This window comes from Nuphar pumila, chromosome 6, assembly GCF_984573655.1.
Source record: "Nuphar pumila chromosome 6, dmNupPumi1.hap1.1, whole genome shotgun sequence".
In the NCBI taxonomy this organism is placed as follows: Eukaryota; Viridiplantae; Streptophyta; class Magnoliopsida; order Nymphaeales; family Nymphaeaceae; genus Nuphar; species Nuphar pumila.
In genome coordinates, this window is record NC_143254.1 from 122,869 (window position 1) to 267,047 (window position 144,179).

At 37.0% G+C, this 144,179-nt stretch overlaps 2 protein-coding genes across 3 annotated transcripts; one reads left to right on the forward strand and one right to left on the reverse strand.

The window, feature by feature from the left end:
* The first annotated feature begins 2,985 nt into the window (after positions 1-2,985).
* LOC149833576 (O-glucosyltransferase rumi-like protein (DUF821)) lies at positions 2,986-113,735 on the forward strand. 2 transcript variants are annotated; one of them, XM_090010874.1, is made up of 6 exons: positions 2,986-3,375; positions 3,562-4,148; positions 16,493-16,682; positions 16,797-16,861; positions 59,428-59,638; positions 113,145-113,735. In XM_090010874.1, exons 1-6 carry the CDS (start codon positions 3,187-3,189, stop codon positions 113,496-113,498), a joined length of 1,596 nt encoding a protein of 531 aa, XP_089867000.1. In that variant the 5' UTR covers positions 2,986-3,186; the 3' UTR covers positions 113,499-113,735. The 2 variants fall into 2 exon arrangements, with proteins under 2 accessions (XP_089867000.1, XP_089867001.1); XM_090010875.1 differs by lacking the exon at positions 113,145-113,735 and adding an exon at positions 112,374-112,568.
* A 7,485-nt stretch (positions 113,736-121,220) lies between these two features.
* On the reverse strand, positions 121,221-122,884 carry LOC149833577 (pyridoxal 5'-phosphate synthase subunit PDX1.3-like). Its single transcript, XM_090009760.1, has 2 exons — positions 122,679-122,884; positions 121,221-122,549 (listed from the first exon to the last, which is right to left on the reverse strand). Exons 1-2 carry the CDS (start codon positions 122,838-122,840, stop codon positions 121,575-121,577), a joined length of 1,137 nt encoding a protein of 378 aa, XP_089865886.1. The 5' UTR covers positions 122,841-122,884; the 3' UTR covers positions 121,221-121,574.
* Positions 122,885-144,179: the final 21,295 nt, after the last annotated feature.

Here is a 144,179-nt window from a genome sequence, read left to right on the forward strand (position 1 = left end):
GATTTTCTTGGTCCGGTCATAAAAAAAAACACCGCCTAATATGCAACTCCGTGAGTGATGGTTCACTCCGACAAACTGCGCAAATGGCCACTGTTCCGTATTAATCTTCACTGTCGTATAAAAAACAAACACATCATTAAAGTATTCATAATCTACTATTGGCTTTGAATCTGCCCAAAACATGTTCACAACATAACCATCTTCATCCAGTTGCATTGCACTAAAGAAATCAGGGTCATTGCTTGAATGCTTCTATAGGTAATCAACCAAATAACATATTTCTCCATTTTTCATGTTGTCTGACATCTTCTTTCTCAAGTAGTTTCTTAGATCCATAGGTGTGATGATACATTCTCGCGACCACCATCTATGTGCGCACACAAATTGTATGTCTTCCTTGGTGCAATGCTGACACTATCAACTATTTCAGCAATTGCAACATGCACTTTAGTTATTTTACGATGTGACCTTAACATAGGAGTTATAAATGAAGCACCTAATTCATGGTTATGATAATTGATTAAAGTACAAACTACATATTTCCCATCCGAAAGTCTTCTTAGCACCATTCTCGCTGGACAACCACATCTTGAATCTGGCTTAGTCCTTGTTGGATTTCCACTCGACTTCTTTCAACCTTGCTTAAAACAAACATATGCCTTTCTCACCACGACACTCTGTGCATTTTTTGCCCAATAATACCTTCTAACACCGAAGCCAAGTTTTAAGGCATAATCATTATAAAATTTGTATACAACTTTCTTATTATTAAACTGCATTTCCTCTACGAGAACAGTCAAGTGTACTATCATGTAGACTTGAGGTGCCTGCACCTTTGTCAAGTGCACTGTCATGATCGTCTACCTCATTATCGAATTGCATTCCGTCTGCTGGAATATTCAAGTCAAGAGTGAATCTAATGCTTGCATCCTTCTTATCATGTGCATCATTAGTGCACATATTCACTTCTTTAGGTGCATTGATAGTACGGATGTCCGTTGCTCCATGACTTTCCAGTGATTGAGATACATCATCTTCATTGCAACTAGTTGATATGCTCAACACTGTCATGAGCAAAATATCAATTTGCGTTAGCCAGCGCATACATTTACTATGATTTATTCAAGATGCATATAACGACTACCGATTAGTTAAGCAAGTTAAAGAAACGATTGAATGAATCACAATATCAAAGCAATAACATAATAGCTTATAAATTGATAATAACAAACAAAATCATATATCACAAATCGACAGTAGAAAATACATAATATCTTACAAATCGATATACTACAACTCAGCATAATATATTACAATTCGGTATACGACAATTCAGCATAATATCTTACAAATCGATGTACGGCAATTCAGCATAATATATTACAAATCAATATTAACAAACAAAACAATATCTCACAAATCGACACTATAAAATACATAATATCTTACAAATGGATATACGACAATTCAACATAATATATTATAAATCGATATGGCAATTCAACATAATATCTTACAAATCGATAATAACAAACAAAACCATATCTCACAAATCGATACTAGAAAATACATAATATCTTACAAATCGATATACGATAATTCAACATAATATATTACAAATCGTTATACGGTAATTCAACATAATATCTTATAAATCGATATATGATAATTCAACATAATATATTATAAATCAATATTAACAAACAAAACAATATCTCACAAATTGACACTAGAAAATACATAATATCTTATAAATCGATATGCGATAAATCATCATAATATATTACAAATCGATATTAACAAACAAAATAATATCTCACAAAGTGACACTAGAAAACACATAATATATTACAAATCGATATACGACAATTCAAGATAATATATTACAAATCGATATTAACAAATAAAATAATATCTCACAAATCAATATTAGAAAATACATAATATCTTACAAATCGATATACAATAAATCAACATAATATATTACAAATCGATATTAACAAACAAAACAATATATCACAGATCGATATACATGTTACTATAACCGTGATTTATGTTACATTGCATATACTGAGTGAATGAGCGATACCGGATGTGGTAGGTTCCCTTGCTCGCATCTGTAACCAAGCATTCTTGTCAACAGATCCTACCGCCTTACAAATATCTTCAAGTTTCCAATCGTCGAAATGATAAAATCTACCTGCAATAATAAAATAATGCCTTAATAACACTCACGACGATATACGTTCTTCAACAATAGCATGATGACATGAAAATGTACTCACCATACTTTAATGACACTTGTTGGAATGCTTGTGCGTAAAAAAATGAAGAAGAAAGAGAAGAAAGAGAAGACTGTAAAAAAAGATGGCCAATAAATTTTTCTCTGACGCCCACCAATGATCGAACCAATCGTTCGCTTTATAGTTATCTCTACTAGGTAAGAACGAACCCGAAAAAGTTTTTTTATCTAACACAAGGTTGGAACGAGAAGGCAACCATGGGTTGTAACACAAACTAAAAAGAAAGGCGAAACGTGCAAATCTATTTAAGGAAAGCCGAAGGACATTTTTGTTTAACTCGTAACTCATATCTATCTTAGGTGAGGACATTTCAATCAAAAGCTTATTTACTTTTTTTTATATGTTATTTTATTATAAAATCAATATTGGCATATGAATTATTGCGGGTCTCAAGATATTCCTCTGTGCACAGAGGTAACATGCAAATTTATGTTGGCGGACGAACACATAACACCCTTTCCCTGCTTAGCGTATTATTAGCGCAGCGTAAGTGACGCATTCAGCGTAAGTGACGCATTCAGTTGATCACATAGGAACAGCTGGCGGTGCATGGTGTGTGTATGTGTGTGGGTGGGGGGGGGGGGGGGGGGTGAGGTGGCTGAACCCTGAATCTGGTGACTGGTGGGGAATACTTTATTTTACCCTTCTCGCCGTAGCCCGTACTCAAAACAAAGAACAGAACAGCCTGTGTAGACTAACGATACAATGACAAAGAGAACACACGGATTTCGGGTTGTCGCCGCAGAAACGGATAGCTAAAGCGAACATGATTCAGGGGGCTGCGGAAGGGCCAGAGGAAGGAAATCCTCCATCAAGGGATGCATACATGGGCAACGTGTAGAGAGGGAGGGACGCAGTGAATCGAAAGAGGAGGGTGAAAGAAATGGCGAGAGGTACGAGGAGTGTTGGGGGCATGTTCAGAATGAAGTCGTCGTCGTTGTCGCCATCAACTAGATGCTGTAGCATTAGCAGCAGCAGCTGTAGAAGGTGTACCATCGTCCCGAACAACGCTCTCCTTGCCTTGTTCTTCATTTTTCCAGCCACCGCTCTACTCTTCTTGTTCGATTACAAGGCAAGCACGGCACTACCAAAAGCATCATACTCTGACTTCGTCAAGAATTCTGTTCCTTCTATTGGAATAACCTTTTTGTTTTGTTTATTTGTTTCTCTCGAAGAAAAAAAAAGAGAAACGAAATCCGACCTTCTTCGATGGATTTATAGATTACTAACCATGGTTGGTTGAAGTGGGCGTGGACAGGTGGATTCGTTTTCTCGGATGACAACCGTTGCAGGGCATAACTTGGATCCGACGCCGTGGCATCCTTTCTCCCCGAAAATTTATTCCGGCAACAAATATTCGCTGGCTTCCACAATCCTCAAATGTTCCTATCTCACCTCATGTCCTCCTGATCCTCCCTCTGTTTCAACTCGCGCCACCAACGGCAACTGGTCTTCTTCTTCTTCTTCTTGCCCTTCCTTCTTTCAGTGGATTCACGAGGATCTGGCTCCATGGAGGCGTTCACGAATAAGCCCCTCGACGCTGTTGGAAGCCCAAAGTCAGGCGGCCTTCCGCATCGTCATAGTGGGTGGTCGACTGTACGCTGATTTCTACTATGCATGTGTGCAAAGCAGGGCCATGTTCACCGTGTGGAGCTTTCTGCAGCTGATCAAGAGGCACCCTGGAATGGTCCCTGACGTGGATCTCATGTTCGATTGCATGGATAGGCCCACCGTCAAGAGGTCTGAGTACAAGTCCCCACGCTGGCCTCCCCCTCCTCTCTTTCGATACTGTAGCACCAAGGATCATTTTGATATCCCTTTCCCAGACTGGTCTTTCTGGGGATGGTACGTTACCTAATTCCTTCTAACGATTTTATTTATTTACTCTTAAAGGTCATAATATGATGCCTTGTTTCTAAGTTGTGTCTGCAACTCATGCGGCTTTACTCTTTGGTTCTAATATGCTATGTTTATGTTTATTATTATCACTGTATCATCTTTTGCACATATGGGCCCAAGATTCTCTCAACTAGATTGCTTGAACGAGTTTGTTTCTTCATGTCCTCTGAAATCCTTTGCTCCCTTACTGTTGATAAATGCTAACGTCCTTGCCATACATGTTTTGGTCATAGAGATTTTCCATGGATCCAACTGATCACTCTTTTTCCTTTGGAACATAGTATGCTCCCAAATCCTGTGAGACCACAAACAAGCATATAAATTAAGTTGCACAGCTGGATACAGTTATGTAATTGCATTCCCTTCATGGTTCACACCTCTTTAACATTCAAGACCTTTTGTGTGCTATATTTTGAAGAAATGTTGAAACTTGTTTACCTTCCTGCAGAACAACCTAACCTATCCTTCAATTGATATCATACATAGCAAACTTTAAACATATTTAGGAAGATGAGTTCAGATTTCAGATATGGAAATTATAAAATCCCTCGCGCTAGACTCAGAAGGCAACCTTTGGAATTTCTTACATGTATGATTATATAATTCAAGTTTGGACTTGCCTTGCAGTTTTTCAAGTTATCTATATTTGGTTGATGGTAACGGATATGCAGGTCAGACTATTTACTTTTACGTTTAAATGTGTGTGATATCCTAATCCTTCATTCCATTCCACAAGAGCTTGCTCCCTTCATTAAATAAGTCCAAATTCTGATACATTAGTTTTAACCTGCTTCTTCAATAGTTTGTTGTTTCACATGTTTTGTTATAGCTAACATTTTGGAGGAAGAAAGGATCATTGTAGAAAACAAAACCTTCAGAGCCTGTTTTGGTGATACCAGAAACTGTGCCATAAACAAGGCTTTTATGACCAGCTGCTTTCTGTTTTAATGAGTCTAAACCAGGTTCGTGCATCCATTTGGATGACACTGAAACCCAGATTTGGCAAACCTTTTTTTTTGTTAACCTAATAATCCAATATAAATGAAAAGCTTGAGAACTTGTCTGCCCCTGTTTTCATGGCAGAACTTGGTTTAAAAGGCTCAACCTCCTCTCAACAGCCCAACCTCCCTTTCAACCTGGATACCCATCCTCCCCTCTCACCGCTAATGCTACCCCATCCTTCCTTCTCATCACTGCGTGTAGCAATGCATTCCCACCTACTGGCAACATCATCTCTCTCTCTCTCTCTCTCCAAAAGGAGCAATGATAAACCTCATTTCAGGCCAGTGACTTTGCAAGGGGGATCCAATCATGGTGTAATGACATGAATAGAAGAGAGTTTCAATCATTCAAAGAAAGGAGTAGAGTGACACAAAGCCCCTTCCTCAACCCTCCTTGAAGATGATTGATTGGCCCTTATTAGGAAATCATGATAAAAACGATAACAAAACACAACAATAAAAAGGATAGCAATAAAAGAACAACACATGATATACGTGATTCGGTTTATGACCTACGTCTACGGTCAAAGGGAAACAAAGTTTCACTATGAACAAAATAGGAGATACACCCAAACCTTCAATGCCAAAGACCCCCAATGAATCTCTCCCCAAAAGCTACTACGCATCCCACCTAAATCACCCCTTTTATAGCCCACACACATGAGGCTGTCCTACTTTAATTATGTCTCTCTCACCCCATACGTATTACACTCACATAAGGGAAGACTCCAAAGAAGACCAAAGAAGACCAAAGAGGACTTTTACAAGGACACAACTTCCCATGGTTTGAAAAGTCAAAGTAGTCTTGTTAGATTAGGTCTTCACATGAGATTAAAAAACTGAGCTGCCGTGGGTTTCCTATCTCTATTGAAATGAGTCATGAAGCGAAGTGAGTCCAAACTTTAAAGCACACATAACAAATCTCCACCTTGGCTTGAATTCATTCAAAGCCTCACAAATAGCAGACTTTCTCCACCTTCTCCACAAATGCCCGGCATGGCTCAACTCAAAACAATCAACCAATACCAATTGAGTTTAAGGAATGCTTGAACTTAGCAACTAAAACTGGCTTGGTTAATGCATCAACTGGATTATCTATAGTGCCAATCTATTTTACAAGAATGTCTCCCTGAGCAATAATATCACAAATAAAGTGTTACCTAACATCACTATGTTTTGTTCTCTCATGAAATATGTGGTCTTTGATCAAGTGAAAAGCACTCTGACTGTCACAATAGATTGTAGTCTTCTCTTGGCCCAAGCTGAACTCACCTAATAGACCTCTCAACTAGATAGCTTCTTTCACTACCTCAGTTACTGCCATATACTCAACCTGTGTAGTAGATAATGCAGCTGGACATTGTAAAGTAACTTTTCCAACTTATAGTACAACCTCCTAGAGAGAATGCATAACCTGTAAGTGACCTATCAATGTCACCTGCATAATCTGGAATCAACATATCCAACTAAACTGTCATTGCTCCTCCCAAACTCTAAACAAGCATTAAAAGTACCCTTCAAATACTTTAGAATCCACTGCCTACCAATGAATTTTACCAGGACATGATATGTATCTACTCACAACACTAACAAATTTGAAATGTCTAGACATGTGCATACCGTTGCATATATAATGATGCCAACAACACTAGAGTAGGGTACACGTGACATATATTCGGCTTCCTCATTTGTCTGAAGAGATAAAAGAGCAAAGAGTTTAAAATGTGCAGCAATATGGGTACCTATGGGTTTGTCATCTGCCATCCCAAAACGTTTAAGAACCTTCTTAACATATTTCTTTTCACTCAAATACACCTTGCTGGCCTTTCGGTCTCGCTAAATTTCCATGCCAAGAATCTTCTTAGCTGGACCCAAATATTTCATTTCAAGCTCATTAGCCAACTGTGTCTTCAACTTCTTGATTTTAGATATATCCTTTATTGCAATCAACATGTTATCAACACAAAGCAACAAGTAGATAAAGGAGCTATCAGGAAGCCTTTTGTAATAGACACAACTATCATACATACTTCTGCAATAGCCAAAACTCAAGATAGAAGAATAAAACCTTCTATACCATTGCCTAGGCGACTCCTTTAAGCCATACAAAGATTTCAACAAGCAAACATGGTCTTCTTTACCTTCAGTCACAAAACCGTGATTTATATCTGACATGTTCAAAATCTAAGGCAACTTCCTTCTTGAAGACCCATTTGCAACCAACAATCTTCTTGCTTGTAGGTGGTTTCAGAAGGTTCCAAGATTGGTTTCTATTAAGGAATTCAATTTCTTCATGTATAGCCACCAACCACTTAGCAGAATCAATTAAAGTAATAGCTTGAGAATATGATAAGGGCTCACCACAATCAATTGACTCTGCATTTGGCGAGGCATAAACAACTATTTCAGTGTACCCATATTTTTGTAGTGGTCGGATATCTCTCCTCTGTTTGTCCTTGGCTGTGCTGTATTTCTCCACCTTTTCAGCTTGCTGAGGCAATACAACTTCTATATGACTAGGATGCTGAATTGGAGATGTCTAAAAATAAAGTCTGACTAGGAATAGAGCCTTCAACTTCTAACTCTACCCTTTCTGCTGAACTTGGCTCATTTTGAATCTTTTCTATGTCAGAGGAAGATGAAGATTCCTTTCTTGGATGCAACATAGACAACTCATCAAAGGTCACATCTCTATTGATTATAAACTTAGGAGATTTATGCACCATATTCTATGCCCTATCACTCCAAATGCATAACCAAAGAAAATACACTTTTTAGCTCTTGGCTCAAGTTTACCATCATTAACATGAGCATATATAAGACAACCAAATATTCTCAAATCAGAGTAATCAGGAGTACCAGACCATACCTCTCCAGGAGTCTTGCACTGAATAGACAAAGATAGAGATCGATTTATCAAGTGACAAGCCATATAGGCTGCCTCTGCCTAGTCCTGCACTAGAGAGCATGCAACAAACCCTCTCAAATATCGTGTTCATGTGTTCTGCCACTCCATTTTGTTGTGGTATCACCACAACAGTGCGATGCCTAATGATGCCCTAATCCTTGCAAAATTCAATGAACTCATTATTGCAAAATTCAAGACCATTATTAAAGTCTTCCACCTCTTGAAAGTAACAAATACCTCGCTTTTATGTTTCAAGAAGTAAACCTCAACCTTTATAGAGAAGTTGCCAATAAAAGTAAGCATATATCGTGCACCATCTTTCGAAACGACCTGAGCAGGCCGCCATAGATATGAGTGAATATAATCTAAAGTGCTCTTAGTTGTGTGCACTCTATTAGAATGTGGAATATGGATTGGATATGGATCCGATAAAGGATCCATATCCATTCACGAGTTTTGCTTTAGTTGTATTAGAATGTAACATGTGTTACTAACAAGGGGCACTTTTGTCCTTGTAAAAAGATCATTGTAACCCTATTAAGACTAATGAAACACTAGTGTAGCAATAAGATAGATTGCCTGCCGATTTCTGAAACCTCTTCTCTTCCCTTCCTTTTCTCACACTTTCTGCAGATCATGTCAGTTTATTAGCAGATTTATCATGGTATCAAAGCAGGGTTAATCCTGTGGGTGATGAATACATAAAGCTCGTGCCTGGTGATGAATACATAAAGCTCGTGCCTGGTCAGCGTGAAAAAGTTGGCAGTTCGCAGATCTGAAAGCAGGCAGATCACGTGCCTGGTCAGCGTGAACAACTCCCTGACAGATCTGAAAATCGCAGATATGAAACCTCCTCTCTTCTATTTCACAGAGCCCCTTTTCAACGTGAACAGTCTTCCAAATCACGTGCCTGCCTGGTCATTCCTTTTAGCGTGAAAGTTGAAAATATCCCTTTTAGCGTGAAAGTTGGTAGGTCACGCAACCTTTGTTTTTCCTCCTTTTCTCTCTGTTATTTATATTTCTTGAAATGTCAATCTGTTTCTTTTCTTCCATTGTCTTGCAAATCTGAAATCTGAAATACATTGTCTTGCAAATCTGTTATTTATAATCTTTGCTTGTCCTTTTCTCACTGTCGCAAATCTGAAAGTGGCGACAGATCTGTCATCAGTTCTTTCTCCCATTTCTAAAAATCATTGTCTGATTTAAACCTCTTCTATTCCTCGCAGATCTGAAATCCCTTCAGATCTGCTATTCTATCTTTGTCCTTCAGCACTTTCAGCCCCATAAAGTCAAGTTCAATACTGCTGCCATTCTCAAATCCATTTGCTTCGACCTATTTATTTTCATTTATCTTAATTCTTTGTTAGCCTTTTATTCTATCAATGGATTCTTCAGGGAATTCAGGTCTCTCTTCCAGTTTCTTAGGGCAGTTAGTGTCAGAAAAGTTAACTACCAACAACTATTTGACTTGGAAGAGACAGATTGTCCCTTTCATTCGGAGTCAAGATCTTTCAAGTCACTTGGATGGATCGACTCCAATGCTTCCAGAATTTATCACAATCGAAGCCAAAGAGGATGGAGGATTGCCAAATATTACTCGCAACCCTGCTTTTGTTGCTTGGATGAAGCGTGATCAGACACTCGTCGCATACATCACCTCCACATTGTCACAAAAAGTCTTGATTTCCATTCCTGATGATTGCACCTCTAAGGTTTTGTGAGATGCTTTAGCTCAGACCTACTCTCAGATATCAGAGGCTAAAGTGTTGTTTCTTAAACATGAATTTCAAATGTTAAAAAGGGGTGCAATGAGCATTATTGAATTCTTAAATCAAGTCAAAAGCATCACAAATCAATTAGCTATGGTTGGATATCCAGTCTCAGATAAAGAAAAGTTGCAACAAACACTGAATGCCCTGGGATCAGAATATCATGTTCTTGTTACATCCTTATTATGCTGGCCTACGTTGCTCTCCTTTGAGGAATTACGCGCCAAACTTTTTCAGTATGAGATGACATTGAAAAGCATGTCTGAAGCTTCAACAGGACAACCATCTACGCATGAGGTTCTTGCCACAGGGGTGATAGCTGATTGTGCACGAGGAGGACGTGGCAAAGGCAAGGGAAATCCAATCCTGGGTGGACGTGGGATTCTACCTACACCAAATTCTAATGTCAATTTTTCAAAGAATGTTCCCACATGCTTTCAGTGCAACAAGCGAGGTCATATCAAGGCCAACTGCTGGTTCAACCCACAAAATCGGAATAGAATGCAAAACGCCAGAAATGTTGGTATATCAGAAACTGCAGGTACATTTCGAGTCTGAAGATGCTAAGGATCTCCTTCTCTCTGCTATGGCCAATTTAAATCTGAAGCAAAATGATGATAGAATATGGTATGTTGACTCTGGGGCAGCAACCCATGTCACTGGTAATGCAGGTAAGTTCTCTACTCTGACTCCCTATTTTGGAAAATCTAATATTGTAACCGGAGATGGGACTCACCACCCTATTTCAAACATAGGCAATGTCGTCATTCCTTTGTCTAAGTCATCTATTCCTTTATCTGATGTTGTTCATGCACCAAATATAAAAAAAAATATTGTATATGTTTCCAAGCTTGTTGATTCTACCAATTCTTTTGTGGAATTTACTCCTACTTCTGTCTTTGTCAAGGATCTTCAAACGAAGGAGATGTTCGCTAAAGGAGAGCGACGTGGAGACATGTATGTCTTTAATGAAGATCCAGCCTCCAGTGTCCTGAAGCCCCAGTCTGATCTCGTCTCCAAAAGTGTCCTAAGTACATCCAAATGTAATAAGTCAGATCTCTGGCATTCTCGTCTTGGTCATTGTAGTCAAGTCTTTGTTGAAAAGTTAGTGTCCAATGGTCTTCTTTCGGAGTCTATTTCACCTTCATTGAGGAATAAAATATGTCCCAGTTGTCAGATCTGCAAAAGTTATGTACTTCCTTTTCATCAAATAAATAAAAGAGCTTCTATACCCTTTGAGATAATATGTTCAGATGTTTGGGGCCCAGCTCCTAATCCTTTCTCTTCTGGAAGTAAATATTATGTATCCTTTATTGACAGTTTCTCTCGTTTTACCTGGATATTCTTTATGAAACACAAATCAGAGGTCTTTTTCATTTTTCGTCACTTTCATGCCTATGTTAAAAATCAATTTTCTCAAAATATCCAAATTCTCCAATGTGATGGAGGTGGTGAGTATTCCTCCAAAGAATTTTTAGATTTTCTCCAAGATAATGGGATGCATCGTAGAGTTTCTTGCTCGTACACTCCATAACAAAATGGAATTGCTGAACGTAAACACAGACATATTGTGGAAAGTGCAATGAGTATGATGCATGAGAGTAACTTACCCATTAGTCTTTGGACTAAAGCTTTTCACACTGCCACTCATGTGATAAACCGTCTTCCTATGCCTATTCTTGAAAATCAATCTCCCTATTATGTTCTCTTTGGTGCACATCCCGATTATAATGAGTTACGAGTTTTTGGATGCACATGTTATGTTCATATTGACAAATCCATGAGGACTAAATTCCAGGACAAAGCCTCTATATGCCAATTTGTAGGTTATGCAGATGAACACAAGGGTTACAGATGCTATGATCCTGCCAGTAAGAAGATTAGAATTTTCAGAAATGTTGTTTTTGATGAAAATAATTTTCTGGGAAAAAAAGCGGAGGTCAATCGTGAACCTACTGGTGCAGTTGATAATTGGTATGATCCATGGCTTAGCGCTGAACTTATTTCACATGCTGCCGAGCATACTATTATGTCTCCTGAAAGCATACATGGTGAGATAGTTTCAGATGATACATCACAAGCAGAGTGTCTGAGATACAAAGGAAATGTGTATACCAGGAGATCTAGAGAGCAAACGAATGTACCTGCTGAAGAACACATTGCATTGTCTAATGACAGAGAAGCACCAAGAAGATCAGGCAGGATAAGGCATCCTATTGAAAAATGGGTTAGTTATGACAACTTTTCTATGGACTTTCAGATTTTTCTATCCCAGATTGAAAAACATGATGAACCACTTGGTTTTCATCAAGCTATCCAATCCAACAAATGGATTGAAGCGATGAATGAGGAGATCGAGGCACTTCATGAGTGTCGAACATGGGAGTTAGTTGGCCGTCCTCCAGATAAAAATGTTGTTTGTTCCAAATGGGTTTATAAAATTAAATATAAACCGGATGGTAGCATTGAACGGTACAAGGCGCGTCTTGTGGCCAAGGGTTTCACTCAAGAATATGGTCAGGATTATGATGAGACATTCAGCCCAGTGGTGAAAATGGGAACTATTCGCATTATACTTGGCCTGACAATTGAACATGGGTGGATCCTCAGTCTGCTTGATGTTAAGAATGCATTCCTTCATGAGGACTTAAAGGAAGAGGTCTATATGGAGCAACCTCAAGGTTATGCAGAGGGAAGCCCAAAAGAATATGTATGCAAGTTAACTAGAGCTTTGTATGGATTGAAGCAAGCTTCTAGGTCATGGTTTGCAAGCTTTTCCTTAGAAATCCATAAACATGGTTTCTTTCGTTCCCAACTTGACCATTCTTTGTTCATATATAGGAACGGTACCACTATGGTTTTCTTACTCATATATGTTGATGATATTGTTATCACTGGTAATGCTCCAGACCACATTCAGCAAATTAAAGTTTTATTGAGTATGCGGTTCAAAATGAAAGACCTTGGGGAGCTGAGATATTTTCTTCGAGTAGAGGTAGACAGACAAGGTGATAAAATGTCGTTAACTCAACATAAATACACTCTTGATCTTCTGGCTAAAGCAGGAATGACAGATTGTAAACCTCTACCCACACCCAGTGTTGTTAACCAAAGGCTCAGTATTTGTGATGGTGAGTTATATCCTGATGCAGTCAAGTATCGAAGTTTAGTAGGTATGCTACAATACCTTACCTTCACTAGACCAGACATTGTGTATTCTGTCAATCAAGTATCTCAATTCATGCATGAACCAAAGACTGGTCACATGGATGCTGTCAAACACATCCTTCGCTATCTAAAAGGAACGGTGGGTGATAGACTCACATATACTCAATGTTCATGGAAATCACCAAAACATGACATACTGGCCTATACAGATGCAGACTGGGCAGGGGATCCAGATGAGAGGAGGTCTGTTTCAGGATACTGTGTTTTCATTGAGAGAAATCTTGTCTCATAGAGTAGCAGAAAACAGAAGGTTGTGGCAAGATCTAGCACAGAGGCAGAGTATAGATCTATGGCAGCTACCACAGCAGAAGTGACCTGGATTAGGCATCTTCTTACAGAGATGGGAGAGGATATCTCAAATTCGACACTTATGTGTGATAATAGAAGTGCTATACAAATTGCATTCAATCCTGTTCATCACAGTCAGACTAAACATATTGAAATCGATCAACATTTCATCAGACAAAAGATAGCCGACAAAGAGATTGAACCAGTTTATGTGCCTTCAGAAGACCAAGTTGCCGATATGTTTACAAAAGGTCTTACAAGTCACCGCTTCTGGTATCTGAAGAACAAGTTGCACATGGTTCAACCCCATGCACAACTTAAGGGAGGGTATTAGAATGTGAAATATGGATTGGATATGGATCCGATAAAGGATCCATATCCATTCACGAGTTTTGCTTTAGTTGTATTATAATGTAACATGTGTTACTAACAAGGGGCACTTTTGTCCTTGTAAAAAGATCCTTGTAACCCTATTAAGACTAATGAAACACTAGTGCAGCAATAAGATAGATTGACTGCCGATTTTTGAAACCTCTTCTCTTCCCTTCCTTTTCTCACACTTTCTGCAGATCACGTCAGTTTATTAGCAGATTTATCACACTCCAATGCTAAAGTTGACTCTCTTTTGCCTCTTAAAAATGCACTGCTCACAAAAATCCATCCTTCCTGTCTATGACCACAAATGAGACATTTTTTGCTTAACATAGTCATACCTTTCACTCATATGACCAAGTCTCATATGCCATAACTTCGTAGTATCAAAAGAGGACGAAATCGTAACTGAGCCTATTACAATGGAGCCCTGTAACAAGTAGAGGCTCTCAATCTTTTTGACTTTCATCATAACTAGTGCACCTCTACCAACCTTCATAACTCCACCTTCAGCTAAATACCTGCATATGTTTTCATCAAGAATACCTAACGAGATGAGGTTCTTTTTCAAGTTTGGAACATGCCTAACATCTGCCAACATTTTGATCACACCATCATGCATCTTAATTCGAATTGTGCCCTTGCCAGTAAAGATGAATTAATAGTCCATCAATACAAAACCACCATCAATAACTTCATATGAAGAAAACCACTCTCGATTTAGAAACCTGTGGAAAGAACACCTCAAATAAAAAATCCACCATCACTTTCTTACTTATAGATTTCGACTTTTAGCTGTTTTTAGTTTTTACTACAGTTCACATCTCTATCCTTAGTGCGTCCTCTAACAACCAAACACATTGAACGATCACCACCTTCGCCAATGGTCAACTCTTTATCAATTTGTTCTCTACTCATAAGTTTGGTTTTGACCTCATCTATGATGAGAGATTCTTGACCATAAATCATGGTGTCCCTGAAGTTATTTTACAGGGACAATAAAAAGCATAATAGCAAGAGAGCTTGCTCTTCATCGTCAATCTTCATATCTATGTTTTTCAACTCCATAATAATAGACATAAATTCACTGATATGAGATTTGTAGTTGTACTTTCTGACATGTGAAAGGTGTACAAACGTTTTTTTAGGAGCAATCGATTTGTAAGAGACTTAGTCAAACATAACTCCGTTAACTTCTCCCACACTTGATCATCCATCTTCTTCATGAGGACTTCTTGAAGAACATTGGTCAGACAAAGTTGAATGGCATTCTGTGCTTTGTCGTCCAACTCGTTGCAATCATCATCAGTCATGGTGGGAGACTTTTTCGATTTCCCAAACATGGCCTTCTTCAATCTGTGTTGTGTCATTACAACAAACATCCTCACTTGCCATATAGGCTGAAGCTCATAATGCCATCAAATTTCTCAATATCAAACTTCAATATTGAAGTCGTCAACATTGTGAAAGGATCAAATGAAGCTGTGATACCAGTTTATTAGGAAATCACGAGCAAAATAATAAAAAAACACAAGAATAAAAATGATAGCAATCAAAGAACACATGATATACGTGGTTTGGTCTATGACCTACATCCACGGGCAAAGGGAGACAAAGTTTCACTATGAACATAAGAGGAGATACACCCAAACCTTCAATGGCAAAGACCCCCAATGAAGCTCTCTCAAAAAGCTACGACACATCCCCCCTAAAGCTCCCTTTTTATAGCCCACACACATGAGACTGTCCTACTTTAATTATGACATTCTCATCCCATACTTATTACCCTCTCACATTAGGAAGGACTCTAAAAAAGACAAGAAAGAGGACTTTTACAAGAACACAACTTCTCATGGTTTGAAAAGTCAAAGTAGTCTCCTTGCTAGTTTAGGTCTTCACATGAGATTAGGAAACTGGGCTGCCACGGGTTTCCTATCTCAATCAAAATGGGTCATGGATCGAAGAGGCACACATAACAACCCTAAACCCATCATCTCGATTGCTTACACCCAAGATTTTTGTGAGACATGGGATATTTTTGAGCTGTCTACAGCATGTACATTTGGAACCTAAGTAGTTGCTGAAATGAAAAATCCAATTAGCCACAAACATAAAAACATCACCAAGTACTTGAATAATATTTTGTCAAAGATATCAATGTCTTGCATGTAATGCTTGGGGATGTTATTTAGTTTCCAAAAAATACATTTTGCACCATTCCGATTGCTTATGTTAATCAGTCCCTTTTTATGAGGAATCCGTGTGAGTGCGTGTGGAGAGAGAGGGAGAGAGTCAAATTACATATGAAACTTTCTGTGATTACTAAAAAGTAATGTTTATATGTTATTTGAAAAAAAAGAAGAAAATACAAAGCCAGACTGAATGTTGTCCAAAAAGCAATAGTTATGAACCAAATTCACTGCTTGTTAACTACTTGTTCTCCATAAAATAAAACCTGTTTTTTTTTTTGCGGATTTAGAAACAGGATTTTGCTCTAGGATTCTGTTTGCCAGGTTTTGCAAATAACAAGTTTTTTCTCTGTCATCAAAAGTTCTCTTGAAAAGGAATTTCTTGGTTTGCCGTGCTTTATTTGGGAGGATATTTTGTTGCAATGAAAGCCCTTTTATGATCAAAACATTCACTTATTTGGTGTATTACATGTAATCTCATTCCAAATATTTAAATGGAATGTCAAAACAAAGTGGGATATGCATGCTCATGCAGGCCAGAAGTAAACTTAGGACCTTGGAACAAGGAATTCAGCAGTATCAAGAAAGGTTCCCTGGCTCTAAACTGGAAAAAGAAGCAAGCAAATGCATATTGGAAGGGAAATCCTGATGTTCAATCTCCTGTCCGTGCAGAATTACTGAAATGTAATGACTCCACAGTTTGGGGAGCACAAATTATGCGTCAAGTAAGTGCTATTCTAATATTCATATATTTTCTTGTCGTAATGCGTTAAGTGTTAAGCATTTATTCCATCCTGCATGGTGAGTTACAACAAAAATACTCCTTGTTTGTGTCTTAGAATTGGGAAGAAGAGGCAAGAGCTGGTTATGAGCAATCCAAACTAGCCAGTCAGTGCAATCACAGGTGAGTTGGTGCATTGTTTAGTGTTAAGTTGACACTTGAAAATGAAGAAGTCCACCTCTATATCTATCTATCTATCTAGAGATGTTTGTTTAGCCCATCATATTTAACAAAAGTCTGTCTTTTCCTTGTGATTGAACGTGTCATATATATATATCTATATCTATATATATATATATATATATATATATATAGAGAGAGAGAGAGAGAGAGAGAGAGAGTAACTCACAAAGGGTGTCTATTGGAGACACTAGAAACATAACCCATAAAAGGGTATAAATGAAAGAACATTCTAAAAATAATAATATTTTATTTCATATACAAAATGCTTAAGCATTGATACATTGTTCAAGGGGATCACCTCTATTTATACAAGATGGAAGACAGAAGGAGAGCTCATTTAGAGCTCTCCCTTAGAGTCGTTGGACCTAGTCCAATGGCTCTAATTATAGCCGTTGGACTAGGTCCAATAACTATAACCTAGTCAAGTCCTAGTTGGGACTTGACTAGTTTATTAAATCTAGTTCAAATTGAACTAAATAATTAAAAACATAAAATAAAGAAAAATAATATATATATATATATATTACACTTTACATTTTAACACTCCCCCTCAAACTTACGGTACAATGAGCGAAAGTTTGTTTAAGAGGAAGTGAAATCTGGGAACAGGGAGAGGTTTGGTGAAAAAGTCTCTAATTGATACTTTGATGTAACATATGGCAGATCAATGGTTCCATGTAGATATTTCTATCTGACATAGTGACAGTCCATCTCAATATGTTTGGTGCGTTCACGAAATGTTTGGTTGCTTGCAATGTAGATCGCACTCTTGTTGTCACAACACATACATGAAGCTTGTATTGCTTCAACTCCCATGTCGGCAAACAGACATCTGAGCCAAACTACTTTTATGGTCGTGGTTGCCATGACTCGGTATTCAGCTTCGGTGGATGAGAGAGAGAGACCTTCTACTGCTTTTTGTACCTCCACGAAATTAAGGATTCACCTAAGAAAACACAAAAACCAGTGGTTGAGTGTCTATTATTGGGACCATCTCTTTAGTCAGCATCAATATATGCAATTAGATCTAATGAAGAGATAGTAGACAATAAAAGTCCTTGTGAAAGAGAGGACTTAATGTATCTAATAATACGTAAAATTGCTTCCATGTGAACAGTGGTGGGAGTATGTTGAAACTGGCTAGTTGTGTGTTCAGTGTGTGCTATGTCTGGTCTGATAATAGAAAGATAAGAAAGTGCTTCTATAAGCTATCTGTAAGGAGTGAGATCATCAAGAGGTTTTCCATCATCAATTCTCATTTTAACGTTGACAACTTCTGGAGTGTTCACTTTCTTATCATCTATAATTTCAGACCTGAAAACAATATCAAAGGAAAATTTAGATTGAGACATCAAATACCCACGAATAGAATAAACAACTTCAATTCCTAAGAAATATCTTAATAAACCTAAATCAGTCATTTCAAAATGAGTTTTAAAAAGTTTTTTTGATGTTTTCAACTCCCTGTTCATTACAGCCGGTGATGATCATGTCATCTACATAGAGAAGAACTATAATCCCTGCATCAGAATTCTTAATAAACAAAGTAGTGTCAGTAAAAAAGGATTGAAAATCAATATCAAGCATAACATGATTAAACCTATTATACTAAGCTTTTGGTGCTTGTTTAAGACCACAAAGAACTTTTTCTAAACGAAGAGCTTTACCCTTGAGAATACTAATACCAGGTGGGGCTTCCATGTATACTTCTTCAACTAGATTTTCATTGAAAAATGCATTTTTGACATTAATCTGAAATATGAACAATTTTCTAACGGAAGCTAAGGCAATTAATGTTCTAGCAGTGGTCATACGAGCAACTGTGGCAATTTTTTTTCATAATCGATACCATACTCCTGGGCATACCCTTTGGCCACTAATCGAGCTTTATACATTTTAAGAGTTCTATCACTCTTGGTTTTAACTTTATAAACCCATCGACAACCTGTAGGTTTCTTACTAGAGGAATATCTTGAACAGTCCAAGTGAAAGCTTTTTCTAATGCATCCAACTCTGTCTTCATGGCTTCTACCCATTCTATATGATTTTTGGCTTGAGTGTAGGATGATGGTTCAACATATGAGTGTATTAATGCAATAATTGCCCTGTATGTGGGTGAAAAGGATTCGCATGACACAAATTTTCCTAGAGGCCTAGAAATTCGGATGACCTTCTGATTGATACTTCGGTTGGTAATTCAGAATATTTTTCTAATACACATGAAAGATTTGACTCTCTTCATCTGGAATATTGTAGACTAACGTCCCTATGGGTTTGCTCTTCATTATCATCATTGTGGTAAAGATCAATAGTACTTTGATCATTGCCAAAATCACATTCAAGATCACATTCATTAGATTTTGAAGTCAAATCTATTAAGAATGAATATTCAGTGACTTCCTTGGGTTTTTCAAATTCAAAGAAACTTTCTTTCTCTAGGAAAGATACATTTCTTGATACATATAATTTTTCATTTTGGAAATCAAAACACCTATAGCCTTTTTTATTATCGCCATATCCTAAATAGGTACACGAAATCACACGAGAAGAGAGTTTATCATTTTTTTTAGTGAAAACAAAACACTTGCATCAAAAAACTCTCAATCTAGAGTAATCAGGAGATAGGTTAACAAGTTTTTCAATTGAAGTTATATTTTTCAAAGAGGAAGATGACATTCGATTAATAAGATAGGTAGCAGTTAGGACAACTTCTGCCTAAAATTCTTTTGGAACTTGATTTGCTATTAATAAAGTCCTAGTTGTTTCTATGATGTGTCGATGTTTACGTTCGGACAGTCCATTTTGTTGTGGTGTGCATGGACAAAATCTTTGATGTGTAATGCCATGTAAGTTGAGATAGTCTTTGAATTCTTTGGACATAAATTTTCCTCTTGAATCAGTGCAAAAAATGAAAATATCATTTTGAAATTTATTTTTAACCATGTTTATGAAATGTTTGAAAGTGTGAAAAGCTTCAGATTTATGTTTAAGAAAGTAAATCTAAGTATGCCTAGAAAAATCATTAACAAAAATGACATAATATGCATATCCACCTTTTGAAATAATTGGTGTAGGACTCCAAACATCCGAATGTACTAATTCAAGTGGTATGGAAGAAACAAAGGTTTTATCATGAAATTGTAATCTTTTCATTTTGCCAAGAATACAATCTTTACAAGTAAAACTTTCGGAGTTACAAAATTTTCCTAAACTTGGAAAATGTTGGATTTTGGCCATATGAGGATGGCCAAGTCTTTTGTGCCACAAATCCAACTATATTTTCTGAATATTATAGCAGAAAGCATTCTTAGGTAATTCCAAAAAGTCCATGTAATAGAGTCTTCATTCTCTATGACCTTTCCCAATTAGCTTTCCTGACTGACGATCTTGTACCCAACAACTATAAGAAGAGAAAGAGATATTATATCCGTGATCAGATATTTGAGAAACCGATAAAAGATTTAAATTTTGTTTAGGAATATATTTAACTTCTGGAATAATATTTTTTTTTGTTTTATGAAATTTTTAAAATTTTCTATTCCTTCTATTTCAAGAGAGGTTTCATTAGCTGTGAAAACTTTTGACACACTTGACTTATTTTTAAAACATTCGGATAAGCTATTGACATTTGGGGTCATATGGAAAGAAGCACCAGAGTCAATAAGTCAAGAAAAGTTACCTGGATCGGAGAAGGATGAAACAACTGCTCTAGTTGAGGCTTCGGATGAGGAGAAAGCTTCTTTGAGAAGAGGTTAGAGAATCTTCATTAATTGAGCTATAGATACTGATGCATCTTGATCTTTTGATTCCGATCCAACAGATGTAATTTTTTTTTTCTCTTCTTCTTAGTTCTCTTAACTCTCTTAGCTTAGGACACTGAGGCCTATAGTGCCCTGGTTCAGGGCAATGGTGGCAAATAACTTTTCTTTTGTCAAAGTCACCATTTTGTCTATTGAAGTGAGGTGGCCTATAAGAGCATACATGGTTACCCGGTCTAGACACAGCTAGAATGAAATCATCTTCAGATTTCACAGTATTCTTTCTAAGTCTATTTTCTTCCATAGTCAATTCTTCTATAGTATCAATAATAGAAGAAACTTTTTCTTGATGAAGAAGAGCCGATTTGGTCGACTTAAATTCCGGTCTTAAACCGTTTATAAACTGATAAAAATGCTCCATATCGAGTTGCTTTTGGTAGAGCTTGATGTCTTCGAGACAGTGCCATTTTGGCTTTAAAAGAGCCAATTCTTCCCAAAGTTTGGACAACTCATTCTAATATTTTCTAATAGTTTTATTCTTTTGAGTCATTGTTCGAACCTTGTCTTGCAAATTGTTGAGATTAAGAGGTTTTAAGTTTAAGTTTTCCTAAACTAGAGGTTATTTGATATTTAATGTTTAATGAGGGACTTGTGTGTAATTTCTTTCTTTGGCCTCTCTCTATTTAACATAGAGATTAGCCCTAATCTAACTTAACGAGTTCTCTCATTCTTTACTGCCGTCTCTCTCTCTCTCTCAGCTTCTGTGTTAGTTTTCAGAACTTCTACATGGTATCATAGCGGTAGATCTCGGGAGCGTGATCGATCTACACCAACAAAAGGCGAAAAACAAAACAAAACAAAAAGGGTTGGAAACAGATGTGCTCATTTTTTTTTTTATAGATTTGATAACTGATCTGGTGTCTGACTAAGGTCACGACACATATCTGTCATCAGATCTAAAGGACACGATGATTGCGTGTCATCAAGATTGGGATATGACAATTTTTTAATGGTGCACAGAAGAAACAATTTTTTTTTTTGTTGTCGTGATTTATATGTCTGGGAGCAGCTGTCGTGGTTTTCTATTTTCTACGTGCTCATACTATCTTTGGTCGTGAATCTGGGTGCCGATTCCGACGTGGTACTGTTCTTCTCAGACCTTAGTTGGTTGTTCGATTTTAGAATATGAATATCAGCAGTCGTGATTCCCTGCTGTGTCGTGATTTTTTTTCCAGCCGTAACATGTGTGCTGTGAAAGCAACATGTTAATATCATTTTTTTTTGTCGTGGAAGCAGCAGACGTGATTCCTTGCTGTGTGGAAAAAGTATTTTTTGTGGGAAGTTTTTTTATCTACTGTCGTGGGATTTATGTGTTGAGTACAGCTGCTGGTCGTAGCATTGGCTGATGCGTGATTGTAAAACACGCTATTTTCTGTGTCACTTGTAGCCTGTCAAGATTTTATTTTTGGTGTGGCAAACTGTGTAGTCGTGGACTTGCTTGACGTGTGATTATAAAACACGCTGTTCAAGTGAGTGAATCTGATTTTTTTTTGGCAGCTGAAATAGAATTAAATATTCAGTATGGGTGAAACTTCGAAATGTGATTCCAAAATTGAACATATTGGAGAGTATAAGGCTTTTGCAAATCCCTTCTCGTATGGCTCTTCTGTAAGGTTGAATGAAACTAACTATGCAAGGTGGTCCAGAACTTTTATGATGTCGGTATCTGGACATCGTAGAAAACATATTTTGTTAGACGATGAACCCAATGAAAAGGTGGAAAAATACGTTACTTGGGACGAAGATAATATCATAGTTATGTCATGGATCATGAATAGTGTCGAACCCCATATTGTAGATGGTTTAATTTACTATAATACAACCAAACAGATGTGGGACAATCTTCGAGATACGTACTCACAAGAGACTAATGTGAGTCGTATCCTACAAGTCGAACAAGAGATATATAATTTGCAGCAGGGAGATCAGACCTTGGCCCAATACTATGCCTCTGTCAAAGCTGCGTTTGAAAGACTCAATGCTCACATGCCTCTTTGTTGTTCGAAGCAAAAGGATCATCAAGAACAGACTATGGTTGCTCGGTTTCTTACAAGTTTATCTTCAGAATTCTCTGTTGCAAAAGTCCAAATGTTGACTGGATCAGATGTACCTACTCTTGCTGATGCATACAATCGTCTGAGTAGACTTGCGATCTCTCTTCCACAATCTCAGCCTGTGACCCAGTCATCTGCTCTAGTTGTCTCATCTGGTTATGGGCGTGAAAATATTCAGAATATCAGAGGACGAGGTCCTGGGCGAGGTATGGGAGGCAAAGGAAAACTTCAATGTACATTCTGTGGAAAATCTGGACATTTAGAAGATCGTTGCTGGGATAAGCATGGTCGGCCAATCTCTTCTTCATCAAAGTCATATGCTCCAAAAGCAAATGTTACTACACTAGAGGCAACAAATGTACATGATAATATATCTGCTAGTGACAATATCACTCTCAGTCGAGCTGAATATGATGAGTTGATAGCTCATCGCCCTTTGAGTTCCACCCCTCTTGTAGCCGGTGTTGCCTACTCAACAGGGAATCATCTTCATCTGAATGATAGTAAGTGGATTATTGACTCTGGTGCATCCAGACACTTGTGTGGAAATTCGCTTGTCTTTTCAGATCTAAAGGATATTATTATTCATCGAGGAGTCTCATTAGTCGATGGGAGTTCCTCACCGGTTGTTGGTCAGGGAAATATTTCTATATCCTCCACCTTACAGTTGAAAAATGTTCTTCATGCTCCCAACTTTCCTCAAAGTTTACTCTCTGTTAGTTGCCTTACAAAAGAATTAAACTGTAGAGTAATATTTGATCCGATGGGTTGTCATTTTCAAGGTTTATTGACGGGGAAGAAGATTGGTGGAGGCTATGAAGAAAATGGGGTCTACTACCTACATCATCCAGTGGGTAATGTTTATGCTGCAGTAGAACACTCATCCAGTGGGTAATGTTTATGCTGCAGTAGAACACTCATCCAGTCTTGTTCAGTGGCATCGTCCTGTCTTTCCTCAAATTCCTTCTACTACATCATTTCAGTGTGAAGCATGTCAGTTGGACAAGCATCATCGAAGTTCGTTCCCTTCGAGTTAGAGTCAGTCTAGTAATAAAGTTTTTGAACTTCTTCATGCAGATGTATGGGGTCCTAGTAAGATTCCTACTAGGACTCAGTGTCGATATTATCTTGTTATTGTTGATGATTTCTCTAAGTTGTCATGGGTGTTTTTAATAAAAGAATGATCTGAAGTTCCAAGTATTATCAAATCCTTAATTCTTGAAATAAAAACTCAGTTTGAATCTGTTGTCAAGATTGTTCGCACTGATAATGCTCTTGAGTTTAAATCAAAAGTTTTGTTACAATTTTATCAAGATCATGGCATTCAACCCAAACTACCTGTGCCTATTCATTTCAACAAAATGGGGTGGCTGAGCGAAAACACCGGCACCTGCTTGATGTTGCCCGGACCCTTATGATTCAATTCAATGTTCCTGCGTTATATTGGGGTGATGAGATTACCATTGCTTGTTATCTGATCAACCGCATGCCTTCATCTTTTGTGGGTGATCAAATTCCATTACATATCCTAAAACCTAATGCCCCACTCTTCTCTTTCTCACAAAAAATATTTGGATGTGTTTGTTTTGTACACAAACTTGACCCTGACCGCGATAAATTAGCTGCTCAAGCTACAAAATGCATATTTATAGGTTATCCAAAAAAAATCAAAAGGGATATCGATGTTATGATCCTATTTCTCGTCGAGAGTATGTCAGTGCGGATGTATCTTTCTTGGAATCCACTCCATATTACTCTAGTACCGGTTCCTCACTGCAGGTTGATACAACTGAGTCTTTTCCATGACCTATACCTCCTTTTCCTTTGGAATCTGTGCCCTTATTACCGAACCAAACTTCATCCTCTTCACGATTTAATAATCCTCCATTGGTATATGTGCGTAGAGCTCCATCTCCGTAAGTGCCTTCATCCTCTTCTTCTCCTGAGGTAAGTCCTACGGACAATAGTGATCTTCATGATGATGATAACAGGCCTATAGCTCTACGCAAGGGGACACGACAATGTACCTTATATCCCATATCTCATTTTGTCTCCGATGTCAGAATTGGAAATCAGATGAAAACTTTTATTTCAGCCTTATCTGCTGAAACTATTCCTCTGAACTATCAACATGTAGAGCTAGATAACCGCTGGAAGCTGGCTATGCAAGAAGAAATGGATGCTTTAGTGTCTCAGCATACATGAGATCTAGTTGATCCCCAGTAGATGCTGACATTGTTGGATGCAAATGGGTATATACAATAAAGTACAAATCAGATGGTTCTATTGAAAGGTACAAGGCCAGATTAGTAGCAAAAGGGTATACTCAGACATATGGTATTGATTTTTTTGAAACCTTTTCTCCTGTTGCACGGATGGGCACCATTCGTCTTGTTCTCTCAGTAGCTGTTCATCATGGTTGGAGCTTGTGTCAATTAGATGTGAAAAATGCATTTCTATATGGGGATCTATCTGAGACCGTTTACATGCAACAACCTCCAGGATTCGAGGTTGAGGGGCAGTGCCAAAAGGTGTATAGATTGAGAAAGACGATTTATGGCTTGAAACAAAGTCCGCGTGCATGGTTTCAAAAGTTGTTTGAAGTGATGTCACGCTTTGGCTTTAATAGGTCAGCGGCTGATCATACACTATTTATCAAGAAAACTAACTCAGGCATAGTTGTTATGGTAGTATATGTGGATGACATCATTCTTACAGGAGACGATGTGAAAGATATTGAAGCCATAAAGGCTCATCTTCAAAAACACTTTGTTACAAAAGACCTTGGTTCACTTAGATATTTTCTGGGTATAGAAGTTGCCAGGAGCCGTGAAAGGATGGTTTTGTCTCAACGAAAGTATGTTCTTGACTTATTAAAGGAAACGAGAATGTCGGGAGCTAAACCAGCAAATATTCTCATGGACCATAAAGTTCAGTTGTTTGAAGAAGGGTCAAAACCGGTTGATAGTAAAAGCTATCGCTCACTAATAGGGAAGCTACTGTACGTAACTGTGACCAGGCCGGATATTGCTTTAGCAGTAAGCAAAGTTAGTCAGTTTATGGACAAACCAAGTGAGGTACACTAGAATGCAGCTATAATGATTCTCAGGTATTTAAAATCTTCTCCTGAAAAAGGATTATTGTTCAGGAAAGGTGGAACTCTGGAGATAGTGGCCTATTCTGATGCTGATTATGCAGGATCTGTAGTGGATAGAAAATCTACCATAGGATTCTGTGTGTTTCTGGGAGACAACTTGATTTCATGGAGAAGTAAGAAGCAAAATGTGGTTTTTAGGTCGAGTGCAGAATCAGAATATAGGGCTATGACCCAAACAACTGCTGAATTGACGTGGGTTCGTACTGTTCTTCATGATCTTCAGGTGAAGGTTTCCTCTCCTATGACCATGATGTGTGATAACAAGGTTGCCACATATATAGCGAACAATCCTGTCTTTGATGAGAGAACAAAGCACATTGAGGTTGATTGCCACTATGTAAGAGATATGGTTCAAGCTGGTCATATCACTACCAAATATCTAAAGTCGGAGGACCAAGTTGCAGATATGTTTACAAAGCCTCTTGCAATGTTGTGACAAGCTGAGCATGATTGATATCTATGCTCCAGCTTGAGGGGGAGTGTTGAGATTAAGAGGTTTTAAGTTTAAGTTTTCCTAAACTAGAGGTTATTTGATATTTAATGTTTAATGAGGGACTTGTGTGTAATTTCTTTCTTTGGCCTCTCTCTATTTAACATAGAGATTAGCCGTAATCTAACTTAACAAGTTCTCTCATTCTTTACTGCCGTCTTTCTCTCTCTCTCTGCCTCGGCTTCTGTGTTAGTTTTCAGAACTTCTACACAAATTGCACACATGTGCAATATCTTTAAGGGAATACATATTTTTAAGGTATTCCCAAGCTTTATTAGCATGCTCAAATTTAGCAAGGCTAGAACATTTCTTAATGTCAACGCTATTATGACATAATTTTGGCATGCCCTATCCTCCATTCTTTTCATTTTTTCTCATAAGTTGCCAAGGCCTTATTCTTTTCTCTTTCCGATAGAGTAACTTTTTTATCATTCTCAATTTTTGTGAGAACTAGTTTAGGTTTCTGTGATCATCGCAAAATTTTTCCTCTCATAATATTCTCTCTCTTCCTTCTCTTTTCCTTTCTAACCTCTTATTTTCCTCCTTTTTGAAGGGAGAAAGATAAAAGAAAGAAAGAGAGAAGAGAAAAGAAGAGAAAAGAAGGAGATGAACTCTTTTGCGGGTCTCACTTGACCTTAATTTAGAAAATTTTTGAAATAACTCGCTTCCGTTTTTGAAATATTTGCGGGAAAACTGGGAGACGGGATCCGCTCGTCGGTACGAGGTTCGACCGTTCCTGGCGCCTTTACCAGGGGTAATCGAACCAAGGGTCGAATTAATGCCTTTCGTTTTGCTAAGAAAATTATCTAAGTCTAGATGCACAAAGAATGATGCTTGTGCAAATGCAAAGATGTATGCTCTTTTTGAAAATGTTTTGAAGAATTTCCAAATGAATCTGATAAAGTGAAGAAATGATTTCTAACTTAGAATTTAAGATTGAAGTTCTAAGTTTTTAGAATAGTCAAGAGCTTGGGAAAATAAATCTGGAATTTGGAAATTGATTTTGAAGTTTTGAGATAAAAGAGAATGAAGGAAATTTTCAAAGTCATAAATGGGCTTTGAATTTAGAAGTTCAAACTTGGATAAATATTTGGAATGGCATTGCATTCCAGTTTTGAAGTTTTGAATTTAGAAGAAAATGTGGGAAATCTAAAGGTACTGGGAAATGGGATTTGCAAAAGTTGGAATTTCAAGGTGAAATCCGAATCCAAGTTCTGGATTCTGAATAGAGTTTCAAAGATGAATTTCGAATTTAGGATCTGAAATAGGAACTTGATTTGGATTTAGGAATGAAATGGAATTGGCTTATGGAATTGAAGTGGAATTTGGATTTGGAATTTTGGATGGAATTGGATTCAAGATTTGGAATCCATGAAGGTATTTTAGATCTAAAATCTGAGATCCAAGATAGAGTTGGATCTGAAGTCTGAGATCCAAAGTAGAGTTGGATTCTGGATCCCAACAGTTGGAGTTTGGATCTGAGATTCAAGGTGGAATTGGACTCTGGATCTAAGATCCAAAGTGAAATTGGAATCTGGATCCTAAAGAGAGATTGGATTTGAAGTCTAAGATCCAAAGTGAATTGGGTTTTGGATCCTAGAATGGATCTGGCTCTGAAGTCTGAGATCCAAAAGTAGAGTTGGATTCTGGATCCTAAGAATTGGAATTTGGATCTGAATCTGAGATCCAAAGGTAGAATGAGGATCTGGATCCTAAATGGATTTTAGATCTGTAATTGGAGATCTAAAATAGAATGAGGATCTGGATCCTAAATGGAATTTGGATCTGCGATTGGAGATCCGAAGTGGAATGAAATTTACACTTGGAAATCTAGATCCAAGTTGAGACTAGGATTTGGACTTTGGATTTGGGTTTTGAGAAGTCCAAATAGGACCTTTAAAGATGGATCTGGGTTTTAGAAACCCAAATTTTAAACTTGAGATTCAAATCTAAACCTTGATTGAAGATAAGGGGATGGACTTGATTTTGAAATCAAAAGATAACTTCAAAATTTGAACTTTGAATTTGGATTTTGATTTGAATTGGAAATTTGAAGTTTTGAATATAAAATGATTTTGGAATTTCAAAGTCAAATTGGACTTTAAAATTGAATTTTTGAATATTGAAATGAGATAGAATTGGATTTGGATAAGATTTGATTTCAGAAGAAGAATCACTTGGAATTTTGAAAAGGAAGTTTTGAAAATATGATGCAATTCTATCCTATATGATGAATGAATTTAAACCTTTGAAATTGGCTTTTGAAAAGCTATTTCATTCTTTAAATGAATTAGAAATGAGATTGAAGATATAATATATATCCCTGACTATGGTCATTGGATATATTATATAATAATCACATTTAAATTCAAGTGAAGAATAAAATACATTTTTTTGGTGCTTTTATAGAATTTAAAATGAAATTAACCCTCAATATACCCTGACTATGGCCATTGGTATATATTTTGAGTTAATCCTAAGTTAAATCCTGATAAAAGAAAGAAAAAAATATTTTGAGAAAATATGATGAATTTTGAAAGTGGATCCAGTGTGGATCCAGTGTTATTTTGTAAAAGATAAAAAATGCTAAGTTTTGTCCACACCCTGACTATGGCCATTGATATGGATCATCAACTTAGTATTTATTATTTTTTACGAAATGGTGCATATCCATTCGTGTTTCACCATAGTGGGAATTTGAGAAGTAAAGGCAAAAAGCATGAAAATAAACAATTTATAAGATTTACGATGCTCATTCATTCTATCTAAGACAGGAAATATAAATTTTCATTCAAGATCTAATTATTACAACAGGTAGAATCAAATTTACAACCCCAAACAATGATATCTTCCATATTTCTTGCAAAACAACCGGGTTAGTAATGAAAAGAAAAGGAAAATCATATATATATATATGGAAATCAAATAGTAAAAAGGGTCATATGTTAAGATATGTACGATATATATATATATAAAAAAAAGGATGAAAAATGGCATGTATACTTATATACATTCATGCCTATATATACACACGCATATATAAATATACACATATGTATATGTACATAAGTATATATATATATATATATTCATATGTATATATATATATATATATATATGTGTATCATATGTGATATACATCCAATGTAGATGGATAAGAATGCTGCGGTGTGTTAAGAAATGCGGCAGTGACATAGTGATGGAGCTGAACTATTGATGATGGAAACATGCAGGTAAGTAGAGGAGGAAGAACATAGGAAATGGGGTTCAGGGAATGAGGTAGTCATACAGCCAATTGATGCTGTGTAGGACAACTTGATGCTGCAACAAGTGCAGCTGGGGTTTATACAAGAAACAAAATGACATGGGGCATGGTTTATGCATAGGACAATGGTATGAACAGTATGTTTTGCAGAAGATCTGCATAAGATGAGATGTACATAAGAGGTGTAATGGCCACAGGTAGATCAAGGGTTTGTTGGGTGGTGGCAGGTGGTGTATTATAAACAGTGAAAAGTGGAGCAATGATGCAGGGATGATGTAAGAATGCTGGGGGGTTGTAGAAGCTAACTGGATGTGGCTACAGGAGTGACAGGTGGTGTGAGGGCTTTCAGTAGATTGAACATAATGATTGAACACAACGAAGGGTGTTTCAGAAATTCACAGCAGCAAATAGTAAAAAGATCTAACATCTATTTAACTTAATGCGAGAATACAATGAAACAGAAAGTGATTCAGTGGTCATAAAGGTATTGCCAAATATAACATGCTATTAACACCCTGCGAAAACTGATTCTTTTATCATCAACTTTACTCAAATCTTCTTATTCCCTTCCCATCATCTAAGCCATCCTAAACAAAAATTCCAAGTCTGACACGACCCCAAAAGAGAAAACAACCATAAAATTCAGCTTTAGTTGTGAATTTGAATTCAATTGAATAGCTCAAAGTCTTTACACAATGATCTCATTAGAGGAAAACGACAACAGAAAATGATCTTATGGGCTCTTGACAATAGAGGATGATCTTATGGGCTCTTGACATAATGAAGAGTATTGATTACTGAAGTCCCATGCTTTGTCAATCCAAGAAAGAGATTTGCATATATGGCACTTGTGGGAATTCATAAATCAATACGCTGTAAAACTTGGGGACAAACAATCTTAATGGGATGTACAAAAAAAAAAAAAAAAGGAAAACCAAAGACAGCAAGAATCCTACAAAATTTACACGAGGAAACCAACATATTCTTTCACCTAATTGTCTTTGGTCATCTCCTCACCATAGGCGGGCCTGATGAAAGATAGCCATGGAATTTCTTCAAGGGGTGAAACAAGATATATAAAAAAAAAAGTTGGGTCACCAGAAATCAGGCAGAAATCAGAATCCCAGACGCTTCAACGATAATGCCGAACGGAGCAAGCAACCTCCTGCGCCCATCCTTGTTGGGCCGATGTACCCTCTAAACTTATTTGCGTTTCAGGGTCATTAATTAACATGGTGCCAGAAGAAACATAGCAGAAAAAGCATGATTCTAATGTATCTACAGGTATATATACCTTAAAAGAGCATGCACATTACAACTAAATGCAATATATTCATAAAAAAAAGGAAAACAAGAGGTAAAGCATCGACCTGAGCGATTTGTCATACCTTTCCCAGACGCATTCAAGGTGATCTCAGCTAAGGTGCTTTGCCTTCCCACGTTTCAGGATTGCCCCTGTCGCATTATCTCCTTTCTTCTGGGAGGGAGGTCCCTCATCTGTGCTTCCAATGATTCTAATCATACAGTCTAGGCAACGATTCTGTCAGTAAAGTGATAAAGGGGAGGAGCTATCACTTATCCCTGTATCCCATTTACACTTCATTAGAACAAATACTGTATATCCGTAAGGCTTTGATATTCTAATCAGCCCAGAAACATGAGTGACAACCATAGCAGAGGCAATTATCTCACCTGAATTATAACTCCACGACAGGCCAATAGATGGTGACTTTAATGAAAGTAATACCTCTAAAGTCATAGCATGACACACGGCTGGGTACACTGATGTTTGAAATTTTGGCACAAATTGGGTTTCGGGAACTGGAGAATCTATCATTTTATAAAGTGATTAGAACCAACTGTAGGGTTTGTGCAAGAGTGCAAACAACTATGTGAATGTAGAAGACATATGAGGAGGAACACTCAACTATTCCAGATTTTTGGAATCATTACATTTACATCGAGTACTTGAAATGGAGGGACGCTGGATTTAATGAGGCTGGTGCCGGATGAAGAAGGGATCACTATAACCTAAAAAAAAAAGGATCCTAATATTATCATTCAGTGGATTTTGGGAAGAGAAGGGGATCTGACCCTGGTCACACAACGCAATGGACGACACAATGCAGGGGATCTAATATGAATAGAAGATAAAAATAATGTGAGGGATCGATAATGCAGATGAGAATTTACCCATACTGGATGATCGAACTGTAAACAAGCAATGCAGAAAGGAACAGAGGAAAACCAAAATAGATTATCAGAAATGGAAAAGATAAAAATAAATAAAAAAACCTGGAAATCACGTAAAAAATGAGTAAAATAGCAGAGAATGTTGGAGTGCTAAGGCTCCGTTGGTGTCGCACAGGGGTAGATCGACATCGCCACAGGCGATCCGACGCTACCTAATATGCTTCAATGGGGATAAATAAAAAAAAAACAGAAAGATTAGGAGAAGGGTACTTACTTGTAGTTGCAGGAGCTCTGGAGAAGGAGTTAATCTGATTCCTTCAAATGGAGCAGAAGAGATAATATGGCTTGCTTGGCTTGGCTGCGATGTTTTCTTCAGTCGATCAAAAAGTAACAAAAATAATAAGGAAAAACCGAGAGATGGAGAAGGGGAAGTGGGAAGGCAGAAGTTGTGTCGATTAGAGAAGTTAAAAGAAGGAAGGCCAAGGGTAGGGTGAAGGCGATTCAGAAGAGGAAATGCATATGAGAGGGTGAGAACGGATGAAGAAATTTTTGATCGAAGGTGGAGGGGTGAAACGCGGTCCAAGAGAGGGTCTCCTGCGAGTTCTTCTTAAAGAGAAGAAGAGGGTTCGGGAAGGGCCGAGCGGTTGTTAGAGATGGACGGAGGAGGATGATCGGGTGGATAATGGAGGGCGATTGAGGAAAATAGGTGGTTCTGCAAAAGGGGAGAGAGGTGAGAGTGAGAGGGGAAAGTGGCGAGAGTGAAAAAGAGGGGGGCGATTAGGGTTTGTTTTTGTGAAATTTTTTTGGTTTATTCCAAAAAGAGGCTCCCTAAAAGAAAATTTCATAAACATGGTTTAAAATTGATTTTTTTTAGCAAAATCGATTTTAAAAAGCTTAAACTTATTCATTTTTCTTGAAATTTTCCATTTTTTTGTATTTTTAAAAGAAATCCTAGAGTTTTACGAGAAACCAAAGGTCAAAACTAATTTTTGGTGTTTTTGCAAAAATATTTACAAAAGAGAATTTTTCTGAAAATTTTAAAGCCATTTTGAGAAAATTTCTTCAGAAATGGGTTTGGATCCGGTTTTTGAAGAAATATGGATTTAAAGTCCTAGATTCGGATCCAAAATTAATTTTGAATATACCAATGTGGAATTTAATTCAGAAAGACTGAAGAATGAGCTTTGAAACTGCTTTGATTTTCTCAGAAAATAGAGTCGGGGCAACAGGGTCATTTTTTTACAAAATTTTGAAAAATTTGGGGTGTTCACAGTTTCAAATCGGAACCATCCACTATACCCGACGACCTTTTTCCCCAAATGTGGTGCTTCATGATCGAAGCCTACATTACATAATTAGTGTCATTGAGTTTTATGGTCATGATGGTGATCTTATCATTGTCATCCATCTTTTACAAGGGTGCGAGAAAGAGAAATGATAGGTAGGAGAAGAAAAAGAAAGCAAAATATAGAAAGAGAATGAGTACAAACACAAATTTCGTAGCTAATCTTTCCACCAAGCGCTTTCCTTCTTCAAAGAGGATCACTTGAACCACGAACAAAAGAACGAATCACTCTTTGCAAGGAAGGCATGAAAAACAAGGTGAAAATTCTCCAAGATCTAAAATCTTCAAGGCTCTAATACCATGTAATGAAATGGTGATCTTTCACAAAAGCACAAAAACTCACAAAGGGTGTCTATTAGAGACATTGCAAACATAACCCATAAAAGAGTATAAATAAAAGAACACTCTAAAAATAATAATATTTTATTTCATACAGAAAATGCTCAAGAAGCATTGATACATTGTTAAAGAGGATCACCCCTATTTATACAAAATGGAAGAGAGAAGGAGAGCTCATTTAGAGCTCTCCCTTAGAGTCGTTAGACTTGGTCCAACGACTATAACCTAGTCAAGTCCTAGTTGGGACTTGACTAGTTTATTAAATCTAGTTCAAATTGAACTAGATAATAAAAAACAGAAAATAAAGAAAAAAATAAAAATATATATAATAATAATATAATATTATATATATATATATTACACTTTACATTTTAACAAAACCATCTTGAATGGCTCAAAGAGGCATATGATAGATTTATTTTTAATTTGAGCTTACAAACATTTTTTAATATAATCTAATTAGTAGAAACATGCTTTAAATGATGTACTCTTCATGTGTAGAAATAGTTCTAGGGTGATAAAAAATGAATGGCTCATATGGCACTAAAACTTGATGATTAGAAAATAGATTTTTTGGACAAATTGATTGGATCTAAAGCATGGTTTTTAGTAATAAACAATGATAAACACATATATCGTTTTAGATTAAGCAAAAAAAATACCTTTAACTGTTTTTCAAAGTGTTTAGGATGTTTAGGTGCTACTTGCTACTCTCTAATACACACATTCATCATTCATGTGTGCTGCCCTGCACATGTTAGGTCATTTGGGGGCTAGGAGATAGCTCTCCTCGTTCGCCTCTGTAATGAGGGAAAATTCCATCAAGGCACCAATCTTTTTCCCCTAAATCCAAAAATGGGCTTCAATTTTCTGAATTTCCTGATATGGGCCACAGGTTTCTTGAAAACTGCCAAGTAGGTACCTTAGGTTTCTTGGGTTTCTGAATTCCTGATATTGGTAATGGTAGGTCTCTGTTTGGCAATTTCCAGAAAACCTGAAACTCATCAAGAATTTCAGAAATGTGAGGCCTGTTTTTGGAAATAAGGGCAAAAGGTTGATCCCTAGATGAAAATTTTCCTATTATTTTCTTTGTCAGTCTTCATTCTCTCCATCTTATCCTTCTCTTTCCTTTATCTTCAAGTAACCCCTTTTCGTTCCCCCATTGATTTTCTTTTCTTTCCTCTTGTTTTCCATTCCTCTCATCATATATCTAGATATGAAATTGAAATTTCAAGTTTGAAATTGATATCAGGACCTTCATTGCTGATGCCAGCAACCATTGTGTTGATGTCAGATTTCTGATCTCTGTTCTATACTCAGCTAGTGTTCTATTTCTGCTACAACATCTGCTGTGATTTCTCTGCCAAAAGGAGTGATTCAGAAAGAAAGGAGAAAGAAGAAAAGTATTTGGGTTATCAATTGATGTTGTTGATGACCAGCAATGGAGAAACCGAATTCTTCATCTACATCAGCTCATGTGACTTCTCCAAACACTCCACATGCTGCTCATGTTCCTAATTCCACCCTTCTTCTTTCTCATATTGCTCATGTCCCTAATTTGAATCCTCTATTAAAATGTATTCTAAATATATATATATATATATATATATATATATAGATATATATATACATACACATATATATTATGTATATGGATCTATATATATATATATATTATATATATAATTTTTGTAATACCCTTTAAGGGTAAAACTGTCATTTCTATATTTTACGCATATTCTCCTTGGAATATGATTGTACTTTTTCTTTTTTTCTTTCTTTTTTATTTTCCTTTTCTTTTTTTCCTTTTTCTTTGCCTTGGGGGGCCCACATATAGACTTTGGGCCCCTCCAAGGTCTCCATTTGGGTATTATAAATAGGGGTCTTCCCCCTTTGTAACTTTTAAGCTTTTTAGCAAAAGCTCTCTCATTTCTTCAATAAAGATTGATATTTTTTATGCCTTTGTGCATTTGTGCTCTCTTGAATGTATTGTGCCTTTGTAAACATTTGTTCAAAGTGTTCTTATTGTGCCTTTGTGCATGTGTTTCTCATTAATAACTTTGTTCTTATGTATGTTGTCTCTTTGAATACATTTTCACATGGTATCACAGGTGGTCACCTCGAAAGTTGTGCCCACACTTCATTCTTGTGTTTTGGCGTGAAGAGCTTTTGCAATCCGCATCTAGTGAAGACATGCTACAACAAGCATAAAGAAAGACCCGTTGTGCTTTATTTATTAAAGGCTTCTCTTGTCTCTCATAAAAAGCTCCTCAAATGGCCGAAAAAGACTCAATTTTTCTCTTGGTTTCAAGATTAATGGGTCAAACTATCATGTTTGGGCCGGTAATATGGAAGCTTACATCAAGAGTAAGAGACTTTGGGGTTACATCTAAGGTACAATTTCAGAACCCGATCCAAAAATTACTATAGTTGAAAAAGGAGATATAAAGGTTCTTGATGGAGAAGAGAGAGCAAAAGCATTTGAAGAGTATAACAAAAAGCATGAAGAATGGGAGATGAAAAACTACAAGATTCTCTCATGATTTTTTTCTTCGGTTGAGACTAGAATTAATGCAAATATCTTGAAATTTAAGAAGACGTCTCAAGTATGAGAATATCTTGAGAGGATGTATACCTCAAGGGATTTGTCCCATAAATATTATCTTCAAAAAAGAGCTTTGACCCTTCAAGAAGGCGAATTGACTATTGGAGAGTATTTCGCGGAACTATCCTCTATTTGGGATGAACTTGCTATGCTTGAACCAAAATGGAGTGGAGAAGCTATTGAGTTTCGACACAAGCAATTGGAAGAAGATCGGTTTTAAAATTTTTTGAATGGGCTTAGACCCGAATTTGAACAAATAAGATCTTTCCTTCTATCTTGTTTCACTTCTCCACCACTTGAAGATGTTCTTACCAAGCTAAGTGGAGAAGAAACTCGTATAAGATTGAGCAAAATCAATCCAAGTGTTCTTGTGATGCCCTTAAACAAAGGAAAAAATGAAGGAATATATGTCGTTTCTAGGCTGGGGAATAACTTGAAAACATACAAACCCCCTCATTTTAAAAATCAAAATCAAGGAGCGAGAGAAAATAGTGGCCAAAATAGAAGAAAAGATTATAGCAAAACTATATATCATTTTTGCAAAGAACCGGGACACATTAAACCGGTGTGTCCAAAATGGAAGAAGATGGTGACTATGGCTACATTTCAACCACATATGGAAGAAGGTTCATTTGCTTCCACTAATGGAGCTCTATCTCTGAGTCAAATCGTGGAAGCGCTTCAACCTCTTCTCAAAGGAGCAATTTTCGGGGCCGCCATGTCAACCTTCTCTCCTCTCGATAAGACTTCTTGTCTTTTAGATTCGGGTGCTTTCTTTGATATGACTCCAAATATTTTCTCTCTTTCCGAATATTCAAAAAATGTATCTCCATCTTTTGTTTCAACCGCGGATGTCACTTCTCTTGAAGTCAAAGGAATTGAAAATTTTGAAAATCAAAGATTTTTTATTCCTAAAATTAGATTTATACCAAAACTTAATTTAAATTTGCTTTCAGTCTCAACTCTTGGACCATGGTTGTGATATAAAATTTTCATCTAACAAATGTTGGATACAGGATCGCCGGTCCGGGGAGTTGATTGGGGAAGACTCTAGGAAGGGAGATCTATACTACGTGAATTTTCTTCAAATACTAAAGAACTCTTTTTGTAATATTGCCCAACATAAAGATATAAATGTTTGACACAAAAGACTTGGGCATTCCAACGTCATCAAGCTTTCTTATTTACATTTTGTTAAAGATCTTTGTAAAAGTGATTTCACTTGAGATGATTGTATTCTTGGGAAAATGAGAAGCTTGCTTTTTAAATGAAGATCCATATTTACAACCAAACCATTTGAACTTTTTCATTCGGATGTATTGGGACCGACACCCCTTATATCAAAAAGAGGGTTTGCATATTATGTTATTTTTGTTGATGATTACTCTAGATATTGTTGGATATACTTTCTTAAACATAAACATGAGGTTTTTTCATCATTTAAAACATATCACATGATGATTAAGAACCAATTTAATGGAAACTTAAAGATTCTTAAAACAGACTTCGGAGGTGAGTACCTCTCAAATGAGTTAAAAAATTATCTTGAAAATTACATAATTGTTCATCAAAAGTTTTGTCCTAAAACACCTCAGCAAAATAATTTAGCCGAAAGAAAACATAGACATATTATTAAAACCAGTGTTGTGAGAGGCGTACGCCTCAGTACCTGAAGCGTACACCTCAGAGGCGAGGCGCAGGCTCAAGGTACTGAGGCGCATACTCAATACCTGAAGCATACTGAAATGTAAGGTTAGTTCAGACTTCAGAGTGGTGGCTTAATGAAGGTTTTTTTTGTAGTTGGGTCACGTGCGACATTGTGCAATCAAAGGCTTATTTGATCATTATGCCCCTGAGAATAGGAAAATGTCGTTGTCGTCCATACCTTGCTTGTGAGTACAGGTGAGAGGGTGGTGCAGTGTTAAAAAGGAGAGGTTTGTGGTTTGAGAACCTGTCGACCGTCCATCTTAGAGTTGGTAAGATGGACGGCTAGGGTGCACTCGCTCATGCATTGTGGGGGTGCTGGGGGTCGGCTATCCTAGAGCTTGGAGGGAGGTGGGTTCTTGGTGGGCTTTGATGGGTCGAGCCTAGTTTCTGCTCAGCTCAGCCTGTTTGCTTGTAAATTTAGCTTAACCTGTCGATTTTGACGTCACCTCCCTGTCCGGCCCCGATCAGTTAATGGCAGATGCAGAGATCAGTGATGAATCTGATGATGGCAAGATTCAATATGGACTCGAGTTCGGTCTTGATGCAAACAGATCCGGTTAGATAAACGGTTCAGCTTCATAAGCCCAAAATTTAAAACATTACTTTTATATTTAATATGATTTTAATGCCTTTTAATAGTGTTCCACTAAAAATGTAAGTTTATCTATCAAATATCAAAAATAAGTTTTATTAATTAAAAATGAAAAATCAGTGTCCTCTTACTGCTTATCTTGCCTTTCTTTAAACATCTTTATTTTATTTTCTTATGATTTTGTACTAAAATAACTAAAAGCAAATTAGTGGTTCTTATTTAAAATTTTTATTATTTTATTAATATTATATATTTTATTATTTTGATCATGAAGCTTACGCTTCAACGCCTCGAGGCTTACGCCTCGCTTCATAACATGCTCAACGCCTCGCTTCGCCTCATCACATTTAACAACCTTGATTAAAACCACTAGAACCTTATTTCTCAAAACATTCCAAAAAGATTTTGGGCCGAGGCAGCCCTTGCATCCGTTTATCTTATAAATCCTCTTCCATCCAAAAATTTAAATAAAATTTCACCTTTTGAAATATTATATAAAAAATAACCCGACTACAATAGATTGAGAATTTTTGGATGCAAATGTTTTGTTCTTATGGATAAAAATGACAAACTCTCACCAAAAGTCATTCCTTGTGCATTTCTTGGATATTTCGAAACTCAAAAAGGGTTTCGATGTTATGATATTAAGAATGACAAATTATATGTGTCTAAAAATGTAACCTTTTTGTAAAACATTAGTGGTTTTGAAAAATGTGAACCTCACGAAGAGAATGTCGACTATTCCTTCTTGTTTGAATTATTGTCTACAGATGATGATGTTTCTAGTAATGATGGATTCACATATAATGATCTTAGTGATAATAAAGTAGAAGAAAATAACAACTCTTCTCATCAATCTACCGATCATCATATTGAAGAAAGAACATCTAGTGATTCTATCACTTATACCCATAGAGATAAAAGCATTTTTAGAAGTGCAATTGAAAAATATAGTGAACCTAGTGAATCTACCTCTTCACATGAGATAAATCCTCGAAGAACCGAAAGGACTAGAAAAGTTCCTTCTAGGTTTATATCCTATGATTCATTTTCACCTAGATATAGAGCTTGTCTTATCGCCATTCACTCGTATGTGGAGCCTAAAAACTTTGAAGAAGCCAAGAAGAGTGTTGAATGGATAGAAGCTATGGATAGTGAACTTAGAGCTCTTAGGAAAGCTAAGACATAGGATTTCAAAATCTTTCTAGTGGTAAGAAAACTATAGGGTGTAGATGGGTTTTCAAAATCAAAACTAAGAGTGATGGATCTCTTGAAAGATATAAAGCACACTTAGTTGTCAAATGGTATAGTCAAGAATATGGAATAGACTATGTTGAGACATTTGCCCCCGTTGCGCGTATGGTTAAAGTTAAATGTTTTATTACTATTTTTCAATTAAAAAATGAAACATTTATCAAATAGATGTCAAAAATGCTTTTTTGAATGGTGATCTTAATGAAGAAGTGTATATGGATGCTCTTCTAGGTATGAAGATCCCTAAAGATAAAGTGCTTCGCCTACGAAAAACTCTTTATGGTTTAAAACAAGCTCCCGAGGCTTGATATGATCGATTTACCAGCATAATGGTAGAAAATGGTTTTGTCTCATGCTACACTGACATTGCTTTATTTGTCAAGAAATCTAAAACAGGTATTGTACTTTTGTTATTATAAGTTGATTACAGGTGATGATGCAGTAGGAATCAAGAGCATCAAGTCTACTCTAACGGAAAAATTTGAAATGTCAGACTTAGGTTTTCTAACATATTTTCTGGGCATTGAAGTTGACTATTCTCACATGGGTTATTTTTTGTCCCAAACTAAGCTTGCTTATGAGGTTATTGATAGGTCAGGTATTTTAGATGACAAAACTTGTGAAACTCTTGAAGTGGTAGGGACAAAGATGAAGATTGATAATGGGATTCTTTTAGAAAATCCTACTCCTTACAAACAACTAGTTGGTTCATTGATGGTATCTTAGCATCACCAGACTAGATATCTCTCATGCAGTGCATGTTGCAAGCCAATTTCAACATGTACCTACATCAGTTCATATGTGTTGTTCTTCAGATTATCGGATATGTGAAAGGGTCCATAAATAAGGGAGTATTTTTATCTTATCTTCTGAGTTAAATTTAATTGCCTATACTGATTCTGATTGGGGAGGTGACTCAAATAACTGTCACTCCACCACTGATTTTTGTATTTTTTTAGGTGAATCTTTGGTTTCATGAAGATGTAACAAACAACAGAAGGTGTTCATATCTTCTACGGAGGCCGAGTACCGAGCAATGACAACTACAACCATGAAAATTGTTTGTATTCGGCAGTTGTTGGACGATATGGGAGTTCATGTTCAAGGGCCTACTAAGTTATGCTGTGACAACAAAAGTGCAATATATATTGCAAAGAATCACACTTTTCATGACCGCACGAAGCATATTGAGATGGACTCCCACTATGTTAGAGGAAAATATCTAAATAATGTCATTGATCTACTTATGTGACATCAGAATACCAACTAACAGACTTTTTCACTAAGGCGGTTTGTTCCCCTAGATTCAATTTTCTTTTTAGCAAACTTTCGGTCATCACACCGTAAGTTTGAGAGGGGATGTTAAAATGTATTATATATATTATATAATTTTTGTAATACCCTTTAAGGGTAAAACTGTCATTTCTACATTTTACGCATATTTTCCTTGGAATATGATTGCACTTTTTATTTTTTATTCTTTCTTTTCTTTTATTTTTTTCCTTCTTTCTAGCCTTAGGGGGGCCACATACCCCTCCAACAGTCATAATTGTGACCGTTGGAGGGGCTCTAACGTCTATATGGAGCCCCTCCAAGGTCTCCATTTGGGTATTATAAATAGGGGTCTTCCCCAGAGTTACCAATTGAGGAAGCGGGAGCGGGAAGCGAGGCACTTTCAAAATTTTAGGAAGCGGGAAGCATGAGATGACTTAGAAGAAAATTACGAACCGTCTCGGAAGCGAACCGGAAGCGAGGGGGAAGCGAAAAAAATAAAACTACAAAAAAAAATGAAAAAGGGGGAAGCGAGGGGAAAGTGAGGGGTAGGCGCTTCCGGTAACTCTGGTCTTCCCCCTTTGTAACTTTTAAGCTTTTAAGCTTTTTAGCAAAAGCTCTCTCATTTCTTCAATAAAGATTCATATTTTTTATGCCTTTGTGCATTTGTGCTCTCTTGAATGTATTGTGCCGTTGTGCACATTTGTTCAAAGTGTTCTTATTGTGCCTTTGTGCACATATTTCTCGTTAAGAACTTAGTGTTCTTATGTATGTTGTCTCTTTGAAGACATTTTCACATCCTCTTCCTTCTCATATGGCTTTCTAAATAACTTGTCCCAAAGTCCATATCAAGTTGAATTATTAAATTATTTCAGTTGATGGGTCACATAAATGGTAATGGCAAGGCCCCACCTAGGTTGAAGAAGTAAAAGTGATGGAACAAAGGAGGTGATTATGGCTCTCAATCTGGCATGTGAAGAACAATTATTTCGTGATCAAGGGCAGATTGGATGAATAAATTCTACATCGCCAAAGGGCATATTATCTCAGGTGGTTGGGCTCCCTCTATGCTTTGATTTATGGAATGCCTTGCATAAATCATATGCTCAAGTTCCTGTGGCAAATGTCATGCAGTTGTTGAATTACAAGGAGAATAAATCCATTTTAGACTACATGGGTTATCTTAGGAAAATTTACGACTAGCTAGATAATGTTGCTGCATGGATTGGGGTAGTGGGAAGCTTCCATAAAAAACTTCTAAAGGAGAGAGCTCCACAACCTCTTACTACTTTCTCTCGTCAAACATTTTATTTAAAATTCAAGCTGGGACTGATCACTTAGTGAAGAGAGATCAAAAGGAAACGGGTGGAGGTTAAGAATGGAATGCCAGATGAGCGTTTCATGCCTTAATTATAATGAAATTTTCACTCTTATAGTCATTGCTAGCCTAAGCCAAAGGGTGTGCGAGTAACCCATTATAGGGAGCTTCGTCCATTCCAATGGTGGAGTCAAAAGTTCTCTTAGTCCACAGTGGTCTTCTATGCTCCAATCTCTTCAGCAGTTAGAACTTGCTTTTTGATCGACGAGTGATTGATGGAGTTACGAGTGGGGTTGGTGTTGCAAGTTTCTTTTGGCATACAACAACAACAACAACAACAACAACTACGCCTTCATCCCAAAACAATTGGGGTCAGCGATATGAACCAAAAAAGAAATTCATTTTGGGTCTTCCACATGAATCCTTTTCCTCCAATCATTTCTATCCAACGCCATGTCCTCGGTGAGGTTCAAAGCATTCATATCCTTTCCTATCATCTCCATCCAAGTCTTCCTAGGCCTACCCCGACCTCTTTTAACTAATATATTTTCCCATTTCTCCAACCTTCTAACTGGAGCATCATTAGGCCTTCGCCGAATATGTCCAAACCACCGTAAACGATTCTCTCGCATCTTATTTTCAATGGGTGCAACACCTACCTTCTTACGTATCTCTTCGTTCCGAATCTTATCTTTTATTGTATTTCCACACATCCATCTAAGCATCCGCATCTCAGCTACACTCATTTTTTGAATATGATGTCTCTTGGCAGCCCAACATTCCGTACCATAAAGTAAAGCGGGTCTAATAGTCGTCCTATAAAACTTTCCCTTCAACCGCAATGGCATTCTACGATCGCACAGCACTCCAGTAGCACTTTTCCATTTCATCCACCCAACCTTTATCCTATGATTTACATCTCCATCAATTTCTCCATACTTTTGAATGATGGATCCCAAATATTTGAAATAATCATTCACCGGTATATCTTGCTCACCAAGCTTCACTACACTCCCATCACTACTTCGTTGCTTACTAAACCGACATTCCATATATTCAGTCTTACTCTTACTCAACTTAAAACCTCTAGCTTCCAATGTCTGTCTCCATAATTCTAACTTAGCATTAACCCCAGCTCTAGACTCATCAATCAAAACAATATCATCAGCAAACAACATACACCACGGTACATTTTCTTGAATTGATCTCGTAAGCTCATCCATCACTATCGCAAATAGGAAAGGGCTTAAAGCATATCCTTGATGTAACCCAACCGTTATCGGAAAATTGGTTGTCACCCCTCCACAAGTGCGGACATTGGTTACTACTCCTTCATACATATCTTTAATTATACTAATGTACTTGAGAGAAACACCTTTCTTCATCATTGTCCACCAGAGAACGTCCCTAGGTACTCTATCGTATGCCTTCTCTAAATCAATAAAAACCATATGCAAATCTTTGTTCCTCTCTCTATATCTTTCAATAAGTTGTCTAAGAAGATGTATAGCTTCCATAGTTGATCTTCCAGGCATAAAACCAAATTGATTCTCCGATATCATGACAACCTTCCTCAACCTAGACTCAATCACCCTCTCTCAAAGTTTCATAGTATGACTCATGAGTTTTATACCACGATAGTTTGTGCAATCTTGTATATCACCCTTATTCTTATATAAAGGCACCAAAGTACTCTTCCTCCACTCATTAGGCATCTTATTTGTTCGCCAAATCAAGTTAAAAAGATTTGTCAACCATTCTAAACCTTTCTCTCCCAAGCATTTCCAAGCCTCGATAGGTATACCATCTGGGCCAACTGCCCTTCTTGATTTCATTTTCTTCAAAGCCTCTGCAATTTCTTTCTTTTGAATCTTGCGCATGAAGTCACGATTTATCTCATGAAAAGGAATGGAGAAGTCTCCAAGATCTTGAGCATGACTATCATTAAATAGCTTATCAAAATAATCTTTCCATCTCTCCTTAATCTCCTCATCTTTGACTAAAACCCTTTGCGTTTCATCTTTGATACATCTAACCATACCCAAATCCTTCGATTTCCTATCTCTCATCTTTGCAAGCCTATAAATATCCTTCTCGCCTTCTTTGGTATCCAACTTGTCATAAACCTCCTTATATACCTTAGCCCTCGCGTTTCGAACAACTTTTTTAGCTTCCTTCTTTGCTATCATATACTTCTCCAAATTCTCATTATCACGACTCTTACTTAGATTTCTATAACACTCTCTTTTAACCTTAATAGCTAATTTGACATCCTCGTTCCACCATGATGTATCCTTACCTAGTGGTGCACCGCCTTTAGACTCACCCAATACCTCCTTAGCTACTTTTCTCATACCACCCGCTATCTTATTCCACATTGATTCTGAATCCTCCTCGAGACACCAATCAACTTCCTTAACTACCTGCTCTTCAAACATTCATTGTTTAGCTCCTTTCAGTGCCCACCACTTAATTCTAGGATCTATCCTATGTCTATCCCTTTTGCGGCATTGTCTAATTCTAAGATCTAAAATTAAGACTCTATGTTGTGTAGCTACACTTTCTCCTGGTATAACCTTACAATCGATGCAACAACCCCTATCTCTCTTTCTAAGTAGGAAAAAATCTATCTGACTCGTATTAACCCCACTTTTAAATGTTACTAGGTGAGACTCCCTCTTCCTAAACCAAGTGTTTGCTAAGATCATATCATAGGATAAACAAAAATCTAAAATCCTTTCTCCACTTTCATTTCTTTCTCCTATACCATAGCCTCCATGGATATTCTCAAATCCATCCCTACTAATGCCTACATGTCCATTAAGGTCACCGCCGATGAAAAGCTTTTCTCCATAAGATGTCTCTTGTACTACTCCATCTAAATCTTCCCAAAATTGATGCTTAATGGAATCATCTAAACCTACTTGAGGTGCATAAACACTAATAATATTAATAATATCCGTACCTAATACTAATTTAATAAGTAAAATTCTATCACCCTTCCTACGGACCTCAACTACATTATCTATAAACTGACGACTCATAACAATCCCTACTCCATTCCTATTCCTATTTATTCCTGTATACCAAATCTTATATCCCCAAGGTTCTATCACTTTAGCTTTCTCACCTACCCATTTGGTCTCTTGAAGACATAAAATATCAATCTTTCTCCTACACATAACATATACTAACTCTACCAACTTACCTGTTAAAGACCCTATGTTCCAAGTGGCTAACCTAATTTTATGGTCTTGGACTAACTTCTTTACCCCCACCCGTCCAACAAAGCGAGGGAACCCTTGCCTATTTGACACCACACCCGGGCGCCGGTGTGACGCGTCGCTTCTGGGCGACGACCTAGCAACCCTTGCACATTTATCACTGCCTCCGGGCCTAGAGAGTACAGCGCGTCGCTCAGTAGGGAACGCCCCAACGAAATTCTCATATTGGTTCATTTTCATAGGATATGACAAAGTTTTTATGCTGGCTGTCACAGGCCTACCGCAACCCTCCTCCTTTATTCGGGCTTGGGACCGGCAGTGTATAACTACACAGGCAAGTTTCTTTTGGCATAAGGGATTAAATATATGGGGGGGGGATTTCTTCTTATCTCTTGTATTTAGCTTGTGTATCAATAGTCCTACTATTTTTTTATTACTATTTTTTCTAATCTAAATACTATTTATGATGTAGTTTTCACCCTTGATTGCTGTTTTGTGCAGAATCAGTTATCATTGGAAAAGATTGAGACTAGGCATAGGCGAGGCCATCTTTATTTTCTTGATCAGTTGGACCAGGGTTTTGGAGGTATAGATAGGCATAGTGTCGGTGCTAAAGTTTTAGAGTCATCTATCTTGTGTCACCAACGGTTGGGTCATGTGTCTAGCTCTAGGTTGCAATTTTTGTTATCTTTTAGCTAATAGTTGTATATAGAGAGTGTTAGTTGTATATAGAGTGTGTTTGGTGAGGTTAAGTCTTGCGAGTTGTAGGTTATCCAAGGGTCATGCTCTCTCATTTAGCCTTAAAGAGGTTAAGTTTGCTTATCCTTTTGATCTTATTCATTTGATGTTTGGGATCCATCCCTTGTGATGTCAAAATGAGGGTCCATGTAGTTTGTGGCTGTTAAAATACATGTACTCACATATATATATATATATATATATATGTGTGTGTGTGTGAAGTACCCGATAGGGGTATTTTTGTCATTTCACATAGTTATTTTAGAAACAACTATTTTTATTAAATAGGACATTTTTCTATTTTATTTTTTATCTTTTTTTTTAAATGCTTTTTATTTGAAGCATTGGGGGTCCCACATATAATTGTTGGGACCCCCAACAGTCATAAATATGACCATTGGGGGCTCCCAACAACAATATGTGGGAGCCCCTAATGGCTCCCTTTTTGCTCTTCTTTTTTTGTATAAATAGGGGATTCCCCCTCTTGTATTCTTAAGCTTTTGAGCTCCTCTACAATAAAGATTTCATATTTTTTTGTGTGTAGCCTTTTTAAAAGGCCTTTTGTATTGTCCTATAGTGGACTTCTCTTATCTCTCTCTTGTGCCTTAGTGCTTGTCCATTGTTGGACATTGTGAATGCATTAGCATTCTTGTTTTACATTTTCGCATACTTCATTATATAGTATCAGAGCCATACGATTATTGAAAGGTAAAATCGTGACATTCCTCTCTATTCTTTGTTGGTGCAATGAAATAAAAATTGACCTATCCTTCAAGTTCAATGGCAAGAACATCATGATGTGGGCATCCGCAATAGAGAATAATGTCAAAGGAAAGAAACTTTGGAGTTATGTAATGGGTTCTATTCCAGAACCCCAACTAAAGATCACCAAGATCGAAGGAGGTCAAGAAAAGGCTCTTGAGGGAGATGCTCGCCTCAAAGCAATTGAAGAACATCAAAGAAAGGTGGAGGGTTGGGAAAGCAATCATGCAAAAATTCTTACATGGTTTATGAATGACGTTGAACTCAAGGTATGTGCGAATATAGCTAAATTTCACCGAGCCAATGAGGCTTGGTTCTTTATGAAGGGTATGCATACCCAAAAAGATCTTGCAAGAGTCTACTTTTTACAAGAAAAGGTGAGAACCATTAAGCAAGGGGATTTGAGCATTCAAGATTATTATAGTGCTCTAAATCCTTTATGGGATGAGTTGACTCTTTTGGAGCCTAACTGGGTGGCTATGGAGGATGTTGAACTTAGACAAAAACAAATGGAACATGAAAGATTGTTTTAATTTTTATTTGGGCTTCGTCCCAAATTTGAATAAGTAAGATCTTCACTCCTTCATAGATTCACTCTTCCTCCTTTGGAAGATGCCATTGCCGAAATTACTTGAGAAGAAACTCGGCTTGGCATGAGTAAGAATGTAGATGAAGTCCTTGCCGCGTCTAAACCCGACAACAATGTCAAAACATACAAACCACAACATTTTGGAAAACAAGAAAACTATAATGAAGGTAGAAAGATGATTGTATGTCATCGTTGCTATGAGCCGGGTCATATTAAACCCGCTTGCCCAAAATTAAGTGAAACTTTCAAGCCTAAGGTGGCTTCCGTTGAAGAATCCACCACCAAAAAGGAAGATAAAGGCAAGAGCGGGGATCTCAAAGAAACTCTTGGACAAATATCCATGGCTCTTCAACAAATACTCAAGGCTACCTCCTCTATATCGGGTGCCGCCATTGCCTCTACATCACCACCTTGTACGTATTCTTGGATTCTAGATTCTGAAGTATCTTTTCATATGACACCTCATGAAAATGCTTTAATCGATATATGCACCAATTCAAAAATATCTTGTGTCTCTACGTCCGATGGTACTTTTCTAAAAATAAAAGGTATAAGAACACTAGATTCTAATTTTTTTCAAAACTTTTTCGTTCCAAAAGTAAGAGTGGTTCCAAAATTAAACCTAAATCTTTTTTCGGTTTCCCAAATTGTCGATCATGGATGTGAAATATCTTTATCTTTCTCATCTAATAGTTGCTTAGTGCAAGATTTCCAGCCCGGGAAGTGGATTGGGTAAGGCCATAGGAAGGGAGACATCTACTACATGGATCATTTGACTCTTCTTACAAACTCTTTTTGTACTTATGTCCAAGATAAAAGTATTGAAACTTGGCATAAAAGACTTAACATCCAATTACTCTAAAATGTTTCTTTTTTCTTTTGGAAACAAATTTTGTAAAGAAAAAGATATAAATTGCAAAGAATGCATTTTTTGAAAAATGAAGTCTATTCTATTTCCAACTCGGACATTTATCTCAATAAGACCTTTTGAATTGGTGCACTCAGATGTTTGGGGTCCATCTCCGGTTATATCTAAATGTGGTTATTCATATTACGTAACATTCATTGATGACTTTACTAGATATGTGTGGATTTATTTCCTTAATCTTAAATCAGAACTTTTTCTTTCTTTAAAGAATTTTGCATGAAAGTTTAAAAACAATTTCAAAGTAACATATCTATTCTTAGATCTAATTCGGGTGGAGAATATCTATCCAATGATTTTTAAGATTACTTAAAGCAAAGTGAAATTTGCCATTAAAGATCATGTCCTAGAACTCTACAACAAACAGGCTAGCGGAAAGAAAACATAGGCATATTATAGAAACCGCTAGAACATTGCTTATTTCCAAAAATATTCATAAGAAATTTTGGGCCGAAGCCGTTTTAACTTCCACCTATTTAATAAATCGTATGCCATCATCAAATTTGAAAAATATCTCTCCTTATGAAAAGCCTTTTAAATTTGCACCCGATTTCAATCGCTTTCATATTTTTTGTTGCAAGTGCTTTGTCCTCTTGCATAAAAGAGATAAGTTGTCTCCAAAGGCGATTGAATGTATTTTCCTTGGATATGGTGAAAATAAAAAAAGATATAGATGCTTTGATTACAAAAATAATAAACTTTATGTTTCAAAAGATATGACCTTCCTAGAAGATGAAAATGGTTTTGAAAAACTTGATAAGAAAGATAAAATTGACTATATGTTCTTATATGATCTTTCTCCAACGAAAGATATGTATGATGATTCTTTGAATCATTTTGAAATAATAGATGATACACATCATGAAGTATCCAATATTGAAACATCACCAAGTAGTGATGACATCATTAATAAAAATCTCCATGTTTATACCCGGCGTGAACAAAATAAACCTATTAGTGCTCTAGAAAAATATTCTCAAAATAATGAATCTATAGAAGAAACCTCTCTTAGGCGATCTTCTAGAGAATCCATTCCACCAAATAGGTTTGTATCATATGAATCACTTACACCGAATTATAGGGCTTGTTTGATAACCTTACATTCATATCATGAGCCCGCACATTATAATCAAGCAAAAAATATGCCTCATTAGATTAAAGCCATGAAAATTGAACTAGATGCTTTAAAAAAGGCTAACACTTGGAAAATAGTTAAACTTTCTTCAAACAAAAAACCTATTGGATGCCGGTGGGTTTTTAAAGTTAAAACTAAGACTGATGGATCTTTAAAACGATAGAAAGCAAAATTAGTAGCTAAGGGATATTCACAAGAATATGGTATTGATTATGAAGAAACCTTTGCACCCGTAGCAAGAATGACTAGTGTTAGAACCTTAATAGCTGTAACATCAACTAAAAAATGACCTATATATCAATTAGATGTGAAAAATGCTTTCCTTAATGAAAAACTAAACGAAGAAGTCTGTATGGATCCTCCGTCGAGATTTAACATTGGACAAAGTCAAAATCTTAAACTTTTAAAAGCATTATATGGCCTTAAGCAAGCTCTCAAGGCTTGGTATGATAGATTTAGTAATGTCATGATTAAACTGGGTTTTGGTTTATGTTATACTGACACTACTCTCTTTGTGAAAAATGCAAGAACTAGTATTATTGTTCTTTTACTTTATGTCGATGATATGATTATTACAGACAATGATCAAGTTGGTATTTGTAATGTTAAAAATATGTTAAAAGATAGCTTTGATATGTCTGACTTAGGATTCTTAAGATATTTCTTAGGAATTAAAGTTGCATATTCTACTCGAGGATATATACTCTCACAAATGAAGCTTGCTGCAGATATATGTTCTAAATCTAGAATTTCAGATGACAAGAAGGTGGAAACTCTTGAAATGATCAATGCAAAATTAAGACTCGAGGATGGGGTTCTTTTAGAAGATCTCACTCCCTACATACAACTCATTGGTTCTCTCACTTATCTGTCCATTACCAGACCAGATATTGCGCATGTCGTTCACTCTGCCAGCCAGTTTAAGCATTTAGATACATCAAAAATACCATCACGAAAGGGCTATTTTTATTCTCATTCTCATTAAATTTACTTGCTTATAGTGATGCTGATTGGGGAGGTAATCCTAATGATAGAATCTCAACTACTTTTTTTTATGTATTTTTATAAGATTCTTTAATTGCCTGGAAATGCAAGCAACAAAAAGTCTCGTTGTCTTCCACTGAATACAAGGCTATGGCAACCACCACAATGGAACTCGTGTGGATACGAAGTTTTCTCAAAGATATGGGTGTAGACATCTCTGGACCTTCGAAGCTGTGCTGCCACAACAAAAGTGCAATTTATATTGCCAGCAATCATACCTTCCTTGAGCGCACCAAGCACATAGAGATGAATTGCCACTGTGTTTGTGATGAATATTTGAGAGGCACAATTACCTTACGATATGTCACATCAGAATATCAATTGTAAGACTTTTTCACTAAAGCCCTTCTTGCTCTCCGTTTTATTTTCCTGCTTAGCAAACTTTCGATCATCTCCCCATAAAGTTTGAGGAGGGTATTAAAATACATGTACTCTCTCTCACACACACACATATACGTGAAGTACTCGATAGGGGTATTTTTGTCATTTCACATAGTTGTTTTAGAAACAACTATTTTTATTAAATAGGACAATTTTCTATTTTTTTAAATGCTTTTTATTTGAAGCATTGGGGGTCCTACATATAATCGTTGGGACCCCCAATGGCTCCCTTTTTGTATAAATAGGAGATTTCCCTCTCTTGTATTCTTAAGCTTTTGAGCTCCTCTACAATAAATATTTCGTATTTTTTATGTGTGTAGCTTTTTTAAAAGGCCTTTTGTATTGTCCCATAGTGGACTTCTCTTATCTCTCTCTTGTGCCTTAGTGCTTGTCCGTTGTTGGACATTGTGAATGCTTTAGCATTCTTGTTTTACATTTCTGCATACTTCAGTGGCATTTATTGATGATTTTACTAGATATACATGGATATATTTTATGTAAAATAAGAGTGAATTGTTTGATATCTTTAAGAAATTTTGTGTGTATATTGAGACTCAATTTGCAATTAAAGCGAAGATTCTTCTCTTAGATTTAGGGAAAGAGTATGTAGGGCATAATTTGCATGAGTTCTTCATGGAGAAAGGAATAATACATCAGAGTTCATGTCCATATACACCAGAACAAAATGAAGTTGCTGAGAGAAAGAACTGACGTATACTTGAAACCGCTAGAGCTCTATTGTTTAATAGTGGAATGCTCAAGGAGTTTTGGGTTGAAATTGTGGAAGCAATAGTATATTTGATAAACCAAATGCCATCAAGGATTATTGGAAGGGTGTCCCCACATAAAAAGTTTGAAAGAGAGTCTGATTATGATTTGTTTTTAGTTTTTAGTAATACTTATTTTGTCCTTGTTCCATCTCAACATGGAGATAAATTGTCGCCTAAAACTATTAAGTGTTGTTTCATTGGATATCCTAAAGGACAAAAAGGATATAGATGCTTCGATCATGTGGTAAAAAAGTTTGGACTTCTAGGCATGTAGAGTTTTTAGAGCACATGCCATGCTATAAGGGTGAGCATCAAACTGTGATTTTTTAGTCTACTTCCTCCTTTTTTTAGTTCATTTCCCAGATGATCCTGAAAAAGATGAGTGGGTTGCCTATAGTAGAAGACCATCGAGAATTCCTACCCAATCCTTTCTTGAGCAACATGATCAGGAAGGTGAAGTGAGCAAGCTAAAAGTATTTTTTGGGGTTTAAGGTTGCATACTCAAAGAGGTTATTTGTTAACTCAACATAAGTATGCAACTAATTTGATTAACAAAACAAGGCTAGCTAAGGATAAGAAGCAAATAGATACTCTTATGGAAGCCAACTGCGAATTTAAGCATTCAGATGATGATCTTCTTGATTATTATACTGTGAAATGTCAGTTGTTAGAAAGTTTGATTTACTTGACCATCTCAAAACGAGATATCAATTTTTTTGTGCATGTGGTGAGTCAATTCATGAGTGCTCCTAGATTGTCTTGAAAAGAAGTCGTTATCCACGACTGGGTTTGGATCTCGGATCCAGACCCAATTTGGTTTTATTTAAGTCACATGCTCATTAATGGTCTTTTGTAATTTAACCTATTGTGCAATGGGTATTTTCGTACCCTAATACTTACATTTGCATATATTTAATGATAAGCTACAGACTGCAGACCCTGATTAAGGATTTTCCAGCAGCCACGTTCTCTCTCCCCATTCTGTGTTGTTGCTTGTGGATGAATGAAGGAACCCATGATTTCTATTATGGTATCAGAGCCACAGATCCCATCTTGAAGATCAGTTCCTCTTATGAGCATCAGGTAAAGCTGCTTTGTCTTCTTCTAAGGTACCTGTTTCCTTTCTTATTGCTTTTATCAATCTCCCTCTTTATTCCTTTTGTCTTTAAATCTACCATCCACCCGAGATCTCTTCTTCCTCCTGTCCCCTTTCTTATTGCTCATTTTGATTTCCCGCTTTATTCAAGCCAACGTGTTTCTCTTATTTCCAAAAATCCAAAACTTGGATTTGTTCACGTTGTCATATTTTCCTTCTCTTTTCATATTTTCCTTCTCCTGCCACATTGCCTACTATTCTTTCTTTCACATTACTGCACGTGATCTTATCCATCCATAGCTAAAATAATCACGTAAGATCAGATTTTGATCTATGCATGATTTCAAGAGTTGAAAAGGATCACGTCAAACTCATTTGCAAATTGACGTCAGATCAGATTCTGATCTGGACGAGATCCCAGATCTATCTTGATTAACTAATATCATCTTTGAACTCATTTCCATCTCTGTTTTGTACTGTTTGTCTATTTCCTCATAATTCTGAAAATAAAACATGTTATTTTGAAAATAACGTACCTCTTACTGATTGAATTTTATTCAGAACAGATTCTTTACTGCACAGTTCTGATTTTTTGCCTCTGGTTTACCAATTAAAAAAAAATGTAGGAATTCTCTGATATTAAATCTCTGTTCAGATCCTTATTAGAATTCAATAGTAAAACCTTGCACTTCAAGACTTTATCCTAAAGATTTTTTTCTTCTTTCTCCCCTAAAGCCTTTTTCTTCTTTCTTCATCCTGTTTTCTTATTCCTTCTTGTTTTCAGTTTCAATAGAATATGGACTCATTTTCTCACTCTCAATCTGGTCTTTCCTCAAACTTTCTTAGTCAACTCGTGTCTGAGAAACTGAACAATTCCAATTTCCTAACTTGAAAGCGACAAATCATACCATTCATAAGAAGTCTGGACCTTTCTGGACATCTGGATGGTTTTGTCCCTGCTCCTTCAGAATTTATACCACAAGAAGACAAAAATGGTGAGGGAGATCCTTCTATTATCTATGTTAGAAATCCAGAGTAGGTATCCTGGATGAAGCGAGATCAAGCGTTGGTTGCCTATATCACATCTACATTGTCACAGGAAGTGCTTGTGGCAATTTCAGATGACTGCTTAGCAATGCAATTATGGCATCGACTAGTTCAGACATATTCTCAAGTTTCTCAGGCTAGAGTATTATTTTTAAAGGAGTTTCAAATGCTGAGGAAGGACTCCATGACTATCATGGAGTACTTGAACAAGATGAAGACCATTACAGATCAATTGGCCATCGTGGGATGTGCAGTTAGTGACAAAGATATGGTGCAACAAACTCTGAGTGGGCTGAGATCTGATTACCATATGATGGTTACTTCCTTATTGTGTTTGTCAGATTTACCTACATTAGGTAAATTTGAAGATCTTCGTCCCAAGCTTTTACAATATGAGATGACCTTGAAGGGATTTTCTGAAGATACTCATGCTCATGTTGGAGCACACGATGTTCTTGCCACAGGAGTTGCCTATGGGCGAGGACGTGGTAGGTATGACTTTCGTGAAAGGGGGGTTAAGAAAGGAATGAACTAGGAAGTCGTGGAATATTACCTACACCCAATGTTCTACCTAATTCGCATAGACAAAGATCAATACCTACGTGTTTTCTATGCAATAAAATGGGGCATATCAAAGCTAATTGCTGGTTTAATCCTCAAAATAGAGGCAAATAACCAGAGACAAGAAAGGGGTCAGATAAATTGAAGAACAATGGCGAAGTCAAGGAGTTATTATTATCTGCCTTAGCTGAATTGAATTTAAAACAAAATAATCAGGGCACTTGGTATGTCGATTCTGGTGCAGCCACTCATGTCACTGGTGATGCTGGTAAGCTCCTAACTCTTGTTCCTTATGTTGGTAGAAATAGTATAGTCACTGGAGATGGATCTCATCATCGTATTTCTCACATTAGAAACTCTGGCATTCCTATGTCTAATTCTTCTCTTGCTCTTTCAAATGTCATTCATGTTCCTAATATAAAGAAAAATATTGTTTCTGTCTCTAAGCTTGTAGATGACATTAATGCTTCAGTTGAGTTTACTCTTTTTTCTGTTCGTGTCAAGGACCTTCACACGAGGAAAACGTTCGCTGAAGGAAAACGATAAGAGAATATGTACGTGTTTCAAGAGAATCCTTCCACTCGTGCTCAGCCTGTTGATTCCACCTTAAATCTCACATCATCATCTTCTTCAGTTCCTCCTGAGAGTGTTTTTAGCGTTTCTGAATGTATTGAGCCGAATCTTTGGCATGGTCGTTTGGGTCATTGTAGTAGTCGTTTTATTGAAAAGCTTGTTTCCAGCATTCTTATTCTCAAGTCCAGTCTAAGTTTGAATGTCAATGATAAAAAATGTTCTAGTTGTCTTCAATGTAAGAGTCATGTTCTTCCATTTCATTCTATTAATAAAAGAGCTTCAAGACCGTTTGAAATTATTTGTTCTGATGTTTGGGGTCCGACTCCAGTTACTTCCATGTCTGGAATCAGATATTATCTCATTTTTGTTGATAGTTATTCTTGGTATACATGGATTTTCTTTATGAAATGTAAATCTGAAACCTTTCGGTTATTTCAGAATTTTCATTCCTTTGTTCAAAATCAATTCTCTGATAATATCCTTTGTTTCCAATGCGATGGAGGGAGTGAATTCTCCTCAAATGACTTTATTAATTTTCTCCAGACAAATGGAATAAGTAGGTGGGTGTTTTGCCCTCATGCACCTCAACAGAATGTGATTGCTGAACGGAAGTATCACCATATTGTCGAGAGTGCAATGAGCATGATGCATGATAGTAACCTTCCTGTTACCTTCTGGGCATAGGCTTTCCATTCAACGGTTCATATCATAAACCGATTGCCCATGAATATCTTGGAAAACAAGTCACCCTATTTTTCTTTACATGGTGTTCATCCAAATTATCATGATCTGCCGATATTCGGGTGTGTATGTTATGTTCATGTTGACAGTTCAATGCGGCACAAGTTTTAGAATAAGGCCTTGAAATGCAGATTTGTGGGGTATGCTGATGATTATAAATGGTATATATGCTATGATCCCGTGAGTAAGCATATCAAAATATTGAGGAATGTTGTATTTGATGAATTGAATTTTGACCACAATGCTAACACTTCTCCTGAAATTGAAGTTTATCACCCCTGGTTGAACTCTGATCTCTTTTCTAGTATTAATGATGTTTGTCCTACAAAATGCAATCAAAGAGATGAGACAAACATGTCTGATGCTGCACAACGGATTCGGGAAAGTGTCACTTCAGAACCACTCTTGGTTCCCAAAAGGTATAAAGGCATTGTTTACTCTCGACGTGAGAAGGAGACTCTTCCCAACTCTGATAAGGAGATGAATTCTTCTTCTGCTTATGTTACATCCTCTGTTCCCAGAAGATCTACTCGACCTAGACATCCTATTGACAGGTGGGTTAGTTATGAGAATTTCACCATGGAAAGGAAGATCAGCCCACAACATTTTATCAAGCAGCGAATTCTAAAAGATGGATTAAAGCGATGAACGAAGAAATGGAGGCTCTTCATGAATGTGACACTTGAGAGATTGTTCCCATACCACACGATCGAAATGTGGTTGGGTCTAAGTGGGTGTATAAAATAAAGTATAAGCCGGATGACACTATTGAGCGATATAAGGCTAGACTGGTTGCCAAGGGCTTCACTCAGGAACAAGGACAAGACTATGATGAGACCTTCAGTCCGGTTGTGAAAATGGGCACTATTCGAATCATACTATCATTAGCTATTGAGCATCAGTGGATTATCAGTCAACTGAATGTGGAAAATGCTTTTCTACATGGAACTCTGAAGGAGAAAGTGTATATGGAGCAGCCCATTGGGTACGCAGAAGGGAACTCCAAAGAATATGTGTGTAGGTTAAAGAGAGCTATATATGGTTTGAAGCAGGCTTCTCGATTTTGACAATTTTTCTCTTGAAATAGAGAAATATGACTTAAGTCAGTTTCTTCTTGATCATTCTCTTTTCATATTCAAATGTAAAGATACAGTTACCTTGTTATTAATATATGTAGATGACATCATCATTATAGGTAACTCTAATGAATATATTGAGCAAGTCAAATATCTCCTGAACCACAGATTCAAGATGAAGGATCTTGGTAAACTGCGATATTTTCTTGGAGTAGAAGTTGACAGAACTACTGAAGGCATGACACTTACTCAACATAAGTATACTATTGATGTTCTTAGCAAGGCAGGTATGAAAGATTGCAAGCCTCTAAGCACACCCAATATACTTCATCAAAAACTTAGTTCCCAAGATGGAGATTTGTATGAGGACCCTACAGGATATCACAGAATAGTAGGGATGCTCCAATATCTTACCTTTACTCACCCTGATACATGAACCACATATTGGGCATATGGAAGCTATTAAACGCATTCTTCGATATTTGAAGGGAACTATTGGGGATGACCTTCTGTACAGAAAGAGTATGAATGAACGTCACATGCATGAACTTGTTTACACAGATGCAGACTGGGCAGGAGATCCAGATGAGCGCAGGTTAGTCTCAGGATATTGTGTTTTCGTTGGCCTAAATCTTGTCTCTTGGAGCAGTTGAAACAAAGGGCTATTGCCAGGTCGAACACAAAAGCTGAATATAGATCAATGGCAGCTGCTACTGCCGAAGTAACATGGATTAGACACCTGTTGACAGAAGTAGGAGAATTGATATCTAAATGTACTCTCTTATGTGACAATCAAAGTGCCATCAACATGTCATTTAATCCTATCTACCACAGTCGTGCCAAGCATATTGAAATTGATCAACATTTTGTAAGACAAAAGGTCGAAGAGAAGGAAATTGAACTTGAATTCGTTCGGATTGCTGATCAAGTTGCTGACTTGTTTACAAAAGGACTTATCAAGGACCGATTTTGGATATTTAAAGACAAGTTGTTCATGATTCAAAACCATGTACAACTTGAGGGAGGATGAAAATAAGTCGTTATCCACGACTGGGTTTGGATCTTGGATCCAGACCCAATTCGTGGATAACAACTTATTTTCATCCTCCCTCAAGTTGTACATGTGATTTCTATCACGTCTCACTTGACAACAATTTTGAGGATCATTAGATAAATAAAACGCTCTATTCTTTTCTGTTTCGTCTGCTTTGGAGTTGAGGGTCTCACTATGATGGAGGTTTTAGAGGAGTATCTCAGGACAAACATTCCACCACAGGGTTTTGTATATTTTTGGGTGATTTTTCGATATCGAGGAAAAGTAAAAAACAATAGAGTTGCTTTTTCTACAACAGAAGAAGCAGAGTATTGCACTATGACATGGGTCACAACAGAGATTATACAGTTGAGATGACTTTTAGAGGATATGGGTGTTATGGTTGATAGTGTCACTCTTTTTCGTTGTGACAACCAGAGTGCTATTCACATAGCTAAAAACCTGGAGTTTCATTAGAAAACTAAGCACATTAAGATAGATTGTCACTTCACTTGCAGATCTTACTTGGAGAGCATCATTTCATTGTCATATATCGGGACCCCTAGTCAGATAGTGGATTGTTTGACCAAAAGTTTGCCTTTGAAGACATTCCAACCATTTATTTTCAAACTTGGAATTTTTATATTTTCATCATCACAAGTTTGAGGGAGAGTGTTGAGGAATGTAATGTTCATATTACTAGTGATTGTGCTACCCTCTATCTTTTGTATATATATTTATTTTGAGGGATATCCTTGTAATTGTACCATTAAGGCCTGCAGTTAATTATTTTTGTCTTTTTGTATAACCAAAGGGTCGACCCCTATATGTTGTATTTTGTTCATTCTTTGAAGTAATGAAGCTCAAGTTTTCTTCCTATTTTCTTGCTTCTTCCCTTATGCTTTTTTTTTAATCTTTGAACCTGAATAACCATTTTGTTATAGTTATAATGTGTCTGTTTACTGAATCTCATTTTGAAAAGTCAACTATATATGCAAACGAATGCTAGGAACCATGTCCCATGAAATAAGATCTTCTTTAGCTAAAGTTATAAGTACAGCTGAGATTCTTACCAACACCAAACTAGTCTATGAGCAACAGAAATTATTTGATGTCATGATGTCTTTCATGGATTTAGTTTTTCAGATTATCAATGGTATCCTTTACCATTTTAAAGTTGAGTAGAGTGTTGGTTTATTTGTTGTTTAAATAGTTAAGCTCCATGAATTTACTATTCTTGGTTGATTAGCATTATCTTCTGTGTTTTTCTGCAAAAGAAATGTTTGTCATAAATTTTTATGCATTCTTGCATGAATATGAAGTGCATACAAGGGTTTGATTGTCATTGTTCGTTATCTAGATAATGCTATTATTTTAATAGTGCTCGTATTCTCGTTCACAGATATAAGATCTATGCCGAGGGCTATGCGTGGTCTGTGAGTTTGAAATACATCCTTTCTTGTGGTTCACTTCCAATGATCATATCACCTCGGTACTATGATTTCTTCAGTCGTGGTCTTATGCCGAGAGAAAGTTACTGGCCTGTTAGAGCTATAAAGCTTTGTCAATCTATAAAGTTTGCAGTTGACTGGGGAAATGCGCATCCTTTCGAGGTAGTAAATGCTATATCCCATAAAACTCTAAATTTGTGCATCTTTTATTATGTATTATGTTTTTTCTCTCTTGCCAACTGGTTCAGATATTTCATGCCTAAAACTACTTGAATGCTTCAAAACTTGTCTCCAGCCCAGAGCATACAGATATACATGTTTAATAGACATCACTTTGCTGCATGGATTGGTTCATCTTACAGAGATCAACCTAGTGATGCATGAAGTCTTTGAAATTATCATTGCATTATTGGTGGCTTGTTTTTATTCTTAGCAGAGAGAAATGTTTTCCCGCAAATTTTAAGGTTATGGAAAATCAACTTCAGTGGCAATTTCTCTGAAAATCGAGGAACTTTGTATGGTTTTTGCCTTTTAGTCTTCCAAAAGAAGTCATTTGAAGCCCATGATGCTTCCAGTATATCCGAAAGATCTAAACTAGGCATCCTAGGTAACCAGTCATAGAAAGCACCCCAACTCATCCCCGTGCAAAGTGGATTTTTTTTCTAAACAATTGCGGAAACCAAAACCCAAGGATCCGGAGCCTCAAATACTTAACAATATTCCAAACCACAAGGGATCTCTGCATTGAACCATCCAATCAAAATAACTAACTTTATTAATAAAAAATCGAAGTCTAAGAACAAAATTTAAATTAAAGTGTAAAATCACTGAGCTATACAGTCCAAAAACAATAGAAGTCACGCAGTCTCGTAGGCTCCCTGTGGCAGTCGTCTTCATCACTAAGCTCCAGATCTTGTGAAAAACATAAGAAGTATTGGGTAACAATCAAAGATTCTTTTTACGAATTTCTCTAAAAATCCAAATAGGCAAGAAACAACATAAATCAAATTTATGCAAGTATTCAGAGGAAATAAAACAACAATCTCATAAACTATTTACTATTCAAGCATTTAAAAACAATTATCATGCAATGACAATATCTCACATGAAACATGTTAAAATGTAACATGTAATGTAAATACACATATAATATATATATTATTTTTATAATATATATATATATATATATATATTATATATTTATATTTTTTATTCTTTCTTTTTCATTTTTATTTTTTTCTAGTTCACTTTGAACCTATGTCACATGGGTGCGGGTGCGGGTGCGGGTGCGGGGGTGCGGCACTTTCAAAAAACTTGGGTGCGGGGGTGCGGCATATAAAAAATTATATTTATGTTTATCAGATTAATTTGAAAGAAAAAATAAATCCAGGTGATCGTGATGTTTCAGAAAACCCTACCCCTGTAAAACCCAGGATTTAAAAAAAAATGGGTAAACTCGGGTCTGGATCGGGTCGAGTCTGGACCCGACCCAGACCCAAACTGGATACCCCACCCTCGTGCTTTTATAAAGCAACAGAGGGGTTAGGGTTTTCTCATTCGAGAAAACCCTCCCCACCACCACCGCTTGCCCTGGTCTCTCCTCCCGTCCGACCTCCAGCTGCCGGTCGACGGCTCGTCGAAGCGCCAACCGATAGCCTACCCCCCACCCCCCTGTGCTCGTCCTTCTCCCTCTCTCTGTTACCCTCTCCTATCCCTCGGTTTCCCTCCCTCTCGAGCTCCCTTAGTCACCGGAACCCCGACGAGCCCCACCGCTCGTTTCTCCCTCTTTCTCACAGCGTTTTTTTGACAGTCGACCCCCCTCCCGCAAGAACCTTGTTCGCCGGCGACTTCAGCGCCCTCCACGACCTTCTCAGGTAAACCCCCCTTCCCTCGAGTCTTCTTCTCTCTTCTCCTTCTCTGTAAGATATCGTATTTTGGTACTTAGACATTCTACGAGATTTTCGAAAATTTGTTTTAAGTTTGGGAGAAAAATCATTTGAGACTCGATTTTTAGACCGATGCCTTTGAGTCCGGGTTTGATCCAGGTCTCATCGACAAGGTTGAGGCGAGCCAATCAAAACGTGATAAAGAGTTTTATTTTCGACCTTTAAATTCAAGAGAAATTTGAGTGAAGTTCGAGTTATTTTCGGTTGAAATTCGGAATTTGGTAGTCGTGTAATATATAGTTGGATGCGTCTCAGAATTCTGAGCGCGATGATATTTTATTTTTCTGAATTCGAGTCCTGGTTGGCCCGAAAATTGTATTTTTTTTAAAATTTAGCAGTTTGTCGAAATGGATCCGGGATTGGATCGGACTGGATCCAAGGTCTATGATCCGAATTTTTATGGTTTTGGGTCCTAAATTGGTCCTACTTAAATCTGGTTTGGGTCCGAATTTGGATCCATTTTCGTTATGGGTATGTGTTTGGATCTTGGATCTGGATCCAAATCCATGTCCAATGTCTTTCCTAGCTTTAAATTCAATTTAAAGCTTTATTTTGGGGTTAACTATGTTTATAAAGTCTCTAGGTCTAATTTGGTTATTTTTGGAAGGTTATAAATAATTTTTATTAATTAAAAATTAAAAATTAAAAATTAATTAATTAATTATTTAGTTAAATTCAATTCCGAAATTTAATTTCTGGGCTGAGTGGGACTCTCCAAAAGAGTCCCTATGCTTACCTAAAAGGGGTTTAGGAAAGTTAAAATTTTTAAAAGAATGGAAAAGTCAACATTTGGTAGAAGTTTAAAAAAAATTGGAAACTAAGAGAGAGAGGGAGAGTTTCCACTTTTTGAAAACTCTCTCTCAAGACTCAAGAGAGAGGGCTGGAGAAGGGGGAACGTCACCCCCTCTCCCACCCATTACTTAAAGAAAAAAAAAGAGAGAAAAGAAAGAAAGAGGGAAAAGGGAAAAAAGAAAGAAAGAGGAAGAAGAGAGAGAGAGAGAGAGAGAGAGAGAGAGAGAGAGAGAGAGAGAGAGAGAGAGAGAGGAAGCCATTAAAGCTCCAGCTCCAAGCTTCTTTCACCATTATTTTCATCGTTTATTTCAAGGTACGAGTTTCTCCTTTGATTTGAATAAGTAAAGGGAGCATAGATTCATATTCTATGCAATATTTTAGCAAAGTCAAGGAGAAAAAGTAAAATCTGAATAGTTGTTTTAAGATCCATGGCTAAGCTAATGTATTTTCTTGAGGATATATATCAAGGTAGGCTCACTGTGTTTGGTGATTTCACTTGTATTTTTCTTCCTTCCATAGTTTGTCAGTATGATGATTGGCAAAATTCCTTTGTGAGAATTTTTTTGTACAGTGTAAGTTGAAAGATGGTTTGGGCACTGAAAAAAAGATATTATGGTTAAAGCCTTGCTGTAACACGTGTTCTGTGTAACATGTGATCACGGAGAACTGTTGGACGATTAGTTCTTCTTGTTATCACATCCATCAACCATGCACACGTTTGTCATAATGTAACTGAATTTTTTTGTTTGTAATTTCGGTGTCCAGTTTCTTGCATACATGGATAGCTTATGCACTGAAAATATTCCATCAAACTGTCTTCGATTAGTAGTAAGATCAAGGTTCAAAGGAAGTGGTGTAACTTGGCTTCTTAGTTTTCTCTACTTCATCTTGGGCACATGCATGATTTAAGATAGAACTTGCCACCCTATCTTTTGGAGTATGCATTTCATATGACAAATGCTTGGTGAAACCATTGACATTAGTTCCAGATGTGGGTCAGATTGCAAAGCATAGATGGAGCATGTGTTATGTTAGTGATGCACAGTCCCCGTGGGTCTGACAACACTTGCTAAAGGGCTGGCAGATTCCATTTGTACAAAAAAAAAAGAATTTTATGCTACATCGGTTGGGTTGGCTGTCAGACCAGCCGACCGAGTCTGGACATGGTTGAGTCCGGCCGACTGGGTCGGCTGGGCATGAGTTAAAAAAAAAATCCGCATTTTTCAAGGGGTATGAGTTGGGGTTGTTACATTCTCCCTCGACCCTCCTGCGGGCACCGTGTTCGCCGGCAAACTTGGGAGCATTTTTTTTTTGGTTCAAAAAATGGACACAAATGATCCTGGGTGCGTTGATGCGATGCGACGCAGGTGCGCATGCGGGTGCGGCACCCGGTGCAATCAACAAGGCCTCCTTTGTATGCTTAAGCATTTTTTGTTATGAATAAATTATTATTTATTTCAAGTGTTCTTCCATTTATACCCTTTCAAGGGTCATGCTTGTAGTATCTCCAATAGACACATATTTGTGAGTTGTTTGCACATTTGTGGAAGATCATCATTTCATTATAAAACAGAATAAGTAAGAATGCATGAACAAATGTAAAACAGTAAATATGCATGATTCCAATATACATGCATGAATAATTTATTAAATTATTATCAGAGTTCTCTTTTGCATGCATGTCTCTATTAAATGCATACAAGTTTAGTTTCACTTTTCATTAAAACTCATAGATACTCAAAATGGGCACAACAATTCTCGAAGTCCAAAATATCTTCTTAGTTGTAGCTTACACACAATTTGTATTTTATTACTAGGTTTCACACTTGTTCCTTGATCAATATCAGGAATCATCACTATTCATCGGAACATTAGAAATCAACATCCACTGATGTCACTTTCTTAGTATACCAATAACAACAGTTGTACCTACAATACCACCCGCAAGCAAAGTTGCTGAAAACTCTCTAAAACCGTGGTCAGAAGATGAACCACCATATCGGGTTCATGGGCACAAACGCACACAAAATTTTAGTATCCTCACGATTTTTCCAAATCGTCATCTAGAAAGAAAAATATTAATTACATTGTTTACCTCTTTTATCTTTTTAACAAGAGTCAAATTCTTTACATAAGAATCGTTTTGCAAATCAACATGCAAAACACAACACGGGACCTGGTCCGCTACAATTTTTAACATTGCAATTAATTTAGAAAACCAATAAATTTCAAGAGTGAATTTTGCAATGTATAAGCACAATTCTTGGAGCAACACATGCTCCTGACCCATATGGCCCACAGTGGTTCACATCTGACCACCAATGCATGTTATGCAAAATCCTTAGTAAACATGCACGCATATTTGTTCAAAACATGTCCACAATGCACATTCATTCACACACAACAAGAATGTACATATAAAAATAATTCACATATGCATATAATCAAGTGCTTGCAACATGCATTTTCATGATCCATTTTACGCATAAAGTCTCAAACATGTAGATGATCATATCCATGTATACAATAAATTTCATAATTTTTCATGCATATGACATAAGCATTTGTAAACTTGATAATACAATGCATAATATATCTAATCAATGCTCTGTCATTCATACAAAATAAGTTTGGAAATAAATACATTGTTCGGGAAGTGTAACATAACCACTGGGTCATCACTAGGCCGCAGCACATGCATGGGACATCATGTTGTCCTTGGGCATTAGTATGCTGTTGGCAACATGTTTATGTTAGAAAGTCACACACACACACACACATATATATATATATATATATATATATTTAAAGTATATATGTATGACATATAATTTTGTAACATGTATTTTTATTTTTGTCTTTTTTGTGTCATTGTCATAGTCAATCGTCAAGTTTTGACTATTGCCAGCTGTTGGGTTGTTCCCAACGACTCTAATTAGAGTCGTTGGGAAGTAGCCCAACGGCTATAGCTCCTTATCATGTTTATAAATAAGGGGCTATTTTCCCCATTGTGATATATCTTTTAAATGAGATTTCTCTCTTAATAATATTCAACATTCTTGTGCCTTAGTGCACTTTTTATTTTTATTTTTGTGCCTTAGAGCACTTTGTGTTATTTTTGCCTTAACACATTTGATGAGTGAATGCTCTTGTTAAGTTTGTTGTAAACTTGATTATTTGTGAGGTTCTTCACATGGTATCAGAGCTTGGTTTATAATCACTCGTAAAGGCTGCCTTGTAAAGCGTGTTCACAATTCTTCTTTGGTCATGGTCCTCTTCTTCTCCTTGTTTATCATGGGTGAATTCTTCTACACAATACAAGCAACTCCAATTTTATTCCGCCATTCAAGCTTGATGGAAGCAATTACTTCATATGGGCGGGACATTTGGAGATATTCATTAAAGGTCAAGGTTTGTGGGGATATGTGTAATAACCGAAAATTTTCGTTTATTTCTTTTATAAAATAATGCAAAATGTGCAAAATGGGCCTAGGATCCATATTTCGGATCCAGGACCCATAAAAGGACATATATATATAATAAATATCATATATATATATCAAAAATAAAATAAAATAAAAATAAATATAAAATTTAGTGCAGGGATCCACAGTTGGATCTATTTGGATCCAATCTGTGGATCCACATTTCAAGTAAGTCATGGATCCAATTCACGAACCCAAATCAGCAAGGATCCATTGACCCTGATTGTGATTGATTTGTGGGTCTCTGTCTCGGACCGCACCCCCCCCGTAGCAGGTAAGTAACGAGAAAGAAATAAAAAATAAATAAAAAGGGCTTACATCCGATAAAACACAAAGTTAGGGTTCTGAATGAACCCTAACATAGCAGAACCCCAAATTCACAAAGGGGGAGAGGGGGGCGATGCCCACCCCGCCGGGGAGGTTTCCTCCTTTTTCGGGCACTCTCCTACAAGAGGGGGTCATCGAGTCTCGCCCTCCCTCACCTCTCCTCCTCGTCTCGGCCTCTCATCTCTCTCGTCCGCTCCCCCTTCTCCCGTCCTTTCCCTTGCGTGCGACAACCACCAACATCGTCCGACGAAGCCAGCCCCCTAGCTGCTGTCACCAGCAACCAGAGCCATCAGCGACCTCCTTGACGTCTCTCTCTCCCTCTTGTTTGCGTGCGCGAGAGCAGGACCACCGCTGCCGGCGACCTCTTTCTCTCACGGCAGCAACCCCCAAACACCGGTTCGAAGGTACGGGTTCTCTTTTGATTTCAAATAAGAATGGGAACATAGGTTTGTATCCCATGCAATAGTTTGGTAGGGTTTCGGTGTTCTTACAGATGTATTATCTTTCAAGTTTGCTTTGGGTTTCCGTAACTCCCAAATCGACAGATTTGGGGAATTTCGGCGACTGTGAATTCTAATAAAAAAAATTTTGTTCTGAGGTAGGGTTTGGTGTGATTTGTAGGGTTTCTCTATTTTTGCTTATGTGTCAGTATCCAACATCCATTGTGTTGCCGTTCGAGACATTTTATGGGTTTTTTCAATACGAATGAAGGGGGTTTAGCGTGATTTTTGGAGTGTATTGGTTCCAAGGGTTGAGACCGAGCTGCACAACCCATTTGTATGGGTTTTCATTGTGTGAACACCGAATAATGGATTTCTTATGTATTGATTTTCATAAATTCCACCTTGAACCCCTATTTACCGTGTATAAGTATGCATGGCTCCTTATACCTTCAGAGTACTTTATGCCAGAATGGTTATGGTGGGGGTTTCGGTAATACCCAATTTATATGGGAAATCAGTCTGCGCAAGGAAACATATGTGCGATGTGTATTTTGCTTTTCATCTTGAATATCCAGTTTAGGGCCTGTTTAGGTGTAGCATATTGAACTGTGTAATTTCTGCAGAACATAGGTGGTTTTGTATAGTGTTTCCTTAAATGCAATCTGTGGTACAATTCGTGTTTCCTGAAATATGCTAACTAAAATTTTGTGGTAGAAGTTAGACGTACTGCCTCATAATATTCTGTATTAAAAACATGCATACTGTGGATCATAAAAGTATTTTGAGTTGTAAGTGTTTGGTAAGGTATGTTATGATGAGACGTTTGATTTGCAGAACTAGACTAGAGAAATCACATGTAAGATATGCACGTTCAATCGACGAATTGGACCAAATACACTGGTTTGGGAAAAAGGATGTCATATTCAGAGTTTCATGCTATGATACACTAACTGAAGTACAGGCATAGATGTCTTTATTCTGTCACTTTCGATTATATGACTAAATGCTGATAGATGCATGGTTCAATTGATATTTTATAAAAAAAACAACAAATTTAATATGCCTGTCGAATATTATAAATACTGATTCCGATTTGCATAAGTTGCATTTTTAGACATTTTACTTATACTTGGAAACGTGTGATGCTGTACATTCTTGAAGCATATGATATCTGTATTTCTAAATTTTTAACGAATGAGATGCATGAATTGTTTTGGGAATAATCTGAGTATAATTGCCATTTCTAAACATTCAATCGGTGTAATTTATGAAGCTTGTCCAATCTTAAGCTAGGTATTGGTCTTGGCATAAAATGGCCAGTCCTCTGATCGTTTTGTGTGTGTGAGAGTTTGATTTTACATTTCTGTCCAGGATCGGATTATGTGAGTGGGAGTTGATCTTATGAGCATATATATACCATTTATGTTAATTTGCCTTGCGATAATGCTAATAGGCGTCAATACCATAATATGTATATTCCTCCTATTCTCAATCTATAGGTAACTTGCAGAAATTGTATTAGGCGTTGCATGCATTTAATGGGTGTCTTTTGAACAGTCCACCTGAGCCTTCTTTTGAGATTTTTGAGACAGAGGTTGGAGACTATATATATACAGATGCATCATTGATTTATGTGTTCATGTAGTTTTAAAATACAGAAATCTTGAAAGTTTATTGTTATTGCACTCACGTACTTATATACTTGTATGCATGTTTTGCTAGTGGTGAATCAAGGAAGGAATGATATTTCTCTTGTGCGTAGGATCGACATGTTATGCTTGATTAAGACATTGGTGCAAGATTGCTTGCATATGCGTGTACATACATGGAATTTATGTATTTTGGCACGTATCTCAAGGCATGCGTGTTCACACATTTTAATTTGAACTGTTTCATGAATAAAAGTATGCATTTGACTTGAGTATGCATACGAATTGAACAAAGACATGCTTATGAATATTTTTGTGGCATACACATGATACATGTTTGCATTTCTGAATGTGCATATAAATTTCCGGAATGTGTGGTGTGCATGTATTTTGGTTCTCGAGACATGTCGAGATTTGAAATTATTTATATGCTTTGACTTGATGTGACATGCTTAAGCATCATACTATATGCAGTTTGTTTCAAATGCATGTGCATACATGAATTGATGTGTGTACATAAATGCATGAGTTGTTCACTTGTCCTAAATGAGATGATTCATGAGTGAATGCATGTATGCGGAATGATTTCATAAGGGCACATGCACATGAATGTGAAATATAATGCCCATGGTTAAATTGACTGATATAATTATGCATTTGGAAGCATGTTGACATCATTGCATACATTGCAAGTGGTTATGGCTTTTGCGTATGATGCATCAATGGTCTAAATGAACCATCATAGGCCTGAAGAGCCTTGAAATGTGGTTTGCTCCTTTATTAATTGTTTAAATGCATCATGCTGATTTGCAAGCTATTGTTATTAATTTTGCATGCTGATTTGCAAATGTAAAAGAGATGAATTAATAACAAGAAAGTAAAGAACATTGTAATTTATGTTTCCTTGATGTCCCTTCTTTAATGTGGGAATCTTAGATATTGCGGTTTTGGGAAAACTGTGAGGATACAAAAACTCCGTGTGCGTTGTTGTTGCCCCTGAACCCGATATTGAGGTTCTTCTGGCCATGGTTTTAGGGAGAGTCCGTCACTTTGCCTGGGGGTGGTGTGTTTTGACACAGTTGTTGTTTTGATATACCAAGAAAGTGGCACCAGTGGATGTTGTTTTCAATGGTGTCTCCGACATTAGATGATGTTTTCCAATGTTTCGATGGATGGTGTTGTTTCCTGATATTGGTCGAGGGCTAAGTTTGAAACCCAGTAATAAGATACAAATTGTGTGCTAAGTCACCCTGGGAACTCTACTTGACCTCGAGGATTTTTACCCGTTTGGTGTATCGCGGGCAACGGTAATTAAAAAATGGTACTTAAATTGTATGCATTTAATAGGGCATGCATATGGAAAGAGGAAAACTTAAATAAAAGATAATAAATGGTTTATGTATTGCACATAATCATGCATATTCTTGCTATGCATTAGATCATGCATATTTACTTGTCCTCTTAGTTGTTATATGTTGATAAATGGATGATGTTATTTCCAAATGCATGATGTTATTCCCTAATGCATGTTAAATGCCCTTATTACTTAAATTGTGATCCATGTTTCTTAGTTAATGTTCCCTCATGCTTAATGTTTAGTTCTTTATTCTTATTTGACTCACTAGAAGGACCTGTACGCAGGATTCTTCGGATTCTGACACCCTACTTTATTGTTTTTTCGCAGATACTGGTGATCAGTGAAGTCGACTCGCTTCTGAGGAGATACGAGGGTCACAATTGCTTCAGACTGCTTCACTTACGGATAGAGTGACTCTACTTTTGTTTTTCTTTTAGTTCTTTTTATTTTCTGCAGTTGTTACTTCATTTTTAACTAGTATGAGAGTATTATAGATTCATTAATAAAAGAGTTTGGTTGGTTGGTTATGGATGATAAATGTAAGTTCGTTTGTAGTGTGTAGTTATCCAATTGAAATTAGAATTGTAAGAACCCCGAGTCTTTGGGAAGTTTTCCGCAACCTTTAGAAAAAAAAATTCTGCATTTTCCAAAGGGCGTGAGTTGGGGTCGTTACAGGTTTGGTATCAGAGCCACCACAAAGACTTACACTTTTGTCATCTTTTTAGTGTTAAATTTTTTATTTTTGGTAATGTGAGCCCTGTTCGGAAGCGTCAACCAATCGTGCCTCGTACTCCAGAGCAGTCTTCTTCACTGGTAAGGCTATTTAATACTTTTGTTTAAAGCATATGAACTCTGTATGATTAATTGCATTCATAGTTTAAATTTTCATTTGGTGTGAATTTAAAAGTCTTAATGTGATTGTATGAACGATTATTGTTCGAAATTAATCCTAAGGGGGTAGGATCGATCAGGGTGTAATCTTTTTAAATTTTCATGTTTTAGATGTATACTTACTTTTATTCGGTACGTTCTAATTTCGAGGACAAAATTCTTTTAAGGGGGTAGGAATGTAATAACCGATTTTTTTGTTTATTTCTTTTATAAAATAATGCGAAATGTGCAAAATGGGCCTAGGATCTGTATTTCGGATCCAGGACCCATAAAGGGACATATATATATAATAAATATCATATATATATATATCAAAAATAAAATAAAATAAAAATAAATATAAAATTTAGTGCAGGGATCCACAATTGGATCCAACCAGTGGATCCATATTTCAAGTCATAGATCCAATTCACGGACCGAAATCAGCAAGGATCCATTGACCCTGATCGTGATAGATTCGCGGGTCTCGGTCTCGGACCGTGCCTCCCCCGTAGCAGGTAAGTAATGAGAAAAAAATAATAAAAAAATAAAAAGGGCTTACACCCGATAAAACACAGAGTTAGGGTTCTGAATGAACCCTAACACAGCAGAACCCCAAATTCGCAAAGGGGGAGAGGGGGGTGATGCACAGTCGCTAGGGAGGTTTCCTCCTTTTTCGGATACTCTCCTAGAAGAGGGGTTCATCGAGTCTCGCCCTCTTTCACCTCTCCTCCTCGTCTCTGCCTCTTATCTCTCTCGTCCACTCCCCCTTCTCCTGTCCTTTCTCTTGCGTGCGGTAACCACCGACGTCGTCCGACGAAGCCAGCCCCCTAGCTTGTAATACTCGGAAGAAATAGGCATACTTAGTTGAGTTGGGCCTAGGACCCGATATCCGAATCCGTAAGTAATCGATAAAATGGATGTTAAATTATACTTATAATAATAATTTTAAATTTAATAAATAATTAATATTATTCTCTGGTTTTAGGGTCGGACCCACAACTGGATCCACAAGGATCCAACTGTGGATCCGCTAGTTCTTGGCGACCCGGATCCAGTTGTAAACTGGATTTGGTGTCGCGGGTCTTGGACCCGGACCTGCGTGCGTGTGTTAAATGTAAACCGAAACAAGAATCGTGCCTAGGGCACGATTCTTGCAGGTCGGTTCAAGAAAACAGAAGGGAAGGGGAGGGGGGGGGGGTACGCCCGACGTAACCAACCCTTCCGATTTTTCCGGAAGGAGGGGAGTATCGTCTTGCATAAAAGGGGGAAAAACCCCTTCCCAGCACTTTCTTACCGTCTCTCTCTCTCTCTCTTTCTCGCTCTGTCGATTGGGCGTGCACCAGAGAAGAGGTGGTCGCCGGAAAACTGCGTCAACCAGCAGCCATCACCGGCCACAGCGAGTCTACCTGCCACAGTTGCAGTGAGGTGCGACACCAGCAGCTCTGTCCTCGCGTCTCCAGCCTCCGATCACCGAAAAATCACCGAAAAAGGTACAATGCTTCTCCTGATTTCAGGCGAGGGATCGAATGTGGATTTCGGTCTCATGTAGTTCTTTGAGATGAGGGTCTATGGAAACCTTTTTGGGTAATACAAGAACTGTTTTCCATTGCATGCTTTAATAGGTTTTTGCAATGTTCTTGAGCGTGTAATTTACGAAATTTTTGGGGTTTTGCTTCAACTTGGTTCGTCATTCCCTTCTTCTAAAGTCTGTTAAGCAAATAGACAGTCTTCTTGTTCATCTTGCCTCTGAGATTTTTATTTGTATATGTCATAGCTATATAATGAGCATAAATGGAGATATTTAGATTGAATCATCACATTTCTTTTCTTTTCTTTTGTTTGAAAGGAAAACACTGTACAAGCCAATAAACCCAATGAATTCTTTTTGGTTGATTGAAATCTTGGTTTTCTTTTCGGACTTGCATGAAATTTGCTATTTCCGAATTTTGGGTATCGTATTCTTCACTGAATATGGAGACAGACATTGGAAGCAAGAGGTTTTAAGTTGAGTAAGAGTAAGACAATATATGGAATGTCGGTTTAGTAAGCAACGAAGTAGTGATGGGAGTGTAGTGAAGCTTGGTGAGCAAGAAATACCGGTGGATGATTGTTTCAAATATTTGGGATCTATCATTCAAAAGTATGGAGAAATTGATGGAGATGTAAATCATAGGATAAAGGTTGGGTGGATGAAATGAAAAAGTGCAACTGGAGTGTTGTGCGATCGTAGAATGCCATTGCGGTTGAAGGGAAAGTTTTATAGGACGACTATTAGGCACGCTTTGCTATATGGTACAGAATGTTGGGCTGCCAAGAGACATCATATTCAAAAAATGAGTGCAGCTGAGATGCGTATGCTTAGATGGATGTGTGGAAATACAATAAAAGATAAGATTCGGAACGAGGAGATACGTAAGAAGGTAGTTGTTGCACCCATTGAAAATAAGATGAGAGAGAATCGTTTACGGTGGTTTGGACATATTTGGCGAAGGCCTAATGATGCTCCAGTTAGAAGGATGGAGAAATGGGAAAATATATTAGTTAAAAGAGGTCGGGGTAGGCCTAGGAAGACTTGGAGGGAGATGATAGGAAAGGATATGAATGCTTTGAACCTCACCGAGGACATGGCATTGGATAGAAATGATTGGAGGAGAAGGATTCATATGGAAGACCCAGAATGATTTTCTTTGTTGGTTCATATCGCCGACCCCAATTGTTTTGGGATGAAGGCGTAGTTGTTGTTGTTGTATTCATGACCAAATATATGATTCCAGAAATTTGGATTTTTATATTCACTGTCTCCATTCGGATATCGTATTCTTAAATGGGATATCCTTGCATGTACGTTGATAAAAAGGGGCCATATGATGATCATGATTGGACTGGGTTATCAAGACTTAGAAATCTGTTTCAATTATTTTGAAGTTTCATACTATGATATGTCAACTGTGAAGGCTGACGTATTAGGTGCACAAGCATATCCTTGTGTGCAGCCTGTACACATGACAGTGTAAGGTACGAAAGAGATGCATTATGAGATTCTGGAAACCTAATTTGGGTTACCACCAGATTTACATAAGAATTGCTGATTTACCAGTGGTTCCAGAATAATAAGGCAATGAGGGTGTAACAGTAAACTGCACACACGAGTGAACTCTATATGTTTTTCAGTCCCATTCATATTCGGTATAACATGTAAACTGGGCACATTTGTTATCATTAGCTCACTGATTTTTTTTTTTTTTGCAAAATCTTATTGAGAGTTTGACTGTTTTCATTAATGTGTTCTAAGTTACCCATTTACAGAAATACTGGTTATCCTCATTGATATTTCAGGTTGTTCATTAACAGAATCTTGAATGGGTTCATTAGTGTTTTTCTGTAGGCGATCTATTGATAGAAGTTGGAATTTCTTCACTTTACTTTTCACTTTCACATTTACAGAATGTTGCACATCAACCTAATATCCTGTAACTTGAGGGTTATAAGTAGTGGTGTTATCCCCAATACTATTGTTGTTGGGATCATCTTTATATCTCTGATCCCCAACTATTGGGGAGTCATTGATGACATTGACCGTGTAGTTTCGGTATGATGGGTGGATTTGTAGTCGGCTGGACCAAAATGATTGTTCACCTAGGAGGATGGGGGTCCGGGATTGGTAAACTCGACTTAGCATATGTCAAAGCAGACACTTCTGCCTAGAAATTTTGTAAATGTTGCTTTTGCATTTCATGATACTAGTTGTGTAATCTTGAATGTGAGTATGACTCAGTTATTGATGTTTCTTTTTTAGCATGTACGCTTGATGGATATGCGAAATTGCACGTGTACACTCACACACTCAAAAGAAATATGCATTGGTTAATACACGTATATGATGTATGTAATACACATAGTGAGGATGCATATGATTAAAAAATGACATGCTTATGGTTGGGTTATGTTTGCATGAGTGCACATGCTTTTAGCACCATTGACATAGTGTAATGAGTAAACACTACTTGGTTTTATTATGTGATGCATCGGTGGCCTAAATGGACCATCATCGGCCTGGAGAGCCGTGAGTTTGTTTTCCTTTCACTTATGATTTGACTGCATCACTTATACCATATAAGATGGTATGACACACTACTACACTGTTTATGTGGTCTTCGCGGGCTGGAGCCCTGTGATCATCGCAAAATTTTTCCTCTCTCGTGGTTTCTTTCTCTTCCTTCTCTTTTCCTTTTCTAACCTCTATTTTCCTCCTTTTTGAAGGGAGAAAATAAAAAACAGAAAAGAAGAGAGAAGAAAAAAGAAAAGAAAGAGAGAAGAGAGAAGATAAACTCTTTTGCGGGGTCTCACTTGACCTTGATTTGAAAATATTTAGAAAATTACTCGCCTCCGTTTTGAAATATATTGCGGGAAAATGGAGAGACGGGATTCGCTCGTCGGTATGAGGTTCGACCGTTCCTGGCGCCTTTACCAGGGGTAATCGAACCAAGGATCGAATTTATGCCTTTTGCTTTGCTATAAGATTATCTAAGAATTTATTCTAAGTCTAAAAGATGCACAAAGAATCATGCTTGTGCAATGCAAAGATGTATGCTTCTTTGAAAAATGTTTTGGAAATCTCCGAGTTTTTCCGAGATAGACTTGATAATAGAATGAAGAAACGATTTCTGAATGATTGAATCTAACTTAGAACTTGAGATAGATCAGAGAAGTTCTAAGTCTTTGAAGTAATTTAGAGTTGGAAGAATAAATCTTGGTTTTGGAAAGAGAATGATTTAAAGCTGAGATAAAGGGGAAAGAAAGAAAATTTTCAAAGTTTAGAAGATGGACTTTGAACTTAGATTTAGGAGAAAAGATAAAATTTGAAATGGAATTTGAATTTAAAATTTGAAATCAGGACGAATTTGAGAAGTCCAAATGATATTTAAAAATAGAAATGGATTTAGGAAGTTTGGATGAGATCTGAAAAATGGAATTAGATTTGAAATTTGGAAATGAAATGGAATTGGATTTGAAAGTTGGAATTTGAAAATAGAATTTGATTTGAAATCTGGAATTCAAATCCGAAGTCTGGATCTTAAGATGGATTTGGATCTGGAATCTGAGATCCAAAGTAGAATTGGATTTTGGACCCTAAAATGGATTTGGATTTGAAGTCTGAGATTCAAGGTGAAGTTGGATTCCGGATCCTAAAATGAATTTGGATCTGAAGTCTGAGATCCAAGGTGAAGTTGGATTCTGGATCCAGAGTCCTAAATGGGAATCGGATCCGAAATCTGGAATCCAAAATGTAATTTGGATCTAACTTTGGATTTGGAATTTCAAACTTGATTTGAGAATAAATGAATTTCAAAGTCAAATTGGATCTGAATTGGGAGCTTGAATTTGGAATTTAGAAAATGAATCAAGAATCTCAAAGTTAAGTTGAACTTTGAATTTGATTGGAAATTTTGAATATAAAATGAATTTGGAGTTTCAAAGTCAAATTTGAACTTTGAAATCTGATTTGAATGGGAATTTTTGAATATAAGATGAATTTGAAATCTCAAAGTCGAATTGAACTTTGAAATCTGATTTGAATTGGAAAATTTGAATATAAAATGAATTTGAAATCTCAAAGTTAAATTGGACTTCGAGATTGAAAAATGAAATAGAATTTAAAATGAAAAGATGAATTGGATTTTACAAGAATTGAAGATTGATTGAAGAAGATATTAACATCACTTGGAATTTTGAAAATATGATGTTGTTCTATCCTAAATGATGAATGAATTTAAATAATTTTCGAATTTGGATTTGAAAACCATATTTCATTCTTTAAATGAATGTAAATAAGATTAATGATATAATACACTCCTGACTATGGTCATTGAATGTATTATATAATGATCTATATTTAAATTCAGGTGAAGAATAAAACATATTTTTGTGCTTTTATAGAGTTTAAAATGAAATTAACTCTCAATATACCCTGACTAAGGCCATTGGTATATATTTTGAGCCAATTTTAAGTTAAACTTTAATAAAAGAAAGAAATTTTTGAAAATATGATGATTTTGAAGAGGATCCAGTGTGGATCCAATGTTATTTTATAAAAGATAAAAATCCTAAGTTTTGTTTACATTCTGACTATGGCCATTGATGTAAATCATCAACTTAGGATTAATTACCTCTTATGAAATAGTGCATGTGCCATTTGTGTTCCCATTTGTGAGATTTTGGAAAATAAAGATAAAAGCATGAAAACAAGCAATTTATGATATTTACAATGCTCATTTATTCTATCTAAACAGGAAATGTAGAATTTTTCATTAATGTCTAACTTATTACAACACTGAAACTAAAAATATCAATTGTTTCCAGTTCAGCTTTTCCACGTATTCCTGCAAAAAAGGGGAGTTAGCATGATGGAAGAAATTTAGAAAAAGAATGTAAATGGTTAATTCTAACTTAAGATGATGTACTCACACTAGATGAAAGATGCACATGGCATATTATGAGAAAATATACATATATGTACATATATATATATATATATATATATATATATATATATATATATATATATATATATATATATATATATGTGTGTACATGTATACACGTATATATATATATACATAGAAATGTTATAAGCAAACAACTACTTATATGTAAGAGGGTATATGCAATGGCTGAAAGCAAGAGCCAGGATGGTCCAAGGTAAATCATCATGGATTATGGTAGTTCCTGATGAACCGTTATAGAAAGGAAGAGACACGGTGGTTCGTTGTGAACCACTATGAAACATGGCAGCTATGGTAATTCTTGATGAACTACCATAGAGGAAAGAGGACAGTGGTTCATCGCGAATCACTATGAAAACACAACAGTTATGGTTGAACTACCATAGAGGAAAAGAAGACACAGTGATCCATTGTGAACCACTGTGAAAACACAGTAACTATGGTAGTTCAATGTTGAACTATCATAGAGAAAAATAAGACGCAGTGGTTCATTGTGAACCACTGTGAAGACACAGCAGGGACGCTGGAAGTGGGTTAATGCTGGTGGGAAGTCACAGGAGGAAATGGTGATGAATAATGTACTGTAAGAAATGTTACATGTTGCAGTGAGGTATGCAGCAATGAACAATGTTGAGGATATGGAAGATGTAATATGCATGTGTAAAAGGAAGAAAGGATGCACGATACACAGACGATGTGATATGTATATGAACGTTAACTGAAATGAGACAGTGCAAATCACGATGATCATGCTGAACCTGATAAATGCAGGGAATATGCTGAGATATACAAATGAATTGAAAAGAAATCTAGTGATGATGATATTAGGCAAAATGAAAGATATATAACAGAAGTAAAGAATGTACATCAAATCAGGTAAGGGACATAAATCCAACATAGGGCTCATATCAAAATACATGACATAGACTGAAATTAAATGATATGCAGTGTTGGTGGCTTTTGTGAAATAGGTAAGGTGCTAGCAGGAGAGTGAAGTAGAGGATGGTGGCAGTTATGATTTTCCCAAATCTGGTATATACTTCTATTTTGTAGAGGATCTCTAACATGGAGCTACATAAATGCTCGAACCAGAACAAGACATATCACATGACCTCTTATTTAGAAATAAATATATGCATAGTTCAGAAAGTAAGCAGAAGGAATTAATCGTTTGTTAACTTACTGAACCAGCACTGATCAAGATCCCCAGTAGTTATTTTGAGCTTCACCTGATGAAAATCCAGTAGCCACGTGACTTGATTGACATCCGTGTGCAGGGGGAAGGGTGAGCTTTTGTCATTCCTTCTACTTTCATCATTTTGACCCCATCGTCTTCACCAACGAGCTAAGGATTTATAGGATACTGGACAAGGAGCTGGAACTCCTATACTTTATCCCTTGTACAAGCTGGAGTATAGGAATTTCCTCATCATAGGGAATGAAATTAATTTGTTGGAGGGCCCTCTTTTACTGAATTCAGAAATGGAGCCGTGAAATCAAACTCACACTGGAGGTTTTATATATCACCTTCGCTATGCACCTGGTATATTCTTCAGCAGGAGGTTGTGTACAGGGGCTATTACAAATACATAGATATGCACAGGATGCAAATGTAAGAAAAAATGAAAATATAGCAGTAGGGGATGCAGGGTTTTGCTGCTGGAGAATGATATGATCAGTAAGAGGAGATGATACTACAGAAAATAAATAAAGAGAACGCTGACCACAAATATATGTTAAAATATGTTGTATATATATATTTATATATATAGATTATGACATATACACATATGTATAGTCATATATATGTCTATATGTCTATCTATATATATAAATATATATATTTATATTGTAATACCCGATAGGGGTATTTATGTCATTTCACATGTACACGCATATCCTAGATATGCTTCTTTTTCTTTTTCCTTTCTTATTCTTTTTCTTTTTTCTGTTTTTTATTTATTTCTTTTTTATGTTAAAGGGGGTCCCACATAGAGACGTTGGACCCCCCTCCAACGGTCATAAATATGACCGTTGGAGGGGCTCCAACGTCCCTATGGGAGCCCCTCCTTGGGTCCCTTGCTGTGTATAAATAAGGGGCATGGCCCCATGTATTTCTTAAGCTTCTTGTGAAGCATTTAGTGAATGAAATATATTTTTTTCTTCTTTGTGTGCTTGACCACTTTTTGTGGTTTATTGTGTGCCCTCTAGTGGCCTCTTGTGTATGTGCGTGCTTCCGTGCTTGCTCTTGGAGTTCTTGCCTTTCTCGGTTGGCAATTCATTACATGGTATCAGAGCCTTGGTTGAAAAAGCTTCATCGGATCCTCTTTTGACAAGCAATATCCTTCTCTTTTTTGCCTTCATAGTCTTCTTCTACAAATGGCAAACAAGGATGCAAAAATCGATCTCTCATTCAAATTGGATGGGACCAATTATCGCATGTGGGCAGCCGCAATGGAGAACAATCTCAAAGGTAAGAAACTTTGGGGTTATGTATGTGGAACCGTTCCGGAACCACAATTGAAGTTGACTAAATTTGAAGGTGATGAGGAAAAAGCATTAAATGAAGAAGAAAAGGAGAAGGCTATCCTTGACTATTCTTCTAAAATAGAAGATTGGGAAAGTGAGCATGCTAAAATCTTAGCATGGTTCATGAACAATGTTGAATTGAAGATTTGTGCAAATCTTGCCAAATTCAAGAAGGCTAATGAAGCTTGGTTTTTTATGAAAGGCATGTATACTCAAAGGGACCTTGCTAGACATTTTTTTCTTCAAGAGAAGGTAAGGGCTACCAAGCAAGGTGATATGAGTATTAGGGACTACTATAGTGCCCTATCCTCTCTATGGGATGAACTTGTCCTTCTTGAACCTCAATGGGAAGGTAGTGCTATTGCCATGAGGCAAGAGCAAATGGAAAAAGAAAGGTTCTTTCAATTTATTCATGGGCTTCACCCCGAATTTGAGCAACTTAGAGGATCCCTTCTTCATAGGGCTTCTACTCCTCTAAGTGATATTTTAGCCGATTTATGTCAAGAAGAAACTCGTTTGGCTTTAAAACGAGATGTTGATGAAGTTCATGTCGTGTCTAGACCCGGCAACAATGTAAGAACATATAAACCACCACATTTTTGGAAGAATAATGGTGGTGGAGGAAGGAAAATCATTTGTCATAATTGTAATGAACCGGGCCATATTCGTCCGGATTGCCCCAAGTTCAAAAAGAAGGTGGCTTCCGTTGGTGAAACTCCTCCAAACGCCAATGAAGATTCAAAGAAGGATGGAGACATAAAGGAGTCCATCGCTCATCTAACTGAGACTCTCCAACAATTCATAAAGATGAACTCTTCATCATCGTCTTCACCCTCCACGTCCGGCGCCGCCATCTCTTCTTTTCCAGGTATGACCTCTTGGATTCTTGACTCGGGTGCCTCATTCCATATGACCCCAAATGCATCACTTTTGTCAAAACCTAGTCTCAATAAATTTAAATCATACGTCTCCACTGCCGATGGAACATCCTTGGGTGTTGAAGGCATTGGAAATCTTGAGAAAATCTATGACCAAAATAAAGAATTTTTTGTTCCCAAAATCCGTATTATTCCAAAACTTAACCTAAATCTTTTTTCCGTTTCTCAAATAACCGATTTTGAGTGTAATGTCTCCTTTTCACCTACTCATTGCTATGTGCAGGATCTCCGGTCCAGGAAGCAGATTGGGCAAGGCCATAGAAGAGGGGATCTTTACTATATGGATTTTTTGTCTTTGCCATCCAAATCATTTTGTAATCATGTCCAAACTAAAGATATTGAGACTTAGCATAAGAGGCTTGGACATCCTAGTATTTCCAAGTTAAATCTCTTTCCATTTTTGGAAAATTTTTGTAATACAAATACGTTTACATGTAATGATTGTATTTTTGGAAAGATTCACTCTCTTCCATATTCACATAGTAATTTTGTGTCAAAAAGACCTTTTGAACTTGTGCACTCCGATGTATGGGGCCGGCACCCGTCATGTCCAAAGGAGGTTATTCTTACTATGTCTCTTTTATTGATGATTTTACTAGATATACTTGGGTTTACATTATTAAAAATAAATCCGATGTCTTCACTAATTTTAAAGAATTTCATGTTCTTATTCAAAACCAATTTCAAAACAATATAACCATATTTAGATCGGACTCGGGAGGAGAGTACATGTCTAAAGATTTTCAAAATTACTTTAAAATAAATGGAATTGTGCACCAACGTTCTTGTCCTAAGACTCCGCAACAAAATGGTCTTGCGGAAAGGAAACATAGACATTTAATTGAAACCACAAGAACTCTTCTTGTGTCTAAAAATGTTCCCAAAAACTTTTGGGCCGAAGCCCTTCTTACCGCAACATATCTTATAAATCGTATGCCTTCCTCCTCTTTAAAAAATATTTCACCTTTTGAAAAACTATTTAAAATTACTCCAGATTTTAATAGACTAAGAATCTTTGGATGCAAATGTTTTGTACTTAGTCAAGGACAAGATAAATTGTCTCCTAAAGCCCTTGAATGTGTGTTCATTGGCTATGGGGAGAATAAAAAAGGATATAGATGCTATGATATTCGAAATAATAAATTGTATGTGTCAAGAAATGTGACCTTCATTGAAGAACAAAATGGTTTCAATATCCACACATCCAGGGAAGACATTGATTATTCTTTTCTATTTGACTTAGCTCCTAGACTTGAATCCCCTGAGGTAATTATTTGTGATACTACTTGTGATGGCATCTTACACTATAATGATATCTCACAACAAGATAATGGTTCCCAAAATGAAAGTCTAAATTATATAAATATATATACCCGGCGGATAGGAAATGAACATCAACCTGCTATTGACAAATACTCTCAAGACTTCTCCTTAGAAGAATCTATTGACAACAATCCACCTAGGAGATCTTCTCGTACTAGTAGGCCACCACAAAAATTTGTGTCTTATGAATCCTTTTCTCCGAATTATAGGTCTTGTCTTATGTTAATACATTCGTACCATGAACCTTCGTCATTTAAGGAAGCTAAAGATCATCCACATTGGATTGAAGCTATGAAAATTGAATTAGATGCTCTTAATAAAGCCCAAACCTGGAGCATTATTCCTCAACCAATAGGAAAAAAAGCAATTGGGTGTAGATGGGTATATAAAGTCAAAACCAAATGTGATGGATCCTTAGAAAGATACAAAGCTCGCTTGGTTGCGAAAGGCTACGCCCAAGAATATGGGATTGATTATGAAGAAACCTTTGCTCCTGTAGCTAGGATGACTAGTGTACGAACCTTAATTGCTCTAGCTTCCATTAAGCAATGGCCGATATATCAACTTGATGTTAAAAACGCATTCCTAAATGGAAATCTGTGTGAAGAAGTTCTTATGGATCCTCCGCCGGGTCTTGAAATTGGGAAAGGAAATATTCTAAAGTTGAACAAAGCTCTCTATGGTCTTAAACAAGCACCAAAAGCTTGGTATGATCTTTTTAGCAAAGTAGTGCTTGATAATGGCTTTTCTTCATGTTACACAGATACTGCTTTGTTTGTTAAATCCTCTAATGAAAACATTACTATCTTATTGCTATATGTTGATGATATGATTATCACAGGTAGTGATAAGAAAGGTATTGACCTTATTAAAAATATTCTTAAGAAAAATTTTGATATGTCTGACCTGGGTTTTCTAAGGTATTTCTTAGGTATTGAAGTTGCATACTCCCCCAAGGGGTTGTAATGAAATAAGCGGAAGAAACCAAGAATGCTAAAGCATTCACTATGTCCCACACGGACAAGTGCAACAAGCACAAGAGAGAAAATCCACTAAGGGATATACAAAGGGCCTTATAAAAAGGCTACACACATGAAAAATAATATCACTATTATTGAAGAGGAGCTCTCAAGAGCAATACAACATACATGGGGGGTTCCCCCTATTTATAAGAAGAGGAGACCAAAGGGGCTCCCAATAGAGTCGTTGGGAGCCCCCAACGGTCACATATGTGACCGTTGGGGGCCCCAACGACTCCATTGTGGGGCCCCTTTTCGGTATCCAAAAAATACAAAAATAAAATTAAAAAGAAAAATAAAAAATAGTGAAATACGAGAAATAAAATAAGTACCCCTATGGGGTACTTTGTGAAATGACCATAATACCCCTATCGGGTATTATGGTATTATTACATATGTTTTAACACCCCCCCTCAAACTTTACGGGGGAATGACCGAAAGTTTGCCAAGGAGGAACAAGAAGCGATGAGCAGGCAGGGCTTTGGTGAAGAAATCGGCAAGTTGATATTCTGAAGTGACATATGGCAGTGTTACTGTCCCACGAAGATATTCATCACGTACATAATGACAGTCCATTTCAATATGTTTCGTCCTCTCATGGAAAGTGTGGTTGCTGGCAATGTAGATAGCACTTTTGTTGTCGCAACAAAGCTTCGAAGCCCCAGTAATTTCGACTCCCATATCTTGAAGAAGACTTCGAAGCCACACCAGCTCCATTGTAGTGGTTGCCATAGCCCTGTATTCTGCTTCAGTAGAAGACAATGAGACTTTCTGTTGTTTCTTGCACCTCCAAGCAATTAGCGAATCTCCTAGGAACACACAAAAGCCAGTAGTTGAGATTCGATCATTTGGGTTTCCTCCCCAGTCAGCATCAGTATAAGCTAGTAAATCTAAGGAAGAGATTGAGGATAGGAATAGCCCTTTAGTCAAAGTATTTTTAATATAACGAATGATCCGGAGCACAGCACTCATATGCACAGATGTAGGAGCATGCTGAAATTGGCTTGCAGAGTGTACAACATGAGCAATATCGGGCCTGGTGATAGTCAGATAGGTGAGGGAGCCTATGAGTTGCCTGTAGGGCGTAGGATCGTCCAGCAGAACTCCATCCTCCAGTCGTAGTTTAGCATTGATAACCTCGGGAGTCTCCACCTTTTTATCATCTGAAATCCCAGATTTGGAACATATGTCTGCAGCAAGCTTCATCTGTGACAGTATATACCCTCGAGGAGAGTATGCAACTTCTATACCAAGAAAGTACTTGAGGAAACCCAGATCAGACATATCAAAATTATGTTTTAACATATTTTTAACTTTAAGAATACCGCTTTCATCATTGCCAGTGATGATCATATCATCAACATAAAGCAGAAGGATGATGATACTATTACCTGCATTTTTAACAAAAAGAGCAGTGTCAGTATAACATGAGCGAAATCCCAATTGTAACATGATAGCACTAAATCTATCATACCAAGCCTTAGGGGCTTGTTTAAGACCATATAAGGCTTTTAATAACCGAAGGGTTTGACCTTGGTTAACACTGATTCCCGGCGGAGGGTCCATATATACTTCTTCATTCAACTGACCATTAAGAAAGGCATTTTTAACATCTAATTGGAATATAGGCCATTTCTTAGATGATGCTACCGCAATTAAAGTTCTAACGCTTGTCATGCGAGCCACGGGAGCAAAAGTCTCCTCATAATCGATGCCATATTCTTGTGAGTATCCCTTAGCAACTAATCTAGCTTTATAGCGCTCTAGGGAACCATCACTTTTTGTTTTGACTTTGTAGACCCATCGACATCCTATAGCTTTCTTATTTGGAGGAAGGTGAACTATTTCCCAAGTTTTAGCTTTATTTAAAGCATCTAGTTCAACTTTCATTGCTTCAACCCAATGAGGTATACTTTTTGCTTGATTATAATGGGAGGGTTCATAGTAAGAATGCAAGGCTATTAGACAAGCTCTATATTTAGGTGAAAGAGTTTCATATGAGACAAACCTATTAGGTGGAATTGATTCTCTAGAAGAACGCCTAAGGGAGGTTTCTTCTAGGGGTTCATTAAGCCGCAAGAATTTTTCTAAAGCACTAATAGGTTGGGCTTCCTCACGCCGAGTGTATACTTGGAGATTGTCACCATTAGTTGGTGATACATCATCATCATGAGAATCATGAGTATTTTCTAAAATTTCCGGATGACTCAAAGAGTCATCATATGAATCTTCTAAAAGATCATTGATAAACATATAATCAATTTCATTTGATTTTTCCAATATGTCAAATCCATTTTCATCTTCTAAAAAGGTTACATCTTTGGAGACAAATAACTTATTGTTTTTATGATCAAAGCATCTATAGCCTTTTTGATTTTCACCATATCCTAAAAATACACATTCTATTGCTTTAGGTGACAATTTATCTCTTTTATGTAAAAGAACAAAGCATTTACACCCAAAAATCCGAAGACGATTGTAGTCGAGTGTCATATTAAAAAGTTTTTCATAAGGAGAGATATTATTCAATTTTGAAGATGGCATCCTATTGATTAAATAGGTGGAGGTTAACACGGCTTCGGCCCAAAAATTTTTAGGAATATTTTTAGAAATGAGTAAGGATCTAGTGGTTTCCAAAATATGCCTATGTTTTCTTTCCGCTAGACCGTTTTGTTGAGGAGTTCTTGGGCAAGATTTTTGATGACAAATGCCATGTTGTTTTAGATATGCTTGAAAATCATTTGATAAGTACTCTCCACCCGAATCGGATTTAAGAATGGATATTTGACTTTGAAATTGATTTTGAATTTTTGCATGGAATTCTTTAAAGAAGTTAAAAACTTCCGATTTAAAGTTAAGAAAATAAATCCATACATATCTAGTATAGTCATCAATAAAAGTAACATAATATGAATAACCACCTTTAGATAGAACCGGAGATGGCCCCCAAACATCGGAATGCACCAATTCAAAAGGTCTTGTTGTCACAAAGGATCTAATAGGAAAAGGAGTAGACTTCATTTTGCCAAAAATGCAATCTTTGCAATTGATATCTTTTTCTTTACAAAACTTGTGTCCAAAAGGAAAAAGATACATTTTAGAGTAACTTGGATGTCCAAGCCTTTTATGCCAAGTTTCAATATTTTTGTCTTGGACATAAGTACAAAATGAGGTATTTGGAAGCATTAAATTATCCATAAAATAAAGGTCTCCCTTCCTATGGCCTTGCCCAATCCGCTTCCCGGACCGGAGATCCTGCACAAAGCACCCTTGGGATGAGAAAGATATTTCACATCCATGGTCGGCTATTTGAGAAACGGAAAAGAGGTTAAGATTTAATTTTGGAACTATTCTAACTTTTGGAACAAGGAAATTTTGAACATTTTTAGAATCAAGAGTTTCAACACCATTTATTTTGAGAAAAGTTCCATCGGCCGTAGAGACACAAGACATTTTTGAATTGGTGTGCACATTGGTTAATGCATTTTCATGAGGGGTCATGTGAAAAGAAGCTCCGGAGTCTAAAATCAAGAGTACGTACCGGGAGGTGATGATGAGGCAATGGCGGCATCGAAGGTGGAAGAAGTGACCTTTAAAATTTGTTGAAGAGCCAAGGAGATTTGTCCAAGAGTGTCTTTGAGATCCCCGTTCTTGCCGTCATCTTCTTTGGTGGTGGATTCTTCAACGGAAGCCACCTTTGGCTTGAATGCCCCATTTAGCTTTGGGCAAACGAGTTTAATATGTCCCGGCTCATAACAATGGTGACATATAATCATTTTTCTTCCACCACTCCCTTGCTTACCAAAATGAGGTGGTTTGTATGTTTTAACATGATTGCCGGGTTTAGATACGGCAAGAACTTCCTCTATGCTTTTACCCATGCTATGCCTAGTCTCTTCTTGAGTAATCTCGGCAATAGCTTCTTATAAGGGAGGAAACGTGGATCTATGGAGAAGTGAGGATCTCACTTGTTCAAATTCGGGACGAAGCCCAAATAAAAATTGAAACAATCTATCTTGTTCCATTTGTTTTTGTCTTAGAACCACATCCTCCATAGATACCCATTTAGGCTCTAAAAGAGCCAATTCATCCCACAAAGGATTTAGAGCACTATAGTAATCTTGTATGCTCATGTCACCTTGTTTTGTGGTTCTTACTTTTTCTTGCAAGAAATAAGCTCTTGCAATATCCTTTTGGGTAAACATACCCTTCATAAAAAACCAAGCTTCATTTGCCCGGCGGAATTTTGCAATATTTGCACATACCTTAAGTTCGACATTATTCATAAACCATGCTAGGATTTTTGCATGGTTGCTCTCCCAATCTTCCATTTGATGATTATAATCTTCAATGGCCTTGAGACGAGCATCGCCTTCAAGTGCTTTCTCTTGATCTCCTTCCATCTTTGTGAGCTTAAGTTGGGGTTCCGGAACGGTTCCCATTACATAACCCCAAAGCTTCTTGCCTTTGAGATTATTCTCCATTGCGGATGCCCACATCATGTAATTTTTTCCATTGAGTTTGAATGATAGATCGATCTTGACTTCCATTGCTACACAATGAAGATGTGAGAAAGAAAGGAAGTAGAGAGAGACAAGATTTTACCTTTAGAAGATCTTATGGCTCTGATACCATGTAATGAAATAAGCGGAAGAAACCAAGAATGCTAAAGCATTCACTATGTCCCACACGGACAAGTGCAACAAGCACAAGAGAGAAAATCCACTAAGGGATATACAAAGGGCCTTATAAAAAGGCTACACACATGAAAAATAATATCACTATTATTGAAGAGGAGCTCTCAAGAGCAATACAACATACATGGGGGGTTCCCCCTATTTATAAGAAGAGGAGACCAAAGGAGCTCCCAATAGAGTCGTTGGGAGCCCCCAACGGTCACATATGTGACCGTTGGGGGCCCCAACGACTCCATTGTGGGGCCCCTTTTCGGTATCCAAAAAATACAAAAATAAAATTAAAAAGAAAAATAAAAAATAGTGAAATACGAGAAATAAAATAAGTACCCCTATGGGGTACTTTGTGAAATGACCATAATACCCCTATCGGGTATTATGGTATTATTACATATGTTTTAACAGGGGTATGTCCTATCTCAGATGAAGCTTGCCTCTGACATTATTGCTAGGTCTGGGCTGACAGATGACAAAAGGGTGGAGACTCCAGAAGTAATCAATGCCAAGATGAGAGCCAGTGATGGCACTCCTTTAGCAGATCCCACGCCTTACCGTCAACTGATTGGATCTCTAAAATATTTATCTATCACCAGGCCCGACATTTCTCATGCAGTTCATAGTGCAAGCCAATTTCAGACTGCTCCATCTACTATTCATATGGCAGCAGTAATGAGGATTATCAGATATTTGAAAAATTCCATAACTAAAGGAGTATTCTTATCCTCTTCTTCACCTCTTACTTTACTTGCGTATACTGACTCCGATTGGGGGGGTAACCCCGATGATCGTATTTCTACCACAGGTTATTGTGTGTTTCTTGGTGATTCACTTATCTCATGGAGGTGTAAAAAGCAGCATAAAGTCTCTCTCTCGTCTACCGAAGCAGAATATCGTGCGATGGCCACTACCACAACCGAGATTGTATGGTTAAGACGCTTGCTTAAAGATATGGGTGTCTCCTTCTCAACTCCTTCAAAGTTGTGTTGCGACAACAAGAGCTCTATCTATATTGCTAGCAACCACACCTTTCATGAACGAACAAAGCACATTGAGATGGACTGTCATTATGTCCGTGATGAGTTCTTACGGGGCACCATTCAACTCCCATATGTTCCTATTGAATATCAGCTGTCGGATTTCTTCACCAAAGCCTTGCCATCGCCTCGCTTCTTCTTTCTCCTTAGCAAACTCTCGGTGATTTCCCCGTGTGTTTGAGGGGGGGTGTTAAAATATGTTGTATATATATATATATATTTATATATATAGATTATGACATATACACATATATATAGTCATATATATGTCTATATGTCTATCTATATATATAAATATATATATTTATATTGTAATACCCGATAGGGGTATTTATGTCATTTCACATGTACACGCATATCCTAGATATGCTTCTTTTTCTTTTTCCTTTATTCTTTTTCTTTTTTCTGTTTTTTATTTATTTCTTTTTTATGTTAAAGGGGGTCCCACATAGAGACGTTGGACCCCCCTCCAACGGTCATAAATATGACCGTTGGAGGGGCTCCAACGTCCCTATGGGAGCCCCTCCTTGGGTCCCTTGCTGTGTATAAATAAGGGTCATGGCCCCATGTATTTCTTAAGCTTCTTGTGAAGCATTTAGTGAATGAAATATATTTTTTTCTTCTTTGTGTGCTTGACCACTTTTTGTGGTTTATTGTGTGCCCTCTAGTGGCCTCTTGTGTATGTGTGTGCTTCCGTGCTTGCTCTTGGAGTTCTTGCCTTTCTCGGTTGGCAATTCATTACAATATATTGTTTGCAATACCACATAGAAACAAAGCCACAGACGATGAGTTTGTGACTGTTACCTCTGTAGCACCATTGGCTCATTTTATATTCTGCAGGCTTCAGATTTAGCATTGACACGAGAAACAATACCTGTCTATTTCTCTGTTCCAGAGGAGAGTGATCCTGAAACATTTTGTTGAGGCTTTTGGCAACTTCCATTAATAGACCTATTTCCCCAACTCTCAGATCCCTGCGAGCAGATCACCTTCAACAGCTTATCCCTGGGCCTAAAAACTTGTAATGACCCACTTCCTCAGATTGTTCTGCTGATGCTTGCTTGCTTTGAACAATCCTGAGGGACATTAGTATTCTCTTCAAGGGCCTTCATAGGTTGGGGACATGCACCCTGGTGATGATGCCCAAAAATAGTGTTATTCTCGAGGAAGGTCTGATAATGGATCAAACACCAGCGTCAACCCTCCAACTTCAAGATATTAAACATTTTCCTTGATCTCTCAATAGGAGGCGTCGCCCAGAATTTCCAGTTGAACCAACCGTATATCATCCTTAGAAGCTAATTTTAAGGGATCAAAGGCAAGCTGGACAGATGATTGGTTCATCACGCCTTCTCCAGCTTCGTAGGTGCAAGCAAAAACCCAAAAGATATCCTTGAGATAGTATAAATAGTTTGAAACAACAAAGCACAGATGCATTAAAGAAAAGTTTTAACAGGAAGATATGATACCCTACGAAAAGGATTGAATAGCCATAAAGTAAGAGAGACATTGATCTGAAACATCCTAAAAAAAAACTTTAATTCCATTATATGAAGCGGAAAGGAATAACTGTATTAACACCCGTAACTTCAATGATTGAAACGAGAGAAAACTCAGACATATCATCATTCACCAAACGATGGGATTCTCAATCGCCTTCCTTACTGATGACAAGAATATTCATTGTCCTTATCCCACTAATCTCGACCTTTATCGAGAATTTGTTGCAGATGGATCGATAAGATTCACCAGCAGCCATGCCTCCGAAAATCGGACTATCTCCCTCTCAAACACAAGAGATATTTGAGGATCAGTAGTCACTGATCAATCAGCACATGCCTGACCACCAATGGTTGACTCAACCTCATCCCTACTTGCGGAATTTATCATCCCAGAAGGCCGAGGTGATAACGCCACAACTAGTCATCAATGAAATAACTTAAATGTTAAATTGGCTTTGCCGAATCATCATTTAGAAATGAGTTTGGGGCAGGTGAAGCATAGGAAATCCTATACAGAAAATCATAAGACTGTACGCAGGGAGTTATACACAACGAATCATCCACAGTTTGCATAACACAGGATGAGATGAATGTCACAACGAAGCATCTATAGAAAATCTACTGGAGGCAAAACATAAAATGGACAAATGCCATGGCATGAACACCTGAAGATGCAGAAAATGACGCAAAACAGGAAATATTAAAAATAAAGAGAATCACAGGCAACCGAACCAAAGAGAAAAAGAATAAAGTAAAAAAGAATGAAGATGTCGTGAAACAAAAATGATGATGAATCAAAGGAAATTCTTCCAGAAATTTGACTATATGTTAACTTGAAATAGCAATGACTGCAGATAATGAAGATACAATGATGAATCAGTAGCAAAAGAAAGAGAACGATCACCGAGCCTTATCAAAACAGGAATTTAAGCATAAACGGATTGTCAGAATAAATAGGACACTAAGAAGTCAAAATAAGGTAAAAAAATGAAAATCGATAATATTAACAGAAAGTCCAAATGAGAGAAAAAAAATGTTGAATCAGTTAATATTGCTTTAACATAAAGAATTTTTAGAAGAAAGGAACAAAGCAAATGTTGGCGTCGGATTACTCCATTGATGTAGCAACCATTGGTCGGTCGATCCTGCTATATGCAGGTCGACCCTACCATTCGTGCCTCAAAAAAATAAATAAATAATGACAACGAAGAATAATGAAACTTAAAACGAAGCAATACTGTAACTAGAGAAATATTTCTTCAGCAGATTAAAAGGGGAAGAAGGAGAACGTACCTCCGCGGTATTTCTGCTATAGGGTCGACTTCCCTTGGTCGATGGGGAGAAATCAGAAGAAATGGTTAAGAAGAGGAATAAAATAAAGGGTATCTCTGAAAAGAATCAGCAATGGAAGAGTTACTTACCTGTTCGGTATGAGAGAGAGATAGAACTTCCTGCGATCTCGCTGAGAGGCAGTCGTCTTCTTTCAATCGACCCGAATGAGAAATTGGATGAAGCGGAAGGGAAAATGGGAAAAGAATCAGAAAGGTCAGCGGGAGGAAAGGGGGTAATGGGAGAAGAGGGGCGATTCCTCAGAGAGGAAGAGAGGAAGCCATCCAAGAAGAGGGGTGCGGGGGTGAAGAGGCGGTCCTGAAGGAAAGAGCAAGGGGGAAAGGGTGGAAACGGGTGCTGAAGATGAAGGAAGGTGCGGGGGTGAGAGGCGGTCCCCGAATCCTTCCCCTTCGTGCTTCTCTTAAAGAGGAGAAAGGGGGATTCAGTTGCAGATTGAGGGTTGAGAAAGGGGCCGTTGGAAATCAACGATGGAGAGGATCAGAGCATGGTGAGATCTTACTTGGGGGGGTCGGCCATGGAGGGGAAGGTTCTGGCGTTCTTCTGGAGGGGAAGCGAAGAGGAGAAGGCGAGAGTTAGGGTTTCAAAACCCTAACTCGACTCTTGAAGATGAGGGTATTTCATTTTCCGATCAGGATAAGGGTACAAACCTAAGCCTCCTTTGATGAGGTATTTCATTGCCCAATCAGGATAAGGGTACAAACCTGAGCCTCCTTTGATGAGGTATTTCATTGCCCGATCAGGATAAGGGTACAAACTTGAGCCTCCTTTGATGAGGTATTTCATCGCCCAATCAGGATAAGGGTACAAACCTGAGCCTCCTTTAATTAGGTATTTCATTTTCCGATCAGGTTAAGGGTTAAACCTGAGCCTTATTTTGATGAGGTATTTCATTTCCCGATCAGGTTAAGGGTTAAACCTGAGCCTCATTTTGATGAGGTATTTCATTTCCCGATCAGGTTAAGGGTTAAACCTGAGCTTCAATCTAGATGAGGTATTTTCTGTCCCATCCAGGTTAAGGGCAAAACCTGAATCTCACTTCTTTTGAAATAAGATTTTTCACAGGTTTTTAAAAACCATTTATTTGCAATTTCCTTTATTTATTTTTGATTTTTTTTGTTCTTTTCTTGAATTTCAATATTTTTGTGTTTTGTTTTTTTCTTTTTGGAATGAAATTCTAAAAACTAAGGAAAAATAATTTTGCAAATTTTTTTTAAAATATTTACAAAGGAAAGGTTTTCTGAGCAATTTTTGGAAGAAAATGGGTTTGGACCCGAGTTTTGAAAAAATATTCGGGTTTTGAAACTCGAATCGAGAAATATAACACGATGGATCCAAACGGATACCGGATGGACTTGTCTGAGCTTTTCAAAAGTTATTTTGGTAATTTTAAGAATTTGGTTTAAAAACTTGGATAACTAAGCTCAGATCTGGATTTTGATATTGGATCCGGATCCGGATCCGAGATTAAGTCAGATATATAAAATAGATTTAATTTCAATAAAACCTGAGAAACAAACTAGTATTTAGATTTAAAACTGACTCGATTACTCAGAAAATGGTGCCAGGGGCAAAAAAAGGGGATATTTACAACATTTTGAAAATTTTGGGGTGTTCACAAGCCCCGTAAGAGTTCTCGCAGCGGTGGATGCGAGCCTTTTTCACTTTACTTTTGCATATGGTGTTGCAAACTTAAAGAATTGAATTTAAATAAAAATATAATAAAGAACAGTGTAACATATGCTCTGGGGTCTTCCATCTGGAGAATGGAGATCTTAGAGATCCGGTCTTGGGGAGACTGTGAGGATACAAAAACTCTGTGTGCTTTATTTTGTCTCTTGAACCCGATATTGAAGTTCCTTCTCCTGACCACGGTTTTAGGGAGAGTCCGCCACTTTACCCGAGAGTGGTGTGTTGGTCACAGCTGTGAGTTTGTTTGGTACCAAGGAAGTGACACTTGTAGGCGTGGGGTGTTCCTTGTGTCCCCGACATTAGATGTAGAGGTCTAATGTTCCGAAGGTGATTCGGTCGAGGGCTAAGTTGAAACCCAGTAATAAACTACAAATTGTATGCTAAGCTACCTTGGGAACCTACTTAACCTCGGGGATTGTACCCGTTTGGTGTATCCGCGGGCAACGGTAATTAAAAAGAAGAACTTAAAGTTGTGTGCATTTAATAGGGTATGCATATGCAAAGGAAAAATGAGACTTAAAGGTAAGACAATAAAATGACTCGTGCATTGAAAAGAAGTCATGCATCTTTCTGTTATGCATTAGATTATGCATAATTGAATTGTTCTCTATATCATGACATGATATGGTGGTGGTGTGTAATTTACTTCCTGAAAGCATTCTGCAATGTTTGGTTATTTAGTTCTTGATATATGGTACTGCCTTATTCTTCTTGACTGGTGAGTATATGACATCTGTCGCATGTATGAATTGTTAGACACTGCAAATTGTTATATTTGCACTCACTCAAATCATTATATGAAATTTTATCCATGTTCTTTGTCTCACCTAGTTTTTTTAGAAGTAGTTGTGCTCAGAATTTCGGTTCTGACCCCTCTACTTGGTTGGTTTTTTACAAGAAATAGTGAGCTGTGAGGTTGGACTGGTCACTAGGGATGGACGTGGGTCACACTTGGGTTTGACAGTTTCAGCAGTGGTAGAGTGGCTCTTTCTTTGGTTTTGGCTTTATTGTTACTTTCAGTTCTTTTATTTTCTCAATTGTGTACAACATTGTAGCAGCAATTACTCTGGTTCATAAATAAAGGAATTGCGTTGGTACTTATGGATGATGATTGTGAGTTCATTTGTGGTGTTGGGCTATCCAATGAAAAGTGGAACTATGAGGACCCCGGATCTCTGGGAGAGTTTTCGCATTAAAAAAAAAATCTTTTAGGGTATTATACTGGTGATATTGGCTCATTGGTCAAAAATCTCTTGATGATAGCAGCAATCAAATATCTTTTAGGGTTTGTCGGGAGGTTCATCGCAATCGCCTTCATCTTGACGGTGATCTGAACTTTCACTGGAAGGATCCGTCACAAACTTCTTCATCTCGGAGTTGATCTAAATCTTCTTTGGCCCCGGGGGTCTAGCTCGCATATTCGCCTTCATCTTGACGACAATTGAGAGATCCTTTTTGCAGGTATTTGATTGCAGCTTAAATGAACGATATGGATTGAGTGAATTTTTTTTATCGTTCAGGATATTTCCACTGCCTGATTGCCAGAAGGTCATCTTTAAACATGCGCCATATCTATGATCAATATCGATTCGCTTCTAGCTTTTCAACATCATTGAATATTTCTTTCGCTAATCATACCAAGGATATTTCTTACATCCTTTTCGTTGATCAACAGAGAAAAGATTTGAATTTTATCCATTTTCGCAAAAAGCTTCACCCTTTTGAAAAGAATACTAGAGGTAGTCTGAGGTGATTCTTTTGTGCAGTAAAATATTGGAATCAATACATTTTTAGCAGATTGACAAAGTTTTCGAGAATCCTTTCTGAAATAATTACTCAATATAGATTTTGACAGGACCTTTAGCTGAAATTTGGAAGAAATAACATGGAAATATTGGTTTTATTAAGGACAACATTGACTCAATAGGGACTCAACCTAAGAGCCGCAAAGAATATTGGATCCGTAGGGATTCATCCTATTATTTTTTTAAATGTGGTTGGTTCAATAGGAATTCAACCTAAGAACCGTAAAAGAATATTGATCAGTCAGAATTCAACTTACATATTGACTTTTTGAAAAATGAATTTGGTTCGATAGAAATTCGACCTGAGAACCACAAAAGAATATAGATCAGTAGGAATTCAGCCTACAGATTGAATTTTTGAAAAATGAATTTGGTTCAATAGGAATTCGACCTAAGAACCGCAAAAGAACATAGATAAGTAGGAATTCAACCTACATATTGAATTTTGAATTTGGTTTAATAGGAATTCAACCTAAGAACCACAAAAGAATATAGATCAGTAGGAATTCAACCTACAGATTGAATTTTTGAAGAATAAATTTGGTTAAATAGAAATTCAACCTAAGAACAACAAAAAAATATGGATCAGTAGGAATTCAACCTACGGATTGAATTTTTGAAAAATGAATTTGGTTAAATGAGAATTAAACCTAAGAACAACAAAAGAATATAGATAAGTAGGAATTCAACCTATAGATGAAATTTTTGAAGAATGGATTTGGTTCGATAGGAATTCAACTTAAGAACCGCAAAAAAATATAGATCAGTAGGAATTCAACCTACAGACAAAATTTTTGAAAAATGAATTTGGTTAAATAGGAATTCAACCTGAGAACCGCAAAAGAATATAGGTCAGTAGGAATTCAACCTACAGATTAAATTTTTGAAAAATGAAGTTGGTTCAATAGGAATTCGATCTGAGAACCGCAAAAGAATATAGATCAGTAGGAATTCAACATACAAATTGAATTTTTGACAAATAAATTTGGTTCAATAGGAATTCGACCTGAGAACCGCAAAAGAATATAGATCAGTAGGAATTCAACCTACATATTGATTTTTTTTGAAGAACGAATTTGGTTCAATAAGTATTCAACCTAAGAACCGCAAAAGAATATAGATCAGTAGGAATTCAACCTACAGATGAAATTTTTGATAAATGAATTTGGTTCAATGGGAATTCAACCTAAGAACCGCAAAAGAATATAGGTCAGTAGGAATTCAACCTACAGATTGAATTTTTGAAAAATGAAGTTGGTTCAATAGGAATCCAACCTGAGAACCACAAAAGAATTAGATCAATAGGAATTCGACCTACAGATTGGATTTTTGAAAATAAGATGGGTTCAGAAGGAGTTCAACCTAAAGATCGACTTTTTGAAGAAAAAATGGTCCAAAAAGAGTTCAACTTAAGGGCCTTGATCAGTAGGAATTCAACCTAAAGATCGATTTTTTTGAAGGAAAATTGGTCCAAAAGAAGTTCAACTTAGGGGCCTTGATCAATAGGAATTCAACCTAAAGATCGACTTTTTGAAGGAAAATTTGTCTAAAAGAAATTCAACCTAAGGACTGCGGATCAGTAGGAGTTCAACCTAAAGATCGACTTTGAATGGTCCGAAAGGAGTTTAACATGAGGACTGCGAATCAGTAAGAGTTCAACCTAAAGATCGTGGATCGGTAGAAGTTCAACCTAAAGATCAATTTGGAATGGCCTAAAGAGGTCAATCTAAGGACTGCGGATCCGTAGGAATTCAACCTAAAGATCGCAGATCAGTAAGAGTTCAACCTAAATATCGATTGAAGGAATGGTCATAAAGGGGGGTTCAACCTAAGGACTGTGGATCCGTAGGAATTCAACCTAAAGATCGCGGATCAGAAGGAGTTCAACCTAAAGATCGATTTTGAATGATCCGAAAGGGGTTCAACCTAAGGACTACGGATCAGTAGGAGTTCAACCTAAAGATCGACTGAAGGAATGGTCCTAAAGGGGTTCAACCTAAGGACTGCAGATCCGTAGGAGTTCAACCTAAAGATCGACTTTGAATGGTCCGAAAGGGGTTCAACCTAAGGACTGCGGATCCGTAGGGGTTCAACCTAAAGATCGCGGATCAGTAGGAGTTCAACCTAAAGATCGACTTTGAATGGTCCGAAAGGGGTTCAACCTAAGGGTTGCAGATCAGTAGGAGTTCAACCTAAAGATCGCGGATCGGTAGAAGTTTAACCTAAAGATCAACTTTGAATGGTCTGAAAGGGGTTCAACCTAAGGACTACGGATTCGTAGAAGTTCAACCTAAAGATCTCGGATCGGTAGGAGTTCAACCTAAAGATCGACTTAGAATGGTCCTAAAGGGGTTCAACCTAAGGACTGCGAATCAGTAGGAGTTCAACCTAAAGATCGACTGAAGGAATGGTCCTAAAGGGGTTCAACCTAAGGACTACGAATCAATAGGAGTTCAACCTAAAGATCGACTTGGAATGGTCCTAAAGGGGTTCAACCTAAAGACTGCGGATCCATAGGAATTCAACCTAAAGGTCGCGGATCAGTAGGAGTTCAACCTAAAGTTCGAATGAAGGAATGGTCCTAAAGGGTTCAACCTAAAGATCGAATGAAGGAATGGTCCTAAAGGGTTTAATCTAAGGACTGCGGATCAGTAGGAGTTCAACCTAAAGATCGACTTGGAATGGTCTTAAAGGGGTTCAACCTAAGGACTGTGGATCCGTAGGAATTCAACCTAAAGATCGCGGATCAGTAGGAGTTCAACCTAAATATCGATTGAAGGAATGGTTCTAAAGGGGTTCAACCTAAGGACTGTGGATCCGTAGGAATTCAACCTAAAGATCGCGGATCCGTAGGAATTCAACCTAAAGATCGCGGATCCGTAGGAGTTCAACCTAAAGATCGATTAAAGGAATGATCCTAAAGGGGTTCAACCTAACGACTGTGGATCCATAGGAATTCAACCTAAAGATCGCGGATCAGTAAGAGTTCAACCTAAAGATCGATTTTGAATGATTTGAAAGGGGTTCAACCTAAGGACTGCGGATCAATAGGAGTTCAACCTAATGATCGACTGAAGGAATGGTCCTAAAGGGGTTCAACCTAAGGACTGCAGATCCGTAGGAGTTCAACCTAAAGATCGACTTTGAATGGTCCGAAAGGGGTTCAACCTAAGGATTGCGGATCCGTAGGGGTTCAACCTAAAGATTGCGGATCAGTAGGAGTTCAACCTAAAGATCGATTGAAGGAATGGTCCTAAAGGGGTTCAACCTAAGGACTGCGGATCAGTAGGAGTTCAACCTAAAGATCGTGGATCAGTAGGAGTTCAACCTAAAGATCGACTTGGAATGATCCTAAAGGGGTTCAACCTAACGACTGCAGATCCGTAGGAATTCAACTTAAAGATCGCGGATCAGTAGGAGTTCAACGTAAAGATCGACTTGGAATGGTCCTAAAGGGGTTCAACCTAAGGACTGTAGATCCGTAGGAATTCAACCTAAAGATTGTGGATCCGTATTAGTTCAACCTAAAGATCGATTGAAGGAATGGTCCTAAAGGGGTTCAACCTAAGGACTGCGGATCCGTAGGAATTCAACCTAAAGATCGCGGATCAGTAGGAGTTCAACCTAAAGATCGATTCAGAATGGTCCTTAAGGGGTTCAACCTAAGGACTGCGGATCAGTAGGAGTTCAACCTAAATATCGATTAAAGGAATGGTCCTAAAGGGGTTCAACCTAAGGACTGCAGATCCGTAGAAATTTAACCTAAAGATCGCGGATCAATAGGAGTTCAACCTAAAGATCGATTGAAGGAATGGTCCTAAAGGGGTTCAACCTATGGACTGCGGATCCGTAGGAATTCAACCTAAAGATCGTGAATCAGTAGGAGTTCAACCTAAAGATCGATTGAAGGAATGATCCTTAAGGAATTCAATCTAAGGACTGCAGATCAGTAGGAATTCAACCTAAAGATCGCGGATCAGTAGGAGTTCAACCTAAAGATCGACTTGGTTGAGAAGGAAGAGCCATATTTGTTTAACAGGGGTTCAACCTACGAACTATCGATTCTATAGGGGTTCAATATAAAGAGCACAATCTAAGAAGGGAGGGTTCAACTCGTGGGTTGAATGGACCCGTCATCGTGAGCTGTATGTGGCCCAATTTTCAGGATTAACCCTTATCCTAAATGGGGAAATAATAAAATTTGAGAAGAACTGATGAAAGGAGGTAGAAATTGTTGAAAGATTTGATAAAAATGAACAGAAAAATTAAGGAAATTGATGAAAATTGTCTTGTAAAAGAATTCTCACGGGTAACATTGTTGCTCTTATGAGTGGTCTCAGGATTATCCTTTATCCTGAATGAGAAAAGAATATAATTTTGAGAAATTTTTTAAAAGAAATAAAAATTGACGGAAATTTATAAAATCGAAGGAAATTGATGAAAAATTGTTTTACAAAAGAATTCTCATAGGTAGCATTATTGCTCCTATGAGGGGTCTCAGGATTATCCCTTATCCTGAATGGGAAATTCAGGTTTATCCCTTAACCTGAGTGAGAACAGAATAAAATTGACAAAATTGGCAAAATTGTTAAAAAGTTAATAAAGAATTGAAAGAATTGATAAAAATTGATAAAGAAATAAAATTGATAAAAATTAATGAAGAATAAATTTTTTTATAAAGAATTGACAAAGATCCGATGAAAATTGGTAAAACTTGCCGAAAAATTGATAACACTTGAAGGACGATGAAAGACTTTAGGATTATCCCTTATCCTGAAGGAAGGACCTCGCGGGACGAGGTTCAGGTTTATCTCTTAACCTGAGCAGGAAGATTCAGGTTTATCCCTTAACCTGAGTGGGAAAATTCAGGTTTATCCCTTAACCTGAGTGGGAAATAAAAAATGGGAAAGGAATACCTCATGGGAAAGAGGCATCAGGTTTATCCCTTAACCTGAAAGGGTAAAAGAATAGAATAAAGATTGACAAAAATTGAAAGAATTTGATGAAAACTCGATAAAAATTGATAAAATTAATAAAGAATGATAACATTGATAAAATTGAGAAAAGAAAGATTTTATTTGATCCTGCCTGCAAACAAGTTTTCGGAAAAAATGAATTTTCATAAAAAAAAATGCCCCAGTATAACTGGGAAAGAAGAATAATATTTGAAGAATGGTATTTGAGAACAACAGAACTTAAAAATGAGATATTTAAAAAAAAGAATTTTGAAAGAAATTTTGACAAAAGAAAGAATCAGGTTGACAAAATGATATCCCATTACCAGGAATTGAGTTGTCATAGAAATTGCGACAATTGCATTGTTTCTCCGTGAGAGGGAATAAACAATTAGAAGGAAAATGCTATTTCGAAAAGGATATCTCTTGACGAAAAGAGATTTCATTTATGAAAAGGAAAACAAGATTTTTTTGAAATAGAATCAGAAGATACACTGGAAGATATGAAGAAAGAAGAGTTTTCAAAATAGATGGCAAATATTTAAAATTTGAAGAATTACAGGCAGGATCAAAAGAATTGAAGAAATCCGAAGAAAAGAAAAATACACTTGGGTTTTGAAAACAAAGAGAAAATTTTGAATAATATACCCAGAGTCTTTGAAAAATATAATAAATAAATATCATAGAATCACAGTTGTACAAACAATGATGCACAAACAACACTCTAAAGTTGTCTCTGAATGCAATATTTGAAATGATTGGTAAGACCTTAATCCTAACCTTAAGATTTACATCATCTGATTCCGATCAAGATACGTCGATATGCTTAAGCCGAAGCTCGAAGTACGTGGCATAAGAATTATTTCTCCGGTTCTAAGGTAATGTCTTCCCAACATCCTTGAGCACCTACCGATATACTTCAGACTATGGCCCTTAAGTACGTGGTAGGAGGGCGTTAACCCAAATAAGTGGTCCAGTTGTGAGGCTCTCTCCCGAACTATGGTTCAGTGAGACAACCCAACAACGTGAAGACCGGGACAATATAGGTAGGGATGTTTTCAAAAACATGTTCAACATGCAATAAATCAGATGACTCTAATGCAAGTTCTAAAAGAGATATAATTTAATTGAAGAGAAGCATACACTTGCATACATTGTTTACATTCAATCCCTAGAACTGAGGAGAGTTGTATTTCAGACCTAAGTCTAAGTGAGCATGGAATAATCTCCTCAATATGGTCCTACCAAACCATACTTAGATCCTATATGCATTATGTTAGCCAGGACAAAGTCTAGGCTCCTAAGGTTTACATGGAAATGAAGCTGACATTTGAAGAATAAAGACTTAGATAATATCAATGCAAAGCAAAAGGCACAAATTCGACTGGACGAAGACGAGTCCCATCACAGTCGCCAACTTCTGTGATCATCGCAAAATTTTTCTTCTTGGTTTTTCTCTCTTTTCCTTTCTCTTTCTCTTTCTAACCTCTATTTCCCTTTTTGAAGGGGAAAATAAAAGATAGAAAAGGAAGAGAGAAGAGAAAAGAAAGAAAAGGACAGAGGAACTCTTTTGCGAAGGTCTCACTTGACCTTAATCTTGAAAATATTTGAAAATTTACTCGCCTCCGTTTTAAAATATTTGCGGAAAAAAGGGAGAGACGGGATTCATTCGTCGGTAAGGTTCGACCGTTCCTGGCGCCTTTACCAGGGGTAATCGAACCAAGGATCGAATTTATGCCTTTTTGCTTTGCCTTAATATTGTCTAAGAAATTATTCCAAGTCTAGGGTGCACAAAGAGTCATGCTTGTGAAATGAAAATGCAGAGATGTATGCTTTTAAGAAGAATAATTTTAAGATTTTTGGGATTTTCTAAGTGATTTTGAAATGAATTTGAGAATATTTGTGAAGAAATGGTTTTTGAAAGTTGAAGATGGACTTAGAGAAGTTAGATTTTCTAACTTAAGATTTAGAATAGATCTTGAGTTTTGAAAAAGACAACTTCGAAATTCTGAAGTTGGAATCATATCTGAGATCAAAAAGACTTGAAATGACTTTAGGTTTGTTTTGGAAGAAGGAAGATTCAGTATTGAAGATAGAAAATTGGAATAGAATTTTGAAGATGAGAAATGGAATTTGAAATGGAGATCGAATCTGGAACTTTGGAATTGAATTTAGACTTTGAAATTTGAAGGTGAAATTGGATTTGGAAACCTGAAATTGGATCTGAGAGAGCCTAGATCGATTTTTGAAATTAGAAAAGAAGGATAGAGAATGAAACCTGATTTTCAAACTTAAATTTTGAAATCAGGAGGTGAATCTGGAAATTTCAAAGTTGAATTGAACTCTGAAATTTGATTTGAATTGGAAATTGAATTTTAGAGATAAATTCGGAATTTCAAAGTCAAATTGGACTTTGAAATCGAAGTCTGAATTTTAAAATGAGATAGAATTGAGAATAGAAAGACGAATTTGAATTTATAAATAAGAATTGATTTGAGGAATAAAGAAGGTGTTTGATGAATTATCTCAAAATTGCTTGGATTTAAAAAAAGAATTTTGAGAGTATGATGTAATTCTATCCTAAATGATGAATGAATTAAAAGAATTTGAATTTGGATTTTGAAAAGCATATTTTATTTTTTAAATGAATTGAAATAAGATTGAAGATATAATACATTTCTGACTATAGTCATAAAATGTATTATATAATAATCATATCTAAATTCAGATGAATAATAAAACACATTTTAGTGCCTTTATAGTGTTTGAAAATGAAATTAACTCTCAATATATTCTGACTATGGCCATTGATATATATTTTGAGTTAATTTTAAGTTAAAACTTTGATAAAGGAAGAAAAATATTTAGAAAACTATGATGATTTTTGAAAAGAGATCCAATGTGGATCCAATGTTGTTACATAAGAGATAAAAATCCTAAGCATTGTCCACATTTTGACTATGGCCATCAATGTGGGTCATTTACTTAAGATTAATTACCTCCCATTAGAACGGTGCACGTGCCATTCGTGTTTTACCATGATAGATTTTTGAAGGCAAAATGATATGAAACAATCAATTTATGATATTCACATGCTCATACATTCTATTCTAAGACTGGAAATGTAAAGTTCTCATTAATATCTAGCTATTATAAGTTTTTGAATTGAATTCGGAATTCAAGTTCCTAAATTAAGAAGGAAAAATGATATTTCCTACCTAATTCTTGCAAAATTCAGGTTAGCACAAGAGATGAATATAGCAAAAAGCTTCATATTGAATTTTTAGGAGGCAAATGATGGAATATTAGTGCCTATACCTTGTGCTAATGCTAAGTGAGAAGATATTTGTGATCTAATGTATGGAAGGATGGAATGTAAATAATACTTGGCATGAAGAAGCATGTTATACACCATATTACAAAAACATGAATGGTAACTAGGTATCAAGTCTGGATTATATTCAAACTAGTGCAAAGATTGGTAACTATGTAACCCTAAGTGGCAGATGCATAAAACATAACTACTATGATCATATTGGGATACTCAGCAACAAGAAAGAAGGCTATTAATTGGACCAGTTGCAAGGCTGACATAACGACAATATGATTGTATCTGGTTGCACCTGATTGTTATTGACTAAGAAGCTGTCAAAACATCCTTAAGCAGTGGGAGCAACAAGGTGATAGGTGCAGGGGACTGATTTGCAACAGTACCTAATATGACAAAATGTTGGAACCTACAGGTAGGGTATGAATGGATAGGGATATATGCTGGAGGTGTGCAGGTGAAACGCAGCTAGGTGCTGCTGTGTGGCCGGTGTATGATAGGTATGAGGTTATGAAGATGCTATGGATATGCTGGAAGTTACAACAAGGATGTGAAGGTGACACAACAGGGGATAGTGGAATTGCGTGCATGGTGATGGTATGAAATGGAACACTTCAGCAATAAGTGGTGTTTGGATGCTGAGATTATGATTATGACAGATTGTGACAGCTGACAGGTAGATGCTACAAAGGGAGGAGCTGGAGGCAGGAAGTGAGATGGAGTTGCGGCAAATGATGTTGTACAGGGGGTGGAAGTTGGTGTCATGTGAGATGTGAAAGAAGGGTTGAAGCAGATATCTACAGCGAAGTAAATGATGACATGGTGGTGTGTAAACTAGTGAAAATGTGTGTTGCTGTGTATTAAGTGGAGTGTATAGTGAATGGGAATGGATATGCTACAGGGAAAGAATAGGAGATGCTGAAGACTATGTATATACAGCTATGGGGAACATGGTGTAGATGGGCTGGAGCTAGATATAGATATATACTATATGCAGAGGGTGTAGACATGATGTAGGTACGGCTGTGCAAGTGTGACTGCAGCAAGAGTGTCGCAATACTGTGACATATGAAGATGCAAGGTGTGGCTGGGGATCAGTGTAACTGCTGCTGTAATTGCAGCAGTAAAGGGGGATATGCTGGAATTGACTGGCAGTGAGACATTACTAGGAGGGGATATTGCGAATAGGTAATGGAAGGGTGATATTGCAATGATGTAGCAGGTAGATAGGAGTGATGATGGGAAGTGCAGCAGTGAGGGAATGACGATTTTGCTGAACTGTGGATGGATGACAGGTCAATGGGACTGTAGCACAAATTGTGTGGTGGGAGAATGGGTAGAGTTTTTGACAGGTTTGCAGTAGTGAAGGGTGACCATAGAAGTGATGAAGGTGCTATATGATATACCAGCTAGGGATGCATCTGATAAAGTTACAACTTGATAAAGTGCTGTGGTGAGTTGGCAAAGAACATATTGACTGGGGCTACAGCCAATTGCAGAGGCAGAATATACAGGGTGGATGCAGAAAAAAAGAAAAATGAGTAGGGGCTACAATGAAAGTGATGACCTGCTGTGTAAACTACAGCAAGTGATGTTGTAATATTGTGGTGTGGATGTGGAAGAACAGTGGGTGCTGGAAGCGAGTACAAGGGTGTTACAGCAGGGTGGTAAGTACATGAACAGTACTGTTAGCAGGTGGAGGTGGCTGCTGTAATGGCTTTTGATGAGTGGAGGTTATTGGGATAGCCACAGTGGGTGAAAAAAAAATGAGTGAATTTTGTGACAGTGAAGGATGGGTGCTATGAGTCATTGAAGGTGGATTAGGTAGCCGCGAAGATGAATTGCAGTTGGAATGCTGTGTTATTCAGGTGGTGAGGAAATGAATGTAGCAGAATATAAAAGAGGTGTAGTGTAGTATATTGATACATACGTTGGATGTTTTTAGCAGAAATGGATTTCATTGCCACACTTTTAATGCTGGTCATAACCATGTGAGCCATTGAAGCTACTTTCTGTCATATGTGATGTTATTCTGAGACCTTAAGAATTGGTGTTTTCTCGGATTACACCAGGATCAAGTGAAGAACCACTTAGGCTTGACCGGAAGCCTTTACCAGTAGTTGCCAAAGCCTGCCCATAAGATATTACAACAGCCACAGGGGGAATTGAATCCAAATGTCAATCCAATCCACAAATTTCATACCTACAAGCCTCAAAGAAAGAATCATATCCTGTACTACCAACAGGCAATGTGATACAAAATTTTAGAAACCACTTTCTGTCCACGACTATTATAATAGTTCGGATTAAGTAAAACACGAAAGAAATACTGTACAAAATTCTACAAAGCATGCTAGGAGGGAAAACGACATCATCTCATGCTGAAGAATCTTTAACAACTCCCAAAACTCATCAGAAAATAAATTCCCTGTAAATGTCTGTGTGCTTTATCGGGATAAAGAAGACGCATATATTGATTTTACAGAAAGATGCACATTGCTAGCTTACAGGGATAAAAACAGGATGCTTATGCGATCTGATTTGAGCTCACCAACTACAACAAGTGCCATGCCACAAAACCCTAGACATGACCTGGAATGATTGGTGGGATAAGCTTGAAAACAACTCACCTCCACATCATCTTCTGATGACAGTTTTATTAAGAGTAATCACACTCAAATGTTAAGAGAAAAAGCGGGAGAAGAAATGCGTATTTTCAAAAGACAGAATCACCAAACTCGTATGTACCAATGCCATCACGCTCATGTCCTATAACACAGTGATATGGTCACCACCAGATCAGGCTTAAACATTCTACTATCTTCAAGTCTGAAGTTCTCATTGCTCCCTTTTCTCACTGTACACAAAGTCCCTGCCGTCCTTATACCATCACATAAACAAAGGATCATAACGATGGAGCTCGAACACCAAAGGTACTGAGGTCAAGACTGAAAACCTTAATTACCCTTCTTGCAGACATATACAGCACAATACCAATGGAGAGAAGACCAAACCCAACCTCTCTTTTGTTTTCAGAACACAAACTTCTTAATACCAAAATCAATAATAATGCAGATTGGAGATAAATCGAAGGCAATCAAACAAAAACAAGAAATCAAATATATATAAAAAAAAAATGCAAACTGAAAAGTAAAGAAGAAAAGGAGAAAAAAAAAGGATTAAAGAAAAAAATGAAACTGGACATGGGTTGGAATATACAGAACGATGATGGGATTAAATTAAAACGGAACAATAAGGAATTGCAAAATGTTGAAGAAAATAACGAAATCAGAAAAGGGTTGTAGGAACATGAACGTTCCGTTGATGTTGCAGAGGGTGGGTCGATCTTGCTGTATGCAGGTCGGTTCCACCCTTTTATGCCTTACAATGAAAATAAAAAAAAAAGGAACGAGGAAGAATGCAATCGGAACAGAGAAATGCTACGAATAAAGGAAATGTAATGTTTACAGAAAATAAGAAGAAAGAAGAGGAAGATGATTTGCTTACCTTTAGTCGGATTTCCTTCAGTCGATGGGGAAAAATTGGAAGAAGAAATAAAGAGAAAGGAAAAACGAAGGGGCGAGAGAAGAGAAGAGAGACTGAGAGGAAGAAGGAAGGAAGAATCGAGAAGAACAAACTATGGTGGGGTTAAGGCGATCGTGAAGAAGGGTAATGGCGGGGTGAAAAGGCGGTGAGGAACGAAGACCCCGCGATGGGTTTTTTATAACAGCCTGCCGTTAGAGGCTTTTTAAAAGGGAATCCATCAATTTGTGGAAATTTTTAGAAAGGTGGTCTTTCTTTAAGCAGAATTTTCAAAACAAGGGTGGAGCCCCTTTTCTGAAAGCTTTTCTTTTAAGTTTTTGAAGGGCAATCTAAGATACGGGGAGGACAAGAAGGTTTTTTTACAAGACAGGGTCCAAACGAGGTTTTTAAAAGGTAAAATATTTTTTTTTTGAAATATTTCAAAATTTTCTAAAATGAGGTTTTTGAGAAAACATCGGGTTAATTTCAGGACTAAGATTTCAAAAATGACTCTGGGTCCGAGAATTTTTTTGGTAAAACTTTAGAATTCGGATCTCGAATTGAGATTCGATCTTGAACTGAGAAAAACCTCTGAGAAAATATGAAGAAATTGATTTTTTGAAAAATAAGAGATTCAGACTCAGAATTAGATCCGGATATCAGATCTGGATCCAGGATTGGGTCAGATATGGAAATTGAGCCTGAATTCCAGTGAATCCGAGAAATAAATGGAATTTTATCAGAAATTAACCCAATTTATTTAGAGAATGGGCCCAGGGGCAAAAAGGAAATTTTTTGAAAATTTGGGGTGTTCACAACTGCTTACCTCTTTTATCTTTTTAACAAGAGTCAAATTCTTTATAAAAGAATCGTTTTGCAAATCAACATGCAAAACACAACACGGGACCTGGTCCGCTATAATTGTTAACAGTGCAATTAATTTAGAAAACCAATAAATTTCAAGAGTGAATTTTGCAATGCATAAACACAATTCTTTGAGCAACACGTTCTCCAGGTCCACATGGCCCAAAGTGGTTCACATCAGACCACCAATGCATGTTATGCAAAATCCTTAGTGAACATGCACGCATAGTTGTTCAAAACATGTCCACAATGCACATTCATTTACACACAACAAGAATGTACATATAAAAACAGTTCACATGCATATAATCAAATGCTTGCAACATGCATTTTCATTATCCATTTTATGCATAAACTCTCAAACATGCACATGATCATGTCCATGCATACAATAAATTTCATAATTTTTCATGCATATGACATAAGCATTTGTAAACTTGATAATACAATGCATAATATATCCAATCAATGCCCTGTCATTCATATAAGTTTATAAATAACTACATTGTTCGAGAAGTGTAACATAACCACCAGGTCATCACTAGGCTGCAGCACATGCATAGGGCAGCATGCTGTCCCTGGGCATTAGTATGTTGTTGGCAACATGTTTCTCATGCAAGAACATGCAGTCATTCGTACTGTGGACAGTAGGTAGTGTTGCACCAAATGTGCAGTACTATCCTGCCCTACATCAGCCCACATAGGGTCAAAAACCACACACTTAACAAGTCAGTTGGCAGCATTGAAGACATTAAATTTCAGCATAATTATGGCAGCATACTAAAATATTTTAACATAATGCTAACATAATTTGGAATTCATGATCTCAAAGTTGGTTCCATGTCAACCCATGTGGCAACATCAAACCACATAATGACAACCATATAACATAAATGAAACCGAACGTAAACAACCTCTCACGACTCTCACCGGGGTCGATGTAATGTATTCATGCCATAAAACAGAAGTTTTAATGAAATCAACACTAATAGAGCATAACTAGATTTTTTTTTTGTCATGTTTCTATTGTCAACAACCAACTGCCTGGGTAAGAATTCTGGACAAACCTTACACAGGTAAGTGAAATGGTAAATTCAATATGATTTCACAAACTCGGTTTTGAGTGCCGATATACATAGGCAGTTTGCAAACATAGTTATTTTCATAATATCATATATTTTTGTACATGTATAAACATTGTTTGATGACAGTTTGCAAGCATAGTTAATTTCAGAAACAATCATATATTTCTGCACATATATAAACACTTTTAATGACAGTTTGCAAAATAGTTAATTTCAGAAATCATTTTGTTAGCAGTCATAGATTTCTGCACATATATAAACACTTTTAATGTCAGTTTGCAACAAAGTTAATTTCAGAAATCATTTTGTTAACAGTGATAGATTTCTGTACATATATAAACACTTTTTGATGAGGGTCTGAAGACATAACCAATGCTGGAAACTAACTTCATATTCTGCCCACTATGACCGAAAATCAGCACCACTTTGTGGTACAGTCAACCAATTTTCAGTGTAATTAAAAATGTAAAATAAATCAGTTTTACAAGCATATTCATATGAGCAGTTATATATAAAAAAAACAGCATGCTGGGCCTTGCAACAGGTCTGATTTTGGATTTGATCCAAAACTGGAGTTTGATGGGTCAACCTAATGGACAGTCAGTCCCACGCATATATATATATATGTTGAACCTGTGGCAGGCCTGGTTTGGGTCACATATGATCCCAAACCATGGCTGCAATATACAGGGGTCGATCCTTATATATACATATACATATTAAGCATGCTATTGTTATCAAATCAACAGTTTGAACATGAATAAACAGAAAACAAGCCATGTATACATCCAAAATCAAGGTTCATACCCTCATACATCAAGGCATGTTATCAAACATGTAAAGAAAATCAGATTTATTATTTTTCCGCCTAGAATGCCCACATAAATCTGATTTAAACTATTTCTCCCCATTCGAATCAAGAGAAGAACCCGTACCATCGATCGGATATGGAAAAAGACCGAAAATAAACATTGGGCGATCGGAACGGATGAAAGTCTTCTTCCTTCTTTCCTTTCCTTTTCCTCTCTTCTCTTTTTTTTCTCTCTCTTTCTTTCTTTTCCCTTCTTCCTTCTCTCTCTCCCTCCCTCTCTTTCTCTCTAGAGCGAAATCTAGAGAAATGGGCGAGTTAGACCCTTTTATATATGAAAGTCTTCTAGAGAGGGGGTGACGTCCCTTCTTGAGTTTCTTACCCATTTGGCTATGAGATAAAGTTCTTCTAATGTAGAACTCTATCTTTAACCTCCTCTTTCCTTTTTAACTATTTTTTATCCATTTGGTATTTTATTTTGTTTTACTATTTTACTTTAACCTCATTTGGGCTCTTCTAGAATCCCTACATATTAGGTAGAGGTTCGCAAATGTAGAACTCTGCCATACCAAAAATAAATTTTCGGAATTAATTAATTTTTAATATTAAATTATTTATTTACTTATTATTTATTAAATAATATATTTTCAAAAAGTTTCAGAGGGTATCTCCACCCTTTGGGAGTCTTTATAACTTTCAAATTCACTCAATTAAACCGTTATATTGAATTTAAAATTTAAATTCGTCGGACTTAGATTTTGGATCTAGATTTGAATCCAAGATCCAAATCTATATCCAATATCTATATAGATCTCGAACTGGACCAAATCTTAATTAATATGGGTCTTGGATTGAGCCCAAATTCACATTAATTTGAATAAAATGGATCGGATCTGATTCGATTCAATCCAGAACCGGTCACATTGAGGCAGATCATTTTTGAAAAAAATGTGATTTTTGGGCCAACCGTAGCCCGAATTCAGAAAAACAAAATATCAATGTTTTTCAGAATTTTAAGACGCATCTAATGATATATTATCTGAATTTTGCCTTTGAATTTCGCTTGAATTTAACCTGAATTTTGCTTGATTTTAAAAGTTAAAAATAAAAAGTTTTACCAAATCTTAATTGGATCGTTTAGGTCTTGTCAATGGGTCCTAGGCCAAGCTTAGACTTAGCTAACTCCACTTAAAATTGAGGATTTCTATCGACTTTACAAAACACTTATCCAAATTTTATGAAGTCTCGGAATTTAATATTATAGAAAAGCACACTATATTACACAATGAACTAGGGATGTTGCTCCTCTTCCAGCTTACTTGCATCTTAAGTCATGGGAAGTCTATGAACCTCTACAAGGAGTTCCACCGATAGATATTTGTCTTTGATGGAAACATGGATCTTGTGGAGCCTATTTTCAATGAGAGGGAAAATTTGAGGGTTGCTGATATATGTTAAGAGTTGTAAGTGTTTGATAATGAAGTTGTAGACAAGTTGTGTTTTAATCTTTTAAAACAATAGTAAACATTTTGTGATTTTGGAGAGGATCTCGTCTTTTGGCTATTCTTTTTTTATTTAGTGAATCTGCCATATTCCTAAGAAGGATATATAAAACTTACCTTTTGAAGAGTTCTATCCATACAGAATGTTACTTTGAAACCAGCATATCATATTCAAAATAATTACAAACATTTAGTACATTTATGGAAAGATCCTCTTATGATCCATGGTATGTCTGGGTTATTGTCCTGAGCGCAGTAACAATGTCAACCATAATGACAAATTTCGTTCTTGGGATATTCTCGGCAAAAGAATATCTTGGGAGGTTTTCAAAAAATGAGTTTTTCTTGGGAAAAAATCAGGAAAATCTTGGTAAGTTGTGTGTGTGTGTGTGTGTATATATATATATATATATATATATATAGAGAGAGAGAGAGAGAGTTTGGAAAAAGGGACATTTAGGAAAATATTATATAACATAGGCTGATCTGGACAATAAAGTCAAGGAGTGTTTATGAAATATAAAGTGGTTTTAGAAAATATTGTATAAAATAGGGTGACGTTTATGAAAGACCAGCTCGTTACAGGAAACAATATGCAACATGTAATGTTTAATGGACTATTTGAATAGTCCCATATGGAAGGGAGTTGAGGAGGGAGGGCCCTTTTATCTGTTATAAAGGAGTGTGCCTCCTTCCTGTTGCAATAAGCCTTTCCCAAGGTGCCATGCATCATTCAATGCTGAGACAGCATTGAATGACTGCTCTACGAAAAAAACAGGGAAATCACGCTATCAAAAGATGACGTGTAATTCTTACATTTTTCAAAAATTTGATTCAGTTTTAGCAATATTTTAAATATATTATGTTTTTTTTATATCTCGTTTTTTGTGATTATCTCATGTTTTTTTCGCAATAAATTCAATATATTGGCGAGATTTGTGACTATGATGTCAACCATATATAGGGGAAAATTTGATATATAGTGATACATTCAGAAACCTAGCCAATAAAAAAATTTAGGGATGATGAAGTTATCAAAATATTTAAAGCAAAACCTCCACATTTTTTCACTAATATGTACCTATTTTCAAATTTTACTGATATTTTATGTAAGTTTGTGAAACACAATGGGCTTCTGAGGATTTTGATTCAGAATGGTAGAAAAGATTACTTGTTTGTGAAGCTGGTCAATATGCTACTGGTGGCTACTGGATCTCATTCTGGGGAAGGAAGATGGTGTTGGGCATATTTCCTTCCTGCCACTTTAATGACATGACCGATAGGATACGGTGGATCTGTATTTGATCTCGTGGGTCTCAACCTGGGATATAGTGGGTTTCATTTGGATCTTGGTTTCGGTTTAGAGATTTGAGTTAGACTTTAGCTTATAATTTAATGTATTTTTCAAGTTGGTTTTGGTTCCAAATAGGTATAGGTCTAGATTTTAGTGGGGAACTAGGTTTTGTTTTGTTTATAAATATTAAACGTAACTAACTAATGTAGTAAATTTGTTCTTTGCTGAAACAAACACATCTTCATGTTCTAATTCTAAATTTAATACCTTTTTCTGGTTAGGCCAAGGGAAAAACCCTCATCACTGACCACAATTGGCAGGCCTCCGGTTGGCAAAACCCTTGAGGTCACCCTATCCACTGGGGAATACACCCAGATACGACACTGCAGCAAGGGATGCCCCTCATGGGTTTGGAACCGTGGTTGTCCCATGTCAGATGAATATGGTTGCCAGATGAATGGAGCCCTTGTGGGCAATTTTTTTCTTGTTTTTAATGAATGTTAAATTACTTGTGATGTATAGGCGATATATAGGCAATAATAAATATTGATGTCAAACAATGAGTTGACTATATATTGGCATGTGACAATGGCCTTAAGAGAGCTAAATGAACAAATTTTCATATCTAAACAACGATTCCAAAAGGACCTGTATTAACTCTGATTTATGGAAATGGCATTGCAAGCTTGGATCATTTCATGATTTGGTTATGTCTAGCTACTTTGTCTTATTTATTAATCTAAATTATGGGAACAGGAGTTGTGTTGCTCAGTGGTGGTTTTGGTTTTCTCACAACATACCAGGTATAAACCAGCATGGGTATTGGTTACAAAAAAATTATTCACTGTACAATTTTTTTCAGAAAGACGTTTAGATCTACTTGGTAATTAGTAATTTATCATGTTGTAATAAAAGTAAAAAAAAAAATAGAAACCATGACTGGTAAAGGCCTGCCTAATCCTGGTTTGATTATCCAAAAGAAAAACTCAAGCCCAAGCTAAGGGCAGACAATTCAACTGATCATGTAATGTATAGATAAACTCGTGTGGCAGGCTGAAGCAATAGGAAAAGGCGCTCAAGATTTCATGCAAGAGCTGAGTATGGAGACCGTTTACAGTTATATGTTCCATCTCGTGATGGAGTACTCAAAGCTACAGGATTTCCGGCCAAGCCCCCTTCCATCTACCAAACTTGTCTGTGAGGAGTCCCTGTTATGCTTTGCAGATCCGGTTCAGAGGCATTTCTTGGAGAGATCAAGGTTGCCTGCTGATTCACTGTCCCAGCCATGCATGCTGCTACTTCCTGACCATGATCTTGTCAAAAGATGGATGCAGCAAAAGATGGATACTACAAATGATATCAAAAGGATGGAGGAAGCTTGGGCGAAGAGTCAGAAGCCAATCTAATTCATCACTAGACATGCTTCTGGTATACTAGTGGTTTGATGCGGCCACTAGAGGAAATGATCAGCATTTCAATTCATAAATCTTAGGAAACCTTACTTTGTGAAAGTGTGCCACAGAATCCATAAGTTTTCACAATTTTTTGTTGCTAGAAAGAATCTGATAAAATCATGAAAATTTTGTATTTTGCACTAAAATAGCCTAATTTTATGCCTAATACTGTAAAAAAATTTGAGATTGTGTGTAGGTTAATTTATCATTTGCCCCTTCTTATCACTACGGATGGATCCCAAATAGGTCGTCTATCTTGGTCTCTAGCACATAACCAATCAAAATGAAAAGAGGAGGGGAAAGAGAAGAAAAAGAAGAGGAAAGATAAGAAGAAAAAGAAAAGGACAAAGGAGAAGAGAAAATGGTAAACCAAAACCAACATGAGAGAGAGAGAAGAAACCACCCTCCCATAAACGTGGCTACACCCATGGTTGCATGCAGTATGGTTGGAATGCAAATATATAAAAAATAGATGATAGGGAGAGACAATGATTTAAATATTACATGTTTGTCAAAAAATTTTAAATGTCAATTATGCAATTAAATATGATATATCTTTTCTCTACATTCTTTGCTACGGGTTTCCAAACAAGGTGAGTAATCAGTAGTAGTTGAAAGCCTAAATCTTTGGAGTTGTTTATGCTTCCAAACAAAAGAGGGAGTCCACAACTCCTTTGAAAACCATTTTCCTTCAAATCTAGTATTTGTACTTCTCTCAACTCCTTCCAACATGAGTTTCCAAACGCTGTAACTAATATCCCCTTCAAAATAACCTATTAAGACTCTGATACATGGTCAGGCTGCAATATCTTCACTATCATATATGTTGCATTGCGGGTCGTGTGGTAGCAGAGACATATCTCCTGCTCGGGTGGCGGGGCTGAGAGGGAGAGTGGATCAAATGGTGGATGCAGCAGGGCTGAGAGGATCAAATGGCGGATGCAGCAGGGGCCGAGAGGGGGGAGGACCAATCGCGCCTGACCACTGATAAAGACCTTGCTCTCCTTAGGTCATTCGTCCGCTTGATTTGGCTGCCTGCCTCCACTGCCAGAGGAGGGCAACCCGGCCCCGTTAGATTGCTTGCCGTCACCCACCCAGTGGGATCAATATTCTCATTCTACCGTGTTGTTGACCCTATCTAATAAAGATCCTAGCAAGATCGAAAACAAATTTCTCTTTCCTGGCTTTCTCCTATGTCATAGCCTTCTCGAAGCTGGATTTGTAGAAACCATCCCTCCCTAGGGTTCAGGTTTCTAATATTGTTGTTGATTTAAATTCTTTGAAGATTTAGCTTTTATGATTATCTTTTGCATGTTTTTTCAGCCGATTGATGCACCATGTGTGTTTGTTTCATTCGATGGGTTTTCGTGGAGGCAGTTATGCCCAATGCTTAAATAATATATTATTTTTTTCATAAAATATGTTGGTACATTAATTATAACCTGAATTTATTTATACTTCCATGTAAACTAGTGTATAGTTAGGCTACTTTTGGTAAAATAAAATTATCATAAATAAAGTAGCTAAACGGAACATAAAGCTTTAGGGTTCAAATATAACATATTCAATTGTAGTTGCATTAAATTATGAGGTTTCTCCATTTCATTTAGCCCATTACACCTTTTTTAACGGTAAAAATATGTAAAACAAAATACAAGGTTTTTAAAAAAACGTATTAAAAATTTGCATCTCATTTTTCTAAAGAGAGAAAGATTTACTTATCAAAGGGAAACACATGGAGAATGCATGAGAAACAAGTTTACCACCATGTGTCCAAAAACAAGGTTTCTCATGCATAACAAGTTTCTCGCACTTTTCATGAAACAAGTTTTCCACATGATAAAAGTGGATCGTAGCATGATCTACAATTCAAAATAGCATTGTTAAAAGCGCATCTCGAGGTACACTAAAAAACATGAATGTCACAAGGCTTGTGCCACTCATAAGCTATGAGGCGCGAGGAACACCTCATGGCGAGGCGTAAGGTATGCCTCAAGCTTAGGCATGCACCTCATTCAGTTTTTGACCCCCATTTGACCCAAATTAAGGGATGCCCCAACTGATTTGGAACACCCCCCCCCCCTTGTCCCTCTCTCTCTCTCTCTCTCTCATCTTTGTCCCTCCTTCCTTGTCTCTCTCTCTCTATCGAAAGGAGGAGGAAGAAGAAGGTATTTCTGTCTCTCTCTCTCCATATTTTTCTTAAACAGTTAAGCTTGTAACACCCCCAAATTTTAGCCAAAAAATATTACCAATTTGAAAAAAAAAACACAGCGAAAATAATCTACTTAGTTTTGGGTTAAACATCTCAGGCACGTAGCAGGCATTTGTACCAAACACTATCATTTCATAACTCAATAAGTCCAACATCAAATAAATTAAAAGTTTGTTTATAAACATGTTTAAAATAAAAACAATTTAATTGTTCAAGAGCTATCTCAGGATAAAAAATATCGTGAATATAACATCACCATAGTATCTGGTAACCGCAACAACACTATCTACTCCTCACTTGAAATGTTGAAGTAGTAGAGTCAAACTACATCTGGTTCGAGTAGTAGGAATACATAAGTCATAGGTGTACTCAGTATCAAGTATGCACAAACATAGATACATATCTAAGGCATATGCAACACATTTCTATACCAGAACATAAAGCAATTCAAGAAACCAATAACAGAGGTAAATCCATTTAGTAATATCCAAACAAAAATAAAATTGCTAAACATAAATCACCTCATCAAAGCATAAATTAATGCAACCTACACAAAGTAATTCTATACTAATTTAATATTTGTTTTTCTTTTTATTTTTTTCTGTAGGTACACGCAGAGCCACTGTAACCATAACAGAAGAGATTACTCGGAGGTTTATTATTTCATATATTTTAATAACTCGAGTAATCTAACTAAAACTGAAATACAAATGGACAGTACAATGACCGAAAGAGAACCCCAAAGACCAAACCAAACCAAACCAGGATGCATCATAAACTTTTATAGAAGAACATGAATCTACCACCTAAGGCAAAATTGGTAGACTGACCTCCTAACTCCGAGGACTGTGGACCAACAGAGTTATTTCCACTTGAAGCATGACATAAATGTCCCCAGAGTTTGTATGACCTACCCTCTCCCAAGTAAGCCTAAGACTGAATGAGTTGTCTATTATTATTATTATTCAAGGTTTTATTATATTCCTCACATGTGCCCAATTAACATAGCACTGATGGCTCAATAGCCTAGTTACCCACACAGGGTAACATACCACATTGCCTCATTGGCATGGGTCTCATATTACTCATAGTAGATAATGAATTTTTTTCTAACTCATTTAAATTAACCCATTCAATATGCACTGGTACCTTTAAACCAGTTGGGCCTTAAAATTTGATTATGTGTGCATGCAACTTTAATTTATTAGTTTGGGTGCACCTACATATGTCATTATGCTTTACAACACCAGTGCATGTCATGACCCACAACATGCTAAATGTCTAGATTTTAAAACAAAGGAAAACACTTAGTCACAAGTTATATAAAAACCATAAGTATTTATATATATACATGGGTAGTTACATTCCCTAAACTGTGTGTAATCCTTCTACAATATTGCGTAAGCATATACATTGATTGATCTCCACACATATACTTAAATCATTCATTCATATAGCCAAAACTTCACATGTGTGTGGCTACAAAACAACACATATATGTGGGTAAAAATAGCGCAGTTGTGAGTCTCAAAAACAATATAAATATGTGGTTCAAAACAACATAGATATGTGGTTTAAAAACGTGGTTCGAAACAACATAGCTATGGAGTTAAAAAACAACACAATTATGTGGTTCAAAACAACGTAACGGGGTTCAAAAAACAGCACCATTGACAATTATGTGCCTAATGAAGCATGGAATCCTCCAAATGCATACTAGTACAAATTCTGGAATACCCTGATGCATGATCTCGGCACAATACACACTTAGTAATTCATGTAAATAGTGAACCTTATGTACGCACAGGTTCAGTGAAGTACAAATGTATGAGGACAGTGAAAATATATATTTGGTACAACATAAAGGCATGGATCATGCTAAAAAAATAAGTTGTAATCGCATATAACCATAAAATCCATGCTCATGGCTTTAGTTTTTTGCAGGGTGTTCATGATTTCCAGAGCTAGGAAATCAATATATTATATATTTTTGTTTAATGCTCACATAATTAAGAAATATAATAATTTATTCAAAAAAATAGACATGCTTCCATACACATCATTTCATGAACCTAGACTTTCGATTCACATTAACAACATGCTCAGAAACATAAATACATGTATCATCAATGCATCCACATGTATATAATTACCTACCGCGTATTCAAACTATACGCAACAACGAATATATATATATATATGTGTGTGTGTGTGTGTGTGTGGTTTCAACATTCTATCTTAGCCATGGTTAATAATACCCATGGTTGAGCATATGTAAAAGCATACATATGCATGTAATAGGGTTGTATGCATGTGCATCTTGGCACCTTGCACACACTTATCACGAACAGGTTCCTACCTCGATTCGGCTCGATGCACCATGCAGTTCATCTAGGTACACAGGTAGGTTGATCCCCTCCAAGGTAGAACTGCAGCCACTGCTCCTCCACTTGCAGCAACCATCGGTTGGAGTCCTCCCCAACCGTGTGGGAGGAACAACAGAGAGAAGGGGAGAGAAGAGAGACAAGGTCATGAGAGAGGGAGAAAGAGAGAGGTAGAATCGCAAGAGAGGGAGATAGAGAGATATGGAGGTTGGTTTTAGGGGGATAAGGAGATAGAGTCATGTGAGTTAGAGGTATCTCTCCAAATCGTGTGAGAGATACCATAACAAACCCCTAATTACTTTTTCAATTATTCCCCTTTTTACCTCCACATTTTATCTTACCTTTCCTCTTCTCTTTTCCAAACAAAACTAAACCCATAAAACGTGTTCCTACTTGCCATTTTATCTTTTAACCTCTCCTTTTTAGTAACTTATCTTTTAACCTCTCTTTTTTAGTAACTCTCTTTAATTTAGGAATTACTTTAACTCTTTTAGAAGTACCTTAGTGTCCTATCTCATTAAATAAATATGTATATATATATATACATATATCAAGTAGGTTGGGGACATGGATTTTTTCCTTAACACTATATATATATATATATATATATATATATATATATATATATATATATATATATATATATATATATATATATATATATATATATATATACATATACATATATCAAGTACGTGGGGGACGTGGGGTTTTCCCTTAACAGAAGTAATTGGATCCAACCAATGAGGAACCGGGGTCTAGTTAAATTTTTTAAAACTCATATTGAGACTATCTAGATCCATATAAAAATTCAATTTTTTTGAGAACCAATATACGAGATCCAATATTGGAGGTCTAATCTCCAAGATCCAATAGTGGAGATCAAATCTTCGAGATCTAATAGCAGCGATCCAATCTTCAAGATCAAATTTTCAAAATCCGATATTAGAGATCCTATCTCTGAGATCCAAGCTCTTAGGTCCAATATCTGAGATCCAATCTCTGAGGTCCAATATAAGAGATCCAATATTTGAGATTCAATATTGGACCGGCCAGAATTTAGAGATGCCAATTGAGTCATATACTCTTCAAGATCTGACCCGGATCCAAATTAATTCCTAATATAAGAAATACACACAAATAAAAATTCAAATTGTATTTAAATCAAAATTTTATTTTATTTATAGCAGAATTATAAAAAAATTTACAGGTGTTACATCCTCTACTCCTTAAAAAAATTTTGTGCTCGAAATTCTCATACGAGGACTACTCAAAGAGACTGTGGTATTTTCCCCTCATGCTGACTTCAGGTTTCCACATACATTCCTCGATGTTGTGATGTTGCCAACTAACTTTGACGAGAGGAATGATCTTGGGTCTCAATACCCATTCTTTTCTCTCCAATATCTGCATTGAATTTTCTTCGACAATCCTTGTATTGGATCACATGAGATGGATTGTGGATATACTTCCTCAGCATGGACACGTGAAAATCATTATGAATTTATGCGTATTGAGACGATAGTGCTACCCGGTACACTGCTTCACCAATTTGTTTCAGAATCACAAATCACAAACGAACCCACATATCTGATACTTAATTTTCTCTTTTTACCAAATCAGAACACACTTTTAGTTGTAGACACTTTTATAATGACATGATCTCTCATTTTTTTTTATCACCTGCACCTGCTGCGTATAATGTTGTAGCACGATTGGTGATTTCATAGTTCATTCATCAACTTCATCCCAATACACTGGTGATCTGCAAGGTCATTTGTAAAGAGCCTCGAAAGGAGTCATCCCAATCCTCGCATGATAGTTGTTGTTGTACGCAAACTCAGACAATATCATGTGCTTGTCCCAATCGCCCTTCCAATCTAGCATACAGGATCTCCACATATCCTACAAGTTTGTATGGTCTCTCTGCGATTAACTATCGGTTAGGGGATGGAAAGTGGTACTCAGTTTCAACTTTATACCCAAACCCTAATGTAACTACCCCAAAAATCGAGAAGTAAAGAGTGAGTTATGATAAAAAAATGATTGAAACTAGTACTTCGTGCAGTCAAACTATTTTCCTCATGTATAAGTCAGCTAAGCTCTCCAAGGTTTGACTGATCCGAATGGGCAAAAAGTGAGTCAATTTGGTAAAATGATGTAATATCGAAGATCCAATCTCTGAGATCAAATTTTTGAAATCCGATATCAGAGATATCTATGATATCCAATATCAAAGATCCAATCTCTGAGGTCTAATATCAGAGATCCAATCTGAGATTCAATATCGAAACAGCCAGAATTTAGAGACACCAATTGAGTCAGATACTCTTCAAGATCCGACTCGAATCCAAATTAATTTTCAATATAAGAAATACACACAAATAAGAATTGAAACCGCATTTAAATTGAAATTTCATTTTATTCTTGACATAATTATAAAAAAAGCTCACAAGCATTACAAAGTTTGTTAATCAAGAAATTGCTTTGTTCTTATTAATTAATTATATATTCATTAATTTAATAATTCATTGATTTGTTGTTTATTTGTGCTTTATTATATATAACTATGTATGGTATAGTTGTACTTTTTCTTAAAAAAAACTATGTTGTATTTTCTTTATACTTAAACTTGGTGAATTTTGTTGCACTTTCATGCTTAAATGTTATTTTTAATAATTCTAATTGTTGATATTTTATTAGTTTTTTACTTTACAATTTACATTTATTTTTTTATATTATATTTATACTAATTGTTTCTATTTGGTTACATAATCACATCTTTATTTGGTTACATAATCATCTTTTTTGTTGGATCAGTTAGTACATAAATTATTAATAATACATAAATGATGCATCTTTATTTTTTGTTTTTTAATTTGATCAATTTTTTAATATTTTTTGTGAAGAACGTTATGTAAGCCTCGCTGCCCTTCAACCATGTTCACAACATTGCTTGGCAGACAAACTTGTGGATGAAAGTGATGCAAATATAAAATAATCATTCATGGGAAGATGGATGGATTTGTAAATGGGTGACGGATCATTACAAATCTATCACCAATCATAAGAGATATGGCCACCGGAATTGAAATTCATCAACAAAAACAGAGTTTACAACCAAGCTACAGATAACGGCTCACCAGTTACATACGATTATTGAAGGAAGAAGACAAAAAAGGGAAAGAAAAAAAGAGGGAAAAAAAAAGGAAATAACAAAACATAGAGGGCGGCCTAATGGCAACCCAGAGAGATTGCAGTGTACTAATCTAGACCACAATACGGAGGATCACCTACATGATACTCGAGGTACAAAGAGAAAGAAGGTAATTAACGTTTTTCTGCGATCTGATTTTATTTTTTGGGGGGTCTCATCAAGTGCAATCACCAACACGCTAAACCATCCTTACCGTCTGTCCTGCTCAGCAAGGATCATTCCGACCTGTTGGCATACCTTTCAACCTTATCATCTTTGAGGTTGAGGCCAACCATAGGCTCACCTAATCCACAGCTCACCTCGGCAAGAATATCAGGATCGCTGTAATGAGTCACAGCCTGAACTATAGCGCGAGCCCGCCTGGCCGGGTCGCCGCTCTTGAAGATACCAGACCCCACGAAGACGCCGTCGCAGCCCAGCTGCATCATCAAGGCGGCGTCTGCAGGCGTGGCTACGCCGCCGGCTGCAAAGTGCACGACGGGGAGCCTCCCCAACTGCTTGGTCTGCATCACCAGATCATAAGGGGCGGATATGTTCTTGGCGAAGGAGAAGACCTCATCGTCGTCCATGTTGCGGAGGACCCTGATGTCACCCATGACCGATCTCACATGCCTCACGGCCTCTATGATGTTGCCGGTGCCGGCTTCTCCTTTGGTCCTGATCATGGCGGCACCCTCCCTTATCCTCCTGAGGGCCTCGCCGAGGTTGCGGCAGCCACAGACGAAAGGGATGCGGAAGTTGTGCTTGTTGATGTGGTGCTCGTCATCAGCGACGGTGAGGACCTCGCTCTCGTCGACGTAGTCGATGCCGATGGCTTCCAGGATCTGGGCTTCGACAAAATGACCTATCCTTGCCTTGGCCATGACGGGGATGGTGACAGCCTGCTTGATCTCCTTTATGAGACCAGGATCGCTCATCCGAGCAACACCTCCCTGTGCCCTGATGTCAGCAGGGACGCGTTCGAGGGCCATGACCGCACAGGCACCAGCTTCCTCAGCAATCCTGGCCTGCTCGGCATTGACAACATCCATTATGACACCTCCCCTAAGCATCTGAGCTAGACCCACCTTGACGGAGAAGGGGGATTTCTTGGCCTCGGTGATGGCACCATTGCCGTAAACGGCCACCACACCACTGTCGGCCATATCTCTTCGCTCGCTTCCTTTTGCTGGAAAGGGCGTAAGCAAGACCTGCAGACAGAAAGGAGAAAACTGATCGATTTGATACCAATCACATATAAAGAAAAGGAAAGAATAAGATGAATCGAACCAGCCGATGAGAAACAAGTTACAAACGAAGAGAGAGAGAGAGGAGATCACCTGCAGGAACCAGCAAGTAGAGGACACGGGGGGGCGGGAGGAAGTGAGAAAGGCAGTTGGAAGCAGAATGCGTTGAGGGTTTTTTTGGGCGCACATATATAGATGATGCGATTGATATTCCTGACCGTTCTCTACGTTTCTCGTTCTTCCTTTTTTAACCATTCATTTTCCATTTGGCAGAATAAACCACAAAGAAAAAGAAAAGAAAGGGGAAAATATGCTCATTCAATATTTTATAATATTACTAGAAACAGTGTAATTTCTATTTAAAGTATCCATCAAAGTTATTTTCATTTTTTAAATACCTTCAAGCTTTTGCCGCCTTTAAGCAAATACCCTTATTTCTCTACCCCCTGTTTAATTTTGAGTTAATTTGAAAATGAAGCAAAAATACTGCGTTACCCCTTTAGAAATATATTTATAAATTTTACGGCTCCGCCTAGTGCTCGTCACCTTGCGTTGGACGTTGCAGATTCAAAACCCAATGGTATAACTGTTAGGGGTCTAACCCCAGCTTGCCTTTCAAATATGTATATACCTTTTCTTTGCTCTCAATATAAACTTGCTATCTTGCCTTTAAAAGATGCCAAATTTTCATCGTTCTCGAAGGTCGAAGATTACTAGCGCATTTTTTTTCTCTCAATCAGTTTTGTTGTTTAGGACAAAAAGGCAAGACTTAGTTAAAAAGTTGCAACCAAAAATAAGATTTACTTTTTGTACATGTGGTTTGAAAATTTTGAAATATGTTTTAATAATAGATCTCATGGGATTATAGGCTTAACCTCGTCAAAATTAAAAGTTAGGAAGGTATCTGAAAAACAAGAAAATTACAGTGGATATATTAGTTGGGATTAAAAAATTGGTGGTTAATTGAAAATTACCCAAACCATCAGCAATACAAAAGGAACCGCTTGAGTATGCATATACGTTATCTGTGAGGCCTTGACCGCCCTCAAAGAAGTACCACTAGTTTTCCACTATATATATATATATATAAAAACTTTCTTTGGCCCTCATGACCATCACTCATATTATTATTCTACTTGCTTGCATAGGTTGTTTGTATGGACTTTCAGCAATCTCCCTAAACTTAGGGTATCTTTGATGGTTTTTCTAGGGTTGGACAAAACGAACAAAAAAGATTAAACAAGACATTGGTTTTGTTCGTTCCGTAACAACTGTTCCAAGTTCAATGTTTGTTTGGACTGTACTCAAGTGCTATGTTTCAAATATTAGTTTTTGATGACCATGTGCAGGCAACTTAGACAGTTATGGATAATGGATCGAGTTACTTTGTTTTAGATCGTATGACCCAATTCGTCCACCATTTTACATGTTTTAACAAGTTTATTATGTTTTTTTGCTTGGATATGAATCCAATTACCAAATTATATATAAATTCATGAATTTTTTTCCTGAATATGGATTTGAAATTTGATTTTCGCCCCGAATATGGATCTCGAATCGAATTTTTGCCCTAAATATGAATTTTTGCCTCGAATATGGATCTCAAATTGGATATTTGTTCTGAATATGTATTTTTGCATCGAATATGAATCTCGGATTGGATTTTTGCCTCAAACATATGTTATGCTCTCTCTCTTTCTTCTTTAGAGAATGGGCCGCTATAATGTACTAAGATCTATTCTGAAACAAGTTCAGATTTAGTTCTGATGATGATGATCAGTAATTGCTTTCAAAATTTAAAATAAAAGTTTATCAAAGGAAGTTAAAGAAGACATATTTGCTTTGCTTTTCAGTATTTCAATAAATAAATATTACTTATGTCTCTTCATGGCGGGACATAGTTTTCATAATTACTTGAGATCAGCGCATTGATTTGTTTAACATTTGATCATTAGACTAAGCCATCAATACTCCCGTAGACTCGCAAAGTGATTAGGTTCAGTCCACTATTCAACACCCGATGTTAATACAAGTTAGTGTTGGAAAGAATAACATATTACTGGAATGAAAATAGTGTATTTGACATAAATAGATATTGATTAAAAAACAAACAAGCACTTACCTTCTGTCATAATTGTCCCAGATGAGATGACCTGGCCTAGAAACACGGCCTAAGATCATCCATTAAACAAACACTAATTTTGTTTACCGCATAAGATAGCCAAACGGTTCAGAAAAAGATGTATGCCATCTCTAAACTCATAATCCAGCCTTGCTTTTCAGATGTTGCTTGAAATCCATAATGTTGCCTTCCCATCTTGTCACAGTCTGGTTTTTGCAAACCCAAATTTCCTCAGCCACCTGATTGATAAGCCTGAAGTCATGGCTGAGTACCTCTAACAAAGATTCAGCCTCTTTCTCCCATCTTAATCTCTCCTCATCACGGTTTATGACAACCTCAAGGGCAGACATATCTGAAGCTTTAATTTCCCTGCTGAGGTGATAGATATCCATGTGTTCAGGTCTTCGTTCTTATCACTTGAAAAGCTTGGTTCTTTAACATGATCATCCAAATTTAAGCAAGGGATCTCATCAAGGAAAAGATTAACAGCAGCAGACCCAGTCAACAGAGGAGCATACAATGATTCATCATCACATGCACTGATCACACTCCGATGTAGACAAGAGGTTTTGGATGGAACAGTAAGGAGTGGTATGTTCAACTTGAGTCTGCTGGGCATTACCGGTGGAGAGCTGACTGGGTTGTGCCCCAAAAAGGCAGACCATGCCAGGGATTGTGATGCAGAGCATCCAGAGACAAAAATGAATTTGGATCCCAATCCAAATCTTCAGACCCGTTTCAGACACCGCTACCCAAGGCGATTCACACGCTTGCAGGACGTCCCTGGTCCTTATGGATCTCTCAGTTAGCTGATGCTCGTCGTGCTCATTTTATTGTCTCGATTCCATTGTGGAATCGTATTTTGGACTTTGTTTCAACAATTGTCGTGTCATGTAATCTTTTTTTTATTTTTTAAGAGCCGGATTCTACGGATCCGGATAGTTCTGGTATCCTGTAGAATTTTTTGTGTGTGGTACTAGAGGGTGTATGGGGTCCAAGGGTAGTTTTTTTATTTTTCGCATATTCGCTTCTCTAATGTGTTGGTGCAGGATCCATTTAACTGCATGATCCGGATCTGGATCGAGATCCGTATTCAATGAGGGATCCTAGTTGGCGTCACATGAGTGTGGTCCATCTAAGACCTCATTCAAATCTTGTTGACCAGTCCAAAGTCAAAAAATGGGTTGTTGGAGATTTATTAGCTCTTGGCAAAAATGAGGCCCATGCAAGCTCGTTTTTGGCGCAAAGCTTGGGAAGGCCCATTGCCTCTTTAATGTGGATCTTTCTAAGCACCAAGGCCTTTAATTAAGGGAGGTCGACCAAGGCAATACAGACTTCTTTATTTTGAAAAATCGTGAGTTTTGGTGGTGGCTGGCTGGAATTTCTTGAGTGTCGATGTTTGGTGAAAGTTTGCTTGGAAAAGAAGGTGAAACTGTGTATCACCTTGTGAATGTGGAGAGTGAGCTTTTGAAAAGTCATTCCCGTGATGGTTGTGACAACTTGTTCGTGGTTGCTGAAATCCATTCCACTGTTAGTGATTCACTTGTGGCGTCGGTTGCTTACCAACGACGACCATTATCGTTCTCAAACTGGATATCACCATTGGTTTTTTGTTCTTGACCTTTTGCTACTTTTATTCGCATTTGTCTTGCGATTGTTCTTGATTTATCGTTGCTAAGTTGTATTAGATCATTAGAGAATTGCGAATACATGCTTAGAAGTGTTTTATGTTATGATTAGTCTCATTTGGTCTCAAGTTCTTTCGGATTATTGTTGTGTATGAATGAACTCGGATCCTTTCAAAAAGACCAAAACCCTTTTACGAAATAACATAGGCGTCTTTGAAGAAACATTTGTATCAGACTCATTCCTGATCAGATTTTAATGTTCAGTAGCTTCCCGGAAAGCTAACACGATTTCCTATAACTTTGTAGTTGAAAGTTTTTCGTGACTCATCTGTATGCTTCCCTGAAATTTGTTGTCAAGGTGTCGGACCGACGGAAGTCCTCTGTTACATTCCTGTTACAGAACCATCCTAGTAGTGTTCGGTATATTTTAGTTATCTGAAGATTTCCTGCATGAAATTTCAATTTTTTTTTTATTCTGTGGAAAGCTAGAATCTAGACCTACATCTTTCATGTTTTGAGTTTTGATTGAATTGTTGCCTAAGTTCCTCAAAAATATCAATTTCTGTTGCTGACAATTATTTAAAGTTTTAATTCCTTTGACAATATTTTATATCATTTCACAAATTCAAAAATTCATATAGGATTGTAGAAAACTCAGAAAATTTTGACTCTCAGTGTTTTGGAAAGGTCTAGATCTGACCTTCGATTGCTCAGTTGTAAGTTTTTGCACACTCCAACGTTTGAGGGATCAAAAATCCCTTCGAATAGTCTATCCGTGAAAATCGTCAGTCAGTGTTGGACTTGTTTAGCAGTCCCGGTTCCGAGTTCGTAGAACGGACATTCTTACTCCGAATCTGGTGTTTCCAAATTCGTTGGAAAGCTGTGTGAGTCACAAAAAACTTTCATTTGGACCGCTTCTGTCGAAGTACATTGCTTGTGTCGCGAAAATCCATTTCTTAGAGTTCTGTCCAGACTCTCTATCGTTTAAGCTTTTGCGTGCGTTTGGATCCTAGATCATGGATCAGTGTGTACCGAGTTCACACCGTACCATCACATCATTTTGGTATCAGAGCAAAGGTTGTTGGATTTTTCAATCCAACATGATTGCCGATGCAGTGGGAGGTCAAAAAAAAATTTAGGAACCATTCACCATGGCGAGTCGAATGGGCGATCGAGGTCAAAATATATTTAATAGAGGAAACGATGATCGTGACCATCGATATGAGGTGCGAGATTTTCAAAGACAACTCATCGAGGCTAATCGCTGAGTTGAATATTTAACTCGTTAAATAGCCAAAAATGTTAGATTTAATGATCGACGTGATGAGAGGAGTTCGCATAATTCTCGAGGAACTCGTGAAACTTATTCATATGATTCTGGTGATGACTTCGAGTCACACCGACGAAGTCCAGAGAGAAGAGATAACCTACAGCCTAGGAGATCCCATTGGGATTCGGGCTTACATTTTGATATCCCAGAATTCAAGGAAACTGGAACTCCCGAAGAATTCCTAGATTAGATTAGCAAAGTTCGTGAAATCCTTGAATTTAAGGAAGTCCCTGAAGATCGTCGTGTAGAATTGATATCCCTCAAATTAAAGGGTCAAGTTGCAGCCTGGTGGCGACAGCTCAAGCAAACGCGCAGACATCAGGGTCGTGCCCCGATTAAGCGTTGGAAGCACATAGAGCAGAAACCCTGTGCTCAATTCTTATCATTGAACTATCACTGAGAACTTTATCAGAAATACCAAAGCCTTAAGCAAGGAACTCGTTCGGTGGACCAATACACCGAAGAATTTCATGATCTTGTTGCACGGAACAACATCTGTGAAAGTGAGAAACAATTAGTCTCAAAGTATATTGGAGGTTTGAACTTCCAATTACAAGATATGTTTAACTTCATAGAGTGCTAGACTGTGTCAGAAGCACATCAAAAGGTACGTCAATGGGAGAGGTCCACCCAGAGAAAGACCTTGGCTAGGCCTAGTCCTGTGACTAGACCAGCAGCGTAGGCTCCTACGATCCCCAATGCGAAAGTTGTCTCACCCTACCGTCACCCAAATACGTCAAACCCACCTAGGGTTACGAGACAGAATAGCCCGGTAGGCAACCAGACTAGAACATCTAGTACGAGAACCCCCATCAAGTGCTATACTTATGGAAAACTCGGTCATAAGTCCATTGAATGTCGTGGTAAAGCCTTATTCGTTGAAGAAATTCATGAGGAAGAGGATGTCCAATTCAATCCCGAGTTTGACCCTATTTATGACCCGGAGGTTGAATCCTTTGAAGAAGAACTAGAAGAAAATTTTGTGGATGAGGATGTGTTGCTACCTGATAGAGGTGAAGCACTCATCACTAGGCGAGTTTGTTTAGCCCCGAGACAAGAAACGAGTGATCGATGGCTAAGAACTCACATTTTTTAGTCTGCTTGTACCATCAATGAGAAAGTGTGTCGGTTCATCATAGACTCAGGTTGTTGTGAGAACGTCATTTCGGTTGAAGCCATGACCAAGTTAGGTTTGACTTGTAAGACTCATCCTCGTCCCTACCAGATGTCTTAGCTTCAAAAGAGCATTGATATCTATGTCGATCGGCAATGCTTAGTCAAATTCTCAATTGGAAACATCTATTTCGATCAAGTCTGGTGTAATGTACTCCCTATGGATGCTAGTCATATCATACTCGGAAGATCATGGCAGTATGATCATTCCGCTATACATAATGGTCAATCTAACTCATACTCGTTCACCTTTAAAGGAAGGAAGATTCATTTGAAGCCGTCCAAGGATTTACCACCTTTGTCTTCGACATCTTCATCTGCCTCATCTTCTCGTACTCTTGCTTCTACCCAAATTTCTCACCCCACTTCAGCCAAACCTGCTCCTTTGAAAGTTAAGCTTTCAAGTGCTTTTATTGCTAGACATGAACTTCAAGAGGCTCTGAGTCAATCTAGCATGTGTTACTTCTTATTCTCTATTGATTCTGATTCATCGCGTAGTGAGTCAAAGTCTGACATCATGGATCCTAGAATCACACCCCTATTAGAGGAATTTCGTGAAGTCTTTCCCGATGAATTACCGAATGGATTACCCCCTCTGCGGAAAGTCCAACATCATATCGATTTACACCATGGCGCGGTATTGCCACATGCCTCGCATTATCGCATGAGTCCTACGGAGTACGAAGAGCTTTGTGGACATGTTGAAGAATTGTTGACTAAGGGTCACATTCGTGAAAGTCTTAGTCCATGTGCGGTTCCTGCCCTTCTTGTACCCAAGAAGAATGGAACATGGCGGATGTGCATTGATAGTTGAGCTGCCAATAAAATAACCATCAAGTATAGGTTCTCTATTCCAAGATTGGATGATCTGTTGGACCAATTGACTGGTTCAAAGATCTTTTCCAAGTTAGATCTGCGTAGCGAATATCATCAAATACGAGTTAGGCCTGGCGATGAATGAAAAACCGTATTCAAAACTCGTGATGGTCTCTATGAATGGCTCGTAATGCCATTTGGCCTATCCAATGCTCCATCTACCTTCATGAGAATCATGAATCAAATTTTCTGACCTTACATCGGCAAATTCTTGATCGTTTATTTTGATGACATTCTCATATATAGTCGAACCGATCCTGAACATCTAGAACACTTATGTTTAGTGGTCGATATCCTCAAAAGGGAACAATTTTATGCATCTATAGATAAGTGTATTCTGGGCCACTGAAGTTTTGTTCCTTGGTTACGTGGTCTCAATGACAGGTATATCTGTTGACCCTTCAAAGGTTGAGTCGATTCGAGATTGGCCTGTGTCAAACTCCATTACTGTTGTTCGTAGTTTCCATGGTTAGCTTTCTTCTATAGAAGGTTCATTCTGTATTTTAGCAGTATCGTTGCTCCGTTGACTGATTGTATCAAAGGTAAAATTCTTCAATGGAATCCAGAAGCTCAACAATCATTTGAGCATTTAAAATCCTATCTTTGTTCGTCATCTGTGTTAGTCTTGCCTAATTTCGAACTTGCTTTTGAATTGTCATGTGATGTATCTGGAGTAGGTATAGGTGTTGTGTTGAGTCAGGGAGGTAAACATGTTGTCTACTTTAGTGAAAAGTTGAATGAAGCCAAATTAAAATATAGCACCGTTGATAAAGAATTTTATGCTATCGTTAGAGCATTAATGCACTGAAGGCATTATTTGGTGCATCGAGAATTTATTCCCCATACTGACCATGAGGCTCTCAAATACATCAATGGTCAGCATAAGCTAAATGCCCGTAGAGCCAAATGAGTAGAATATTTGTAAGAGTTCACATTCGTTCTGAAACATAAGGCAGGAAAGGATAATGGTGTCGTTGATGCCTTAAGTAGGAAAACCATTCTCCTGTCTACCATGAAATCATCTGTTTGGGGTATTGAGAAATTTAAATCATTATATGAGTCAGGTAGTTATTTCTCAAAAATTATTAATGAAGTGAATAGTCATCATCATGACAATTTCTCCCTGATTAAAGGATTTTTATTTAAAGGGAATTTGCTTTGTATTCCAGACCGTTCCCTGAGACAACATTTGATTTCTGAGATACATAATGAGAGACATTTTGGTCGAGACAAGACCATGCATTTGGTGTCTTCAACATATTTCTGGCCTCACATGCGAAAGGATGTGAATAGATTCGTGGAAAAATGTCATACATGTCATATCGTGAAAGGAAATGTCACAAATGTTGGGTTATATTTGTCGTTGCCTATTCCTGAGAAACCTTGGCAAGATATAACCATGGATTTCGTTTTAGGATTACCTAAGACCTCTCATGGTCTTGATTCTGTCTTTGTGGTCGTCGATCGAAACAAAAAAATGGCTCAATTTATTCCATGTAGAAAAACCATGGATGCATCTCATATTGCGGATTTGTTTTTTAAGAAAATTTACAAATTGCATGGCATTCCGAAAACTATCTCTTCAGATAAAGATGTTAAATTTGTAAGACATTTTTTGGGACAATTATGAAAAAAGTTAGGAACCAATCTACAATTTAGCATTGTACATCATCCTCAGACCGACGGTCAAACTGAAGTTGTTAATCAGTCTTTAAGAAACTTATTGCGAGCTTTAATTAATGATAAATCAATGTCATGGTCTCAAATAATTGCACAAGCTGAATTTGCTTTCAATAAATTTGTGAATCATTCTACTGGATTTAGCCATTTTACTGTTTTGTATGGATTTAATCCTTGTTCTCCTGTTGACTTAACTCATATTCCTGTTGTTGGTCCTGTTTTAAATTCTGTTCAAGATTGCATTTCTTTGCTGCAAGATATTCATGAACAAGTACATTTGAATCTTCAAGACAACATCAATAAGTATAAAGCAATCTATGATAAGAAGCATCAACAAGTATTGTTTGAATTTGGAGATTTGGTATGGGTTACTCTTACTAAAGAACGTTTACCTCCTGAGTTACATGGTAAGTTGGCGCCTAAGCGCATTGGTCCTTGTGCAGTTACTGACATCATTAATTCTAATGCTTGCATGGTTCAATTGCCGCCTCAATTCAAAACTTCGAATGTGTTCAATGTCAAACACTTGGAGCGGTATCGTGGTGATGCTGAAGGTGAGCAGTCGACTTCGAGGACGAAGCCTTTTCAACCTGAGGGGGGTGATGCAAAGCATCTAGAGACAAAAGCGGATTTGGATCCCAATCCAAATCTCCAGACTTGTTCTGGACACCGCTACCCAAGGCGATCCACACACTTGCAGGACGTCCCTGGTCCTTGTGGATCTCTCAGTTAGCCGATGTTCGTCGTGCTCCTTTTATTGTTTCGAATCTATTGTGGAATCATATTTTGGACTTTGTTTCAACAATTGTCGTGTCATGTAATCTTTTTTTTATTTTTTAGGAGCCGCATTTTACGGATCTGGATAGTTCTGGTACCTTATAGGATTTTTTTTGTGGTACTAGAGGGTGTATGGGGTCCAAGGGTAGTTTTTTTATTTTTTGCATATTCGCTTCTCTAATGTGTATGCAAGATCCATTTAACTGCACGATCCAGATCTGGATGGAGATCCGTATTCAATGAGGGATCCTAGTTGATGCCATATGAGTGTGGTCCATCTTGGACCTCATTCAAATCTTGTTGACCAGTCCAAAGTCAAAAAATGGGTTGTTGGAGATTTATTAGCTCTTGGCAAAAATGAGGCCCATGCAAGCTCATTTTTGGTGCAAGGCTTAGGAAGGCCCATTGCCTCTTTATTGTGGCCCTTCCCAAGTACCAAGGCCTTTAATTAGGGGAGGTCGACCAAGGCAATGCAAGCTTCTCCTTCATTTGAAAAAATCGTAAGTTTTGGTCGTGGCTGGCTGGAATTTCTTGAGTGTGGATGTTTGGTAGAAGTTTGCTTGGAAAAGAAGGTGAAACCGTGTATCACCTTGTGAATGTGGAGAGTGAGCTTTTGAGAAGTCATTCTCGTGATGGTTGTGACAACTTGTTCATGGTTGCTGAAATCAATTCCACTGTTAGTGATTCACTTGTGGCGTTGGTTGCTTCCTAACGACGACCATTATTGTTCTCAAACCGGATATCACCATTGGTTCTTTGTTCTTGACCTTTTGCTACTTTTATTCACATTTGTTTTGCGATTGTTCTTGATTTATCGTTGCTAAGTTGTATTAGATCATTAGAGAATTGCGAATACATGCTTAGAAGTGTTTTATGTTATGATTAGTCTCATTTGGTCTCAAGTTCTTTCGGATTATTGTTGTGTATGAATGAACTTGGATCCTTTCAAAAAGGCCAAAACCCTGTTACGAGATAACAGAGGCGTCTCTGAAGAAACATTTGTATTGGACTCATTACTGATAGGATTTTAGCATTCTTTAGCTTCCCGAAAAGTTAAAATGATTTCCTATAACTTTATAGTTGAAAGTTTTTCGTGATTCGTCTGTCTGCTTCCCTGAAATTTTTTGTCAAGGTGTCGGACTGACGGAAGTCCTCTGTTACATTCCTGTTACAGAACCATCCTAGTAGTGTTTGGTATATTTTAGTTATTTGAAGATTCCCTACATAAAATTTCAAATTTTTTTATTCTGTGGAAAGCTAGAATCTAGACCTACATCTTTCATGTTTTGTGTTTTGATTGAATCGTTGCCTAAGTTCCTCCAAAATATCAATTTCTGCTGCTGACGATTATTTGAAGTTTTAATTCCTTTGACAATATTTTATATCATTTCGTAAATTCAAAAATTCATATAGAATTGTAGAAAACTCAAAAAATTTCGACTCTTAGTGTTTTGGAAAGGTCTGGACCTAACCTTCGATTGCTCAGTTGTAAGTTTTTGCATACTCCAACGTTTGAGGGATCAAAAATCCCTTCGAACAGTCTGTCAGTGAAAATCGTCAGTCTGTGTTGGACTTGTTTAGCAGTCCCGGTTCCGAGTCCGTAGAACGAACATTCTTGCTCCAAATCTGGTGTTTCCAAATTCGTTGGAAAGTTGTGACTTGTGCGAGTCACGTAAAACTTTCATTTGGGCCGCTTTTGTTGAAGTACAGTGCTTGGGTCCCGAAAATCCGTTTCTCAGAGTTTTTTCCAGACTCTCTATCGTTTAAGCTTCCTCGTGTGTTTGGATCCATTTGGATCCTGAATCGTGGATCGGTGTGTACCAAGTCCACACTGTACCATCACATCAGATTGAGAGATTGGACAATCAAGATGGCTTAGCTTGTAATGAAGTAGAATACCTTGGTATACCATGAACAAGCTATCCACATCAGAAAGTAACCTGTCGTTGCAGGTCTTCACCTGGCCTCGCTATCACCTTTAGAACTCTTTCCAGTTATAGGAGTTGGTGACTGTGGGACTTTGAGATACCCAGGAAATCCAAAAACCTGTAATGATGGTGTAAAACACAAAAAAATAGCAACACCCTTAACAAAATGTTTGGAACCCATTTTTCTTGCTTAATTTTCCAAACCTCATGCTTGAATTGCAAATCTAATAGGCTATTTTAAATAATTGACTGTACAACTAAGAAAGTAAGAATCTGAACCGCACAAAGAGAAAGGACAGACAACTTGGCAAATTACACATGATATATTCCCTCTTTAGAGAGGTAAAACAAAAACCAGTTTAAGTTGGAGCTGAATCCAATAAACAAAATAGTTTTTGCAACTAACCATAAAGAAATGGATAGCACATCAACAACAAGATAAAACTCTGAGTCCTAGAAATGTTTAAAGTGCCTTGAGATTCATACTAGTCTGAAAATAAAAAAAATTGACAAAAGGCTTAAATATTCTATGCATGAATAAACAAATAGCTGGTCAATTTTTCCAGATGCATATTGCTATAATTTAGAAGGCTCACATTTTCTAATGAATAATGCAATTACAAATCCCCTATCTAGATTTTCAAATTAAGTAGAAAATCAACCTTTTGCCACTCTCATCCTCATAATGAGTTTCAAAGAACACCTACCAATTCTTGTCAGATAGAAACCAATTCATAGTTTTAAGTATCTCATTATAACATAATTATAGAGGGTCTATCTGACCATGCTCCAAGACACATGAATATTGTTCATATTTCTTTCTGCATGATAGAAATCAACTAAGAATGGAAAATAACTACTACTCCAATCAAACAGAGTTGTTATTAACCCCAAACGATTTTCAAAGATTTGCCATAGCACCAACTCCCCACACCACCCATTCATAAAAACAATAACACTCAAATATTAGCTATTTCAATGATGGTTCATTGGCAGTTGTAAGAATGGCAAACAACCAACCTAATCAAACAGAGTTGTTATTAACCCCAAACGATTTCCAAAGGTTTGCCATAGCGCCAACACCCCACACCACCCATTCATAAAAAAACAATAACACTCAAATATTAGCTATTTCAATGATGGTTCATTGGCAGCTGTGCATTCTCATCATGCTATTTTCAATGATACATCCTCAAAAAGTGACTCCTACAGTATCCCACAATTCATTGCAATGTCATTCACAACATTTTCCTATCACCAACACAGAATTGAAATTGATATTTTTAACCCTATCCTATGACCAAGATAAAGTATTGAATCCGTCCACTAAACTCAAGGGCAAACATATCTGAAGCTTCAATTTCCCTGCTTAGGTGATAGATATCCATGTGTTCAGGAATTGGAAGCTCCTTGCAGCCTATTGTTGTAAGAATGGTGGACTTCCCACAGCCATTCAACCCAAGCAAACCATAGCGCCTAGAAACAAAATGACAGTTGAATCTCTATCAAAAGAACCTCCAGGGTTGATGAAAGAGAATTGAAAAAAACAATCACATGATTCTAACCAAAAAAAAACCCAACCAGAACACAAATTTTTTAACTAAAATGAACACAGAGAAAATTTTCCAATTAAACAGAGCATAAGAAAATTAACTACGTAGGAGCTCCTACGAGTACATCTGCCAAATGAAAAAAAAATCCAGAAAAGAAACCCCCAAGACAAAACTGGCAATGCTCATTCACCAAGTGCTCTACCCATACAAAAAAAAACCCTCAAACATAGGAAAAAATGACCTTAAACACTCAAATACAAAAAAGAAGCACTCACAGGAGAGGGAGGAGCAAGGGAACCATTGTGCTTTCTCGTTCTCCTCACTTCGGAGTTCCTCTCTCTTTTATGCTTGAGTATCCAAGCTCTGCCTTGTTGAATAGACGGTCGGGCATGCTCCGCTACGGTGAAGAGAGAGAGAGAGGGGTCGGGAAGCCGGACTCCATCTGTCGAGCTCCACCGCGGTGAAGAGAGGGTCGGGCAGGATCTAACGGGCAGGCTCCGCCGTGGTGAAGAGGGAGGGGAAAGGAGAAGAGAGAGAAGGGGGGAGGGCTGCAGGGGAAGAGAGAGGGAGGAAAGCGGTCGGGGTCGGGGGCGCCCCCGTCGAGGTCTGTATAATAAGCGTTCCCCCTGTCCCTGTTCATTTTGTAACAGGGGGGTGGAACATTTATTATGTTAAAAGTGGGACGCGGCAGATGGTGTTCCGCGCTTCCGCCGTGTCCCACATTTGTTAAAAAACATGAGAAAATTGTTCTTCGCGTCCGGCGAGATGCACGGAACACGCGATCAAACACTCCCTTAACAGCCATCTCTGGTATTGTGCATCTTGTCTCGATCCTTTTCAAATATTTCTAATTTTTTAGGGTCATTAGCCCCTCCCATTTCTCCTTTTTATTTCTCGTTTTTTCATGATAGATTTTTTCTTACTTCATGGTAGCAAGCCCGTCCACAACATCTGTTCAAGACGAATCTTTCACTGATTTTCTAGATAATTGATTTTCTTTTTATTTTTAAGTTTTTAAATTCAACTGAGTTGGTCCACTGATTTTTTCGAAAATTGGCTGAATCAGTTTTCTTTTTAATTTTCAGTTTTATGATATTTATTGGCTATTATATTGTTAAGCATTATATACATGTTTTAGAATTTGATTGAACCTATAAGATATCATTTACTTGATTTCTATTTTCATAAATTTCTGATTTTTATTTGATTTTGTTTTAAAAAACATTTTTTTTTAAAAAGCCAATTCAATTTTATTCGAACCAGCCTGATTTTCTGAATCGTTTTGAAAAATGATTCGGTTCATACACCGATTCTGACAACATTGCTAACGGGATTTTCAAGTGTACTCTCATGCTTTGTTTTGATCTCAGAATTTAGACCCTATCCTTGTCTGTCCTCTTTCTTTTTTTTAGCTTGCGTTGTAACATGACAAAGTTTACATTCTTCAAGGTCTAACAAAAAAGTACCAGCGACCACTTCTGCTTTTCTTCCGGAAGTCATGACAAGGTTAATTTTTCTACAGAGAAAAGCAAGGAAACCAATAACCCCCTCCGGAAGAAAGCCAATACATGCAAATAGAGCCGTACCTGTGTTTTATGGGGCCTGAGGGGGAGGGAAAAAATGGGCCCGGTATTAATAGTAGGAGTTCGAGGGCAGCCCCTCCGAATTTTTTTTAAAGAATCAAAATAACAATAAAATTTGCATTCACATTAAATAAATATAATATTCTAAATATTTATATTATATTAAATAAAAATGTATAAAATATTTATATAAACTACCTAAACAATACTGGTCTGATTGTTTTAGAGACAAAAATAGTTATCAAATCAGTTTAATCAAGTTGTTCAACATTAATTAACAGAGATTAACTAATACAAATATTTATATTATTTTTAAATTTAACTAGCAATAACATCAATTAACAGAAATTAACTAACAATAATTAATAGTAATTAACTAACAAAAATTAACTGCTAACAAAAATTAGAAATCAGAAATTACAGTGAAACAAGAAAGTCAAGAGAATAAGACACAACCTGATAGTATCATCATTCAAATAACGATAAGATTTATATTTTTACTAAACAAATATGATATTCTAAATATTTATATTTTATCAAATAGGGAGCTTGGTTCTTAAAAATGGGCCCCTAAATTTTTTTTGGGCCCAGGGGCCCTGAGGCCCAAGCCTCATTGGCCTCTTTACAGGTTCGGCTCTGCATGCCAATGTGCTGGTCTCAGGGATCATTTTAAAAGAGGTGGACAAGGCCTTTACAGACATTTAGAGCAATTTACAAAAAGCCACTTAATTATCAGATATTTTCAAAAGCTACTTAATGCCTGCGTTTGTAATTATATGTTTAAGGGCACGCCTGGCCCAAAATCATTCAAATTTATTCTTTTTTATTATTTTTTCTCAAAGAAACTGCCCCATGCGCATATACTTAGACGCACTGGCTCAGCCTGCCTTACTATGATCTCTGTCCATGTTGGTATAAAACTCTGGGGAGGGTGTTGTGTGTTCTCCCCAAAACATAAATTCGCGTGTTTCGGTGTGTACGGAGGAATATCTTGGGACCCACAATAATTCATATGCCAATGTTGCCCATGATGACTTTATAATAAAATAACATATAAAAAAGGTAAATATGCTTTTGACTGAAATGTCCTCCCGTAAGATAGATATGCGTTGAACGAAAATGTCCTCTCGCTCCCCGTAAATAGATTTGCACGTTCCGCCTTTGTTTTTAGCTGGTGCTACAACACATGGCTGCCTTCTCGTTCCTGCCTTGTATTAGATAGAAAGCTTTTTCAGGTTCGTTGCTACCTCGTGGAGATAAGTATAAATCGAACGACTGGTTCGATCATTGGTGGGCGTCAAAGGGGGATTTGTCGGCCATCTCTTTTTACAGTCTTCTCTTCTTCTTTATTTTCGTTAGGCAGTATGGAAAAAAGCAATGACGTACAAACATTCCAACAAGTGCCATTAAAGCATGGTGAGTGTAATACCCGTAATTTTTATCCTATAAATTAATTTAAATTTTATGTCCTTAAGCTGATACCAGAATATTTTTATTGTTTTATGTGTTTAATATGTATTTGGATCTTGAATATCTTGTTTAGATCTTCAATGTCAAAACCCTAATATGCTATTCGAATCATAGATATCGAACCACAAACCTATTATGTGGATACCTAATAGTAAATTTCAATCTCTTGTTTCGGATCTCTGATATTGGATCATCAATGTCAGGGTCACATTGGATACTGGATCCAAGAAGAACTCAGTGGATCTGCGAAGTTTAAATTAGCCGTTAATGAGAAAAATTTTATGTCGGGCCTATAACATTTTAGAGGGATCCGTAATAACATATGCGATGGTTGGATCCACATTACTCCATTTGGATCCTGGACATTGGGGGTAAAAAGGGTAAGGATCCAATTAAAAGTTTTCTTGGATCCATTATAAGTCACTTGGAATCCACGATAGAGTAATTTGGATCCATGGGTCCAAATCCTAATATGAAAAAATTTTCGGATCCTTAGATCCAGATTTCTTAAAGGGTTTTATGAGTATAATGGATCTTGGATCCATAATAAATGAGTAAAGATCCACAAGAATGAACTTAGACCAAAAGTGATTTAATAGGGTAAAATTAAATATCTATACTTGAAAAGAAAATCTGGACCCGCGAATGGATTCAGGACAAGTGCCAAAAAGAGGACCCAAACTGAAATGGGTCACGGGTTCGGTCGAACCGAACCCGCACCCATTGATGCGTTAAAATGAAAGCACGAAAAAAAGGGAGCGTGCATTAAAACGTGAATTATAAGTTTAAAAAAAAAAAAAAAAAACAACAACCCCACACTCGATAAAATGAGCGTAAGGGTTCATTTCTAAACCCTAACGCAATGAGAGAGGAGGTTGGAGGAGGAGGAATGCACAGCCACTGGGAGTCCTTCCTTTTTGGGGGGCCACCCACCTGCAAATCCCACCTCTACTCTCATCTCCCTCTCGTTTTTCTGCGCGCCAGCAAGAGCAACCGACGCCAACGATCTTTCCGACCACCTGCAGCCCTATCGTCAACCGTCTTCGATCGCCGACCACCTCCTGTGTTTCCTTTCGCCGAAAAAGAGGTAGGGTTCTGTATTTTTTTTGTAAGCTATGGCATGTGCTCGGGTGTGTGCGTGTGAAACCAAAAGGAAAATCCCTAAATTAAAGGTTTTTTGTCAACCCTAAACTGAAAACCCCAAATCTATGATTTTGGGGTTCTGGGTTGTTATTAGAAAGGGAATTATGGATTTCGGATTTCCTGATAGTAGGATTTCTGTCCTACTATTGGTTTAATGGCAGGGGTGGATTACTCTGAGTTTTCGATACTCACTGGAAACGACAAAAAAAAAAAAAGAGAGAAGAGAAAATCTGGTAACCTGCGAAAATTTGTCTTGGCATGCTATCTAATCCAAACGTTAGAGTTAGTTTGTTTTTGTTTCTTAAATGCTAGATTTTTCGTGTATGTGGGTGTGAGGTCTGTGGACCGAATCTGTAGTTTTAAATGTTTGCTTAGCATAATACACTCTGTGGATGGGTTTTGGTATGTATTGTCTGTATGTTAAAATCCTTTTTGCTATTTGGCTTATGATAATGGTTTCAGTCAGCCACTAGGTAGTTACAGTGGAGATTAATGTGTACAATTTAGTTTTCAATGTTTCATGTCTAGCATGTTGTGTAATTTATGTCTTATTACGTGATGTTGGGAAATTAAATATGTTAAACTATAATTGAAATTATAAATTTTGGGGTTTTAGCATATTAATCATGATATGAATGTGGTGACTTTGAGAAAAAGGTATTTCTGGGAAAGAGTTTATGCTTGTGAAAGTCGTATATGCACTCTTTGTTTAACAGATCATGCATAAGAACTAGAGCTGTTGAATTCTGTGTGTTTGAAAAAAAATTGATGTAAGTTCTGAAACTTCATCTCCTGGGTTATTGAAATATTTGCAGCATAGGGATTTTAGCGGGTTTGACATGTTTCATTATGCATTTTACTTAAGTTGTTTTAGAAATCTGTTACGACAATGAATGAACTTGCATCTTATATAACTGCACATCTAGCTTTGTATGTTACCCCAAAGGTGATTGCATATGTGTTATGATGAGATGCATCTGAATGGAAATTCCTGCATTTTTAACGGACGTCTGAATATGCCTATGTGCATATTCTCCTTTGATGTACACCTGAACGGGGTTGACACTTCTAATATACATCTGACAGAAGTTGCATTCCCAATATGCAAAGAAAAAAAAAATCAAATAAAATTTGCAGGGCTATGTTTATGGTCCAACAATCCCTACTGTGCATGCATCTAGTTATAGTACTTTCTTCTTAATACAGGGCTAATATGTGATGCTACCTAATTGTGAAACACTATGTTTTATGCTTTAGGGATAGAATGAATCGTAACTTGATATAGAAATGGGCATATGTGCAAATTGTTTATATATGAAATTATATCATGTAAGCTGCTGACATTCAAATATGGAAATGCCTGAGTTTTTACTGCTTTTTGTAGAAGAGATGTGAGACATATTAAAGAAATGTCATTTATTGAAATGGTTTGTTGCATGCAGTCAAGTTATGTGAATTACTTTCCCTTGTCCACTGTAAATTCAAAATGAATGATAGGGTGTTTGGGAAATCCTGCTAATGGGCCATATGAGTTGATTACTCGATGCGAGTACTTGGGCTATTAGTGTGTGTGCAATGACAATAAAACTGATAGAAAACTTAAACTTAAATATTGTATGCTTGACTGGTTTAAAGGTACTAGGGCATCGGTATTTGTGCTGTAGAATTTGTAATATGTGAGATATTTGATTTTTGTGAATATGTTATTGCTTTGGTACGTGTGCAAACATGATATGAATGTGTGCAACCCTGAAATTTCAATTTCTAGATCCGGGTTATGTTCATTTGTGCGGATGTTAACACATGTTATGAATGAAGAGTTTCATGTACCTACATTTATGAGACATGTTTAATTATTGTGCATTTATGAATTGGTTTCAAGTGCATATGTATACATGAAATCAATGTGTGTTTGACATGTGCAATCTTGTATACATGTTCTCATATACTTATGAATTATGGATGAATGCATATGTGTTAAGTGATTACATGAAAGCACTTGCACATGGATGGTGAACACATGCATATGACTCTGGAAGCTCATACACATTGTTAAATTGGTATGAATGAATGTGTATTTGGAATCATGTTGGTATTATTGCATACATTGCAAATTGTTATGATTTTTGCATACGATCAATGGTTTAAATGAATCATCACAGACCCGGAGAGCCTTGAGCTTGGATTTGCTCTTTCCTTATTTATTTAAATGCATCGCAGAAATCACATTCATACTATGGTTTTATTTATGTTGTTCTATTGTTGCCATGAGTGGTAGACCGTGAAGAGTTGTGCATGCTGATTTGCGAGCTTATTGTTGCATGTTAATTTGTAAGCCTATGTCATTAACTTTGCATGTTGATTTGCAAATATGGTTTTATTGCACTGTTCAATGTGTTTCCATGGGCTGAAGTCTCGTGATGGTTCTCGCAGAGGTAGATGCGAGTTTTTGCCTTGTTTTTGCATGCTGAATTGCAAAACTCAATAATTGGCTTTTAATAAAAAGATAATGAATAAGAACAGTGTAATATACATTCTGGAATATCTCATCTAGAGTATGAGAATCTTAGAATTCTGATCTTGGGGAGACTGTGAGGATACAAAAACTCTGTGTACTTTATCTTGTCTCCTGAACCCGATATTGAGTTTTCTTCTCCTAGCCATGATTTTAGGGAGAGTCTGCCACTTTACTTGGGGGTGGTGTGTTTGACACAGTTGTTGTTGTTTTTTGTACCAAGAAAGTGACACTTGTGGGCGTGGGGTGTCCCTTGTGTCCCCGACATTAGATGTGAAGGTCTAATGTTCCGAAGGTGAATCGGTCGAGGGCTAAGTTCAGAACCCAGTAATAAAATACAAATTGTGTGCTAAGCTACCCTGGAAACCTAACTTGACCTCGGGGATTGTACATGTTTGGTGTATCTATGGGCAACGGTAATAAAAAAGAGAAACTTAAATTGTATGCATTTAATAGGGCATGCATATGGAAATGAAAAGAACTTAAATGAAATATAACAAATGATTCATGTATTGCGCATAAATGATGCATATTCATGCTATGCATTAGAACATGCATATGGTATATGTTCCCTTAATTGTTATATGAATGATGGATGCGTGATGTTTAACTTCTAATGCATGTTAAATACTTTGTTCTACTTGAATTGTAATTCATGGTAATGATTAATGTTATTTTATGCCTAATAGATGCACCATGTGGTAAGAATGCTTACCTGAATTATGTAATTGTCATAATTGCATTCCTCTGAATCATTATATGAATTTGTATCTGTGGTTATGGGATATTTAAATGATTGTTATTGATGTTATTTGTCAGTTAGCTTCTGATAAATTGTTGATTGTTGTAATGTAGTCATTTACTTATTCTTGTATGGGTTGAAAATCACATTCGGCACCCACACCACATACTTGACACATGATATATCTGCAAGAAAAATTACAGTAATTCTTATTTAGATAGTTGTAGTCTAATTCCTATAAATTTACCATTTTTCAGGTGAAGAGTAGAGTATATCAGCGGCTGCGGGATGAGACTTCGATCGAGATTTTGGATTTACTGTTTCAGGGATAGTTCGAGAAACTCTGATGTTAATTTTCATTGATATTGAAATGAAACAAATGTTTTGGTCTTGCTTTCCTTTTAATGTTCTGGAATGCTTAACCTTATAGTATGACTTGTTTCCGTTGTTTCAAAAAGAAAAAAAAAATCCTCAAATTTTTGGGTTAAGATTTTGGGGCGTTACAGTGAGTATCTTTCCATGTCATCATGCTATTGTTGAAGAACGAATGTCGTCGTGAGTGTCATTAAGGCGTTGTTTTGTTATTATAGGTAGATTTTATCATTTCGACGGTTGGAAACTTGAAGATATTTATAAGACGATGCGATCTCTTGACAAGAATGCTTGGTTACCGATGCGAGCAAGGGCCTCTACAACATTCGGTACCGTCCATTCACTCAGTATATGCAATGTAACCAAATCGCGGTTGTAGTAACATGTATATTGATTTGTGAGATATTGTTTTGTTTGTTAATATCGATTTGTAATATATTATGCTGAATTGTCGTATATCGATTTGTAAGATATTATATATTTTTTAGTGTAGATTTGTGAGATATTGTTTTGTTTGTTAATATCAATTTGTAATATATTATGCTGAATTACCATATATCGATTTGTAAGATATTATATATTTTTTAGTGTCAATTTGTGAGATATTGTTTTGTTTGTTAATATCGATTTGTAATATATTATGTTGAATTACCGTATATCGATTTATAAGATATTATGTGTTTTCTAGTGTCGATTTGTGAG

Excerpts from the sequence above, each read along its gene's own strand:
- LOC149833576 (XM_090010874.1), top strand. The coding sequence starts at position 3,187 with ATGGCGAGAGGTACGAGGAGTGTTGGGGGCATGTTCAGAATGAAGTCG. Across the intron at positions 3,376-3,561 it reads TCTTCTTGTTCGATTACAAG|GTGGATTCGTTTTCTCGGAT; the intron begins GCAAGCACGGCA and ends GGGCGTGGACAG. Across the intron at positions 59,639-113,144 it reads GAAATGCGCATCCTTTCGAG|GCTGAAGCAATAGGAAAAGG; the intron begins GTAGTAAATGCT and ends CTCGTGTGGCAG.
- LOC149833577 (XM_090009760.1), bottom strand. The coding sequence starts at position 122,840 with ATGGTTAAAAAAGGAAGAACGAGAAACGTAGAGAACGGTCAGGAATAT. Across the intron at positions 122,550-122,678 it reads CTACTTGCTGGTTCCTGCAG|GTCTTGCTTACGCCCTTTCC; the intron begins GTGATCTCCTCT and ends TTCTGTCTGCAG.